General features: G+C 47.5%; 1 protein-coding gene across 2 annotated transcripts; it reads right to left on the bottom strand.

The window, feature by feature from the left end:
* Positions 1 to 39227: 39227 nt before the first annotated feature.
* Positions 39228 to 116680, bottom strand: LOC104329533 (gamma-aminobutyric acid type A receptor subunit theta). 2 transcript variants are annotated; one of them, XM_009934660.2, is made up of 9 exons: positions 115725 to 116680; positions 111629 to 111717; positions 88680 to 88747; positions 64629 to 64849; positions 50097 to 50179; positions 45685 to 45822; positions 43889 to 44041; positions 40864 to 41108; positions 39228 to 40363 (listed from the first exon to the last, which is right to left on the bottom strand). In XM_009934660.2, the coding sequence occupies exons 1-9, from the start codon at positions 115802 to 115804 to the stop codon at positions 39986 to 39988; spliced, it is 1455 nt and encodes a 484-aa protein (XP_009932962.1). In that variant the 5' UTR covers positions 115805 to 116680; the 3' UTR covers positions 39228 to 39985. The 2 variants fall into 2 exon arrangements, with proteins under 2 accessions (XP_009932962.1, XP_009932961.1); XM_009934659.2 differs by having other exon boundaries at positions 40852 to 41108; positions 115725 to 116679.
* Positions 116681 to 144179: the final 27499 nt, after the last annotated feature.

Below are 144179 nucleotides of genomic sequence, written 5' to 3'. Positions count from 1 at the left end.
TTTGTAGCACTTATCTCTCTTGGGAAAATGACCAGCGTACATGGTGATCAGACAGTCCAATAAAGGAAAAATTACACACATTACATTAGAAAGGGAAATTAAAGATTTTTTTTCAGGCCTCTGTATGCACTAATAGGCTTTAGTTTCCTGGACCAGTCTCATCTGGGAACCCACACCCGTCACCCATATGTCTAAGAGCTATACTTAAGCTCTGGCACAGGTTTTAGCTTTGTTTTCAACTACTTCTGACTGCACTGTTGCATGGGCAATATCTTCCCTTGCCTGATTGTGACCACAGGCTCACCAGAGCCTCTAACTGCCACGAGTCTGCCTTGTTCAATGTGATGAGGTTGCACCCTGGCTGGTGAGGGTACTGCTGGCACTGTGGGCACCCTCTGCCCCCAGCTTGGCTTTCCTTTCCTTGACTTTTCTTTCCTGCTAGATTTCACGGGTAGAAAAGATAGGAAAGGGAGGACAGAAGGAGAAATACCTGCCCTGGTGCTCAGACTGTCACTGGATAAACAGCAAAGGCTGAGCCAGGATGTGATGGTTGTTTGCAGCAGACAAATCTAGAAATTAAAGAAATTAGTGACCTGGCGGGTGGGGAATGCAGTGAACCACACTTTCTAGTGTCCTGTGCTCAGCCCTTTTATTGACCTCAGAAAGATGGAGGGGATAAGACCACGCAGCTCGTGTGCTTACTGTGAGCATACAACTAGGTTGTGGAAAGTTGCATTTCCAGGGTGCAGATCAGCTCTGGTGAAAGCCTTTGGCAAACTCCTACTACTTTTAATAGCATGCATGGAGAAATCCAGAAACACCAGACACTCTGTTGATGTAACTTGATGGATTTGTCAAACACATTTTTGCAATTTTACTGTGTTTTTATGTGGTGCAGAATCACGAGCTTTTTCTGCATTTGATACAGCTTAAATGCCTTGAATTGCTTATAATGGGAAGCTGACCTTTTGTGTGCTGGTTCTGTACCACATCATATTGAGGCAGAGAGTTTGGAGCCAGCATGTGCCAAGGTTAGGAACAGAGCAGTTTGCCATGGTGGGACTTGTTCTATGAGTCTTGACTTGGGAAAGTGGGAGGTGAGCTGTACTGGTGGTATTGCTGGCTTTGGGAGAATGGGAGCGTGCCCCTGCGATCAGCAGAGCTCCCTTGCATTGGGTTTGCAGGATGGCACAGGAAAAGCGTTCCTGTCTCTTGGCAGATGCTGTGGGGCCTGTTCAGAGGGCAGCAGGGAGGAAAGGCCTCCTGGATGGCCAGCACAGACCATGGCAAGGTGATGGCTGCCTACCCACTGTAAGGGATAAATGTGTCTTGCTCTGCCAGACGGTGTGGCTTCAGGGTCTGAAGAGAGAGTATCCCAGAACATATGGGGAGAGAAGTGTCTGATCTTGCTAATTATCCCATCGGAAAGTGAAGGGAGAGCATCCATGCTCTACAAGATACAAATGCGCCGGTGAAGTCAAAAACATACTGGGTCGGGAGGAGATGTATTTGCAGTTCCATAGGTGAGATGCTGGTCCGCTGGGCCCATGAGTTGGTGCTCTTCACAACCTAGCTCTGTCCCCAGCCCTCGCCATCCCTGCTGGTGAGAGTGGCCCTGCACAGAGCAGGTCCTCAGAGTAACTCAGGGTCAGATCCCTCTTGCAGGGTATTTTTTGCGCTTTCTGCCTCTCCCTTTGCAGTATGAAAGGGCTCCCTGGTTACTGCTGTATTTGAGGAGTTGTTTGAAGAAACTCAGTTTCAGCCGATCTTCAGAAGACTCCCTCTTGGAGCAATTTAAACTTTTTTTCCCTTAAGTAAGCCTTTGGCTTACAGTAGCTGCTCCACTGTCAGTGATGACAAGTGGAGAGGAGTGTGGAGCCGAACACAAAGAAGGAGCAGAAGAAACTGTAATGGAAAGCAGCAGCATTGCAGTGGCTTGTTAGTTTTGGCATCAGCAAAACTGGAAACAGGGACACGTGGGAAGCAGGGTCAGAGGGAACTGGACAGCAGAGAAGCTGCTGAATATCTCAGCCAAGTCTTTGTACAGTTGCTCAGCACTAGGACCACTGGTGCTGTTGTGAGGATTTTTCAGACTGCTATTAGTCCCTGATCCTTGCTAGCCTGGATGCAGCAATGGAAACAGGATGGGAGCAGGGTTTCTCCAAGACATGAATCAGACCCTCTCACTGCTGCCTTCAGAAGTTGGCGGTGGATGGTGCTGCGATCCCTCATGCCTGTGACTGAGGTGAGAGCCTGACCAAGCTTGTTTATGGGTCAGAACTAAGACCATCTATGTTGCATTGCATCTCTTGTCCTCACAGATGTGACAAGGAAGTATAGGCTGATGGGACATGAAATTATGGTCTCAGCCGTGCCTTCAGTCCTCTTGGACAAAACAGTGCTCTGCCTTCTGGTTGGGGAACAAATGAGGACTCCTCTGAACAGATGTGGGGTCCATATTTAACCACAGAAGCAGACCCTGTGAACTACAGAGTGGTACTGCCCATGTTCACATGGACAGGAACTGTTAACTGGGGTCAGGCAGTGGCAGTCAGGAAGATGAAGTGGAGAGAGAGACTCCTTCCCCACATACACATCCTCCTGGCTGGTCCCAGCCAAAGACCATCTGTGGCCTTGCTAATGCTCAGTGGAAAGTAAAGAGGTGGAGGAGGCGTGGGTGCTCCATGGACAGCAGCGTAGGCATTGGGGGTTGTAGGAACTCACTCATGCTCTTTTCTGAGCCTAATCCTGGCCCTTGGACTCAGTGCGAAGAACCTCAGACGTCAGGTACATTAACAAGTTGGCTTTAATGGTCCTCAGCAGGCAACCTTGGTCCTGCCAGGCTTCCTGCAGCACTGTTGGGAAGATCAAAACTGTTATGTGCTCGTGCCAACCTGACTTATGGTGACACAGGGAACACATATGATTAAGCAGGAGGGATAAGGCTCTGCCCAAGTGTTTCCTGACAGTGGTGGAAGCTTGGAGAGCAGCTGGTGTTAATCTGACGTCCTGTGCTGGGTCGGGAAGGATGAGGAGCAAGTAGGGAAGGAACTAGTCCCCAGCTCAGTTTCACACAGTGCTATGTGGGAGCAGCTCAGCCCCTGGCGCTGCAGTTTTCAGCCCTTCCCTCTGCTCTGAGCACATGAGGATGGACTCTCCTCCTCCCCTCAGAGCCCCGCTCTGTAATTCGGAGAGGCACTGTGGTGCATACTGAGCTTGGGTCTTTTCAAACCCCTCATTGGGAACCCAAGAGGGGGATGGGGAATTTCCCTGGAGTGATCCCACTTCTGATGCTGACTTTGTAACAGACACTTATCATGAATTAATTATGCATTATTAGCATCTATTATTCATTCCTATTATGTGTACATACATGTGTGGCACTGAATAATGAGGGAATTATGCCAAACAATTAAATGGCCCTCCACTGAGAAACAGCCTTGAGAGGAGGGAGTGTATCACAAACTGAGGGGGTTTAGTGAGGACTGGCATCAAACTGGATGGGGGAAGGAGGCAAACAGACCCTGCAGGAGGAAAGCCAGGGCAGAAGTCAAGAAAATGGAAAAGGCCTATGAAATACAGCTGGTTGAACAGACTATTTTTCATGCTAGTGGCTGAACTAAAGCAATTGGAGGAAATTTGGGTCAACCATTTCATAAAAACAAAATAAGATCCTAAAGATCATTAAAGTCAAGCCTAAGTGGTTGCTTCAACAGGAAGAGAAAAATTTCCTTTATCGTCTAGTCTGGTTTTTAGTGATAGGCTAAATAAAATCTGCATCAGTTTTGAAATTTTTAAAAAGGCTGTTTCAAAATATTTCAGTCTGATATCCAAACAAAAATGTTTCAACATGTCCTGCATGCTTGGGGCTGAAATGGTTAGTGGGATTTGACCCAAATTTACACACAGGTTGGGTCTACCTAAAAAAAGAAATTTTTCAGCAATTTGTCATTTTTGTTTTCATTATTCATGGTATGGTGGGGAGGGGAGAGGAAGGAATCACCCAGTGCTCAGAGGAGAGAAGCAGATCAACCAGCATGGCTCAGAGATGCAGTTTGTGTGCGAAACACCAGTGCTGCAGAAAAGCCGGAGAGAGGAAGCTCAGGTTTTCAGAATCCATCTCAATTGATGGAGATAATTACAAGTGCCACATTCCCAATTTCTTCTTCGGGAATTCTCATCTTTAATAAACTCATTCTAACAAATTGATCACAGTCTCCGCAGTACTCAGCACATATCAAAGCCATTTTTAAGATTGAAGTGAACATTTTGGGTGAAAAATAGGAACCAGTGCCAGACTTTGTAGAGATCTGAATCTACCTCAGCTGTAACACAATAGAATTAATGTACTTTCTTCCTGTGCCCACTACTTCATATGTTCATGGATGTCTGCTTCTGAGCTTTGATCAGAGCTGAAATCAGAGTCCAAAAATCTCAGGAGAGGCAAGGACCAGTGGGACTTGCACATGGTGTTCCCTGTAGGTTGCACCCAAGCAGGGGAGCCCCTGGTGAGTTCAGATGAGTAGACACGCTGCAGGTACCTACCCAGTGTAGCCTGGACACACATTGGCTCTGTGGTGTCTTGGGCTGACTGCAATAGGCTGAGCCCAGCAGGACAAGTACATTCATGTAAACCTTCTGGAGGGGTTTTGGTAGATGACTGCTTGGTTGGGTCTAGATTACTTCTCTTGGTCCTTTACAGTTCTTCCCTCTATATTGTCAGTGAAGTGTTTGTACATGCATAACTCTAGTGAAATAACTAGACAAATAGTAACTTTTTCACAGGAGTATCTAACATGCTGAAGATCTTGTTTTCTAAACCAATATAATTAAACCAGCTCCAAAAAGAAAATCAGCAACTGCCTAGGTGAGCTTTAAACCTAGGCTTTTAAGTGCATTTCATTAGATCTATGCAAATGCTGTGTGGATGCCCTAATTTCCTACTGCAATTTAGTCTGAGCCCATGAGGAAAACATTATAACTAATTCCCATGCCTCCAAAATAAAGACTTCTCAACCCAAACTTAGATCACCTGGACTAGCATTGTTCAGTTGAATCAGCTACCACTTCAGATAACTGGTGCAGGCAGAACCTGAGCTATGTGGAGATGGTTTGCTCTCCGCACAGAGAGCAATGACCCATTCAGCCGTTTCACCTGGCCCATGCTCTTGCAACAACAGCCCAGCTGTTTACAGGAAGCAGAAAAACAGGGATAGGGCTTATACTGGACTGTTTTCCTGGTGTCCGGTTTAAACAGTGCTCTGTAACACAGGCTTCCCCTTCTGCTCTGTAAGGAAAGCTGGGGATAAGAAAATGTTTTTCGTTCCTCCAGGAGTCTGGGAAGGAGCAGCTGAGGTTTGCATTAAGAGCAACAAATCTCAAAGGAGAGAGAGGTCCAAGGCTCAGAGCTGCACATTTATCTGCTGCAACTACAGCTGGGTTTTGTCATAGTCAGGTCTTATGGGGAGTTACAAGTCACTTTTCGCCAAGATGCAGGAGCTTTTTTGCAGCTGCTGAAATTCCCAGAGTGAGGAGGGCTGAATCAGAGATCCCCATCCTTCCCTTTTTGTTCCTTGTCCTCTCCCTAGCCTGCATCTCTCATATACCCTTTCTACCCAGGAGAGATTTCGTCTGCACAGAAATGTTGCATCAGTTTTACATAACATGGAGTTGAAGCCAAGAGAAACACCTGCACAAACCCCCTTCTTGGCACCCCTTGTGCAAGTTTCAGTGCCAAAACCATCTCCTCCTGCTCCTCAGTGACAGCACTGTTAGTCTCAGGGCTTCATAGCCAGCCCCAAGAAAGGGAAAGGCCACTCTGTATCTCTCCTTTGCACTCCTACTCCTACTCCAAGGGAGCTTGGTCAGCAAGTCTCATTCCTTTCAGACTCAGGAGACGGGTGCCATGAGCATCCCCAGGTGTCTTCTGCTGGGTGGCTAAAGCAGCGCTGCTGGCCTTGCAAGGGGCTGTGCAGGCTCCCATCATGGCCACAACTGTGACACTGCATTAGTAGCTAGACAGAGATGTGGAGAGCAAGGCACAAAGCCAACCACCGGCACCAGATGCCTTTGGCTGGCGGGAGCTCAGCACCACAGGCAGGTGCAGGCAGGCCAGGGGCACGGGGAGCAGAGTGCATGGAGCAGCCAATGGTGGCTTATCAGCAAGATGCTTTTTGGGGCATCCCACTGAGAGACCAGGCCTTTGTGGAAACAGCAGCAGCATTTTACAGGCCTGGGACTGCAGAAATGAGCTGCTGGCAGACTGCTTGTGCCCAATGGGACTTTGCAAAGAGCTGGGTGGGTGGATGACAGCCTGGGAAAGCAGCCATTCAAAAGCAGAGGGAAATAATTTTTCCAGTTCAGGTGTGATTTTGATGTTTCATATGCATTTTTTCAGCCTAAGTGAGGAATAAAATTTCAAATGGAAAAATAAGATCTAAAATGAACCAAATAAGCACATTTGAGCAGCTGAAACATTGTCCTAGTAATTTTTGTGTTTTATTTCCCTGCTGATCTTTTACATGTCATGTATTTTGAGATACGAATGGATATAAATCTCTCAAAAAAAGACTGGTCTTTTTGTTTACAGCATCTTTATATAGTTGTTTTTTTTTTTTTTTAAATCTATACTTTGTTGAGACTTTCCCTGTCCCACATCTACTTTTTGCTTTATGGAATTGTTCTTTGATTACTGAAAAGGAAAAGAATTTACCAAGACACTCACAACCACTCTTTGGATTCCTGCAAGGACTATGTAAAGGCAAGGCCATGACTACATTAATATACCAAAGAGACCCTATATCCAGACTGCCAGAGGAAATGAAAAAGTCAGAGAGCTTGTGACCTTAGGCTTATCCTCAATTAGTTCAAAAGTGCTTGGTGAACTAAGGCTAAATTTCAGCTTCACAATAAAAAGTGAAGGAGGGTAGACATCATTTGCTCTGTGGGTTTTACCCAATGGCAGGGATCAAAGGTAAAAAGAAAGGCATGAGCAGTTTAAAACAAAGCTCCCAAACACAGGAAAGCCTGATTTTGGCTTATAATAGCAGAGGAGAAAACTGGTGGAAGACCATACAGCACATTTATTACAGGGAAGTGGTCTGCTTTTGCCTTATTGCCCAGTTGAAGCTCCACAAGAAGCATTAGGGCAGCACTAAGAAACAAATCCAAAACATACTCAGTGTTGCACAAATGTGAAGGAGAGACACTGCCTTGCTCTGAGAGGCTTGCAGCTGCACATCATCTGCTCTGCATTGGCCACTGCTCTGATGGTCTGCCCTCTCGGGGACACCAAATCCCCTTGGTCCAATCCCAACATGGTCACAGCCACCTCCCACTCCTGGTGGGGACAGCAGGAGGAGGACAGGCACCACGAGCTGTGCCACAGCTGTGTTTGGGGACAAGAGGCCTTTTCTGCTTTGCAGAGCAGTGCCTAGCCTTAGCACTAGGTGACTCTGGCAGACTAGGGGACTGCGAGCCTGTTGCTGTGTATTTGTGGAGATACTATACGGCCATTTCTCTGAAGCCTTTCCTAGCTATTGCCTTCATGGAGCCTCTCAGCCCTCTTCTTGTACTCCATCCCCTGTGTCCTTGCCACCACCCTGCTGCCAGTCCTGCCCTGTCCACCAGCACACCTTCTGTCCCCTTCCTGGAAGATGAGGCTTGGCTCACTGGGGAGGAACACTTTTCAGAGAAACTCCATGAGAGACTCATGCCTCCAGTGAGGGCGAGCACGCAGGACACCCAGCTGTGCTGTTTCCCCTCTGACCTTGCTGTACTTTTCATTTTTGGCTGGGGATGGGGACTAGGGGGAATTTCCTTTTGCTGCTTTAAACACATGCAGGCTCATCTGCAATGAGAACATTGCTGTGGTCATTAAAAGCAGAGCACGCTGACTCCTAGCATCAACACTGCTGCAGAGGGACAAGGTGAGAGCTGGAAACCCTCCAGGGGGTCCATGACTTTTCTGAGGTGGGGACAACTAGCCTGTTTGATCAAGGTGAGGACACTCTCCAGGCCGTGCCTTCAGATAAGGAGCCCAGCCTTCCCCTGAAGAGAAGGAGAAAGACCAAACCATCTATTCCCAAGATATAAATAATCAGTGCAAGATCCTCAACTGGAATAAAAGCACATTATTCCCTTGGCTTCCCATCACCACTGCCGTTTCAACAGTTTTTCACAAGAGAAAGCCACGCTGACCTGCTCTAGTGATAGTGACAGCCCTATGCTGACGTTGGCCTGGATGGCCCCCACCATGAATGCCTAATGCATGGAAATCTGGGGAACACCTGAAGGGGACCCCTAACCAGACCCCAGCAAGACTGGCCAGGTGTCCTCAGCATTGCTAGCAGCAGAGAGGCAGGATATTCCTCCAGCCTGGGAAAATCCTGGAGCTGGCGGTTCTTCTGCACCCCTAGCTTGGCTCAGAACCTCGTGGCAGAGGATGTATTATGTCTGAGATACAGCAAGGTTGAATTGTCATGTGGTAAGGCCCCAGTTTAGCAATGTGTTAACAAAAAAAGCACTGGCACCATGCAAGATCAAGCAAGAAAGGTCAAATCTATTACATCAACTTCTATTTTGGCTGAAAATGTATTCGCTTTCAACATTAAAAAAAAGTTTCTCCTGGGGTTAGTATTTTTGTGGCATTTATGGGAAAAGCAGACCACTACTGTCTTGCTATTCAGGAATATATTTTGGATTTGTTAAGGCTCCTGGGGTGTCCAAAGCTAAAAATACTGTTTGGATTTTGATTGTTACTGCTGCAAAAAATAAATCAAAACCAAATCCACAAACAGAATCTCATTAGGGATTGTTTAAAGATAAATTTAAAGAGTCCCTACAAGATGGATTATTAAGGTTGTGTTAGGGCAACCTGGCCTTGGAGTTTGGAACAGGTCTGGAGAGGTGCAAGTCCCCCTCATCTCTGCAGGCATGCTCCCTTGCTCTGGTACCCACTGGAGCAGAGAGCTGTCCATCACTGGGCTACAGCAGTGGTGATAGAAAATAACAAAGTAAGTAAAAAATCTTGATGTCCCACAGGGCCTGAACCTGCTGGTCCCCCAGTGTGCATGTCAGCACTGGCATTTGGGAACGAGATGCGTACATGGAGAGGGAGCTGGGTGTGGGGAGGGAAGACGCTCAACGGTGCAGATGAGCCACAGAAGCCATGGTGGCATATCACAAGTTCCCCCGAACAATCTGGTATATGCAGAGAAGCTCATTATGATGAATTCCAAGTCCTGAATTCACATCTTTGAAACTATCATCGTAAGGAAAAAGGTTAGACTATTTTTCGTTTGTCTGTTCATTTTCTTAAGTGGCAGCTCAGATGAGAGCTGACACCAGAAGGATAAACACTGAATCCTGGGCTAAATATTTCATTTCCACAGACTCTGACATCAAGTTGGTTACAAAGAAACTATTTTCCATTATTTTTTTCTTGGTTTTGTGTCATTTGCAGTCTTTCACTTTTTTTTTTTTTTTTTTACACAACCTTTTGCTAAATTTTGGGTTGGAAAAGCGAAAAGATAATTGAGCTCAAAAAAATCAGCTTGGAACTGGAACAAGGCAAGTTACAAGAAAAAAAAAAAGGCTGAAGAAGTAAAACTGCATTACCTCTGCCTTTCTTACAATTTTCATGTGCTCAGCTGATCTGCCTCACGCAAACATCACGGAGGCCTTTATGGCAAAGGAGATTTTCTCGAGCGTCACCAAAGATAGGGTTCAAATTCAAGCAGAAGGGACTGCAGCCAGGGTCGTGGTAGGCCTTTCAGTCTCTGTTCCCTGTGCTGTGACAGGCACCACTGATGTCAGGCATCCCACCTGGGACTCGCTTGGCTTTAACAGTCCCAAAGACATGCTCCTCTGTGGCACTGCGCCTCAGACACGCAGGTAACATATTGCTTCTGGTACAACGAGCAAAGGGCAGCTAAAGAAAGAAATGATGCTGAGGAGCCACAGCTTCCTTTTGCTATATTTGAGAGAATCACTGTAAAGCTTCACAAGGGAAATTATGTTTATGCTTCAATGCAGTGAGCAAAAACGTCCCATTCCCCTCCCCTGTTGTTCAGGCTAAATTCAGCTGTCCCTGACATTGGTATCTTTGGAGTACATCCACTGAACTTATTCTGGGTTTCCACAGTGGCATCTGGGAGCAGAACATGGAAACTTATTTATCTATTAAGGCTATAAGGGTTTGAGATTTGTTGTTGCAGGAGGAAACTTCCTCACATTTTTTATGCTCAGTGCGGAGGATTCAGTGCTACATCCAGAGGAACAGAGCCAATTAGCAGAGACAGGGCTGCAGCCGTCTGTGCATTGCAATCCTCCCGTGCTGCTGCTGAGAGCGCCAGCTTCTAGGAGATCCGACCAGGGTCTTTCCTGGCTGAGAAGCCTTTGACGTCGGCGCTGATGCTGAGGCAGGGAGACACGGATGTATTAAAATAGCACAGCTATTATCAGCTTCACTCAAAATTCTGGTTCAATTTTAATTCATGTGTCAGGAGAACAAGAAAACCGACTTTTTCTTTGAGTGGCTATTCTCCCTCCTGGCTCCAGAAGCATCTCAGTGCCAGGAACAGCAGAGTCCAAGGCCTCACAACAGAGGCACCATTTGGCTCCCAGGGGTGCTCCCAGATTCTTTCCAAACACAAAGAGGCACAATTTGGCTCCTGGGAATGCTCCCAAATTCTCTCCAAACACAACCAAGAGCTTATGAATCAAGTTGCATGTCCCACTGGACAGCAGTGAGATAGAAGAGGCCAACTCCGTCCTACTGCCCCAGTTACTTTTGAGGTAAGGAACCAGTCCACACAAGAAGTCCCATGGGCCTGCTGTGGTCAGAAGGTATTCTCTGAGACAGGAACTGGAGTTCCAGTTTCACCTTCATTTTAGGGCAAGTGGCTTCCTTTCGCTTCCACTCTGTTGCAATTAGGAAGAGAGCCATTATCTGCACTTTCCACTTTGCAAAAAGTGTCATCTCTGCATGCAATTCTCTCTGCACTTGTGCAGACTGAGATGTCCTCAGATTGGTCTTTAGTAGATGGTGCATTAGGTTTACCTTACAAGAACATTTAGATACTTGGTGCTCCAGAGCTTTGGGACATCCAGTAGAACATCCAAGTTGTACATTGGTCCAGCCCACGAGAATGACCCCAGTGTCTCATCCTCATCCCAGCTCTTCCCTCCTCCTTTCCCACATTATATTACTGCAAGGAGACTATTTCCCTCCCTTCCCCCACCACTCAAAAAAATGGGACTAGCATCAGTATGGCGAGCCTCAATACGAAGAAACTTCTGAGGAAGTGGTTGAATTTTTATTGCTCCTACTGAAGGGAAGACATCTCTACAGAGCCCAGTGTGATCTTAGCACTGGGTTGGTTGCCTGCTCTTCCTGTGGTTTCTGAAAAGTCCCTTTGCCACCCAAGGCTGCTCTCAAGCAGGTGACTTGATAATGCTGCTGACATGCTCTTGTATGCTTCCACTTAGGTGTTTAAATGGGAATAAGAAAAATCTGGGGCTTCTAGGCAAGAAGGGTTTGCTTCTCTTTGCCTCTGAGTTCCCTTTCAGGAGGGCAGGTTGAAGGCCCTCATACCCTTTACTTTAGAGCTTGCCTCAGCAACACCTGGTTTTGCAGTGATTTGACTTGAAATGTTAAAAGAAAAATTGTTTCTTTGTCAGTCCAGCACATTTCCATTAAATATGTCCCTCCTGCTTTGGAGGCCATAGGAAACTGAGAGTTGCATGTAAAGTCATCTCTCCCCCACACCGTGTTGTATGTGGTTCTTGCTCCAGTTGTCCCCACTTGCTCTGCCTGGCTGTTTGACAGCATCACTCCAAACACACCTGCACCCACAAAGGGAGTCAGTCCTGGGCACAGCTGGCTGAGACACCCACCTAAGTGGAAACATGGATGCTGCTTGCAGTTGTTGCATGCCTGTTTGACTATGGGCCTGCCAGCAGGGGCCTGGCAGGCCCTGGGAGGAAAGCAGTGACAGCTGCAGGGCAGCTGCTCCCACAGGGAACAAGATGGCTTGTGGACTTCTCAATGAAGGCAACCTGCTGCCAGGACTTGGATCTCAAACTTTGCCTCTTGATTCAAGTCAAATTCCCAGCTCTTTGGGAAGCTTTCATAGGAACAGAAGAAAACCTCTCTCTGGCCTCACACAGCCTGCCTCCAAGTTTGAAGCAGGATAGGATCCGCTGAGTAGCAGCAGCAAGGAAGAAGCTAGGACCTGATTCACTGTTGCACTGCTCCCTGAGTGCTCAGGTACCACGAGGGATGGAGAACACTTTCAGAACTGAAACCAGCTACGAGTCTTCAGTGTGTACGTGCCAGAGCCAGTTTCTACAGCTGGCTTTTGGCCATCTTCCCCACCAATGGTAAGAGAGTCGATGTTGGTCCTGCCCTCCCTGCTGGAGTGGCATGGCCCCTTTCTTGCATACCTCAGAACCCAGGGTGCCAGCTGCTAAATAACAAAAAAAATACAGAAAGACTGAGTCCAGTGCCCACCATCTTGCTTCCTGGACATGAAAGTACTTGTTCCTCACCATCCCCAAGCAAGGAAAATAACAGGAATATTACGTGACTCAGAGGCAACTGCTCCTCCTTTCAGTGTGAGGTAATGCCCTGTGTTCAGTCATGGCTGCCTCCAGCTCACAGCATGTGAGCAGGACAGGGATGTGCTGACGGGCAGAAGCCCAGCCAAGCAGGAGAAATAGGTAGAGACATGGCTGGACCTGGTTCTGGATGGGGTCCATGTGTGGCTTGGCCAGGCCACGCACACACACTGCAGCCCACCCAGGGGAGCTTCACACACACAGCTCTCCCCTGCCACAGCTGACGCTCCACTCAGCATTTGGGTTGGTGAGCTGTGCCTGTGGGGAAACAGGGAGAAGCATGGGCAATAGAGGAAGAAAAACCATCATAGACAACAGCCACTGGGTTCACAGCACCTCTGCTCTAACGGCTACAGGCTTCCTCATTTGCCTCCTCCCTCCTCTCCCTCCACAGCTCTGCTTTCCCCCCCACCCCCAACCTACAGATCAGAAGATATTTGCCTTTCTCCTTCCTCCCTTCCTGGTGGTAATTCTTGCTGAATTCATGAAAAAAAGATGAACATGTTACACACACAGCTGCCCATCTCAGGAGACTACTGAAGCGAGAGCAGGAGCTGCATCACTGCGTACTCTGCAGCAGAGACCCGGGGACGCATCCTCCCCTTCCCTGGGGACAGGGCTGCTCTGCTGATGTGCTCAGCTGGGCATGAGAAGGGCTCGTTAGGGATGGAGGACTCCTGCGGGCCCTGACCATGGCAAGGCAGTGAAGCCCTTGTGCACTCCTCACTTGCTCTCCTCTGCACATCTCTGAGGAGGATCCACATCCCCTCAACCCTTTCAGAGCCACCTCTGATCTCCAGCTGGAGATGGGCACTTCCCGGTCATCCATCTCAGCCCTGCAGCATGCAGAAAGCCTTTTCAGAGAAGGGAAATTTAAGACTGGATGCCTGCGTTTTTATTTAATTTGTTAAGTGCTGCAACTACTTCCCAGGAAGGAGATACTGAGCATGTGAAATGCTTGCCCTCTTCTAGACCCTGTCATGAAGTTTGCACAGGATCACTATAACCCTCCTCTGAGGAGGGGCTCTCCTGGACTCTTTGCCCTCCTGAGTGGCTGGTGGAGCAGCCTGCGACTCACTGCATCCCTAGCTTTTGCTCTGCCGGTCCCCACCGCGCTCTGCAAATCCTTTGCCTCTGACATGATGGTTATCAAGGCTCTTGCTAGCTCTGCTTCCTGATGTGCTGGAGTCATTTTGTTGGATTTCAGGTGTGCACTGGGCCTCACCTCTCCATAAAAAAGAAGGGGGTAGCATATCACAATGTCAAGGGGCTGTGATGGGCACAAGCAGAAGGCTGCCAAGCAACATTCAGCTGCCTAAAAGATTAATTCAGCAGATGGCAATGATTTTGCCCAGTTCCCCATCACTGCTGACCACAGCTGTCTGTGAAGCAGAGCTGACAACACAAATTTTGGGTGGGAGTAGCTGCGTTTGCCCATAACGACACTTGATGTTATTCTTTCTGTGATGCCAGCGCCTCAATGCCCCTGAATCTTGACCCCACCATAGACCTGGTTCCTGCTGGGTGCTGAAGTGTGGCCCAAAGTAGAGCTGGCATCAGGAGCAGAAGTGCACTGGCTGGACTTGTGGACTGGCCCCATCACTAACTGCAGTGACATTAAGTTCAAGACTCTTCCCCAGACAATATTTGCGCATAAATAAGCCTCTACTGTGTGCCCTCTTGTATGTCAGAGACCGTAGATTATTCCCGTTCACTGTTCACTCAGGTAAGTCAAATGGGATTTCCCCCTTCCAGGCACAAGAAGCATTGTGCTGATTTGGGGCAGCCACATTGGTGTGCCAGTTGCTGCCCACATCTATCTCATGAATGCAAGCCATGGGCTGCTAGTTGCTTGTATGAGAGTATGTGAGAAGACTGGTGTGATAGCTCTTCAGCTACCCTCTCCAAAAAATACAGACCTCATCCTTGAAAAGCACCCACTGGTGAAGTAAAGGCCCCTGGCTGCTCTGAGGAATAGTGCTTTACCCCAGACCACACACTAGCTGCAAGAAGCAAACTCTAGACCAACCCGTTTCATTCAATTAAATTCCAGAGCTATTGGACCAGAGCTTAAAAAGTAACCAGGGCAGAGGAAAGCAGGATTATCGCATCCCTCTGGAAAGATTTGTTCCCTGTGCAGCAGAAGCCACATGCTTCCCTCCCTCCTCAATTTTGCAGGAATTGCCCACACAGTTTTGATTTGTTGTTGTCTTCCACATTTCAAATTCTTGGGCCTGCCACACCTTCTGCACTGGAAACAAAGCCTTAAACTAAGTTAGAGGAGAAAGGGAAAAGAAAGTACACTGATCCTCCCAATTAGCATGGAGCACTTAAGCAGATCTTTGCATTTTAATTGTAATCACTCCAAACACAGAAAGCTGAAGTGACAAACCCCAGAGCTAATTCTGGCTGATTAAGTCACCCCCCATCCCAATGCTCTATATGTTTCTGGCTTAATTCCTTGGCCTATGGACACAAACCACTGATAAAGGCAGGGCTTTATTTTTACTCTCCTACACCCAAATCTGTCTGCTTCACTGAATCCTATTCCAGAGTCATGTCTGCCCCCCTCCCCCCGGCTCTTTCTCCTGGTCTGGACCATGTCCTTGCATATTGTGGTGTCAGGATGTTGTAGTTTAACCCCAGCTGACAACCAGACAGCTGCTTGCTCACTCCCCCCCAGTAGAATGGGGGAGAGAATCGGAAGAGTAAAAGTGAGATAACTTGTGGATTAAGACAATGACAATTTAATAGGTAAAGCAAAAGCCACTTGTGCAAGCAAAGCAAAATAAGGCATTCATTCACTACTTTCCATTGGCAGGCAGGTGTACAGCCATCTCCAGGAAAGCAGGGCTCCATTGCGCATAATGGTTACTTGGAAAGACAAACAAACACCTTCACTCCAAACATCTCCCCCTTCCTTCTTCTTCCCCATGCAAATATTAGATGTGCCAACCAGGAATGAGGCACTGCTGGACTTGCTACTTGCAAACCAAGAAAGCGTGCTTTGTAATATCTCACTTAGGGATAGCCTTGGCTGCGCTGATTACAGTATTGTGGAGTTTGGGATCCTGCTGGGCACGCTGAAGGTTAGTACTAAGATATAGTTTTAGATTTTAGAAGAGCAAACTTCAGCTCACTCAGAGCTCAGTTGTGAGGGATTCCATGGGAATCTTCCATGGAGGATAAAGGAGCTAGTGAGTGCTGAGAGTTCATCCCCTTTCAAGGTAAGGGATGTAGGTGGAGCAAGAGACCCCCTTGGCTTAACTGCAAGCTTCTGAGTCTGCTCAAAACCAAGAGAGAAGTGTGCCACAGATGGAAAAGTGGATGAATACCCTTTGAGAACTATGAGGGCATTGCCAGGGCGTGCAGAGATGCAGTTAGAAAAGCAAAAGCTGAGCTCAAATTGAAATTGGCCAGAGATATGAAAAACTACAAGAAAGGGTTCTTCAGGTATGTTAACAACGAGCAGAAACAGAAGGAAAATATTGGCCCGCAGTTAAACAGGAGAGGTGAGTTAGTCACAGACAATGCTGAAAAAGCTGAGATTCTCAACACTTTCTTCACCTCTGTCTTTACCAGCACTGTTGGGCCCCAGGCCTTGGGCTCAAAAATCCAGGTTGATGCAAACACAGACCCACTGTCAGTGAAGGAAGAGTTGGTACATGAACTATTAAAGGAGCCTGACTGCTACAAATTGATGGACTCTGACAATATCCACACAAGGGTGTTAAGAAAACATTTCTCCAAGGCTTTTGATATGGTTTCCCACAGCATCCTCCTAGAGAAACTGATGTGTTAAGGTCTAGACAAGTGGTCTGTACAGTGGGTGGAGAACTGGCTGACAGGTTGCACACAGAGGATGGTGGTAAAAAGCTCCTTTCTGAACAGGCAACCAAGTGGGGTCCCTCAGGGATCGATATTGGGCCCAACGCTGTTTAATATCTTCATAAGTGATCTGGATGATGGGATCAAGTGTACCCTGATGAAGTTTCAGTAGGTTAAGTAAGCCTTTCAATACTTAAAGGGGGCTTATAAGAATGACGGGGATAAACTTTTTAGCGGGGCCTGGTGCAATAGGACAAGGGGTAGCGGTTTTAAACTAAAAGACAGTAGATTTAGACTGGATATAAGGAAGAAATTTTTTGCAGTGATGACAGTGAAACATTGGAACAGGTTGCCCAGAGAGGTGGTAGATGCCCTATCCCCAGCAACATTCAACCTGGGGATCCTGGTGGACAGCACGCTCAATATGAGTGAACAATGTGCTGCTGTGGTGAAGAAAGCCAGCAGGATGCTGGGTTGCATCAACAAGGGCATCACCAGTGGAGACAAAGAAGTCATTATCCCACTCTACTCAGCTATCCCACTCTATGCAGCGCTTGCATGCCACACCTGGAATATTGTGTTCAGTTTCGGTCCCCCACTATGCAAAAAATATGTGGACAGGCTGTCACACCCCAATAATGAAAGTGATTAAATGTCCCACTCCATTAACAACAGTGACTCAGATTCGCCGATCCCCTCGGTTGGATTAAGGTGAAATGACACCAGAGATCCTGTATCACTTTACAGTGTTTATTCATGATTATGATAAGCAAACTACTGTGTCACAATTATGACAAGTAAACTGCTGAGGCACGACTATGACAAGCAAACTACGGTGGCACGACTATGATAAGCCTTGCTTTTGAAGTTTCAAAGGAGAAGGAAAAGAGCATAGGGGAGACAGAAAAGAAAAGATAGAGAGGAAAAGAGGAAAAGTGAGAAATACAAAGATATCACCAGTCCTGGGTCCAGTGTTGATCCGGCCAGCAGAAGGGGGGGTCTGGGTTCTGCAGGGTGCCTCCCGACTGGTCAGATGGTCCTTCTTTTAAACCCCTGTTTTCCTGCCCCTAGGCTGGCTTGTTCACTTTCGATGCTAATTAGAAGACCTGCACAGTTTGGGCTTCTAGAGTCTTCCAGAAATTGGTCTGGGGGATGTTGAGCCTCCCAGAAATCAGTCAGTGGTCTTTTGGTGGTCTTCCTCCCACTGTTTGTCAGCTTAACTGGCTCAACTTGTTTAGCCACATCCTGTGTCTGTGGTGCTGAAGAGGGTCCAGAGAAGCACCATAAAGATGATCAAAGGTTTGAGAAGCCTGCCACGTGAAGTAAGGCTGAGAGAGCTAGGTTTGTTCGGTTTTGAGAAAAGAAGGCTTAGAGGAGACCTTATCACCTTGTTCCAGTATTTAAAGGGTGGCTACAGAGAAGGTAGAGACTTCTTTTTTACAAGGAGTCACATGGAAAAGACAGAGGGGTAATGGGTACAAATTACTTCTGGGGACATTCCGACTGGACAGAGAGGAAATTTTTTTACACAGAGAACAATGGGCCATTGGAATGATCTCCCCAGGGAAGTGGTGGATTCCCCAACACTGGACACTTCTAAGATTCAGCTGGACAAGGTGCTGGGCCATCTTGTCTAAACCATGCTTTTGCCAAGAAAGGTTGGACCAGATGACCCTTGAGGTCCCTTCCAACCTAGCATTCTGTGATTCTGTGATTCAGAATTCCTGGGGATTTAGCTCCAGATCAAGATGTGCATAGCTATGTACACCAATAGATATAACTCTCAGGAATTAGCCTTTTCACAGCCTCCCCCAAAAGGGGCTGCTCCTTCCAATATTCAGCATAGATACAATGCTGGATCTTCTGAGATGGTCAGTCCACTCTTCCCACCCTTTACGCAACATAGTACCACCAGTTACCCCTTTAACGACAAGGACTCTCCATTAGAACCTATGTGGTTTCCTTCTAGACACAGATACCTAAGGCAGAATCAGGATGGAGACAAAAAATGACATTGTTTGTCACCAACTGAATCAACATCACCAAAGCAAGGTGCAAGGACATGCAGCAGGGGATTGCATATGTACCAGAACAGTGCAGCAGGGGATGTGTGAACAGTTGCACATGCTGGATCAGGCTCTGCATTATTGCCCCTGCATCAAAGATGCCAGGGAACATCACATATCAGAGCAGGATCAAGGTGTGGACCTTCAATTGTGAGACTGGAAATTCTTTTTGAAAGTCCTGACTGAGAAAGCTGGGACAGACATTGAGAAGAAAAAGAACTATGAAAACTGTTCAGAGCCCTCTAACACATTTATTAAAGAAGAAAGTAGAGAAGCAGATAGGAGGTGTAAATCTAAAGTGACATGACATAGGAAACTCCCTCTGAAGTGGAATCGGAAAGGCAGAATGACTGGGACCCCACTGCTTCATGACAAGATGTTGTTCTGGGGTAACCATGGCCCTGCTGAGGAGGAGCTGATTGTTGAAGGACCCAGAGGACCAAAAGCTTGCATGATCTGTCTGGTCCCCATTATTGCTGGTGCTTCAGCACAATAGCCAGCACGACATGCAAGTTGGTCTTCTGAGCTTAGAAGCAACTGTTGTACAGACCTCACAGAAGGGTTTTCTTTGCTTATTGTTGCTTTGTAAATCAGTTCTTTTAATCAAAGTGTTCTTTAAGTAAGAGCAATTCTTGGGAGCAAAAGTGTAAGTAGATGCAAGGGCTCAGTTCTCCTCTAGCACACATCCCGCTAAGGTCCTGCAGCTGGCTGCAGACGGGCTGGTGCAGCACAGCTCACTTCAACGAGCAGGGGAGAAGCAGGTTTCTAGTTATCACCTCTCCATAAGACAAGGGATGCAGTGTCACCTCAGCTCTGCCACTTCCAATTCTGCAGGTTCTCAGCTGCACTCAGGATTAGGTCTTGCACAGTCAAACATGCACTTCAAACATACTCTCTTTCTGTAGAAAGGATTGCTCAGACTTTATGTTTAGTACACTGTGTTCAAGACTATCAAAGCCCAAAACCGTGGACAATGCTGAACTTCCACTTCCTCCTGTAAATAAAGCTGTGCTCACACAAAGACACTATTTTTTATTAGTCAAAGCAAAGAGGCAATTGTCACAGAAGGGTGGGAGGTGAGGACTGTATGGTTTTACACTGAATCATACATTTAATACAAAAGGCTTGAGTCTCTTTTTTTTTTTTTTTCCCCATAGGAAGAGAAGAAATAAAGAAACTAAGTAGTTTCACAGAAATGGAGCAGGAAGAAAAATCCTGATCCAAACATAGGCTCAGTAGTTACAGTCAGCATGTGGGCAGACTCAGCTCCCTCCTCTGCCCAAAGGCATTTGAAGCAGCAGGTCCCACATCTCTGGGGTAGGGAGAGCATAGCAGGCTGCTCCACCCCACCCATTTTGATGGCTTTTCCGTTTTCGTGAGTAGCAAAATGTTCGCTGTTGCAGGAGATAAAGGCCATAGACTTCATCCCCAGAGCATGTTCTCCAGCAGCAGGTAGAGAGTGGGTTTGACCTTACACATAGGAAAGGATCGCAAAAAAGCTGGGAAGGAGGCAGGCTCAATACCCCTTCTGTTATTCCATTGCTTGCCTTTAAGGTCTTTTTTGCTGCGTGTTCAGGGAAATTCCTTAGCTGTGGGAATATCATGAGATCACTCTATGCACCATATAGAAAAGGTCCTGACCAAAGAAGCTTGCTGACCAAGGAGAAAAGCACCTACACAACCGCCTCCTCCTCCCTGCTAAGTGGATTGAGGGAGGGACTTAGCAGGGTAAATCCCAAGATGCTCAGGAAAAGGCCATATTTACTGCCCAGACTTCTCACTCCACCGACCAGCTGGAGTCAGACCAGCAAGTCATGCAGACTTCCACCACGCACACTACAAAGTAACCACATCCAGGAGTCAACTCCTCCAGCCTTTCTGCCAAGATGCCCAAAAAGAGATATTTGGTCTGCAAAGACCTGAGGAGCAATGCAGACTCTTTACAATATTGTTCCCTCACCCCCTGATTAGGCAGGACAGGACTACCCTGCGAGCATGACTGGGGTGAGGAAATCCTGCATCCTTTAGTGATCAAAGGGAGCCCACTCTGCTTGCTCCAGTCTCTCTCATGCAACCTTCCTTCCCTCTTGCTATATATTTACAAAAATAAATCATTCAATTAATCAGCCTTAAAAGAAAAATACAAACCCCATGTACATGATGGATTTCAACACTAGCTGTATTTCTAGGGACAGAAACCCAAATCAGTTACTGGAGCTCACCGTTCATTCATGTACATTATTAGCAAGTGCATTTGCCTGCCATTCCAGGCCCCATCCACCCAGGTGCAGTGCATGGCATTTAACAACGTCTGCTGCCTTTGTATTTTCCACTATTTCATGAGCAAGAATACAACAGATATCAGCAGTTTCAATACCAAGAAACACCCTGTGCAAACCTGAACTATGACACTATGAAGGAAATTTAACACACCTCAGGAAGTCCCTTGCACACTTCAAGACCTCCTAAGAGAACTTCTGCCACCCTACCCCTTCTCCTAGAGCTCAGGGCCTCTTGCATCCCAGCCTCAGAGGGCAGGGCTTTCATCAGATGTGCTTTGGCTGTCTCAGATTTTACCTTTTTCAAGTGAGGGTTTGTCCCAGTCCTGCCACCAAGTGCCACTAGGTCTTCTGCAATCATGGGAAGCAGCAAGAGCAGAGCTACTTCATGAGTGGTGACAAGGGCTATCACAGTACCCAAGCTGAGCAGGGCTGAACACTGAGATCAATTGACAGCCCAGTAAGACAAACATGAGTTAACAGACAAACCCAATCCCACTGGCAAGTCAAAACAAAGCTGAGCACAGACCCATCAGCAGTACAGCTCATATGAGGACTAGGTCTCACGTAAGACTGTTGAGATTAATTAAAGCCTGTTAGTGTAGGCAAGGCCCTGAGACAGGATAGCAAACAGCATGACTCAGGTGTGTGTCCTTTGCAGGTACCCGGTTTGCTTTAGCGGGTTTGCCTGCTGGCCCCCAGCACACAGCCTGCTGCAAGAGAGAGACCCCACACCTTCTGCAGCTCACTGGGGTAGCGCAGCAGCTTCAAATACCTGCCAAGGAAAGAGAGAAAAGCCACTCTCCTTCCTTTCTCTCTTTGGCTTTAACGTATCCTATGACAAGGTTTGGTGGGAATGAAGGTGTGTTGGAAAAGGAGTGGAGAAAAGGCAAAGCACAATAATGAGCTGCATGGCTTAGTTCCTACAGCTGAAATGGGCAGGTGTAGGGCTGAGCTGACAAGGAGCTTCCACACCCCAGAGGAACAAAAGAGAGCAAAGACAAATCTCCATGGGCAAACTTGGTGTGTTTGTCAGTGCACCATGGCATTGAAAAATTCACAGCACATTAAACAAAACAAAGGTATTCGACCTGCCAAGGGACTCTGGCCCCTGTGACCCGACTAGCTGCCCCTGGTCCTGGGTTCTTCCAGCCCCAATCTTACTCCTTATTTCTTTCTTTTATAAGTATAACTGATCCCTATGCGTCTCCTTCGTTGTTTCATTCATATTCTCAGGAGCTGTTCTCCTCTCTCATTTTTATTTCTGCTCTGTGTTTTGCCTTTGTATAATGGATCCTGTCTTCTCCATTTGCCTTCTGGCTGAAACACCTTACCAGCTGAGCTTTCCCCCTCCTAAGATTTTCCCCTCCTCCTGGAAAGCTTACAGAAGTGCTGAGGCTGCAAACTTTGTCCCTCTCAGGATGATGCATGGAGCAGGTAGTGTTGCTGTCCTGGGACTGTGGGGTACTCTCGGGTTAATTTGTGAAATTAACTTCAGACTCAGCAGCTGCTGCGGCTGCTGGCACTTCGAGCGAGAAGGAAAATGCTGATGGTAACAGCTGCCTCTATGATTTATGAGCCATATAGAAACATCTAGCAAGCTCTGGAGAGCTGCGTATGGAAGGGGATTTTCCTGTGAATGACCTTCTTTAAGAATAGGCACATGTTTGAGGGGAAATTGCAAAAGAGTCCCTCAGTGCTGAGCAGTTTCATCCTCCTTTTGCCTGTCTACACATCACCCTCCTCCCTGCCATAAGGAATGATGACAAAGTGATGATCTCAAGACAGTTTCAGGGAAAGGATCCTCTTCTGTAAAACGCTGTCCACTTGTCTTTAAGGTCTGTGAAGAAGATGCTTTTCACTATCCCAATACCTCAACATGACTTTGTCTGGGAACTTTGAGTAGTGGCAAGTAGGTCAATATGTGTGCAAATATGTAGGGTGGTAAGAAGATGGATGAAACATCCTCTTCTGTTTTATCCTTCTCGATACCATTCTGTGGAGAACCTTTCATGAAATTAGGGTGACCCAAGGTGCGCAACAGCTTCCTCCGATGCAGCAGTCACATTTTCATGATAGGTTGTAGGAGTTTCTCCCTAAGTTGCACAGCAGATACATTAACTTGCCTCCAAGGACAGTGTAATGCTTTCCCCACTCCAGCTGGGCATCTCCACCAGTAAATAGCGTCGGCTGATTGGGATGACAGTCCTATCTCCTCTTTCTGAACCATCACTAGAGGGGGAAGCAAGCTCTTCTCTGCAGCAGGAATCCTTGTAAGTTCCCCATCAAGACCACAAATACTCTGATTCTGCCATGCTCCAATGGATAGGGTACTGCACCAGGGGATCTGGAGACCTGAACTCTACATTTTTGGTTTTCTTGTTTATACCATTCTTCGGTGCTCTGTCTTGTTCTGCTTACATACCTCCTGGGGCATTCACGTGCTCCTGTAGTGTGAATCATCATCATTATTTGTCCTGGTTTTGGCTGGGGTAGAGTTAATTTTCACAAGAAGCTGGGAGCAGACACAGCCGGGACAGTTGATCCAAACTAGCCAAAGCGATATTCAATACAATATGATGTCATGCTCAGTATATAAACTGTGGAAGTTGGCCGGGGAGCAGGGGTTGCTGCTTGAGAATGGGCTGGGCATTGGGTTTCAGGTGGTGAGAAATTGCACTGTGCATCACTCGCTTTGTATATTCTTTTATTGATATTATTGTTATCATTTTTCCATTCCGTTACTGTCCTATTAAACTGTCTTTATCCCAACCTATGAGTTTTACCTTTTTCTTCCGATTTTCCTCCCCTTCGCATGGGATGGGGGAGGAGTGAGCATGCAGCCATGTGGTAATTATTTGCTGTCTGGGGCTAAACCACAACATTGTTTCATAACATGAACTCAGGTGGAAACTTTATACAACAAAAATGTAAAAATAAGCAGTTGTGTGCTTCTATGCCACCCTTGCTTCCACCACATAAATTATGGTTATTTCTTTGTCCAGCAAAGCTGATCAGAAGCACTGTTACAAGAGTGTCCCTGATGAGAAAGTTAAATTCTCACTGGGGGGGGTGGGGGGTGCACACATATATGTATGTTGCAGGGGAAAGGAGCTGAGGAGATTTTGGACCAGGTATAGAAATTTTGGACCAGGTATAGAAATACCATTAGACACAAATATTCAATAATCATTAGTTTTTTGCCTTTTTACTTCTCCAGAATCTTGATTTTGACTTTAAACCTATTACCTGATTAATAAACATTTAATGGCAGATTCCTTTGATTTATCTTCTGATAGCAGGCTCTAGCAGTCTCATTTATGAGAGTTTGTCTCCATGACAGAAAGTTACTTTTTGTTTCTAAATACAAACACAGCCCTGGATGTATTCCCATGAATCGAAGAACATGTCGTTGTTTTTTTGAAGAAGGGCTTAGAACTAGGCTCATGATTAATTCACCAAATTAAGTTAAACCAGTTGGCAACTCTGATGTAAAGTTGGCTCATTTTCACCCATCTGACTTCAAAATGGCAGAATGGATTTTGCTCAAACTTTAGAAAAAAACCTAGAGCTTGCCTTTGGGAAAAAAACAGAGGCTAGGAATAGAAATATGAAATAGTAATAGTATTTGTGTATCCTCTTTGGTCATCCAATGTTAAGCAGAAGAACCGGCCTGTCAGCGGCTCTGCCTGCTGGTGCACGGCAGGGGAGGGATGTCTTCATCAGACAACATGACATCCAGGTGCAGAACCAAGACGCTGCAATGCTTCCTGCTGGAGCGGAAGTGCAACTGGCTGTGCTCAGCAGAGTGCTGACTTTCCATCCCTCTCCTAAAAAGAGGCTCCATCTGTACCTGCAGCACCCACCTTTAAACTCAGTATTTTAACAAACTGGGCAGCAGCTCCTGTTGTGAGCTTCACAGCTCCTGGAGGACAGTGCATATCCACATAGCAACTGAAACATGAATCCAGTTGAAAATATACTCATCGTTCACCAATAAACCCACAGAGTGAAATATACAGTGTGAGGATGTGGGTGGGTGAGGATGGATCTACCCCGTGGGATCGGATACATGGTAGATGGGCTATCTCAAAACAGTACTGCTATGAGCTCTGTATCATGCCACCAGAATGCTGGCTTTTTCTGCATGGGGAGAGTTTTTTCCTGAGGGCTTGTACAGCAGAGATTTTAGACATGGAGCATGAAGAACACAGCCTCTTATCTGCCATATCTGCTGATACTGCTTCTTATTTCAACGACTTATACTTTCTAATTGGTCTTGCATGTTTACCTGACAACATCTCCTAAGAGAGCAATGTGAGTGCTAAAGCTCTTCTGTTGTCACATGAGTGCAAGTACAGGGGAAAAGAATGGGTCGATCTTTTTTCTGTACAGTGGACACAGGCTGAAGTCAGCTCTTCCTTGACGCAGTATAATGAACTTTAGGGAGCTCTTCTAAATCCTGATTTAGGACCTGGCCTGTAAACACACAACACAAATGAGAACGATATTTAGCATACAGGCTATCAGAGGTGAATTTTCAGTCCTAAAACTGAGATGCTCATACAAAACCACTGTCCATAACAGCTTGTATAAATCACATTTTTAACGAGGAACATTTCTGGAGACTGCTTTTCCAGATACAGACCTTGCTATCATAATTTGTGCCTTTGTTATTGCAAGGTCAGCCTCCTGCATTGTGCTTAGTATGATGTCAAAACTTAAGCGAACGCCTTAACCAAAGCTGGTGCAGACCCTGACATGATGCTTGTCAGCAATACCCATTGCTGGGTTGTTTCATCACAAGCACACTAATTTCCTGGTGGTTTGCAGGAAGCAGGTTTTATGGTAAGTTCCTTTTTGCCAAGTAGCCAAAGGCCTCAAACCTACCTGTTTTGGAGGTAATAGGTCCTCATGGAGAAGGAGCCTTCATGCCTTCATCAGACATGTCCTGGGATGATGAGTTACTTTTGCCTTGCATTTGCAGCAGCCTGCCCAAACAGACCCTGCAGTCATGGAAAAGCCCTGTCTTTCTACATAGCCCTTTTGGTGTAAGAAACAGTGACGGAGCTGGCTGTTGGAGAGGAATGTGGGCTATCTCCAGGCTGTTCATGACCGAACAGCTCTATCTGGGGCAAAAAGTCCATGAGCGGCATTCAAGGTTGAATCCTGTGGCTGATATTGCATTTCCCACAGGCTGGTGAGAACACATGGAATGGTTAATATTTAAACTGTTGACACAGTGCCCAATCTAGACAGCTGCTTCAGCATCACCCTCATTTGGAGAAGTGTATTGTCTAGGGGAAAGCCGCATGATCTAAACAGCAAGCACAAAATGTCTAGGCTCCCTCAAACCATGTGTCTGAGTCGCAGCTGAGTTGGCTCAGCTCCTTCTACTCTCCAGGCAAAGAGGGACTTACAAGGGTTTATCAGCACAGGGTCTGTTAGATGAGACTTCACAAGACAACTGTCCAGAAAATGTTTGTTGTTCTTATTTTTTCCTTCAAAAATCTGCATTTTTTCAAAAATTGTAAAAAAGTGAAATCATGGTGATTTGAATGAAATGGTTTTCAGCTGCCTTGAAATAAAATACTTTCTTTAATTTAAGTTTTAGTGTCCATTTTTCTCTCAATTTTTCTTGTTCTGAATTTCCCTCCTTCTGCCTCTGCTGGCCTGAAATTTGTTGATGAAAATTATGTTGATACAGGTCAAAACATAATTTATTCTTGGACAGAAAATGCTCCGAAGATGTATCAACAAAAAATGAAAACTTTTTGACACTGAAGATTTCACATGCTTTAAAGACATTAGTTTGAAATTTCCACAACAACTCCTTTTTTAGAATCTCTGTTCTTTCTCAAATTTAAGAGGCTATATATTCACTCTAATGCATAATTGTTGGCAGAGCATTGCGCTAAACTCTGCCCTTGTTGCTACCTTCCAAACTTTTGGAGGTTGATCTGAAGTGCTCTGTTGCAAATAGAGATAGGAGGGAGTGTGTTGATATCTTTGCATGCCGTTATACAAACTGATCTTGAGGATTTCTTCCTTCCAACAGCAAGAGAATTTCCAGAATAAACCAATCTGAACATGCTATTAAAGTTTTTACGAAGTTTGCATATCACTTTGGAAATTCCTATTATGCAACTTGAATGCCCAAGCCATTGAAAAGTCATAGGAACTTGGGTGCTTTAATTACTTAAGGGCTTTTGAAAATGTGGAGCTCTACCATTATTTGGATATTCAATAAGTTTACTAGCACCATTACTGATAACAATATCCCTGCTGTTATTAACAAAAAATCCTTCCAGTACCCCATAACAGAGGTGGGCAGGTATTGAATTTAATGGGGTGTTTGTTGCTGCAAACATTGTAGACCTACCCTATCTGGGCTTCAAGGATGTTTGGGCACTGCTTACTAAGGATATGGATTAGTATAGCAAAACTGCTGAAATTCTGATCTAGACAAAATATTCTTCATAAAAGGACAGAGAGTATCTTGGGCAGGTGTGAACCCTGAAGATTGTCTATGGATGTGAAGCGGGTATTAGCACCTTGCCCTGAATTACAACGAGAAGAAATCATTACAGCTTTTTGCCTGTTGCTGTATGAGATCTTGCCGTGGAAACCCAGGGGACAATAGACTAAACAGAAGGGAACAGGAAGGTAAAGTGAGATTAACAGGGCTAAAATCTGACTTTAAATTAAATGAGACGGGAAGATGGGAGTTTTTCCAGCTGCTAAACATACACACAGTTATCTCTTTAATAAAAAGAAGGCAGAAGGAAAAACAGCATCACAGACGCTCTCCGGAGTGACAGGTTAGCAGGAACTGTAACTCACTATCACAACTTGAAAAGATTTCCATTGTGCTGCTCTCCTCTGCCTTGTTCTCCCATTATTTAAGCATAAACACACCAGACACTATCCACTTGCTATTTCTTCTTTAAAGCTAGCAAATAATTGGCTTTTACTGTTTCTCCTGGGAAGCAAACCCTCTTTAGCTTTGATTTTGGTGAGGCTGAGACACAAGAGTTTGGACACCCAAGACTGAGGACGGAGTGTCTAGCTTATGTGTTAGATTTCATAAAGCTTCAGCTTTAAGCAAATACGGGGTCAATGGGATCGAAGTCCAAGAGGAGAGGGCAGCAATGCTCCCAGAGCCTGCCCACCGCTGCAGGTGTGCCAGGAAAGGGCAGCCTCTCAGCTCAGCAGGGCTTTATATTATATATAGACCGTGAAAAACAATCCAAAGGCAAAAAAGAAACATTCCTCCCCAACACCTGTCGGATATCATACAGTCAGTTTGCTGAACAGGCAGTGGCTTCGGTCGGTGTTGGAGAGGTTAACAAGGACTGGGTTTCACAGGTTGAGTGCTGAATGCAGTTCCTGGCATGATTTTTTTCCTGACTTTTCATCCTAGCATTCACACTGATCCTGCTGGCAGTAGGTCCCAGCTGAAAAGAGATACAGATACCTGAATGCCCAGCTGGAGCATATCAGGCAATGTAAATTTTCCTATTTTCCTTCCTGAGCATGGGGGAGACAACATCTCTCTGCTTCAGCGATGCAAGGATGGTCCCATCAGTAGGAAGAAGACTTTCAGCACCCCACCAGCATCCCTGCAGTACTCACTTTCCCTGTATTTTTAATCTTTAGATTTATGCTTACAGTGTAAAGTCACAGAGGTGTGGAGCAGATGCGATGAGGGTCTTTGGGGTGGTAACGTCTCTTTGTACCACAGGGAAGTGGAGATTCAAAGCCAGCTCCCTCCTTTTACCTGCGGTCACAGCTGACCATGGGTCCCACCTCCCTAACATCATCCCCCCATGGCCTCACAGCCCCTTACTGAGTAAAGTCAACACACTGCAGCACCCCAGCTGCTCAACACACTTGCCCACTCTGCAACGGCTCTCCAAACAGCCTTACTTGCACATCCAAAAAATTTCTAGATGACCTCAAAAAGCTAAGCCTTTTAAACTTTTAAAATGAAATTTGGGAGCTTAAAACTCAGCCCATTAACATGAAACACCTCAATGCCTTACTCTAAGTGCATCAGTCATTTCTGAAAATGGTCCTGTCTAATCCATTTTTGGTTAGCATGGCAAAGTCTAGAAGTGCTGGAGTACTTTATTTGCTTGTGGAAATAGGATTAAAGAGCCTTTGAAAATGTAATCTCTGATTTTTGTTCCTTAAAGTTAGGCTAAGTTTCTCACCTTATGGTGGAAAAATAAGATTGGGAATTTATTCTAATTTCCCCCTCTGCTCTAGGCAGTGTCATAGAGCTTGTGCATATCCCAGCTCTTGGTTACACCCAGCAGAACACTCAGATGTGCAGAAAACTTTGGTGAAGTCTTAGCAAAGTCCTTTGGACACAGGTTTCAAATTGTATCACTAGTTATATTTAAAGTTAAGAACAAATTTGAGTCCTCTGGATAGTAAGGTTGATTTGCTTTTCATAGGCCAGTAATACAGACGTGGCCTAAAGACAGTGCCTTGAAAATGAAAACATGTACCAGCAGAGAAAAAGTTGACTGTTTCTCCTTTAAAGGCTGTATTTTACAAGTGTTACTTTTGTTCTGGGTAGGAAAATAAAAGCAAACTCAAAAGCCCAAGAAAGATTCCTAACCAATCAGTGATTAACAGCGTTCAAGTACATTTATGTCCACATACAGCATTTGTTAAAAAAGAAATAATTTTTGTGTTTTAACACCTTTTTGAAAAAAAAAAAGAGAAGAAATTAATGTACACATTACATTATTTTGGCACTGGCATGGACCATTTTTAAAAACATTTGCTGTTAGTATTTATAATGGTTTGTACAAAATTGTAAACTATTTTCAAGTTTGTTTTTACTTTTGTTCACCATCACTTTTCCAAGACTGTCACTGCAGGAACAAAAATACCCCAAACAAAACCCCAAAATTAAATCAAAGCAACTCTCCTTGCCCCATTCCACCCTTCCCCCTGCCCTCCTACCCATTCTCCCTAAAAGAAGATGAAGGAGACAGTTTTTGAAAGCACGCGGCAATAATTGGCGAACACACCCTTGCTGGGAGCCCTCCGGCAGCACACGTGGGCTCCAGTGCCTCTCCGACTGACAAAGAACAGCTCTAAGAGCAGAAAGTGCCACCCACCAATCACACCTTCCCACCTCTAGAGTAGACAAAGATGGCTCTTTAAGCAATTTTATTTTGTTTGTTGTTTTTCCCTTTTTTTTTCTTTTTCCCTTTTTTTTTACAAAAATTTCTACATCTAAATCACTTTGCTAGAAACATTATTTTTCTTTCTTTTTTTACATTAGTTAAAGCAGAATCTGCTTTTGTGAAAAAAGACAAGGATCAAGGTCTTAATTCATGCAGAAAATGCAAATTAAAGATCATAAAAATGGGTATTTTTTTCTGGTTTTTTTGTTGTTGTTTTTTGTTTCTTTTTTTTTTTGTAATGCTGTACAGGATGCAACACAGCCACTCAGAGTATGTTAAGATGGTTCACAGCAGTCCCTTTGATAGTATACATTGCCAATGCCATTGATCTCCCTGTCCTGTTGTCATTGTTGTTCAGTTAGTTGTTTGTTTGAATTTCAGGCCACATAAGACGTCCCCAGCTAGAGAAGATGTTGCTGCTTCTTCATCTTTGAGAAGAAGATGGATGGGTGCAGTTTGAGAGGATGATACATTGGCATAAATGGTCTAGATTTTCCTGGGAAGGATGCCTCAGTCTTAGAGGTCTAATCTTGTTTGCTTTCATACCTCTTGGCATAACATCCCTGCAGTAAGCACATGGTGAGTGGGCATCTGTCTTTCAGAAACCGGTTTCTCTTCTGAAAGGGGAAGTGATTTCACACAAAGATACAATATTATGACATGCCAGGCAATGAAAAGACAGAATACCAGAGACCAGACAACTGTCCTGCCACCAGGGTCATGTGTACTTGCCAACGGATGGGATTTTTCTGGGTAACTCTTGAGGCTCTCCTTTATTCTCAGTTTTTCCATTTTCGTCTCTAGCACCTAGCTATTCATCTTCCCAGATGTTAGAAACTCTTCTCTGTGACAACTGCTGAACCTTGCTAGGGGGTTGCTCACTAAGAATCTTCCCTTTTGGTCTGCCAAGCACACTGGCCCCAACCCAGTGAAGCTGTTGGATCCAGGCATGATTTTAAGCAGATGCACAGTCATCAGGACTGCTTCTGTGCTCAGACTTGAGCAAGGGATGGGGCTTTACTGGACTGGGGTGCTGTGTGGGTTTAATCCCACTACTTTTCTCTGCTTTGCCCATCCCCTTCTTGCTTCAGTGCAATTGAAATGGGAGAGGGGAAGGTTGGGGCAACCTTACCTCCCTTGCCAACCTCTGCCTTCATGATCATTTAGCCTTGGCAGGGGATGAACCTCAGGGATTTCTGCCCAGTCTCTCTCTATGAGAGGCTCTGGGACACATTTCCCTTCTGCCTCCAAATTCATGGGGCACAAGGCTGATGAGATCTCTAACAACAGCCTGGAAGCTGCACTAGCAAATGACCTGTTCAAAACACCCCTGATAAGTCCCCAGATGTCCCTGAGGCAGGTGGCAGGACTTCAGGTCCTGTGGGCCACTATCTCTGGAGAAGCAAGGTGAAGCATCTCCAGTTATGCCAGCACCAGCTCTCTCACGAGGTGTGCTTCCTCTTTGGCCTCCCACCTGACATGTCATGATATTGCACAACAGCCATCGTTGCAGTGAGGGGTTACCTGCTCGCCTTCTGCACTCACCACTGAGAACCTCTGGTCTCGCTTGGAATGGCCATTGCCTCAGCAAGGCTTGGTGCTGCAGCAGCACAGGCTCCATGGCCCTGGGTTCAGTCAGGGAATGGTGATGAGAAAGAAGAGACCAACCAAATGCACCATCCCCTAGAGGTAAAAATAAAGAGGACCTGCTCAAGGGCTGAACTGGATTGAGCGAGTCTGTCCCAGTGTGGAGCACAGCATCTGTCAGCGAAGAGGCAGTGCCAATTCCTTTCACTGCAGAGGAGAGTTGAGATCAGCCACAGAGAGAAATGCCTCTGATAACCTGAGACAGGGCATTCCTGATGCTGAAAAATAGGCCATTGTCCCTTGTCTCAGTCCCCAAGCGCCATTGGCATCACAACAAAGGCAATCGCATTTTTCTTCCTTGCTGGCCTGGCTTCTCCCAGCCTGTTGGTCCCCAAGCCCTCCCACCAGGCTCAGCCATGAGCCGCATGACAGCAAACCTAGCAAAGCACACTGTGGTCAAAGACATGTCCAGAGGTGTGGGAAAGTCAGGGAAATAATCTTTGACCCTCCTGCCTGGACACTCTGTCCACTGGATGCCCAGCAAGGTCCCCAAATAAGACCTGGACCCAGCATGTAACTAAATATGACAATTGACCCTGGAGTTGCCCCACGTCATTCAGTTGGCATAGCACTGAGAGCTGGGAGGCATTAGCATTTACAGAAGTCAAACCAATACTGATCTACTCTTTAAAACACATACTGAGGAGAAATTATCACCCTCTTCAGAAAACTAATGTTACTCACCACCGTGCTATCTCATCCTTTCTGAGGGAAAAGTCTGCTGGTATAAATGCCAAGCTCAGCCCTGTGCAAATGATAAAATGTGCATGCCTGTATCATAAATGGGTCTACTACCTCTCATCTCCCCGCTTTGTCATACACATATTCAATATTACTCTGTAAGTGCTTTCTGCCTGTGGCGCTGGCAAGTTCTGGCTATCTCAGACAGGGGCAGGCAGCCCACAGCACGGAGCTGAGAACAGGAAGTTTGGGATGTTTTGGGTCCGTTGTCTCTAGAGTGGGATGATGACAGCATAAGCTTCCTGGAGCAAGGAGCCACATTTTGTTCCAGGGTTTTCTAGTCTAGACCACAATGGGGGGCAGCTCCTCCTTGTTTTGTCTCTGCAAAACACCTATCCTTGCTTATCCACCAGTCCTGCTTGGCCTGTTCATCAGCAGAAATGGCTGAGTCAGGGCTGTGTGTCTGCACCATACTGATGCACTCTAGCTGGAGTGGCAGCTGCAGGGGAGAGAAGCCTTACTGCTGGAGAATGGCCTTTCCTAAGAGGACTGAGACTTCCCTCTGGTCTGGCTTCCACGTAAAGGTTTTTTTCTTTTAGCCTTGCTGCAGTAACACAAACAATACAACATTCATTGGCCCAGCTGCAGAAAGAAGCCACACTTCTGCCCCATGGAGGTAAGACTGTCCTCTGCTTTTCCAAAGCACTAAACATAAGAGAAGACAGACAGACAATTTCTCATATAGGTTTTTACCCTTGACACTCCTCCCAGTCCAGACAGAGATGGATTGTAACACAGAGGGTTACCCATATGTCTCAGACCTACTACCATCACCAATCCTGGCATGCCCCATCACTCATTTCTGCTAACTGGAAGCTGCACAGAAACCAAATGTCCCTCAGTCCAAATTCAATCAATGATGTCCTACACTTGAGCCCACTCCTTTATACTTCTGACCTTCTGTACTTCTGCTGAAGAATTTGTTTCTGCAAGGCCAACGGCCACTAAAACAGGTAACTAAGCTTAACACAGTGCCCCTCCTTTGCACTCTCTTCCAAACCCATCCTTCACAAACAGCCAGGAACTCACAGGCAAGGTTCTACTGAATTACAAAGGGTCCTAAGAGAAGTCTTTTCACATGGAGGGCTCTCTTTGTACCTCTTCTGAGCAGCTGGATATTTCCTAGCACTTGTCACCTTAAACTAAGTCAGGGGGCAGAAAGCAGCAGCAGCAACAACAGCTTCTCAAAGAACGTTCAGGCTCATACTGCCTTTGCTCCATCTGCCTTACTTCATTTATGCAAATGATACCTGTCACCATCTCCAACCCCTTCACTACATCCTAAGATACAGTAAGGTATAGTACTCTCCAAAAAGAGACCATGTACACAAGAGATTGGGGTCTAATACACAGCCTCCTCCTATTGGCCTCAGGGATGGTGGAATCAAACACAGAAAAGTTACTTACATACCATCACTTCCACCTCTGCTGCCCACCTCTTCTCTACTGTGCTTAGAGGTGGATCAGGGAGCCAGCCCTAAGGTCACCATCCCAGTGGGCTGCACCTCCGTGTAGGCACAGGCACAGGTTTGCTTTTCAACCCCTGTGGGAAAAGTCTGGGGAAATGCATTATAGTATCAGCCTGGAGGACAGTGCTTCTTTATTACACTTGTCACCTTTCAGCTGTTCTTTACTTCTAAATGTACAGAACCGTTTTTATTTGGTTTACATCAACACATTAGAAATCAAACATCTTTTTTTTTCCCAAAAAAAGAACAAAACCAAACAAAAATCAAATGAAAAATAAAACCCAAGCCCCAACATTATATACATCTTCTCCTCCCCAGTCTCCGCTCCCCATCTTCCCTCCCTTCCTCCCTCCCTCCCTCCCTCCCACCCTTCCTCCCTCCCTCCCAGCATCTGCATTAGGTTCTGCTTCCAACACATAGGCTTCACATCTCTCACCCGACCCATGCCCCCGACCCAATTTCTATGCCTTACCACCCTGCTTGGTAAGCACCATCTCATCTCCAAGAAAGCATTTGGTAACCCGCATGGCATTTCTTGCCCAGTTGGCTCTGATCTCTGACACCAGGGTAGAGCTCAGCCATTGTCCCAGCTTGGCACAGTGGTTGCTCCCCTGTGCATTCCAGCCCAGCTCCTGCAACATTGTCCAGATGCAAATGATTGTCCCTGCCTGAAGGGACTGAGCTTATACTGATGGCAGAGCACCAGAAGTCTCCCTCTATTTTCCCCATTCCTGACCTCACCATCTCCCAGAGAACACAGTCTCTGCCCACCAGGGACTGTTGCCATGGCTGGGCTTCCTTGAGCGCTGCCTGCAGCTGCACCCAGCCTGTCTGACTCAGTGAAGGTCCCTGGTTTTCAGTGCTCTCGTTCCTTCAAGCCTATTGTATTGCACTTATATTTTCACTACCTCTCTCTTGCTTGCTCTGCTCCTTAAGTTACAGCTCTCTCCCAACAACAGCCTCTTCCTCATCCTGTCCTCTCCGTTAGGATTTCAGTAACCACCTTCCCTAAAGCCATTGTCCTTTGGTCTGCAGCTCCAGAGGTTTCTCTTCTGCCTGATAACAGCTCAGAGATTTAAAACATCTTCCTCCTCCTCACAAAAAAAGAAAACAAAACCGACTCCGTCCCCCTCACACCTTATATCCTCCTGCCAGAGCCTCTGGAGCAGATGTGCTCAAACAGACCGGCCGGATCAGTTCCCCACATGGCTCTATTTCTGGGAAGTGGATGTGCTGTCCATTGGACAGAGGAAGTGCCAAGCCTTGGCAGGTTCCTTACTTATTTGCAAGACATAAGCTGCTGGCGTGGTGTCGGATGTGCATGCAAGAAAGCTGGATGCCAGTTAAGGCCTACAGTCCTGTTTGTTTCATGCACTGTGAACTTATCTTATATACACTATGGGCTGGTTTATGCTTGAAGACATGAATATAAAGGTATACATTTTCATTTTACTTTAGTAACCAAAGCTTTGCTTTCACCCGTGGAATAGCAGGGGTTTGCTACCAGGGCTCTTAATTTCCTCTTTTTCTCTCATTCTCTCTTCTATTCTTAATACTCAAGGTGAAGGGGGGATAGGAGGGGGACAGGTAGGATTACAGTCCCAAGGTCCTAGTTCCTAAAGGTCCCTGAGTGACAGCACTATACAGTATCAGAAAATGAAGCGATAGAGTTGCGTTGGCCATGTATATCCTGAGAGAGATTTCATTCCTATTTCTACTCCTTCTTCTCCTTCTCCACATGCCTAGCTGAGGCTGTTACGCATGGGAAAGGTGCAAAACATTCTCTCCCAGCCCAGCTTCCTCAGGCAGCCTGGACTGTCCCTTATGTTTGCATTACAGTCTGCTAAAAAACATGACCGAGCAAGCAGCAATCCTGCCCTAGGCTGGAAACAAACCAAGCCCCGATCAGAATTGCCTCCTGCACTACTGCAATGAAAGTCAGAAGAAAATCCACTTTGGAACAGCACTCACACTCTTTCATCCCCCTTTCCCCACTGCTCTCCCTTCATGAAGAAAAGGTGGACAGTAGCTGGCACACAAGCCGCAGCATGGAGATCCCCTCCACCTTTGCAAAAACATGAGCTTTGTACCCACTGCAGGAGAGTTTCATGCCTTTCCTTTCCTCAAGTTTGTAATGGCTTGAAACCTCTGAGCTTTGAGCATGATTAAAAAGCCTTTTTTCCTCCACTATCTCCTTTCTGGATCACTGGACCTCAGAATGACACACGGGTTTGTTGTCTTTCTTAGGGGTGGACCCAGACGGCTATGGAGGGGGAAGATGGAGGTGCCACCTCAGTTCTGGAGGACGTTTCTAAAGGCCTTCAAAATTCTTCCCTCACCTCTGTACGGGAACACATTTTCTGTTACTCGTCCGACTCACCGGACATTCAGTTGTTCTCCAGCATCCTGCCCCATCACCAGAAGTTGTAAGGCAGTTCCTGAACTGTGAAGAGTCCTGACCACACATTCTTTGGCAAAGATTACTGTGGAGGATCAAATAGTCCAGATGTCTGGGTGTACTAAGACTGGCTCTATGAAGTAAAACTGTCCTGGTAATACCAGGTCAGAAACATTCAAAGAGAGAAACTAGGATGACTCCTGATAAGAAAGAGAACCCAGCCAACAGAGAACTGAGGCAATAGCAAAGGAGTCTGGCTCCCAGTCCCAGCAGGTAAAGAAATCAGCTGGGCAGTGCTTTTTCCCTGGAAAGGTTTTGGATTGTCACTATGAAATTCTGGGCTCAATCTCTGATTGAGGCCTCAACTATTAAATACAGCCCCCCTATGCCTGATCTCCCATCTGCTGGAGGCCCTGGGCTGTACCTGCAGGGTGCTGGATGGGGTTAGTCAGGACCTCACTCCGTGTGGGGCTCAGCACCCGTGCAGAAAAGAGCACTGGTGGCATTTGCGCCATCAGTGTGCCGCTGTCCCTGCCAGCCTTTGGGATCAGCTGAGAGAGCTCTCAGGTGCCCAACTCCTATCACACATTTGTCAGGCTTTTACTGCAACTGTCAAATTACTGGAGCTCCCGAGTCTTCTCCCTCAGCTTCGTAATTTCTTGCCACATGGACATTTGTTCTCCCTCCAATCTTAACAGGCTTCTTGTAACTGCTTCTTTTTTTTCCCCTTCTATCATTCTGACGACCCTTTACATTGCAATCACCTATATAAAGGCTGTTTAGGTATTTTATTTAATCATCAATCAGCTGGTTAGACTTCCCTTAAAAACAGAACCTGCTGATAGGCAGCCTCCATCTGGGAACTGCAGTCATCTGACATGCATATATCCACCTACATTATACTGCTGATGTCATAAAACACAACTTTATGACTTCCATTAAAACACTGAATAGCCATTTCCAAATAGAATCCCACTAGAAAGTGTAACTTTCTCTATTGGCCAAGCCTTAACTTCCTGCAAATCAGGTAGACAAAACTACCCAATCCATCCCTAGCCCTGTCATCCAGCTACATTCACTGTCAGACTCTTATTCCTATACAGACCCATGTAGACCACAAACTGTAATAACATTGGGAAAACCCTTTTCAACAGCATCACTCTTGAGTGTGGAAACCAGCAAGAGACTGTTCTGCAGGGCAGCTGGGAATCTAAGTCTGATTTAACAATTGTGCTAAAAACTTGGTGAGTCCAGGGAGGCCTGGACCAAATATATGCATGCATGAACATGAGAGAGGGAGACAGAGATTGGGGGTGATTGAGAAGGATGGATGCTCTACTTTTATGCTTAGGATTCTGTTAGTGGAAAATGCATAAGACACATTACTGATATAAAAATAACAATAATTACTCTGATGAGCCCTGATCCTGCTTCATCCAAGCCAAGGCAAAACTTTCCATGACTTCAGTGTTCGTAGGTCAGGCATACAGTGATTCACATTTCCGTAGCACTGTACAGACATAAATTAGTGAATGAAAAGATATGCATTAGATGCATGTCATCTGAAAAACAGGGGTTTCCCTGGTCACAGAGGATCACTCTGCTCTCCCAAGCAGTGGGAATCAAGGAAAAAGGAAGAGAATGCTAGCAGGAAAATATAGGGATGATTGGATTCAAGGCAGTGTGTGTGTGTCTGTGTGTCTGGTATGTAAAAACTTCCATCAGGTAAGAACAAGGTTCTCGTCATTACACCAGGAATGGCAGAATGACCCTTGGGTTAAAGTTTTGCACTTGTGAATTTATTATTTTCATGGCTTTTATTAATATTATAGGGGAGATTATCAGTCATCAGTGATAGCCAAAGTTGATAGCCTATATTTCAGTGATTTTCCTAAAAGTCACTGGCTCCTTTGAAAAAAGTTGCTGTCCAAGGCCAAGTTACCCTTCCATACCTTTGTAATGAGTGCCTGTGGACGGAAGCTGCTACAGATTTAGGGGCTTCCACAAGCACTGACAAGCTCAGCATTTTCATTGCAACCTTCGCGCTGCGATGCTCCGTAGAACTCTACCGCATCCTTAGTTACATCTTCTGCAAGAAGAGTGCTCTATTCTACACTCTACATGTATTAACAGACATAAAGCAAGGCCTGACAGAAGCAGTACAGATCAGAGGGTGCCAGCCCACCATTTGCTTCTGAACTTCTTAGGAAAGGGGATAGTTATAATTTCCTGATTTTTTTGTCCTGAAGCACAACAAAGTTAAACAACGTCCATCCTTTCCTGCACCTTGTCATAGGCTATGGTCACTCAGTGGGCTGGAGTGTGAAGTCCCTTGTCTGGCACAAGGAACAGGTAGAGATGGAGGGAAGGGTTGAGTTTTCAGAGTCCTGCAACTGCTTTTCTCCCCAGACTCTCTAAGAAAGTTGCAGGGTGGGAATGACTAGGAACAACCCCTCCTTTCAGGACTGAATCAGCTTAGTCTACTAGAGATCAGATGCCAGCAGTGAACAGAAGCACTGTCCCATTGCTGATCCCCAAAGCCCTCTCTTTCCTCAGCAAGTATATATTTGCACAATCTACCTCCCAGCTCTGTCTCTCTAATACAAGCTGGGACTCCGACCTCCAACAACACAAAGTTGCAATGAGCAAACAAAACCCTGCTATTCCCCCCAAAACACTGCGGGTTAAATGTCATCTGTGTTCTCTTTCTACAAAAGACATTACAAAACCCCCCTCCCCAGTTCCCCTCCCCAGAAAACATGCTTGCACACACGCATCCGTATCTACATACATGCTCACATACGCACACACAGATGCGCTGCACACACACACACATTCATACAGGAAAAACAGCTTGCAAACTCCTGAAGGTGGAAAAAGGCAACTTGCAAATGTGCCTTTGTTTTTGATAAGGTCCCTTCTCCCCCCCTCCCATAACCCCATATTGCCCCTTCCCTCCCAAATAATTGCCTTGTCCTCCCCCCTTCCCAGCTCTTCCAAAATAAATATTTTTTTTATTTGTTGGTTTAAAAGATTCTTTTACGCTTGTAAGCAAGAGAGAGGGAGAGAGAAAAAGAGAAGAGAAATCTCATAGCATGAGAATGAAAACCCACCATCTCATAAATCCATGAAAGACTAAACATGAAGGGGTTAAGAGCAGTAACAGAAGAAAGATTAAAAAAAAATAAACTAATACTGAGAAGAGAAAGGTGAAATTCAGTAGTGAAATGGAAGTGAGGATAGCGCATTAATGAGTACAGCCAAAGATAACCTATCCCCCATCAGGTTTTGACTCAATTTCTTTAAATCTCCCTCCCCCCTTTTTTTAAAGCTTTTCTTTTTTTTGTTGGTTTTTTTTTTTGTGTGTGTTTTTTTCTTTTTTTACTGTCACTTTTTTCCTTTCTTTTTATGGTTTTTGGTGGTTTTAGTTTGGTTTTCTTTTTTTTACAATGGTTTAAGTCCTTCAGCAGGAAACCAAAATCAAGAAAAACCACATCCCTCCCTGAAACCAAAGCCCCTCCCTTATACCCTTCTCTCCCTTACCCCTTCCCCACACTCCGTGGTTCTACATGTGCTGAAAAGAGAAGAGTAAGCTTAGAATAAGTCTAATGAATCAAAGGAAGAAATGATAATGATAGTAAAGAGTAAAACCCAAACCCAAAAGACCACAACACTCCTGTGTTGTCATTGTCTGAGTGTCTGTCCCTATATCTCTTGGAGGCTGCAGGCATCAATTTACATAGTACAACCAGTAAACAAGGTTGAAGAATCCAAAGGTGATTGGAAAAATGATTCGTGACCACTTGTCAATGGTGCTGACGTCTGTCAGGTCTGGGATTTTGAGCTTCAGCTTAGACGACCGCCGGCGGAGACGGCAGTTGGCACGGTTGCGGGCCGCGGCGTGGTGGGTCAGTGGGACATGGCGGTCCAAGGTAGGGTGGTGACCAAATCCATCCCGAGAGGCCAGCTGCTTGCGGAACTGGATTCCTGAGCCTTCAAAGGACATGACAGAGTTTCGAGAGTCGCCAACGCTGCTCATCATGTCCGTGGCCAGCAGCTCATTGTTCATCTCCAGAGTGCTGAGGAGGATGTTACCATAAGGGTCAACCTAGAACAGGGAAGACAGAAAGAAAGGTAGCGAGGATGTCCGTTGTACAATGCACACAGGGCTATACCATCAGGGATGATTTTGAACTGTTTTCTGTGTAACAATACCACTGACTGGGTGATTTGTAAGCTCTGAACCTGGACTTCTGCATTTGAAAATGTCCACTGATGCTGGAGTTGAAGGACTAGCCACATGTGCTCGCAGCAAATTTTTGAGCAGGGTAGTGTGATTCTGCCAACAACGTAGGACCAAAAGCCACAGGAATACTCTTGGGTACACCTGCCCCGTGCAAGAAGATGGTCCTGATGAGACTGACTTGAGGATGATGACAAAATGATCAAGGAGACAATATTCCCAGTAATCACCAGACAGGGGAACTGGAGTTAATCTCTCATGATGAGGAGAAAGGCTGCTCTACAGCTCACCCAGGACTGAATGAACAGTGGAGAGTCTGAATTCTCCTGCCTCAATGAAAGAAGGGGACAAACCTGCTCTCTCACCCTCTTCTCCTCATAACGATGGCGTTCATTGTTGGCCTTGCTGATCCTTTCACTCTGTTTCTTTTGCTGCCGTGGGCCTCGCCCGAAGAATATGTAGTTGACAAAAGCATACTCCAGGAGTGCCAGGAACACGAAGACGAAGCAGCCCATGAGATAAACATCGATAGCCTTGACGTAAGGGATCTTGGGGAGAGTCTCACGCAGATGGGTGTTGATGGTAGTCATTGTAAGTACCGTGGTGACCCCTGTAAGGAGAGGGTATGTGCTCTGTTACCAAGTTTCCTGAAATGCCACTCTCAGCTTCCCCATCCCTCCTTCCAGCTGGACAACCTCAGGAGGGATGGGAGCAGTGCAACTGGCAATAAAATTGTCATTATTCTAAGCCAAGTTGCCCAGTACAAATCACTGCAGAAAATAAACCAGCTGCCAACAGTGGGACAAAATGTCAAAGCTGAGTATCATCAGGATGATGGGGATCAACACCCTCTGGACCTGATTCTTTCAGTCTTCCCTGATCCTCCTTCTTTCCCTCAGTGTAGTAGGAAACATTCAGTTTTGCTCTCAGTCTCTCAACCTCTTCTCCTCCCTTTTTTCCACTTCGTGGACTCATCAGTCTTCCTTGGGTACTACTGAATGCCTCAGTATCTTTGACATGAATTTATAATTTGCTGTGTCTTTCCAGTGCCATGAATAGGAAAAAGAGTGAAGACATTCCCTCTTCATGGCACTCTCTTTATTTGCCTGCCTTATAAGCTTCTGTCTACTTCCTTGACCCCATCAGTTCCCACCTTCCTCTCACCAGCTTTACTGCTCATTACTTCAATTATCATCCGTACACACTTCTCCCATGGTTCTCACACTCTCCTTTTTAGGCCTACTTGTATTTGTTGCCTCTTAAATAAACATTTCCTGGTCTCATTGAACACTTTTTTTCCCATCTACTCAGTCTCCGAGAGCCTGGTGCACTCTGATTACTCTCACAGCTTCAGTCCTCTTCTTCGGTTTCTTCTCAGCCTCTTCGCTTCTCTGGACTGTCAGAGTGGCCTCAGACCTGTCTCTTTGACAGTCTTCTGCCACCTTCAAAACGATGGCAATGAGCCTTCATGCTTCTTTTGGGGGCAGTAACTTTTCCTCTTCAACTTAATCTTCTCTTCCCGCTTCTCTAGCTCAGCTGTCCTGCTCTTCTTTCTACCTTGCTGATCTGCTTTTCTTCTAGTGTCCCTCCTCCTCATGTCTCTTTTGGCAGCTATCTTAGCCTCCATGACACTAATTTGCTCTTGTGGTTTCAGGCCTACCTCTAAAGTGATGGCTCTCAAACCTCTCTGTGCATGCTGGACCTCTGCTTGTCCTGTTTCCCGTTCACTCTCACCATGTCTTTAGTGTCATTCCTGATAAAAGATTTAAAGAACTAATAGTCTATAGTTCACAGAACAGTAAACAGAAGGGAGGTATATTTATACATATACAATATATTATATTGTCTATATTTAGACAGTAGTCTAAATATCCAGAAATCTGGGGCAAAGAAAGGGGGAATAGAATATCCTCCACATCTCCATTAAGAACTGGACAAACTGAAATGAAGATTCAGGACAGAGGCAAAGAAGAGTTTTTTGACTGTACGAGCAGGTAAATCTGGAAATAAAGTGCCCAGAGGAGCCTGTGGAATCTCCTTCTTTGGAGCTTTTTAAGGACAAGTTAGAGAGCTGTCAGGAATAGCTGAGGGAGAGTTGTTCCAGTTTTGATCTACAATGTTTTTCTTCTGTCTTCTCCTTTGAATCCAGATGTCAGCAGAAATTCAACACCTGTGCAACTCATGTCCACCCTTCTGCTTGTACTTTCACTGTGCCAGCAATGTTTGCCATGGTCTCCTTTTCTTCTCTCACTGATTATACTCTTGTCATTGCAACTTACCTTTTTAATTTGCCATGTTTTTGTTGTTCTCACTCTGTGTCTCTGCTTCAGTCTCTCCAAGCAAGCACAGCTAAATAATCTATTTTATAGCTTTGTACAAATCATCCCTCCTCTGAGTCTTTGCAAACTCTGTCTTCTCCTAGAGCTAATTCAGAAGCCCCCAACCTTTTCTGTAAGACGCAGCCTCTACCTGTGCTCCATTGCCTCTCTGAGCCTTTTCCCACTCACAAATGAAATTCTTCTTCCTCCTCACCTCTCCTATTTCCTCTGAACTTTCTATCATGTTGCACAGGCCCATTCTCATATGGCAGCCATCCCCACTTTCTCCTGTTCCTTCTTCAAAATCCTCATCTGCAATCCACCCCCACTTCCCTTCTGTTGCTTGAAAGGCCTCATTTTTTCTCCTCTTGTAGGAAAACATTCCTATTTAGGGGAGCATGTGCTTAAGAAGAACTTGGTCCCACATTTGCCTTGGTTGTGAAAGTCTTCAGCTACAAAAAGTGTCTGTATGGGGCCTAAAACTATCATGACAATATGTAATGCCACTTCCTTTATTTTTTTTTGTCTTTTAGCCCTTCACTCATCATTCTTACTACTCTTTGGCCACCCACTATCAGCATTTATTATCCAACTAACCAGTCCTGGCACACCTGTCAACCAAAAGTTGCCCAGACTTCTCTTCTTAAGAAAGCAGGTACAAACCAGAGTGAAGGAACTGGTGGGCTCGTGGCACGTCAGAGTCACACATGTCTGAGAAGCTGTGACCATTTATGCATTTCTTATAGAGTTCAAATTTACACCCACAGAATTTTATGGTAGAACTTTTACTGATTCAAATAATACAGACACGAGCTTGGAAAGTACTGAAAATGTTTCAGTATGTATTGTTGTAAAAATGTAGTTTCTGGAAAAAAAAAAGGTAGATCTTCTGGCTGAAAATTTGAAGTTTGTTCTCAGAAAAAATGTCCTTCATTTGGGACAAGTTTGACAGACCTATGTGTATTTCTCCTTAGCTGCTACATCAAAGAAAAAGGTATTTTCATTCTTACAGCTGTCCTAGCAGATTTCCCTCAAAAACATATAATGAAACATACAATGAAAAGGTACATACCCAGTGCCACTCGTGCAGCAGAAGCATCATAATTGATCCAGAAGGAGACCCAGGACAGGATGGTGATGAGAATAGATGGCATGTAAGTCTGCAGGATGAAGTAACCAATGTTCCTTTTAATCCGGAAACTCAAGGATAAACGCAGATATGAGCCTGTCAATGAGATATTAAAGGGAGATATTGTTTGAGAGGAGGGCAAGGCTGTACTTATGGTAAAAGCTTAGGTTAGGAATTGAAATTTTATTAAGAAAATGTTCTCAAGAGGCAGGGATAATGACAAATCTCTCTTTTTTTTCTTCATTTGGTTTTGTAGACTCATCAGTTTTTGGAAGGGGGCTCTTCAGAATCTGCTCCGTTGGCTCAGAATACTAAGAAAGGAAACTACATAAATTACATTATTATATCAGACATCATGGAAGAATGTCTGTTCAGTGCTGAAATTGCTATTATGATACGTGCCAATTTGATACAGGCTTACACAGGAGACTTTAACCCTATATCTGGATTCGGTGAGATGATTTTCCCATGTTTCATGTGCTAGCTTTTCCTCCAAACAGCAATGAACATCTGAATCATATTTTTCCCATGCTGTTCTAAAAATGGGTTATGGTCAGACTGGGCAAATTCATATGCAAATAGAATACTGTTAGTTAATCTGTAGGTCCTATTTTTTTTTTTCTAAGTTTTTTCAAATTCCTCCTAATCTTTTAGCAAACCTAATGGGGATAGTGATGACAATAAGTATTTTTACAGTCCTTCCACTGGAGCAGGGTCATTTTGTCAGGGACAAAGCAGGGCCTCTATCATTGATGTGAAACAAAGTCCAAGTCATTCCTCCTTCCCACCACAGTCCCGTAGGCAACACAGCAGCCTGAAATATGGATGTAATTGTGGGTTGGCAGCTAAAGTAACAAGAGAACAACAGTCTTTAATAACGAAGGAGGTAGACTGGGAAAAAGGGAGTTATGTTCTCTCACCATTATGTGCCATTTGCATAGCTTGAACACAGTACTTCACCAGTCTTTTTTTGAAGGTCTTACCTATTTAGACTGAAAATTTTTTTGAAGGAATCCTGCTTCTTGTTGTGGGTCTCTAGATTACCACTGCAATAGGACCCTGCTCCTAGCATGCCCCTGAGGCACTATTGTAACAACATCATCATCTGCCACTACCACTAATAGACTCAGGCTGTAATTTCATGGCATTTCAAATATAGTCCTATTTAACAGGTGTGTGGCATGCTATATTGGCAGGTAACTCCATGCCTGATTAAAGTGAAGACAGCAACCAAAATCCAAACCCCTCCAACTTTACAACTGGCAATATCTGAATCATCAAAGGTATTGTCTCCAGATCTTTTTATTGCAGTGTACAGATGGGTTTGCATCATTTCATAGACCACTTGCTTTTCGACTGATATATTCTTCTGCTTACTATTGCACCTACATTAGCTTTGAGAGCCAGCTGAAAACCACGTAAAAATAAGGCAAAGGCTGAGTACCTTCTAAAGAGGTTCCGTTTTGAGCTCAGTTGGTGTTTTGACTAAGAAATGAAAACAACAGTAGCAAAAAAAGATCCCATAAATCTCTGAAGGGAAGCAGCCAAAAAAAAAAAAAAAAAAAAAGAAGCAAACTTGGTGGGCACAGAAGATGCCTGTTTTCCAAAGCAACAAGACCCTAAGCTGAAGCCTAGATCCTAAGTTAGTGCCTCAGCATCTATATCAGAGGAACAACCACAGTGATGTTGATCAGCAGAAAGTTTGCACATTCCATCACATCCATTCAGCAGAGACTCACCGGTGGTGAAGACCACTTCCCTGCTGACTAGCCTCTGCTCGATAATGGTGAACTGGGGCAGTTCTAGGACCTCCATCCCCGTGACAGCAGAATCATTTCCTTGCCAGAAGAAGACAATGTCATCGACTGTGTAACCATCTGCAGAGATGAAGAAGCACAGAGAGAGAACTAAGCTGACAAGCTGGAGCAGATGACACCCCCATTTTCACTAAGGTGATCTGGAAGAGGAGCCAAAGGAAAGCCCATGCCATCAGATAGCAAGCATAGCCCCTCCCTGCTGACGTACTTTTCTTCTGCTGAGCTTCGCAGTACAGTCCCCAGAACAGGAAAAAAAACGGTCAGAACTCCTACTTCTGGCTACAATTCAGAAGAAAAGGTGAGAAGTGGCCTATCAAGCCTTGACTTGCACTACACAATCTCCATGGCTGACATGATGGGGACTTCTGCATCAGAAGCCTCTGACAAATGCACCAAACACGGCATCTTGCTGTTCAAAACCTGCCTCCTTTTACCGGAAGGGGGAGACCACACAACGCGTTCTGGTGGGGACGAGGTAAACAGAGCATCTCCGTATTCAAAATTCGCAGGAAGAAAAATATTTACAAAAGCAGTTGAAAAGAAATTTGAGCATCAGAGCATCTCCCTCTTCTAAGTTTTCTCAGTCAGACTTTGGAGCTGGGAAGTGGACAGCGTCTCTGAGATCAGAGGTGTTTACCAAGTGCTGGCTGAAAAAGGCAGTAATGGGAGAAGAGAGGAGGGGGAGTCAGGCTGGTAAGAAATACCCATCCCCGATGTTTCAGGATAATGGATTTGTTAATTCAGCCAAGGGTACAGCCTCTTACTTGAACTCCAAACTATACATGCCAGACAACGCTGCACGGGCTAGAAGTGCTGAGGAGCCCAAAGCCACAGTCCGGGGAGAAAGACTCCCCATGTGCTCTGGACTCTAGGGAATGAGGCCTAGTGGACAAAATCATGCAGCTCCCCTCCCATCAGTGTGATGTTCACAGCCCTGCCCGTTGCCCTTGTGGGCAAGGCTTCATCTCCACTTGAAAATGAATACCGCTTGTGGGAAGCTGGGTTTTGAAACACCGTGGCTGTTGCTGCGCAAGGGGTAGCCTTTTATTCTAAGCAAGTGCAGAGCTGCATGGGAGCACCTCTGTGTGCAAAGCAGCAGTAAGACATGTGCGGGCTTTGGTACAGCATGGTGCAAGGCTTCTTTTAGAGCATGAGCTTCACCTATGCCCACAGAGAGCTTCTATTCACAACCTGCACTGTAGCATGACAGCCTGCTTTGTTTACAAGTCCCTGCAGCAGAAGCAGTTGGCTAGCAATACCCAGGCTAACAACCACTAGGGAGAGCTGCCACCAGAACCAGCACCGGTGTATCAGTGGGATCAGGGGAATGAAGCTGCTGAACATACCATGGAGGAGAAATTCTTCTACCTAGTCTTAGGGGCCAAGGGTTACCTCAGATCAGAGCTGAACCTTTGAGGATGGTGTCAGCCTGCAGCTCTTGAGTGGACAAAGAGCTGAGCAACCTGGTCTGATCTCACAGCTGACCCTGCTTTGTGCTGGGAGCTGGACTAGAGACACCCTGAAGTCTCTTCCCAAACTGAATTATTTGATGACTGTGTAGTCTCTAAGCCCACATCCTGCACTCCCAGTCATCACTGCGCTTATTCATGGGTGTTAAAAAATAATAACAATCATCCAAATGCCAGATCTGCTTCGGGTGTAAATCACCCAAGCCAGGGCTCCACCTCCTCCCCCATGGCATGCTCCTGCTACCATGGCAGTAAGTGGTAAAGCACTCACACCCACTAGCCCACAGAGATTCAGGACCCTTCGGTTATCTGATGCAGACATCTGCTGCAGACATGGGGGTGTCACAGGGTGCTGCACTGACTCAAGTACCCCAGCTTTGTGCACAGAAACTGGTATCTGCATCTGGCTGCAGTGTCTCTTCCAGAGCACTGAGACCAAGTGCGGAAAGCAGCAAAAAACAGTCAAGTCTCCCACTCCTCCCAGTGGCTGATTCCAGTGGCTCAAACACTCTGACACCTAAAAATTGTGCAATTTTACATTTGAATTCATCTGGCTCAGACTTTCAGACTCTGGTGGTTGTTCTGAATTTTTTGAGGAGGTTATCAAGCCGTTTCCACCCAGTGCTCCCCCACTGCAGAGGTGCACCCAGCCTGTATAAAAGTCACCTCTCCACCTCCTTTGCAGTAAACAAACCAGATTGAGCTATTTAGGTTTCTTACTGCAAAAAATCCGCTTTAGCCCTGAAACCACTTTTTAGCATCTCTTCCCAACCTCTTCTGATTTCTTGACTTCCTTTTGGAAACCAAATATAGACAGACCCCCTCTCCTCATCTCACCAGAGACATATTCAGAGACCAATTGATTCCTTGCTCTGACTCACGGTTCCCCTGGTTTATATAACCAAGGCTCACTCCAGCCCTTTCTGGCAGAGCCCTGCTAAGAAACCTCCAGCAGCGGTGCTTGGGGCTACCATCCCTTCATCACCTCCCTCTGTCGATATACATGCGGGCACGAGTCCCTCAGTCTGGCAGCCTTGCCTGCGCTGCTGCACCCAGGCATAGACCTCCGCATTTAGCTGTATCCAAATGCATTCTGGATGTATTCAAATTGGGAGGTATTCAAATGTGCAGCGAGCAAGCCACACAGACTGCTATCTTCATCATCCACAAATTTAACAGCAGTGACTTCAAATTTACTTCCTGATCAGCAATGAAAATGTCAAATTACAGTAACTAATTTTAGGAGATCTCGAAGTTAACTAGCTCTATTCCATTTATTCTATGACCTGCTGCTATTGGGTACCAATTTTTGTATTTTTATTATGGCATTATGCAATATGAAATCAAATGTGTTTTTTGGGAAGCCATTTCTTACAGTGATTCTAAAGGGAAAGATTGTTCAGTCTAAAAATAAATGCTTCACTTTGATTCCTAGCTTTAAAAAGAAAACCAAATTTCCATTTTACTTTTAAAAAATAAAAGAACTTTCACAATGAGAAGTCATTTCAACCTGAAATGTCATAAAGTATTGATACGATGTCTTAAAACATGAGATTAACAGCCTGTTTGCTGCCTGCCTCATCAGGTCTTTGTTCAATCCTGGTGCACAGCTAGGCAGGGGTCTGCACGGTGAGGGCTATTTTCTGGATAGAGGGATGAGATCAAGAGGCAGCGCTAGCATTGGCGTATCTCCTGCAGGTAAGTGCCCCGAGCTGCTGTGGTGAAGAAGACCCCAGCTGCCCATTTCTTCTTTACAAATCCAGCACCCCTTCATTACGAAAGGGCTATTTTTGTGGTTTGTTTTAGGGTTTTTTTTATATACTTTGTTTTTTAAGCCAGCTGTGAAAGGACTGTTATTCCAGAGTTGTGTGGACTTGGAAGCAAACAAAATGGAGCTCTGTGGATTTCAAATGTGCAAGTGTTTGAAAGACAAAAGCTCTGAGGAAGGAAACGACTGAATCTCTTCATCTCTGCATGGATCTTAGAAATATTGTAAGGAAATGTAGCTTCAACTAACAAATTGGCTTGACATGTCCCATTAAGAACAAAATTGCAACATGGGGAACTGTGGGTAATTCTCTGCCTTCTGTTTTCTTGGTTGCACCGTAAACTATTCTCAAAATGCTAAGGAGTGCCAGAAATGACATGTCATTAGTGCCTCCAGCAGGACCTAATTTATATCCCATTACCCGCCACGCCAAGTGCTGCGATGGCCGCGCATCCCGAGCAGCCCAAGCAGTGAGCAGGAAGGGGGGTCCCAGGCGCAGGCAGGGCTGGTAAGGCAGCACAGCGCCTTCCGACTATGGATGGTGTGGGACCTCTTTTATGAAAAAAGCAATTCTCTGATAATCACCACTGAAGCTGCATCATCATTACTGTGAGATCTGCTGCTCTGGACCGCTCCTGTGGGGATATTGTGGTGCATTTTTATGAGGGAGAGCCAGACCTCCTCTGCCAGTGCGGTCAGGTGAGGTTTTACATAAGACTCAAGGGAAGATCCAGGTGGGGAGGGACTTCGGGAAGGCCCGGGTCCCACCTCCCACACAGAGCAGGGCCAGCCATGGGCGAGTGCAGGCTCTCAGGGCTTTCTTAGGGCTAAGGTAGGCTTCCACCACCCTCCTGGGGGTGAGAGTGATTTTAATGCCCAGCCTGCTGCTAGAGCTCCATTTTCCTGAGCATCTCAACCACAAGGTCTCCTCAGGATGGAGCTTGGATGAGGGAGCCTGGTTCTGCCCCAGGGGACATCCATCAGGAGGGGTGGCCCATAAGACCCCTGGGAGGCGTCCCATGAGCGGGAAGCTGCAGCTGGGGCCGGTGGCATCGGGTGGCACCCTGTGGTGGAGGGCGGGCGCGAGGCACACTCACAGCTCTCGATCTCCAGTGTGCAGTTCTGCTGGTCCAGGGGGTACCTCCGCAGGTCCATCATGCAAGCAGCCGTGGTGGTGATCCTGAAAGGGGAAGAGAGAAAAAAATCAGTTATGTGATTTTTTTTTACAAGAAAAGAAAAAAGGAGAAATGAAAGGCAGACGTGAAAGTCAGGCAGCATTTGGGACCGCTGTTTCCCTGGAAACCAGGGAGATCCGTGGTGGGAGGTGTGTGGGGTGGGGGGCTGGATGCAGCTCACCCTCAACTGCATGGCTTAAACCCTTCGTGACTCACGTCAGCAAGGCAGTATCTCTATTAACGGGGTGGGGAGGGATTTGTGTTCCTTCTCTGTCTCTCCCCGGAGAGAGACAAAGAAACTGGGATTAGGCAGGGGGGGAAGAGGAGAGGCATGTCAGTTTGTAAGAGGGAGACAGCTGACACGTGCCTGTAAAACAGAAGACACAGTGATTAAATTGCCAAGCAATGACCTATGGAGGATAACAGCTGATCACATTATCACCCCCCCTTTCCTCCAGAATTTCCCCAATGACCCTAGCTGCAGCCTCCCACCCACCCATGCCCCCGCCATCACACCCACTTTGGCACTGCCAAATCCAAAATCCCAGAACCCACCGATGGAACCCTTCTGCCGGTTCACTACTCTGGTGACAGAGTCACTCTTGTGCAAGGGATTGCATGACCAAGGTTCATGAAAGGCACATGGGTGTGCGTGTGCATCCCCCCAAAAAATAAATATGGGGACAGAATAGGGTTAGTGTGGCTTTGGGGGTGTCAGAGCACAGGGTGGGGGCAGAGCAGCATGGTGCCCACGGTGGGGTTCACATCACGGTGTGAGGAGGGTTTGTGTGTGTTACATGTGCTACATAATGGAGCTTCGCTCTCTGGGGTGGGGAATTTGAGCGTGGGATAGATGAGGGAAGAGGGCATGAAGCAGGGACAGAGCAAATCAACAGCTAACTCACCAGCCTGGCAACCTGCCCTGGAGTTAACAGGCTGCCCCTATCTCTCAAATATATTGCTCCCCTCACCTTTAATGCAGTTTTTTTCCTGTGCGATGTATTTGTGCAGAGTGCTGAAGAGGGGGGAGAGATTGGTGCATCCCCCCCCTCTTTTTTTCCATTAACCATCTGGAAGGCATTAATCAAGCTACACATTTTTTACTATGTAGGCATAACCAGTGAACTGTTAACGAGAAAGATTTATCTTCTGAGCCCTGTGGCCTGGGAGAGAGACAAGAGAGGAAAAAAAGAAAAACAAGAAAGCAGAGAGGATGAGATGGTGAACCAGCAAAAAGGAAGGAAAAATAAGAAAAAAAATCAGTGATAGAAAAAGAGACCAGAAAGCAGAAGACAATGGGTGAAGCTGGACAGAATACTGGAAAGCGGGGGGAGAAGGTGTGGGGGCAGGCACCCCTAGGAGAGGACTGCCCCTGTGGGTGTATCAGGGCGGGGGGCTGTAGCAGGGCAGGCGAGCAGCCCCGCAGAGCTGCTGGCTCTTTAAGAAATCTCGTGTGCTAAATTTATCTCTCTGCTGTCTGTGAAGACTGTTTGTAGGAGATGAAGCCTTGAGGAGAGCCTTTGCCACTGCCTGCCGTGCTATAAATAGATCCGAAGAGACGGAGGGAATTTATATATATCCTCACTGGGTCTAGATACAACATTGCAACTGCCCTCTCTCTGAGCAGGGGGCCCAAGTGAGCTCTTAACCCTTTTATCTGTAATGCAGTTGGGGTGGAGGAGAAAGCTCGGAGGGGGAAAAGGATAACAGGACAGGAGCTACTTAAAAATTATCACCATGGATTTGGGATTGCGTATATTGCTTTTACAGCCTCCCAGTTTGGCATCTCTAGGAGGGCTGCTGGAAACGCAGTGCCTCTCCCACCCTAATCCTCCTGGAGCAGGGTAGCTGGGCACAGGAGCCTACAGTAGAGGAGCAGATCCGAAGCACACCTGGGGGTAGCTGCACCTTGCCAGGAAGCCCAAAGTGGCAGGTGCAGAGTCCATCCTGGCCAGGCACTGAGACCAAAGAGTCATGAACGGGTATGACTCATCCTCCTATGCTGCGCATGGCATATACTGTATATATTATACTGCACCCATGGGAAATAGCAGTTACAAATGCATTTTCCTGTTTTCCCTAAAGTGTGAGATGCAAAAATGAAAATTTTCTACCCCATTTGTGGGACCCTGTGGGCTAAAACCTTTCCACAGTGTCCACCCCAAAATTGCAGCCTGGCTAACTTGGCCACACAAAGGACATCCAGGGGAATGTTTTTTTGGTCGGAGAGGGACCCTCTTGCCTCTCAACAGGGTTTTCTTATCACCTGCAGTGCTGGTTGGAAATGCAGAGCACGACACAGTGAGCTATGGCTACCACACTCCATGCGCCAAATCCTGCTCACACTAACAGCCAGCATAAATCCAGAGCTACTCCAATGATTTTTGCAAGATCACACCAATTTATATCAGCAGAGGTTTACATCAGGGCAGAATTGAGCCCTGTTGATTCAAAAAGAAAAGAACCTCAGAAAACATAGGGCAGAAAGGAGGAAAAAATATTAAGAAGGTATCAGTCCTCAAAAGCTAGATAATGTCTCTTTCCTTCCAATTAAAGGGCGGGTGTATTCACACCGTATCATTCAGCATCGTCTAGAGATACCCCAGCTGCCTGCAGGTCCCTGACTCCTGATGATCAGCCCATGTAACACTGCTTGGGCAGGTGAGAATCGGGACAGTGTAGTTGAAGGTTTTGTTCTGTTTTCAGAGCAGAGGTAGCACAGCCACACATGGCTGTCCTGAGCTGTAGCCGCCTGCTTGTCTGGAGCATTTCAGCTGTGGTGCCATACCGAGGGTGAGGTGTGCCTGGCAAGCCCAGGGACACCGGCACTACAGGACCACCTGGATGTGGGGCTCCTACAGCATGACAAGATGCGAGGGGCAGCTGGCCTGGGGCACTGGGTTCAGCTGAGGTCCTGCCTCTGGGCTTCCTAAACTCTGATAAACCGCTCTTACTTGGGATAAAGCAAGTGGTGTCCCAGAGAGGAAAGGGTCTTTAATTCTTTAGACTTCAGATCTCAAAGCACCCTGGACACCAACTTCCCTTTGCCATACCCTGCTTAAAGTCCATGGGTGACCCACAGCATCACAACCCAGTCCATTTCTTTACACAGCACCTGCCACTGTTGGTCAAATGTCCACCTATGGCCTCTGTGACTGGCTCAACGTTCACTTGCTCCTAGAGAGGCCAACAAGAGGTTTCTTTAGCTGCTTTGGTGACTATACTATGGGTAGGTGGGACTCACAAAGGGATGAGGGGCTCCCCACTCACCTCTCATAACCAAACTCAGCAAAACTCAGCACCACTGTGACCTTGTGAGGTCACAGCACATGCCATCTCTGGTCCAGAAGGCCACAGGACCAAACTCTGTCTCATGCTTTGATGAGTATAAACTTATTACCTTGATACATTCTGAGCTGTTGTGTGAAGAGATGTGTTTGCTTGGCACATAGAACACAGCATGGGGAGGACTGGATGGAGAGATAGATGGCAGGGAGTGACACTAAGCAGCTCCTGGGTGTCTAAACAGGGTTAACTGGTAATAAAGGTGGAAGGAGAGTAAGAGGTGGAAAAATGAGGAGAGGATCAAAGTGTGATAATGGCATGAGCACTGATGGGGGAGGCAGAAGATGAGACACAGGAGAGCAGATGATAGTGCAGGACAGGAGGCCACAGGGGTAAGGGAAGAGAGGAGACAGCTCAGGGGAAACAGGGGGTAAAGCCGCTTGGAGAAGGAGAGCTGGAGAAGAATTAGAGGTTAGAAGACAGAAAACAGAGGAGGAGTGGATACTCACTCTGTGAGAAAGCAGATGAGAAGACAGAGAGCAAACCATTGCCCTGTAAACAGCTCTAGACACAGCGCTCTGCCTCCAGGAGATGCGACCAAAGTGAAAGGGAGCAGGGAGCGCAGGGGCCGGAGGAAATGCCGAGGAAGGATGGCACCTTCCCCGTGGCGTTAGCAAGAGGCGCTGGCATCCAGCCAGGCTGCGTCTTCTCCCTCCCCCTCCTCCTCTCCCGCTTCTCTACCCACCTCCCTCCCCTTTTAAATTCAAAAATTTGTGTGGTGTGAAATTTCATCTGCTTTGACGGCGATTCACAGAGACACTGCCCATCGGAGGGGAGAGGCTCGCCTGCGCTTTGCACAATGTGCTCAATGAAGCGGTCCCGCTCCCTCCAGCCTCCGAGCCTGGCCACCACCACCACTCTCCTCCGTCTCCACCTCCCCTTTCGTCTCTCAGTCTCTGCCCACCCCGTGGGTATCCAGGTCAGCCGCCTCACATCACAACCTTTATACCCCCTTCCCCCAAAAAAAGACAATCATGTACTTGCCCTAATCTTATCTCCTGAGGTCTGCAGCCAGTCATGCTATCAAGCAGACAAGTCCTCACTACCCTGCTACTCCACTGCACAGCTGGCAGGTGGACGCAGTTCATCTGGGGGGAGACAGGGCTGTGGAGAAACTACTGTACATCTCAAAAAAAAAAAAGAAAAAAGGGACACACGTTCATGTGATGTCGAGCAGCTCTGGCAGGCTGTGGGCTGATGGCGATCCCCCTTCTCTGCTAGCATCCAATGGATTCAATGGATTGGCAGAAGCCAAAGTAGCAGGAATACCTCACACTGGAGAGCATCCTTCAGCCGCAGGAGAGGTAGAGACTGTCTCTAGAAAAGCAGCCACGAAGCTCTAAGTCACACAGGGCAAGTGCTAGGTCTCTATTTGTTACAATGAGGAAAGCTCTGCGCACCTGAAGCTTGTATTGACAAAGCAGATGCTGGCACAGAAACAGTAATGCAACCTCACCCTGCTGTCCCTCTGCCACTGGCTGCTCTGCAGGCTGAACCCAGCAGCAGCAGAGGACCGTCGCCCCACAGCTGCAGCTCAAAAGGGAATGCTCAAGTTTCCACAAACCATCAGTCCTCCACAAATATTTCAGTTCTCTGGCATGAACATCACCAGCCATTTCATTCCCTCTCTGATCCTCCTCATCACTGTTTACTTATTAATGGCTTCTTCTGTCTTATTTAGAAAGTTTACTTATAAGTTCACAGACATAGAGCATCATAGAGCTCAAACCTGCCATTAAAACCTGCCATGGTTGAATGTCTTCTTTCCATCTCCTCCTTCTCCTGTTGCTGGCTGCCTCCAAGGTAGCTGCCCTTTCAGCTCCTGCCCCAGTCAGATCTCCTGCTACCAAACCTCTGCTCTGAAGGCCCTCAGCCACCCATCCATCTTCTAGATCATCTCCAGTGTGTTGGGAGAACCAAATTCAGCAGCTACAAATGTAAGGGGCAAAAAATTACTTCCCCAAAATACCATCTGATTTCAAAAGGAGCAGGTCCAGACGCTCTGAAAAAGACTCGATGGGAGATACGGGAAGACTATTACATTTGAAGGGTTCCTAAAGCAAGTGGGGTCCCTTTCCCCTGAAGCTCATCCTTAGAAAACAAACTACTGCACTGTCTGCATCATAACTGTGTTTATACCAGCAAACTAAACATGCCTGGCACCCATTTCTGGGGCCAGTGTCTGTTGGTACAGAACAGCTCTTGTCTACACTTAAATTCTTACCCTCCAGAGAAAGGGTATGGCTGCATGCAAAATGCCTACTGAGAATGGCCACTAGCCTCTGCTGTGCTCTAACTGGGCAGCGCCCAAGAGACCGTTCGCGGACACAGACCAAACCCAAGAAACATATTGACTATGCTGGCCACCGATGTCCAGTGCCCAGGAACGTTCCCTGATACCTCTGGATTCAAAAGGATGCTGCCTAAAATTCAGCACGGATGAGAATAGGAGGAATATAGCACAAATACCCCCACCATTGCCTACCTAATTCAAGGGGAGACAGATCCTGCAGTTCAGGCACTTACCCTGTTTTGCAGTCATGGACTAAGTGTCATTATGCAGCGACTAACACAAACACCCTCACAGCAAAAGATAAACCTTTTTTTAAGTTGCTGGTTGCAACTTCATGGATTTCAGACTTCTGAGAAGCTGAAGATGCTTCTGTCCCCCCAGGATACCAACTCCCAAAGCTCACAACAGTTTGCAGCAATAAGGAGAACGGATGGAAGCAGCTTGGGTTTCGCAGGAACTGTGCAGGCTCGCCCCATGGGGCAAGTTAGATTCGTAAGGGAATTCTGGTGACTAAGAGTAGAGAGAGAGGCAAAATTGCTGTTTTGCTGAACATGTGAAAAAAACAAAATGGAATTTTTACTGTGTACATTTTCTATGTCAGTCATAAAAACATGCTGGCAAATGTCACCTTCTGCCTGGCAGTAAGCACAAACTTTGAAGGGCCTGGAGGGATTTATAAACCCATGGTGAATTTTGCCATTCTTTTAACACGGTCTGATCTTTGCAAACTCCTGGAGGTCATATTGGAACCAAGAGCAAGGCAAGGATATGGAATATTTTCCCCTTGTGTTTCCCTAAAACTGACTCCATAAGCCTTGGCATAATCCTGCTAAGGTCTCGGTTTCCAAAAGCATCTGTGCTTGCATAGGCATCCTTTGATAAATAACAGTGTGCACTGCACTCAGATGAGGGAGAAAAAAAAAAGCTATTCTAAGCTAGTACTCAGGCTACCAGTCATCTAAATCAACCCCTTTTCTACCCTGGGAGAGTGCAAAGCAGAGTTTTTCTTTTCTGCCTCTTTATTCCAAATGTGCTGTGCATCTGGCAAGTTGTCAGCTAGACTGGGGGACAAGAGAGACGCGAGTTGAACACGTTTAGAAAGAGATTAATTTGTAACAGTTGCTTTTTAGACAACAATGACCTGCACTTAATGGAGCAGGAGGTCTCTTCCTTCAACAGCATCAGACTGGGATGAAGTTGAATTCATAAAATGGTAACCCATTACTGAAACCTGTGGGGATTGGCAAAGAATAGGCAGGGCCCAGGGATGGACTCAGACTGGTGGCTGGGATAGGATAAGCAGGAAGACCAAGAGGTGCAGCCAGGGTGAGCCAAGGTTCAGGCCACGCAAGCTGTTTCAGTGATCCTGTGAGGTGACAGTGGGAATCAGCTGTTTGTGGATATTCCTTGACCTCTATTTTTGCTAATAAACATGTCGGACTTCTAGGAGTTGTAGCACAGGCAGCAATTCCAGCCAGGCCCTGATGAAGTTTGTCTCTGTTCTTGCAACACTGAGGATGGAGAAGCAGCTATGGCTTGCTGCTTTATCCTGTTTTAGTGAGCTCCAATTTCTTCCACAGCTTCGAAGATTATTCTGAAATTCCATATTATTAAACTTCCTTCCATTTTTTTCCAGCTAAACCTTAGCTAAATCAATTTTTTCCATCCTGACCCTAGGAGGCAAAAATGCAGAAGGGTATCTGTCCTTAGCGTCCACTGGGGAGCTGAACTCCTAATCAAATTCTCATTTCCACTCACTCACCTAACAAACTCCTCCGCCCACTCCCACGTCTTTGTGCTAAGGAGCTGGCCCAAAGCAGAGCTCCATGGTGGGAACAGTACAAGGCTGCAGGACTAGCTCCAAGGGATATAGCTCCAGCTGAATGGACATAAGCCCAACTCTTTGCACCCAAGCTGCCAAAGGAGAGATTTCAGCTGCCTTTGCCTAACCTGAAGAGGGAGCAGGCAGAGCTACTACAGACAGGGTAGAGCCTGAATCATCTCTCACATTTCCAGAGATACCTCTCTCAAGGAGGTAAGGTGAAGCAAAAATTGTGGTTTTTTTCCCTTCTGATCTTGGTTCAGAAAAAATTCCTCAGTATTAAACCATCAGGCCATCTTCTCTGCAGAAAATCAAACAATACCCATGGAGAAAACAAGGACATGGCTGCGAACAGCAGGTTTCAAGTGAGACAGGAGCAGGAGAAACCTTTCTACCAGCTGGAGAACCCAATAACCACAGGCTGGGACCTGGGAAACGTAATACAGACAGGGCTGGGTTCTGATCAAGAGGCAGGTTGGAGATGGGAGCTATGAAGAAGTCCCCAAGATGAGCTCCAGCAGAGCCCCAGCTACAGGGAGCGGGCATGACAGCCCTGGAGGCACTACGCACCAGGGTGCCATGGGGGGTCCTGACAGCATACCTAGTGTTGGATGAGCGAGTGGGTGAGATGTCTGACGTGCCTGTTACCCTGTGTTGCTTCTCTGTGTAAGGTGTACTAGAAGTGGTGCTCTAGCTGATGTCTTGCTCAGGAACAAGGTCTGTTCCACAAGCAGGTCAGCAGTAGCTTGCTGCAATGCGAGGGCTGACTTCCCCCAGGAGCCACTACCGTGAAGGGAGCAGCTGACTGATGGGAACTTACCCCATGAAAAGCAGAAATGAAGTGCTGCCAAGCAGATACACCCAGCTTCTCTCTGTTTAAAACTGAAAATTTTGAGTTGTTTGAAGTATGACAATTCTCTCCTCTTTACTTAAAGCACTGGACAGGTATTTACACTGATGAGGACAGCAGGGGTCTGCTTCCCCAGGAGAGCACTCACTGGGCTCAGAGCCCCACTATGCCTTGGCACCTTCGCAGCATCCAAACTGCCTCATCTCTAAAACACACCTCATTGCAGTGACTATCATGGGCAGGAATCAAAAAACCACAACACACATGCACACACTCCCCACCACCACTACCACCTTCGCAGGAGGAGATCCCTCATTCTCTCTGCACAGGATTTAGTCTCCGTCATCAAATTCCTCTGCAGTTTTTCAGTTGCTCAATTTACATTGCCTGGGCTCCTCGCCAGCCAGGCATTGTATCTCACTTGCTGTCCACCCAGGTTCGCGCCTGCTTCCCAGCGTCCCAGTCCACTCGCTCCCCCTCCAAGCTCAGGGTTGCAGCCTGGGCTCCTCAAAGCACCTGGTTTTGTCCCTAATTAGAATGAAATCAAATAGCTTCAAGATTTCCCTGAAGGGTGTTTTAAAGCTGGTTTCAAATACGCTTTCAAATTACCATGTGAGAATTTCAGCATTGTTACTGTTGTTTCTATTTTTAGGTCTCTGAAAACAGATAGCAAAATACTGAAGACATCAGCATTTAACAAGTGTCAACTTGTTTCGCCACCAAAGGGATGCTACATGGTCTACAAAAGGAAATAAAAACCTTAGATCATAATGTGTAGATTGCATGTGTGATAATGTAAAGCATATTGAATATTGTGGGAGAGGTGGACTAGACAGTCTCTGGAGGTCCAGAAAAAGCCTTTGATGATTCCCTGTGTTACTCAGACATCAGTAGTGGTAGCAAAGCAGCTTGAAATAGTGAGTGAAATATTGACATAAGTGAAAAATTCTCTACATAAAATTAAGAGTGAAACACCAACATTCTCTGAAATGCTATTTCTTCAATGAAAAATTTCTCCCAAATTTTTTGTTTAAAATTTGATGAAACCAATGCCATTTCTGACAAAAAGCCATTAGGAGGAAAAATATATTGAATTCAGCCAGTGCTACCCCGCTTTTCCTCACTATTTTATCCGCCTCCCTCCACCACCCAATAGCTGGTTGCTCTGTCGTTGTGGGTAGATCCTTTAAGCCTCCCCTCACATTGCAGACTTTCCACATCATTTTAGCACTTTCCTGCTGCATGCCACAGGTGACCAGCTCCCCTGTGCTTCTGCTGCACAGGCATTTTTAATTCCTGCAAGGCATTTGGGGGCCAGGCGAGTTCAGGCACCATCATGTGGGGTTACACCTCCTGAAAACCCTGTCAGCTCTGTCAGTTTGCAGCCTCCCATCCCACTTCATGCTTGCAGAGAGAAGAGTGCCCTCTGGGCTGTATCTGGGCTCCAAACCCCTATTTGACCTTCTGGGGTTTATGCCATCTGCTTACTCACTGGGGCATGGGGTGGGAAGCACCAGTCCTGACTCCAGCCCCACAGCAGCCCAGCGTCGCTGCCTCAGCACAGCCTGCTGCTGTTTATGCATTCCTTTTATTGGAGACCTGGCAACCAGCTTTTCATCTGAGCCCAGTGGGAATTAATTTTGGAGTAAGCTTTTGTATCGAACACTTTCCTAAGATGCAGCTATATTACATCTGTTGCACTCCCTTCATCCACTAATTTGCTAATTCTACCAAAAACAAGCATATGCTTTTCTACAACTGTCACAATGGCGGAGAGCAGAGGAATAAAGGGCTTCAGGTACTCATGCAAACAAGTTATCTGAAGCCTGATCTTATTCTCAGTGAAGTCAGAAACAAAATACTGATAACCTCCATTTTTAAAAAGGGTAAAAAGGAAGACCTGGGGAACTACAGGCCAGACAGTCTCACCTCTGTGCCCAGCAAGATCATGGAGCAGATCCTCATGGAAACTATGCTAAGGTACATGGAACATAAGGAGGTGACTGGTGACAGCCAACATGGCTTCACTAAGGGCAAATCATGCCTGATAGATTTGGTGGCCTTCTACGACAGGGTAACTGCACTGCTGGATAGGGAAGAGCAACTGATGTCACCTACCTGGACTTGAGCAAAGCATTTGACACTGTCTCACACAACATCCTTGTCTCTAAATTGGAGAGACATGGATTTGATGGATGGACCACTCAGTGGATAAGGAATTGGCTGGATGGTCACACTCAGAGTTGTGGTCAATGGCTCGATGTCCAAGTGGAGACCAGTGAAGAGCGGCATTCCTCGGGGGTCAGTACTGGGACTGGTGCTGTTTAACATCTTTGTCAGCGACATGGACAGTGGAAATGAGTGCACCCTCAGCGAGTTTGCAGATGACACCAAGCTGTGTGGTGCGGTCGACACACTGCAGGGAAGGGATGCCAGCCAGAGGAACCTTGACAGGCTTGAGAAGTGGGCCTGTGTGAACCTCATGAAGTTCAACAACGACAAGTGCAAGGTCCTGCACATGTGTCGGGGCAATCCCAAGCACAAATACAGGCTTGGAGGAGAATGGATTGAGAGCAGCCCTGAGGAGAAGGACTTGGAGGTGCTGGTTGACGAGCAGCTCAACACGACCCGGCAACGGGTGCTCACAGCCTGGAAGGCCAGCTGTATCCTGGGCCACATCAAAAGCAGTGTGGCCAGCAGGTCGAGGGAGGGCATTCTGCCGCTCTGCTCTGCTCTGGTGAGACCCGACCTGGAGTCCTGTGTCCAGCCCTGAAGCCCCCAGCACAGGCAAGACATGGACCTGTTGGAGTGGGTCCAGAGGAGGGCTGCAAAAATAGGAACAACTCTCCTACGAGGAAATGCTGAGAGAGTTGGGGTTGCTCAGCCTGGAGAAGAGAAGGCTCTAGGGAGACCTTATAGCAGCCTTCCAGTACCTGAAGGGGCCTACAAGAAAGCTGGAGAGGGAGTTTTTACAAGGCATGTAGTGACAGGACAAGGGGTAATGGCTTTAAACTGAAAGAGGGTCGATTCAGATTAGACATAAGAAAAATTCTTCAGTATGAGGGTGGGGAGGCACTGGGAGAGGTTGGCCAGCGAAGCTGTGCATGCCCACTCTCTGGATGTGTTCAAGGCCAGCTTGGACGGGGCTTTGAGCAACCTGGTGTAGTGGAAGGTGTCCCTGCCCATGGCAGGGGGGTTGGAACAAGATGATCTTTAAGGGCCCTTCCAACCGAAATCATTCTATGATTCCATGCAAGTTAACTTGGACCTTGTGGTCTGATCCAGAGCTTGAGTCTGATCCTGCTGGTCACTTGAACACCCGCTGAAGGCAGAGGCCTGCCAAGGTGTCATCGCTCCCCAGTCTCTGACATCAGAGACTGCTGGAAAGAAAAATGACTATTGTGCCACAAATAGCATGATTGAGTCACTTTGCTACAGGATCAGCTCAAAGGAGGGTGAAGTGACTGGCAAGAGGGTAGCAGGAGAAGGAGCAGAGCTGTGGTATCTGGCTCAGGGAAAAACAAACAGCTAAACAGAGGAAAAGAAACATAAATTGCCTCCTTTGGCCTTCTTCCATCAGGGCAACTCCATTTCTTGAATCCTTCTGAAAAATGCAGGAATAGACAAGACCAGGCTTCAAAATAGATGGAGGACCTGCACTTCCTGTTTGCAGGACAAGCATGGGTGCATTTTTACAAAGGTAAAGGGAACACAGGTGAATATTCAATGACTATTTCCTTACTTGCTTACACCTGCTGTGCACTGGGCTATGTATTTTTGAATATGATCACAGTTATCTGCACTTGCAGAACTGGACCTAGTACTTCTGCTGTCAGCAAAATTGCAGGTGCAGGAGTCAGTACAGAAAGCAATCCTAAAGAAATCATTGTCCATACCACTATGAATAAAGCTAGAGGGACTTCAAGTATTCAAGGCACCTGGCTTGTCCCCCAAAACCCAAGTGCTTTCAGGACAGTAAAACCAGCCACCCTGACCTGAGGTACAGTTCAGGAACAGTTGCTGAAGTGCTTTGTTTTGGCAATCGCCATTTTATCCAGGGGCAACAACGCAGCTTCCAGGAAAACCAGCCAAAAGTTTAAACAACACAGGCAGCTCTTATGATGGCCCTGGAAATAACAGGGGCAAACAGCTGTCATTTTCTTATTTTTGGCCTGGATGCAATTTTATTCAGCTAGCTCATTTTCATAGGTCATGCGAGGGATCTGAGCTTCCTTCCCTGAACTACTGGGCCCCAGAGGAGGGGAGGGGAAGGGACAGTGCAGGGGGTGCACACACTGTGTCCCAGCCTGAGCCAGCTCGAGTGCAGACCCTCCAAGGACTTTCACTGCCTTTCACCTGTGCTGCAGGGTTCACACTGCTCCTTATAGGAGCTGAGTAAATGGCAGCTGATAAAAATAGACCAGCATTTCTGCTTCTTTTGCTATGCAGGTGTGTGCAAATATTTCCCACCTGCCTGGGGGAGGCAGATCTATGCTCAGGTGGGCTGGCTCAGCAGCAAAAAGCAGCCTGAGCTCAGCATCACTCTTTGCCCACTCCTTCCCAACAGGCTCAATTTATGCTTCCATCTACCCCAAGTCAAAGCATCTCCTTGCCTAACCTTCCCTCTTGTTTTAACACAATTAGGAAATTTGGAGTAGTCAGCTGTGGGAAGGCTGCAGTCTTACTGCTAGGTGGGTAAATCTGGCTCAGGGCTCCCTGACAGTATCAGCCAAACAACATCACTGGCCCAAGGTAGAGATGGATGTACCCATCCCGGAAAAGGAGAGGCAGAACTGGGACAGAGTCACAAAGTTGGGCTTGTTGCACGTTTTTATGTCTCTGGGCCTGGACGAAGAGGCATCCACAAACTGTAAGGAAAAAATAGTATCTATATTGCTCCACATATCACAACCTGTCCCTCAGCATCAGCAGCAACTGCTGCTCTTTTGGCTTCCCAGGGCTCTGCCATAGGGAAACCAGAGGGCAGAGGCACGTTGCTGCTCTGGCAGGATGATGCCCTGGGCAGCCTCCTACTTTGCTCTGCCTACACCTAGCCCGCCCCTCCTCCAAACAGCCCTGGTACTTAAAAAGGAGGAAAAAAATCATAACAAGTCAGGCTTTGCCACAAAACACGAAGCAGCACAGGAGCTGATACTGTAAATGGGAAGGGTGGGTGTACCCTCTTTGAAGGAGAAAGGTCTTTCCTCCCCCTTTGCTGCACTGGGACGTAAGCCCAGAGTTGCTATCGCAATCATTTGTGAGTGTGGAGGCAGGTCTAAAAAGCCAGCTGTGAATTTTGGGAGTCGAAAAGGAAAAAAACCCCAAAACCTAGGAGAAAAGCTCAAAGCAGACAAATACAGAGTTGGGAAAATCTTTGCCTAGATTTCAGTTATGGCATCCAAAACCTGCATTCTTACCTATAGCTGCAAACTCCTCTTTTAGCCCACTGCTCCCTCCATTTAACTTTCTTACCTACCCTGGCATCTCCACATATCCGGATGATACAGTGAGGCCAACCTTTGCCACCTCCACCGCACACAAGCACAGCACGTTCAAAGGCTGTGGAATTGTCTGTGTTAATTTATTCCAGATATCACAAAAAAGCCTCCTCACTGAGGACCATTTCCCTAGTAGATATCAGCTTTCAAGCCTCAATCTCCAGAATTGCTTTGGTAAACAGACAATATTTAACTGTACAAAAACATGTCTCCTATCTCATATTCAGAAATGACTGAGGTCATTTGACTCAAATGTTACAGAAATTCAGCCTTAGATACCAGAGTAACAAAGTCTCATCTCCATAGGCCAAACTTGCAGAAAATTATAAGCAACTGAAAACGAGTGTTTCAAATGGAAGCATTATGCAACTTGAATGACAGTGACCTGAAACTCTCAGAGCAGACTATTCCCATTTCCAACTTTTGTGTATAGCAGCACATGAAACTTTGGAGGCCTGGAACTGGAGGTTCAGTTTCCAAACTGAAACAACTGTTCCCAGTTTGGAGAAAGAACAGATACTTAAAACTGTGCAACATCTTTTGGGCTTTTGGGTCCTTGCCTTACCAGTGTATCTTTGGAAATGGGGGAATCTTGGATGAGATGCCATTCTCGACCGCAATCAACAAAGATTCCCCTTAGACTTACCTCAGGCCATACAGGACAGTTCCGTCAGGATGGAGCCGAATCATGCGATTCTTCACCGTTACCCCATGCAGAAAGGACTTCTTGTCATTCAGGAAATAGGTGTCAGGCAGCCACAACTGGTCAGCTACTCGGTTGTCCAGGGTCAGGTTGAGAGGAAGGTCGTTATATGCCAGGCGTTTGTCCCGCCAGCTCTGCTGGAAGTACATGGTGATGGTGTAGTCCTGGGAGAGAAACATGCAAATGTCAGCCTGGCTCCAGGGTGGGGATGTAACTCAGTCCCTTCACTGCTGCCACTGCAAAGACCTTTGGTAGGTCTCCAAACTCCTTGGTACCCAAATGTTTGTGTCCATACCTCCACCAGCCGGGGGGACTGTGCTTTGTTCTGGGAAAATGGAAACAAGCCTGAGCTTTCTAGGGGACAAAATAACATTACGTGACTCCAATCAAACAAAACTGCTTCCCAGTCATGTTGCCCCAGCCTACTTAGAGTTTGGCTGTAAAAGTAGTAGTAGTTAGGACTACAATAGCATTAAAGTATATGAACCAACAGTGGGCTACAACATGCCAAACACTTCAAGGATTGATCTCCCAATTAAGTCACATAAAAGTGTCTGGACATAATGCAGCCACACTCAGCCACGCAGTTGGTAAAAGCCAATTTTATCTTGAGCAGAAACTCAGGAGATTCCCAAGGGCACACAGACAATCTCACCTCGAGGCCAAGGTCTCAAAGTCAACCCAGGCCAGCCATGACAAGCTATTAGCACTTGTCTTGTTATATGAGCTAAGTTGGGAGTTCATTGCAATTCCTAGGAAGGGACATATGTGGAGGAAATCTGTTACCAGTAGAGCATGATAAAGGGGCATGGTAAAGGAGCAGTTTCCCAAGCATTCCCACCTAGCACAATTCCATACGTGTCTTCTGCTCCTCTTCTGTTCAACAGTAAAAACTTGTCACTTGAAGCTGTTGCTAAGATAGGAATCTTATAGAGGGCAGGGAGAGCTGTTTGGTGGCTTAGCTCTTCAGAAACCATATTAGTTGCTGGACAGTAACAGCATATCCAGGGGAGATCCAGAGGCCCCAGATCAGCTTGTTCAGAGACAGAATATTGTGGTACCATGCTAAAGAACAATTATTTTTTCTCAGGTAAACGAGTAGTACAAGAAGGGGTCTTGTACACACCAATGACAGAAAGCATTTTCACAACAGGTCTTAAATAGGCTAAGAGCCAAGATTAAACAAAAAGTAAAACAAAGATGTTCTTTACTATGAGTGTAGTGAGGCACTGGAACAGGTTGCCCAGAGAAGCTGTGGATACCCCTTCCCTGGAAGTGTTCAAGGCCAGGTTGGATGGAGCTCTAAGCAACCTGGTCTAGTGAAAGGTGCCACTACCCATGGCAGGGGCTTGGAACGAGATGATCTATAAGGTCCCTTCCAATCCAAACCATTCTATGATTTTTGAGGGTAGACCAGCTAGCAGTAAAATAACAGGATGTTGGTTACGAAGTAGGCCCAAGTATTGCTGAAAGTGGCCTTACAGAAGTCAGTGATTTTTCACAAGTCTTAAATACAAAGAATTTTTGCAAATGCATGCAAATTATCTAGAACAGGTGGGGCCAGAGATACATTGTCTCTTCCCAAGCAGATACCTACAGTGCTACAGGAATCCTCCTGACCACACAGATTTGCATGAGAGGCATTTCTGCTCTGCAAATTCCAGCTCTGTGCAAAGGGGCTGGTGAGGGCCTTGTTCATACATGAAGATCTGGGCTGAGCACAGAGGCATCCTGCCTGCCTGTCTTCTCCCACTGACTTCACTCGGAGCCAGGTTTGATTAGCACCTCTGAAAACAAGCTCAAATAATCCCACATTATGGGTATGCTAGCTTTCGGGTATCTAACTATGATTCAGAAACCTAGACCCACATGCATATCCGAAAGGTCACAAAGTAAATCTGTGATGTAGACTGGATACAAAAGCTATATCTGTCACTTTCTATGTTATATTGAAAAGAACAAAAACACAGTGACAGCTTTCTGGCCAAGAAACTGTTTTGCTTTGCTTTTAAAGGACTGCTAAACTCCTGCCTCAGAAGCCTTACAGTCCACCTCTCAGAGGCACAAACATTTTCATTTTGGTCAAGACCTTGCAGAGGAAAATATTCTTTTCGGTACCCCTGCCCAGGGTGTTTGGACCTGCATTGCAGTGAGAGCACAGCAGAGCAGAGTGCCTGAGTTCTGGAGCACTCTTACCCTCCTTGGTAACAGACTCTTCCCCTGCCTGCCAGAAACTCAGCTACAGAGGCATCATTTCCATTCTCCCCCTTTGAGCACTCCACCCGCACATCTTCGCAAGCTGCTTCGCCGACCTGCATTTTCCTAATCCTTGACAGAGCCCTGCAACACCTCATCCCTAACCAGGCCACCCTGCTGTCATTGCAGGCTCCTGCCAGCCTTCAAGCAGCAGCAGACACGAGGTGGCACTGATCTCCAGAAGTCAAAAAGGGCAAGCTGCTTACAAAGTGAACAGTCGTTAGCACCTAAGAGACACACCTTCTGAACACATCTTCTGTATTTCCAGGATTGACGGGAACAAACTCAGAAGGGTATAGAAATGAAAGCCTACACCCTAACCATCAGGCTGATGATGTTCTTCAGGTGCAGAGACCTTTCTCGGGAAGAACAGCCAGCCCAACCCTGGGCTGAGCTCTGTTCTCCAGTCTTCCTGGGCTGCTTGGCACAATAGATGTCTTTGGGCAGCCTCATGAAAGTCTGGAGCACTTGAAATCATGGTTCTTCTAGTGCCTGATGTTTCCCTCAGCCCCTCTCTCTGCTGATTCCTGTGCTCCATTTCTTGTTCTCCTGCTCTCCCTACCCCATCACATTGTTGAACAGTGGGCAGGATTTTTGGGCAGAGGCAAAAGAGCAGGACAAGTGTTCACTCCACAGAGTTCGGTCCTCCCTGGGAGGACAGGTACCACTGACATACTGATGGGCACAGCACCGAGCTATGGGGAAGAAGGATGCTCTGTCTCCAGGCCCCCGGGAGAGGGCAGGGCATAGACCAAGGGGTTGGAGGAAGTACGGATATGACCCACTACAGCAAGCTAGAGGGACCAGTACTCAGGAGAGAAAGCAGCGAGCTTGCCTTCCTCTTTATACCCCATAGCCTGGTCAGGCAGTTATGAAGTACCCACATGACACCCTAGCATCACCAACAGGCCAGGTTCCAGAGCAGACGAGATCTTAATTACAGCTTTCCTTTCAGAAGCATATAAAATAATGACCAAGTGTGGCATCATTCTGCAGAAGTAGAATGGCCAGATCAAGTCAATGCATGCAACGGTTCATAAGTTCAGGAATCAGAAGTAATGAGACTGATTTTCCTCCAACTCTTGAATGACAGTCCCTTTGTTGTGGGGTTTTATCTGTCACTGGGCTATTACGAGGCTTTCCCAAGCCTCCCAGTAACCAGTGACATTCACAAGCCTACTGATGCCACAGACACACTAGAAGCTGAGTTTCCCAGCACCACTAGCAGATAGAAAGTTGGCCCATTTAACAGACTCAATGAAGAGCTTCAAAACCAAACACACCTGGAGCCCACATACCCTTCCATCTCTTGCTTCCAGCTCACCACTGAAGCAGTATAGTGGGACAGCACAGCTAAACTTCACTGCTGCCTGTGCTAGCGATAAGCAAGGGGGCTTCCTCTGTCCATGCATAACCAGTAAGCAGCTTTCTCCACTGCTGCTGCTGGAGGAGCAAGTGGGCAGCGCAGGCAAATACGACTTTCCACTTGCCTCTAAACTAGCAGCCTAGACCCTCTTCACACTGCACCAGTGCAGCTTCAACAGCAACAAAATGCTTCCAAATTTCCTGTTGTGGATTTCACTGTGTCTTTCTGGAGGAACATAAATGTTCAGGCAGGGCCAGAGTCTGGCCAAGGCCAGTCACTGCTGTAGCGAGGATGGGAGAGCTTTGCAGGGAGCGCCCAGCTCACCTTGCCGGGTGTATCTTCTGCACTGGGGAGAAAAGGCAGGACCCATGCTGGAGGGAGCACATATGTGCCAGGCCACCCTGTGCAATCTCCTGCTTCGTCTGTGGTGGTGATGAGGGGAGGAGATGTAACCGTGGAGGAAGGGAGATATCACTCCTCATCAGAAGCTCTGTGCAGGCTGGAAATTGTTCAGTGTGAATTTAGATTTCAGTTTTTAAAAAACAAAGGCTGGGGCAAGGGTAAGGGGGCTACTGAAGAGTGGACATGACCAGAAGTTGCATGCTTCCACCCGGTCCTCTGTTTTCCAACCCCAGGAAAAGCAAGCTTACCAAAGAATGCCTGCAAACTATCTCTAGCTAGGCTTTGCTACTGTAACTTAGTTGGACATGTCAGCCTGTGCCTGCCCTGACCAGCATCCCACTAGTGGAAGCTGAAATGCTGCAGTCAACAGCTCTGGCAAGGGGAAAGCCTGCTTCAGACCCAGATGAGCCCTGCCAAGCCTCACTGACCTACAGATCACATACCCCTTATGCCAAAAGGCCGTGTGTATTTCAAAACAAGCTGCTCCCCTCTCCTCTATATCTGCTAACCCCACGGTGGCCAGATCCCTTGGTTTGTCCCACAAGTCCAGTACCCAGTATCTCACAAGCTGTACAGCTCCAATGTGGTTTCCAGCGCTTTTATTTACTGCAGTACTCCTGCGCTGCCCTCCCTGCCCTGCAAGGCAGACCTCGTGGCCCGCTCTAGCACCTGAGCCTGCTGGAAAGCTGCTCAGCATGACCGTCCCCATGGGACCACCCCTCCACATGCCTCCATTCGGTGTGCTCTGCCGAGCAGCTCCTTGAGAGCTGTCAGTCCTGGCCCCCTTGCCTCCCCCACTCCCAGGTTTTGCAAAGGCTTTGCCCTCTTTCTTTCTCCTCCTTCTTGCTGTGTGTGACGCACACAAAACAGAGGTGAGAGCAATACATGGAATCAGCAGACACTCATGTTGCAGCGGTGCCTGCCTGTAAGGAGGGAGGACAGCTCACTCAGAGGCCCACAAAAGCCCCAGAGAAGGAAGAGGAGCTTACTTGGGGGCCTCACATGCTGAAACAATGGTGCATCCTACCAGCTACTGAGGACAGGGCTGCTCGCATCCGTCTCCAGACCAGAGGAGACTGATAATTATATCCTTTTCTGAGACTCAGTAGAGACCCCAAACCAAAGATGATGTAAGAAGACTGAACAGTGAAAGACCGAAATGTTGACACAAGAGGGGCATGGATGGAGGAAGGTATTTCCTGCAGAACCCCAGAGGCAACAAAATCAGTCAAGCATGCACGGGGATTCCCCAGTTTCTCAGAGGACAGGGTAGATAAGTCTAAGGCAACAGCAGCTGAGGCAAAGCAAGAAAGGAAATAAGCTGGCACTATCAGCATGAATTCAAGAATGAATTTCCACTGGCTCATATTCCAAACACTTGTATTAGCATCTACCATGTAAGCCCCTCCACCTCCATCTCACAGAGCCCCTTTGGGAATGCAATGCTCATCTGTCCTTAGAAAGCAAACCTGGACTCAGCCTGGACCCTTCCCTACTTGTGCTGGCTCTGTGCAGTCTGGCAGCAGAAGTGAGCCCACAGTCACAGGAGACCAAAGCCACCTCTTGGAGCGGGAGTGTCCCAGGAGGAGGATGCCAGATCTGAGCCGAAGGGGAACAAACCCACTTGTGCAGAGGAAGGCAAAGTTTAAGGAGGCCAAGTCAGTGAGAGGACATGTGGGTCCAGGAAAGGGGACTAATACAGGAGAGTAGGTCACTGCTGGAGCTGTGAACACAGGTTGGTTGCCACTGAAGCACTGACAAACTGGAGGGCAGAAGGAAGCTGGAGCTCTTAGAGGTAGCAGATACAAGCTGCAGCCACCACAACGCAGGTGAGGACATGAGGATTTGGCCAGTTGTTTGTGGGCCAGCCACACACGTTGAGCAATGTGCAGGGATACGCCCAAGGGACACAACACTTCCGGGAGTCAGTTCAGGGTGGGAACCTGAACTCCCTTGTCTACAGATCAAAGAATGGCAAGGGGTAGAGCAGGACCAGTTATGGCACCTCAGTAACAAGGGCATCACTCTGCAGAGTGCAGCTTCCGTCTTTAACTGGAAAGCCACCTAAGGCACTCCTCCTTTGCATGCAGTGACACACTATTAGAGTCCCTAGGCTCAAGGATGCCCCTTTGGAGGATATCGTCACGTGCCCCTGCCTGTTCACTGCAGTGAGAGAAGGGGTCCAAGATTATGGAACCCCTCTTCCCCAGAAAGAGCTGCCCTTATCCTGCACAGTCTCATGTCAGCATGAAGAACTATTGTGGTTTGGCCCAGGCCGGCAACAAAGGCCCACATGGTCACTCTATCACCCCTTCCCCCCCTGGGCTGGGGAGGAGAATGGGAAGGAAAAGGCAAAACTTATGGGCTGGGATAAGGACTGGTTAACAGAACAACAAAGGAAGCAAACAGTAGTAACAACAATAATGCTGATAAGAGAATTTACAAAAACAAGGGAATACACAGTGCAATCTTCTCACTGCCTCATGCCCAGCGCTCCCCCAGCAGCAATTCACCTCCCCCCATCCAGCTCTCCCACTCCAAACCCAGCATGACATCACGTGTTATGGAATACCCCATTTGTCTGGCCCATTTGGGTCAGCAGTCCCAGCTGTGCCCCCTCCTTGCTTCTTGTGAAAATTAACCCTATCCCAGCCAAACCCAGGACAAGAACACAAACACGGTATATGTCCCAAGTGGTATTTTTACAAGTGTGTTTGGGCTGATATCGGAGATACTGTTGGACTGTGTCAGACCAAAAGTCCTTCTACATTAGTACCCTGTCTTCAGTAACAGTAAAGAGGACAGCAGGGAGGAATATAAGCAAAACAGAGTCTCTGTTGTAATACTTAATTCTCCAGTGATTTGAAGCTGAAGGATCTCCTGAGCCAGAGCTGGTAGCTTCTTAATTGAAGACACTCAGTTTCTCTTCTGAGAGTTTGTCTTATCTCTCAGAGTATTCAGACTTGGGCATCTGCAGTCTTGTGGTAGTGAGCTCCACAGTTTAGCTCTTCACTGTATTTACATTGCTTTAAAAAGAGTACAAATCAGTCTAACTCTTTTCCAATTCCCTGTAGTGCTTGCATTAAGTCAGCAAATAATCACAAACCTGTGCTACTTAAGCTTACAGGGTCCCACCCCTATTTAGATACTTCAGGGTTACTGAGCAGAACACAAACAACTACATGCACTCTCAAAAGTAATAGAAAGGCTCTGCTAGAGGCAGGAAGCAGCAAGGGGCAGGGAGACCTGTTGCACAGGTTAAACACTGAACAGAGCCATACGAAGACAGTATCTGACATTCTGCAATGGGTTGTTGCACAGGAACAGACCAAAGGCAAAGTAATGGAGTTAACTTTCCACAGAGCCTGTGGAATTTGCTGTTACAAAAAGCATGAAGTCAGAAGCTTAACAGTATTTTGGAAGGTCTAGGCAATAATGTGGAAAATACAGTCTAAGTCATAAAAGGGAGGGACTAGCAGGAAAGAGTAGCCTAAGGATGCAGATACTTCTGCTGTAAGGCAGAAGCTCCATCTTCCAACAGAAAGTCACCAGAAGCATCCCTCCTGGGCAGGTTGCTTCATGAAACCTCAGCACAGCTCCTGGGAGATGCAGATCATCGGCAGGTTAGGTCAGAACATTTTCCTTTGTGCTGTGACCTATAGAGTTCCCAGTACTAAGCTTGTCCAGAGGCAGAACTGTGCATGTTCATTGGGAGCTGTGCTAGACTCAGAAGCCAGGATTAGAAATGGAAGGAATAATGTATGTGAAAGGGTAAAATCTTTGCTCAGAATGCAGTATTTCTGGCAACATGGATGTCTCCTGTGCCTTGTCCATTTTTGTGGATGACAAATGACTCAGATACCTTTCAGAGGGGTTTTGAAAGTGAAGGTGATATTCCAGGCTGCTAGTGGAGCTTGTGCTTCACCAACCACTTGTAAGGTATTGAAGCAATAACATTTCTGCAGGGGAGAGTGCACACTGCTCTTCTGCTGCTGCATGACTTTGGGCGTGAGGGATAAAGGAGGTTTTGCAACTTACCTCTAGCACTAGCCATGCCACTTGACTTTTTTCCGCCATTTCCCCTCCAACCTGACTTTGATAAAGCACCTCCTTTTGGAGAAGTGACCAAATATAAGTCCTCCCCAATATAAGCAAATGACATATGGTCTCCTTGTCCAAGATCACAAAAGAGCATTAGGAAAGCCAAGATGCTCCAGAAAGAGGGAGAAAAATGGAACATCTGACTTTTAGTAAAAACCAAGCTGCCACTGCCAGACACTAATGAACAGTTTGCTGGCTTCAACTTCTTTGATGATTAAACACCATCTCCTGTTCCCGTCATTCTTGAGAAAGAAATTAAAGGACAAAACAGTTCTGAAGTATGTTTCATTTTACAGAGGGGGTAGGGGAAAGAAGAGGAATTATTTTTAAGGGGAGGAGACAGGATGTGCCTGCAATCAGTTGCAAAGAATTGGAACAGTGTAAACTGTACAGGAGAATACATGAAGGGCAGAGAAAGACAGCCACAGTTCTTCCTTAGCAAGCTCATTTAAGAAAACTACTTTGCCCTCGTAAGGGATTGTCCATTTCCATGCAGATAAATCAAAGGGTCCCAGACCTTAACAGCACCAGTTAATGTGACAAGTAAATACCTGATAGCAGTCTTTCCAGCTCTAACACAGCACAAAGTCTGCCCAGACTCTCACCTTTGCTTAGGGCAGGTGGCAGTAGCTCTTATACTTACTGTACTTTTCATGGGGAGAGTATTCTGCTAAAACACTGCTTTCATCTTCTCTTTTGGTGCAAGCTAGTGCCCAGTTTACAAGTCTGAAGTTGTGCCTGAGAGTTGTTATACGTAAAGTGACAACTATTTTAGATACTGCCCTTCTCCCTACATTTCAGCTTAGCAGGAGAAAAAGCCACAATCTCTTTCCACCTCCCCTAATTTTGGATAGCCAGATGTCAGCACAGGCGTGGGGATCAGGAAGAGCACCCTCCACCAGCAATGTCTCTTCCAGTAATGCAAGGGGACAGGAACAGTTGACTTCTAGGATATGCTCTATGCCCTTCTGTGCTGCAGATCTTTGTGCTCGTGAACTCATTTTCTTTAGGAGCTGAGAAGTACTTTGCATGGAGATGTTCCCCTCACTAATCTGATCTACTTTTGTAGTAATTTGCATGTGTTTAATTGCTGAATGCATGTCCAGAAACTGGGACAGATATCAGCTATATCCTCAACAACTAAAGGCGTGAAAGTAAAGCGTCACTTTGTTGCCCTATTTTTCACCTGCCATGCCCTATCTCTGCAGCACCTAGATTGGTGATGGTGCTGCAGGTGCAAGACAGAGGACATATGTAGCTGTGTCCTAAGCCAAAAGGGCATTGATCTGCCCATGACAAGGCTTTCAGACTTCTGAGCCTGTATATCAATGCCCTATCTGAGCAGGAGGCAGCACCATATGTCATCTGCTTAACAGCCCCAGTAATGCTGGAAGCAGAGGTCAAGAGGAGAAAGCCAGAACTGATGGGCACAGGGATCAGTGTCACCTGCTCTATGAGCACATGGAAAACAGCAACCTTCTTCAGTGTTAGAGGCAGCAATCCCAAAATCACCACCTGCAGCATGACATCTTCCTCAGGTAAGCACTTAGAAAACAATGCCAGGCATTTTCTGTTCTTCAGCCATAAAATCTGTGAGCTACTGCATACCCTTTCTGCAGGTCTAGTCTCCTCACTCAGTTCCCCATGAACTAGTAGCTGGACAAACCCCAGAGACAATTGTAACCCGAAAAAGCAGGATTATTTGACCTTCCCATTTCTGCATCACCAGCTAGCTTTCACTCCAAACCTCATCATAACTTGAGAAACTGCCTTTCCCAGAGAGAAACCACTTAATGAGAAATAGTCAGACTCATTTTTGGATCCTATACCTTCCCATGCCAAACCAGCACAGAAGGGCATGCGTTGTCCAGACAGCCAACTAAGGGCAGAGAAGCAAGGCCATACATTAAGTTCAGAAAAAGGTGAGGCATGACTTTGACCAGTTTTCAGGCAGAAGGTCAAAGGGATGGTGCTTACACTATCTTCTCACTAACAGATGGGCTGGGAACTAGTAAGGATTCATTGTAGTACCAGGAGAGCTAAAAACAGGTAAGATGCTCACTTAAACAAGGAAGCAGCTCAGGCAGAAAGTCCCCAGCTGACTAATTTTTTTCTGGAAAATGGTAAGTTAGAGATGTGACTGTCTTGAGACAGTGCAGGGAGGGCAGCAAGCTGACTTCCACCTCCATGAGAAGTACAATATATGTTTTCCTAAGTGAAGTCCATCCCAGGAATGTCATGGGTCCTACACAGTGCAGGTAACATGAGTTCTTCCCCCTCCTGGAGATCTTTAAATGCTTATTGATTACATCTATATTCTGCTAGTGCATCAGACGCCTCCAAATGGCTTCATCAAGCCTTCCCAAATCCCTTCTCTCTCTTACTGTATTTACTTAAGGCAAAACCTTAACTTAGTCCGTTTTGTTGATTCTCTTAACCTCTCTCCAGGTGTGCACAAGGTCATCCATTACCACAGTGTGAGACACACAAGCATTAATGCACTGTCTCTGTGGAGTCTCACAGAAGTGTTATGATCATGCACTGCATAACTGGGAAAGGGAGTCTGAGGGCATGATTTCTGGTTTGAAGTACCTGGTATTTTAAAACAGATTATGCTGCCATAGGCTTCTGCTGATCCATGACAGGAAAACACAGTGCTTTCAGAAAGGCCATCTTTACCTTCCACTCTTTGCCTGCATTAATCTAGTATGCTGCACAACTGCCTTCTGCACACCTCAAGCCATGGGTCAGTGCAGGTGCCTGTATCCCACCTCTTCTCCTTCTCTCTCCCACCTGGCTTCTCCAAACTCATATTTTCATACTTTCCCAACACTACCCTTACTGCCTTACAGCATGTGCTGCCAGTCCTCCTGCATATACATATGGGCATATCTAATATACAGCCATTACAGCTCAAAAATGTTTTTATTAATCACTTTGTATTTAATTAAACATGCAACAACTAGCCTATTAGAGTAAATTAAATTCGAGTGAGACATATGAACAGTGACTAGTGAAGATGTCAGTTTCTAAAGCCCTTAGAAGAATGGGGGAAAAAAATTGGATTGTGTCAAGGGAAAGGTGATGCTGGGAGACCAATGATACTCCCTAAAACTTTTCAAAGGGGTTTCACAGCCTCTGCATGTATCCTTAGAGAGTTTTCACTGTGCAGTGATTTTCTTACCTCTAACTTGCTGAGAGATGCTCACTTCAAGTGGTTAAAACTCAGTAGGCTTTCTAGCAGGTGCAACCTGGTAACGGAAAAATGTAATTTCTCCAGAACATTCCCAGAACTCTTCACTCCTATATACCTTTTTATATTTAAATGAAAAATCCTCTTCACTTTCACCAGATTTACTGAACACCAATCCAGCCAGACTCTACCCTAAGCAGGAGAGGTTCTGCAGCCCTCCACATAGACACTGACCAGTAGAGATCACGGGGAAAAACGGCTGAAGAAATGCAGAATTAAAGCAGTTAAGTGGCTTAGTAGCCCATTGGAATTAGGTACTCTAGAACTCTGGGTATCAATTTCAGCTCACTCAATGCTATTCTAGTTCTGTAGGAGACTTTGGGCACTTTCACCTATGCCTCATTTTCTCACATGTGTAAAAATAAGACACTGATGCCAACTTCACTCCATGCTGCAGTTTGGGATCCCCATATGTTTAGGCAAGTGCGAAGTGTGTAATGAACATGTGAATTACTTTTTCTCCCTGGGGGAAAAAAAAATAAATAGAGCTTGTCGTGCCCTGTAGCAGTCAAGACCACCAATGCAGTTTGGGACTGCATAGGTAAGTAATCATGTTATGAATGAAGCAATATTACTACTATACATGGCAGAATAAAATGGCATATATACAGCTTTGAGCACTGAAACCATGAAAGTCTCTGCAGCAATATCAAGGTACACAGTGCTTCAAAGACATGTTTTTAACTTACAGAAGGAAAGTTTGATATTCCAGTCTCCAAAACCACAAAGGTGTCATTTCCCAGAAGGTAGCCAGTGGAAAAACAAATGCTTTAAGTGATGTAAAATAACTAGCACGTCCTAGGTGGAACAATCACCTCAACTAGGCTGGCACAGATTGGCTTCACCAAAAGGTTAGAATGGTGTTTATTTCTTGTGGAAAGCAAAGTTTGATCATGTAGGAAGGATAACTGGGAGTAAGCACATTTGCTGCTGAAATGCAGAAGAGCAGAATGTTATTTCTAGCAGTAGGACTCCGTTACGTCAAGGGTGGTCTCCTAAGGGTAGAGGATGGCAGCCCTGTGGTTTGAAAAAACAAGGACAACTTTTCAACAAGCCCAAGAAAAGTGGATGCAAACTACTGCACTTGAACACCCTAAGACTCCTGCACACAGGGACTCAGTTCTATATCTGAGATGATTGCTCCCACATACAAATATTCTGCATAGCTGTATCTGTGGCCCCGAAGTTGGCATACTCAGTAAGATTGAATTATCATTAGAGAAGAAGGCTAGCAATAAACTGCTTCAACTGTAGTGTGAACAGAGCAGTGTATAGCAATGCTGGGACAACCAAAAAGTACAGGAGCATCAACTGATCTGTTCTAGGAAACAATTTCTACTGTCAAGGCTACTGAACAGACAGTGTATCATCGTGGATTTAGTCTACCTTTGCCTCCATCCATGGGTTAGTCTGCCCTTGGTTATGCCAGTGTAAAGTCCAGGGAACCTGTCCAGGCTGACACCAGCAGCAGTGCACGCAATATGGCCCATACTATCATTCTTCCTCTGTAGCAATTCAAGTCTTGGCTGCAGCATCATAAATCTGATGGACGGGTGCAGTGTAGTTAACTGACAATAGCATTCAAAGTGCAGCTGTATGAAACACTCCTGATTCTGCTGAACAAGTCAAGCTTATTACAGGATGCATGAAGGAAAAGGAGATTTCAGCAGTCTGTGGAGGTCCACAGGCAAGAAGACTTTGACTTCACGGCCAACTGGATGGCAGAGAACAAGCTGCAGTCTCTGTCCATGCTGAGTGAGTGCTCTCTGCAGTACCAGGACCAACAGTCTTGGAGCCAAGGAGCTCTATTTGCAGAGCTGGCTGAAAGTTACTGGCACGGAGCCCATGCGAGCTCGGTAAATAAAGTATCCAGATAATAAAAATACCCAAAGGCACTGTTAAATTTTTCTGAGGGTTCTGATACAGCCAGTAATATCGAGAGGGAACAGAAATCTTGCAGACAGGAACAGGGGCAAACCCATCCTTCCAGAAGAGTGGAACACAAGGCACCTGGTAGGTCTGACATCTCACAGCCTGTAAGGCTTAATAACTGTCATTTACAGGGGCAACAGCTGAAAAGGAAGAGCGTTTGTGTTCCAGAACTAGATCAGGACTCATGAAACCCAGGGTTGGACAGGAGCTTGTGAATTGCAAAACCTCAAGTCCCCTTGAACCTTAGCTGCAAACTCTTGATGGATAAAAGGGTCAATACTTTGTGTACCCATGACTTTGGAATGCATCAAAGGGGATGGACAGGCTGCCTTCCTCTGCAGTCACACTGAAGTTAAAGGAGATACTGTGGTCGCAGGTTCCTGCAGTAGAAAAGGGAGATGAGGTCCAACCTGTAAGCAGTGAGTATGTTTTGGGTTTGCTTCCCTCTTCACTAGAGCCTCAGATGTGAGCTCAGTGCACCCTACAGAGAGGGGGCAAAGGATGTATAAGACGACATACTCCAGCCTGGTGACCCACTGCACCCTGGCACAGATAGTAGGAGGCCAGCTGTGCACACCTTGCAAGCAATGATGTGGAAGGGCCTCGTGAATCTTGCTTTTTACTCCCTCCTCTGACATTTTTCTGGCTGGAGCTGGGCTGAGACTCCATTTGTGTCAGGACAGCAAAGACTACCCACATTTCATCCTACACGCACACACACCCTCCTTCCCCAAATGATCCCTTGCTACTGACTAGAGAACCTTTCTGGATCTCCAGACAGCTCAGCAGATCCTCTTCCTTTTACCATTCCTTTTCCTTGAATGTTCATTTTTCTCTGTAGCCTAGCAACTCAGCACAGACTCAGAATATTAACAGCTCCTGTCCCCACACACGATCTTCTCCAGAGGCCTGAAAAATGTGGTAGCAGAAAGGATGAGAGAGGTAGGAACAAGCACGAAAGAGGTAGGGAGCACGCAAGGAGTCTCTAACAGCATTCAGAAACAGCAAAGCTATTCCGCTGTCGTATCTGCCACCTTCACTTAACATGTACATAACATATAGAGCTATATATAGCCCCCTTTATTTACATATTCAAATAGCAACACGACACGCACGCACTTGTATTTGAATCTACGTTCTATATTGAGGTGCTTTTGCGCACATATATTCTATTGCTAGATGATTTAAATGTATATATGACAGGATGTCAGAAGGTCAGATTCACAAGATCTAATTTGATTTTCAATCAAAGCAGATGAAGTTTTAACTTGTGGGAAGACACGTTAGCATTCCGCAGTAAACCTCTCCAATGCTGCAGCATTGCTATTGAAACAGGTGGCAGTTTGAAACACTGCTCTCAAATACGGACAGCTTTTTTATATATATATATATAAATATATAAAGGCTGTGGGAGTTCTGCCTGTGTAAAAACCTGAATAAAAACTTAGGCAGGAAAGAAAGAAAGTAATTTTTATCCTGGGCAAAGTTTTCTGCAGTAGCAATCCTATCTACTACAGGAATGCTGGGGTGCTAGCTGAAGTGGTTCATACCACCACCATACAACACTGGCATGTTCAGATCTAAAGATAACTTGGCTGATACAGGAACAGATGGAGCACTGTTCAGCTGAAAGCATGCTGCAAACTATATAGCCATGGACCCTGATCCTCTCCAACATGACTTCTCTCCTACCGTGGGGTGGAGTCAGCTACGAAATGCAGAGTGAGCTTAGCCTCTTCAGTCAGAGCACAGAAATGTTCTCATTTGGGAAATCGCATAGTGAGCAAAACATGTGAACTCTGTTTCTCAATATTAGAGCAGGGTTGAGTCAGCCCTCCTGAGGCTTGAACTTGTGATACTGGAGGACTTGCAGAGCTGCTCCTTAGGGATAACAGCATCATGGAAAGATGTACAGGGGGGAATTGTTTGCAACAAGCATTGCCACCACATTTTATTTGCGCTGCAAAACCCAAGGTCTAGGCTAGGAATCAGCCAGCCTACACAGCAGTTTTGCCGTAACTAAGAATTTCCAGTTATGCAGACAAAAGCTTTCTTCAAACTCTACCATTAAGATATTATATGTATGCTACAAGACCCCCAGGAATAAACAAGCACGGTAGAACAGAAAGCCTCAGGGGCAGAGAGTCATTCTCTAGTCCAGCAGTTCAGAGTCTTTCTTCAACGGAGAGCTTTCAAGGTTTCCGCAGTTCAACATCTACTGATCTACATACATGGCAAAATCATGTAACTCATCCAGCAAAAATGTTTCATTCAAGGACATCATTAATGATGAAAACATCAGAGCCCTTCAGCATAAACACAGTAGACCCCTCTATAGAGCAAGGGATGAAGCTGTCCCCTCTCACACCTCCAGGCAGTACAGTGGCAGGGACCTGGCAGAACTGCTGATTTACCAGGCTGCTCTGCTACACATGCACTGAGTCCTTGAGAGCTTTGTCTCAGAAGGAATTCCTGGCGCTTTGTGCGGAGCTTAGCTTTCAGCTGGCCACAACATTCAAAGAGACTGTATGGTGATCTCTGGGTTGTTACTTAGCAACTTGACTTTAAGGTGTAGTGAATTTACTGGGCTGTCTCTGCAGTCAAGCAACATCAGGACCAGGAGCATAGGGAGAATTTTGTCATAGGAGTGGGATAATCTGTGAAATATTATGGAAGACAGATAAGATTTTTCCCTTCTACAAGTTGCCATAAATGCAGTAAATATTGACATATGAGTCACACTGACCTATTTTGTGGTTTTTGAGCCAAGACAATCTCTTTGCAACCAATTTCAGAATGAATGAATGGGCCCCTTCACAAGTTTGCTTTATTCTCACATATTTTGTGCAAGAACCCTACCTTCTTGTGGAAGGACCATCCTTGTCTTTGAGGCAGAAAGGGACCACTGCTTGTTTAAAACTGAGCTTCCACTCCTCCCTACCATCACACTGCAGAGCACCCCAGGGGCCAGATACTTGACTTGTCCTCATGTACTACCTTAGTCCAAGGGGTCTTTCAGCACGATCAATGGGACTTCTGTTAAAGAAAAGCATCATGTGGTGTGAGCAGATATCCACATTTGATTCTTGACTATTTAGACTATATCTATGCTCGTGAAAGTCAACCTCAGCAGACGCAGAATGCCACCACTGCAAGGGTAGACAAAGTAACCTCAAATGTAGCAGTGGCAAATGAGTCCCTGACATCTGCTTTGTTGCAAAGATATTTCTAGGAGTTCATTTCTACTCTTACCATCTATGTAGATAAGCCACAGAGCAGGCAGTTGTACCTCCCGCCTGCAAAAGAGACCAGCTCAAAGCTGCGATGTCTAGAGAGGTTTTGAGGTTACTCTCCAGCCCGCTACAACCATCTTTTTATTTCTCCAAAGATCGCTCTAGCAGAAGGAGAAGTCTTCAAGATATTGTTGCTTTCCTTCAGCTAGCCAAGGGGTTGTGTGTTTATGCACAAGCTACTTCCTATTGCTGGAGAAGCAGAGACATGAGAAGGCCACCAAGGTGACTACATGTAACTGAAAGCAGTGTGCACAGGACACTGCACACAACCGTTGTGCAGGACTGCCCTTTGCATTCCCTGGTAACTCTCTGTTGAGGAAAATGCTGCTTCATGTGTACAGAACTGCCGTTGTTTGGTTTCCCAAGCAAACAGCCATCAATGCATTGCAGCCCTGCACACCAGGACTTGAAGTGACAATAGCTGCATGACCTACTGAAGCGATCAGCAGCAGAGGAAGGTGCAGACACTTGCCAGCTCTGAAGAAAACTTCCATCTCAGCTGTGTTTTTTCAATACCTTAGTTTAAATCACAGCACAGAAGCCCCTAGCATGTGACAAACGCACATAACCCCTACCTGTCCATGCCAGTACAGAGACCGGGTATATCTCACCCCAACTCAGAGCTGTACCACTCTTACCGTACCACGCTGGTAGGATCTGTCCCTTCTCCAGCACCAAGACCCCACAGCATCCTCTGCTACCTGCAACACTACCATCCCAGGAACCCACAGCAATCCAACAGGACTACAGCCCCTGCAGTACACCTTACAGCACACCGTCATTAGCTCAGCACTAAAGCTGCCTCTTAGTTCCACCATATTTTGGCAGTCTTCAATATTCAGCAGCCTTAAATACCAAGATGTAATGTATACACACACATTCAGTTCAGATATCGCAGCGTCACAGGGCTGGAGATACCCTAGGCTGCAGGGAAACATTTACCGCACTGGAGTGTCGTGTCATACTTGTATCTCATAGCATATAACTCCAGAAACTTCTGACTGTAGGATTTAAATGCTTTAACCTTTGCTTTTTTAAAACCTTTGGATACACAGGGACATAGAATAGACTGACTGGGAAATATCTGTATGTCATTTCTCCATGGAAAAGAGATGGCAACATAACAGAACACTTTTAGTTAAGAAAAAATGCTGATATATTTGAAAAGAATATATGGTAGTATAAGGTACATCATAATAGCAGAAACCTCTTCTTTAAAAAATATTGGGTTTTTAAAGCTCAAGACATCTATACCAATGGAAAATTCATTTCAGTTTGCATATTGCAGCAAAGTTGTTTCTGTCCATTTTTGCAGGCATACAGAGGGTCTGCTGAGGGTCCTCAAAGGCTACTGGCAAAGACGCATCAGCCTCAAGGAAACTAGGGTTTGACACACAATTTGACCGTGAGAACAGTTTGAGAATGCATTGGACATCATGCATCCAGAACAGAGATCCCACGTGGATATACATTTTTCCTGCCTTTTGCTTCCCCTTTCCTGAAAGGGCCCAAAGGTCAAGAGCTCTGACCAGGAGAACATACAGCCTGAGAAGCTGCTGTGTTGTGTGGCAAAGCAAGCCTCTCATATGTAGCCTAGCCATCCACACTGCCTTCTTTCATCAACTACTCCCAGCATACAGCAGACTCAAGCAGAAATACTACTGTGCATGGGTTACACTGAAATTGAGATTCAACTAGTCAGTGCATATTCATGAATATGAATACAGAACAGTGAAACAGAACTGCAAAGTCTGATCAGGACAGATTCCACTACAAAGGCTATTTCAAGCATGCCTAATAGATGGAAAATTTGATGCAGTGAGAAGAGTGATGCCCCACTGATGATGACTTAACAAGTTGTAGTATGAAATGTCCTGGTCAAGAACACACTTACACACAACCTGATCCATTTTCTTTCAGGTTAAAAGTCAATTTAAAACCCTTGCAGCTCATCGCTATCTTGGGACGTGCTTTACACATCTCTAACAGGGAAAACTCCTTTGCCAGACAAGACAGCTTGTTTTTCAAACAAGCTTCGGGAAGTTGGGAAATAATAGACATGAAGTCTCCTTGCATAACCCCCAAGAGACCCCATGCAGCATGAGAGTGTGAGTGCAGTTACTCCGACAAGACAGCAGTGTGGCAACAGGTGACACAGGAGAAGGGAGAAGGAGGCAATGAAGCAAAACATCAAGGTCAGCTTTGTCAAGCATCCTGCACCAACCTCTAACCTACCTGCACTGCAGACTGTGCCCAGCAAATGGTATTGCCAATCCCACAGGCATCGTTCCTTTAACATGTATATTCCTGCAAATGTTTCTATCTGGAAGCACTGTTTCTTACACTAGCCCTCTACAACAATCCTCTTGTAACTTTTCAACTTGTCACCAGGTTTATAAAACTTTAAAGCTAGTGCTATAACAAACTGAAACAATGTTATTGCAGATGTAGGAGAGCATCTTGGGATGAATAAATTATAGGAGCCACAAAGAAATCATAACTGTAACGGCTGGATGCTTTCAGCTGTCTACGGTGTGCAGATACACAGGAGGGAGCAGGTTTAGGACTGCACAAATCATAGGGCAGGAAAATTGAAGCGTTATGAAGGGTAACCATCTCTTATTTCAAACACATACAAAACTTCTCGTTGTTTTCTGTATTGAAATAGTTCATTAACACATGAAGGGAGTCTGAACTGTCTGGTACTAGAAAAATATGTCCCCAAAGATTACCTAGAAAGAGAGAAGTCTACAGTTGGAATTATTAGCCTCTAGTCCTATGGTGCAGCAAGTAAAATAGATGCTGAACAGGCCAGCACTCAGCTAGCTGTTGAAAGGACATGCAGGAGTGGGGTAAGACTTCCAGCTTCATCTGAAGCCATTGGTATTGGACACCATCAGAACTGGATCCACCAAAGCAGGTTGGCTGAACCAGAGCATTAAGCTGGTAGTGACTTTTGGCAGATCTCAGGCCACATACCACAAGGACAGAAACCTGCATGCTGCTTCACCTGCAGAGTGACTTGAGCTCCACACTGCCAATGCTTTCCATTCACCTGGGTCAGAAGCACTGCTAGACTCCTAGTAACTTCGGTACCGTACTAAGAGGTCTGAACATAGGACTGTCCAAGTACCACTATACACCAACAAGCATCTGTAAATACCTGCATGTTGTTCCATGCTTACTTCAGTTCAACCACCTGTATGTAGCAAAATTACATTTACCAGATAACTTATCCAGCCCACTTCCTTTAATGAGACCTAGGAGATACCATCCTTCCATTCTTTGTGGATCACCTGAGCTACTGAACATCATTATGAAGACGTTCCTCCTTTCAGCCTGCCTTTAAATCCCCAATTTGCAAATTCATACAGGATGAAAAGACTCCAGCTAGGCCTTTCATCCTCGTGGATCAGCACTTCCCAGAGGGTCTGCCAGTCAATTGTGCCCTCCCCAATATCTATTTTGCCTGGCCCCTGGCATCCTTTCCCAGGCATTTCAATTGATGTCACTGATCTTGGCTCAGCAAATAACCCTTCTAATCACTGACAAGAACAGAGGCTGCAGCTCAGCGTTGCTTAGCAGGGCTAAGAGGAGTACATGGTAATAAAGCATTATGCTAGCGAGTGAGCTTGAAAATACGGCTGACCACACACAGGCAGCAGCTACAATGAACAAGAAGGTGCCATTTTGTTTAAATAAGGGCTGTAGTTTTAGTCCCTCATCATTGGGAGATCGTTACAAAGCCAGCACTGTACCTATGAACGTCCTGCATTCTGGCATGACTCCATCTTCTGAGCTGTACCATGGCACAGTATCTGGGCATGGTCCTCAAGGAGGTGGAGATGAATCGACTTTGTATAGCAAGGCACCGGGACACACACAGCATTTACAGGAAGCTGCAAAGCATTCTGTATATCAGAGTGTCTGGGAACCTCCAGCATAAAGACACAACTGTGTTGCATTTGCAGAGTGCCCTATATCCTCCAGGATTGAAATGTCACCACATCATCATTTTGGGAATACAGCTCCCATGGGATTGAAGGCAAGCAGTGCTCCTTAGATCACGGGTGGAGCTGTATTCCTCAACAGCACCACATCCAGCTGGACTCCTGTAGAAAACAACTTTTTGAATCATACTATGGCTAGTCACTGACAGCACTTGTTCCCCACCATCACACAGCCAGCAGACGCTAAGAGTCCCAAGGAAATGCATGGGATAGCTGGGGGGTCTCCTCAGCCTGCCCAGCCCCAGCACCAGGGCCATTGTTCCCAAAAGGATGTCTGAGGATTAATTAATTATCCTACAAGGGGCAGTAAGTAATAACACTCCTCGTGGAACAATAGAAGCTATTTGGTTGCCATGACAACCCAGCTTCACTTCTGTGCCTTTAATTTATTCATTGCACAGTCCCTTTCCCAGTCACAGATGATGCCAAAAAATGCCTTGTTTTTCTTGCCAGTATCTGTGTCCAGAGCAGGGGTAAGACACAGCCCTTTCCCAGGGGCATCTGTCACACAGAAGAATGATGCACACAAAATCCCTTCGGCCTGGAAGCGTACATCACATGAGAACTCTTCTGCTCCCTAAATGTTTATTCTTTAAAATTATTCTGATTTTTCAACCCCTTTTTGAAGCTGCCTCACCATGGGGCTTATAGATCTTGAGCTTGAGTAGTTTCTTGCATATAGCCCCTTTGACCCCCATTCCCCCTCACCCCTCCCCAACAGATGTAGGAAACATGGGCAGGAGATTATGCTTGACTTTGTCAAGTCAAACAGAGAGCCAGGAAGGAGAATAAAAAGCCCAGAAGAGACGTGTCTTCGCAGTATCAACAGGGGCATGGCATGGACAGTGCCTGATGCCCAGCCTGATTACAGCGTGCCACAACCATTAAAAGATTCAATATGTCCATGAACAGTGCTGCCCGAATTCTGCAAGTTCCAGAGAAGCATGTGGATGAAGGTCCGTGCCAGGAATCCTGCTCTTACATGCACCACACAGAGATATTACTGTTGCTCTTTCACCCCAGCCCTGAGCACACACATTTGCCCCAGTCATCCTGCGGCAGAGGGAAGGTGTTCACTGGAGAGGGGAGAGCATTGCATTCACATGGCAATGGTTGAAAGCATTGCTAAGAGAATAGCTACTAGCCTAGGGCACAGCATGCCTGACCACGGCCTTTCACAACAGGTGTATGACAAAGAACTTGATCAGCCTTTACAGTCCATGGACACATCTTCAGCAGGAGGTTCATCCTGAATCAACCTCTGCAGTACTCAGCTGTCTTCTCAGGTCTACACAGGAGGATCAGGGCAGTTGCTACAGGTAAGCTGAGGATAAAATCTCTCAGTCCCTCCCAGTTATATTTGTGCAAGCTTGGATCTTAAGCTACAGGTCCAGACCCCAAATTGTTCATGCTGGCTCTAGCAAGCAGGGTGGCAGCTGGTTCACCACATAGGAAAATTCAGGTCCAAGTTGAGACCAGGAGAGGAGACGACTCGAAGTTCAGCTCTGCCCTGACAGGCAAGATAGATAGAACTAGGTTAAGCCATCTGGCTCTGCTACGCTGAGCCTAACCTCAAGCACAGCTACCCAATGCAAAGGGGACACAGGTCTGTACCTGAATTTCCGACTGTACACACTGTCCAGTGTCACTGTTACTAGACTGAGGTCTAACATGCCATGCAGGTAATTACAATAGTGGTGGAATGATAGCAGATAGTCTGTGAAAGATACTGTTCCACATGAGAACCTGAAGGTTCATAGATGGCCCTTCACCCTGGGTCTTATCAACGTATGCATTCAGGATTTTCAAGCAGTTTGGAAACCAAAATGACTAACCAGATTGTCTCGCCTCCCCTCCTCCCCCCATACAACAGCAGAATACCTGGTGGGCCAGAGAAACAGGGCACAAGAGTCCAGAAACAGATAAATAGGACAGGAGCATTGGGAGACCAAGGTTTTAATTGACTTGAAATGCAAGAGTTCTAAACAGGCCTAGGATTCACCTGCACGGGTCAGGAACCGAGGAGCAGGACAACTGCTGCCAGAAGGTCCCTGTCAGCCTTCCACTCCACTCAGCCTCTTAAAAAAGAGAGGAGTTTGGAGGAAAAGCCTCTGAGCAGGAGGGAAAGAAGATTAGGTAACGATCAGTGCAATCGATGTCCTCTGCTGGGTGCTAAGGGCTTCACAGGGACAGGTAGCACAGGTCTGGATGTGCACCCAAACCATGACCAAAATAATTAACAATTTTCACCCCAAACCATTGCTATCTGAGCAGCTAAATTTTTTCTTCTCAGCAATATGAAAAGCTCCAGTCTATCAATGCCACCCAAAATCAGATCTCCATGCGATGTCTCCCTTTCCAGTACAGATCTCCAAAGCAATGCCAAATTACCACCAGCAAACATGAAAGCCACTGACTATTTTTCAACTTGGCAGGGACAGGCTGACTGTAAAGCCAGCACTGCCTTTGCATCAACTGAAAAATACAATTCGCATGTACTCTTTTAGGGCATAAAGCATTAAAGGCTCAGAGAGGTGGCTGTGCAACCAGCACAGAAGTACAAGGGATGAGAATCTACTCTGGATGAGATGCCACTAGCTCTAGAGATGCCAGCAGAGATTCTTCATCCACACCAGGAATACTTCAGTGTGCTGGTATAGACACTTACTAACCCTACTAGAATTTACCCCACAGTAAGAAGTGTTTACCCCACATTAGGAAGTGAACTACAGACTTTCACCATGCCCACCCACATCACAAGTACCACCAGCAGGATTAGGTGTGTACCACAGAGGTACCACATGCCAGTTCTGTCTTGCAAGTGTTGTTTCAGCGACTTCAGGATTGTTTCAGCGACTTCAGGATTGTTTCAGCCTGGGGCTGGGCTGAGGCTGGACAGGCAGTCCCAGTGACACAGGCCACTCAGCCAGTGGGAGGAGCAAGGCTCAGACTGAAAACAGTATGCCGAGAAAGAAATTTGGAAAAAAAAAAAATCTCATTTCCTATGGTCCAGTGAAGTGCTTGATTTTCTTTTTCATCGCACTACATGTGGAGAAATCATCCTCAAATTCCTTATGCTTTAGTGAGAAAGAATTCTGTCATAAATCAGAGTTCCCATCACCCCTCAAAATTCTGTGTCCTAAGCAGAAGAAAAAAATACTTCTTCGGTGCCAGACAAATGTCTGTCTTCCTCCAACAACTGCTCAGCTGCAGGGAAGACCTGTAGTATGAGGTGAAGGAAGCAGGGGTGTGACTACTTTGCTTTTCAGAAGTGCACCCTGAGATCTCAGGTGGCTCCAAGGAGCCATTGTCTTGGAAGCACAACTCAACCAGAAAATGGAAGAACAGTTTATTAGTCTTTATTTTTCTTTTCAAACTTACCATGTTGACTTCAGAGATCTGGTCAATGCTGGAGATATGGATGCTCATTCCCACTGTGACAGGGTTACCTGAAATACAAATGGATTGGGTTAGGACCATAGTCAAGCCCTCTACCCTTATCTGCTATTAAAGAATTGCCTAGAAATGCATGAATATGATTTGAAGCAGACTCATATTCCCCTAGTATCAAGGATTTCCAAGTCACATGTGCTCAAATCATTAGCGCAGATTTCTATAACTCCCAGCCTTACAGATTCACCCCTAGGAGTAGTGCAGGCTAAGCTTGATTCTTTAATTCCTGGAAGTTAATTACCCCCTAGTTATACAATTATCTCTGGTTCTTCCAAATAATGCCTTCAGAGACCATCAGTATGCTCCCAGTGGGCTTGCATAAGGTGTTGCTGATTGACCATACAAAGAACATAGCGAACAAGGCCCTGCAATACATGGGCAGGAAAGATACTCCATCTCACTCCTCCATCAGTCTGTCACTCTGAGTGTTCAGCCTGAAAACCCCAAGTGAATGTTAATACCCAAGATACCAGACAAGCACAGGAACCAGATCTTTGAAGTGAGAAAGCAGCATTTGTATAGTGACTTTCCAGAGCAGAGCAGTGCTTGTATTAGAGAACAGATTGCCCATTTTGCCATTGCCGTCAGGGTACATACCACCCCACATCCTCTTGCCTGCAGCCGCAGAGCTGTGGTAGACATCTGTACACAGGTTTGCTGGGAAACTCAGATATTCCCTTATGCAGTGACCAAGCTACCGTCAGGCCACACTCAGTGCCACTGACTGTGGCATGCAAGATGAGCTCGTGAAGAAACACCACACAAGGGCAGTCACAGCCAGACCTATTGCCCTCTCTCGCCCAAGTGCAGCAAGAGCTGTTTCACCACTTCCGACAAACCTGTGGAGTCAGGGCAGAAACCAGACGTTTCAGCCAATGCTTCCAGATGTGCAGGCATGCCAGCTAGATCCAGACTCGTACCCAGTTATGCCTAAGCCATTCTGACTAGCAGCTCTCACAACCAGGCAACAGGACAGACTTTTCAGTGGGATTAAAGCCACGTAAAACAAGTTGCAGAGATACACATCTACTATCAAAACCAGAAAAAAACTCCCATACCTTGAGATGGAGTTTCTGCATGCTACCCCTCTCCTGTCATCGCCACAGACCCAGAACCAGAGCACAAACCCAATCCCAACACAAGCAAAGCCCCTTTTCTCCCACATGCAAGGTGGGAAACAATACCTTGCAATGCAGTGCTAGAAAGGGAATGGCAAGCAGTTATGCCACTCAAGGTATTAACTCTTCCATGGACTCATTAGTAGATCTAAGCGCTGAAATATTTACAGATAATCATGAAATGGCTTAGGAAGTAATTAGGAGATTGGGGGAAGAGGGGAGAACCACACAACTGGAAATAAAGTGATTTTTTAATTATGTGTTACCAGAAGTAGAGAAGTAGTGTCATTAGGGCTGCCTTGTGATTGGGTATACTGTTAACCAAGACCCTCTGCTGCAAATTAAGTGGCATTATCTTTTAATGGAATATGAACAACACTGAAAACATCGGAATCAACAACTGTAATTAGGCCCCACTATGCAAATCTCCTTAAAGAGGCAGTGCTCTTCTCCAGCACTCCTGGCTCGCTGGCAGGGGTGCTGGAGGCAGGGGTGCTCAGGAGACCTTGCAGACCTGCTGAAAATCCCTACATGAGCACACTCCTATCCACATCTTTGCTGTACTGCTAAGTTCATCTTTCACAAGGGAACCAAGTGGGAAAATAACCAAAAGTCACTCCGAGGAAAGCCGATTCTCATACATCCTTCCTTGCACCAGAGGCTGACAGTGGCACAGGAAAGCTTTTACCGAAGTCTCACTTTGGTATTTTGTCTTCTTTTCTGAAACTAGGGCCTCGTGATAGAAGCCATAGCAGGAGGAGGAAGTCACCTCTGCCCTGAGAATCTTGCAGGCTAATTGGTTACAGGAGGAAAGACAAAGCCATGCACAGGGCTGCAGCAGAGCTGGGGAGAAGCCTGCTCGCAGTTCCTAAGCCTTTCTGTTACGCAGTGTTGTTTCCTCCAAGAGTTGCGCACTGCCTGCTTTGTTTCCAGTCTGTCACCACCAGTACCTGTGTCACTGTGGTTATGTGTCCCCTCCTTCCTCAATGCAAAAAGTGGTTCTTCCTCCCCGCCACGTGTAGGAGACTCACTGAAACCAGCAGGCTGGCTGATTATAGTAGGGGAGCACCAACAGTGGTGATATACGTATATCTGTCAAATACAGAGCCTATCCAGTCTAATCTATCTGTCTAGACATTTGTGCTGCGTTCATCACCATGGTATCCGAGTGCCTGAGGTCATGCAGTGACTCAGTGTCAGAGCCACGGACAAGACCCAGACCTCCGGACTCCCAGCTCCAAGACGAACACTGGAGTGGAGATCAGCTACGCTGCTCCCGGTCAGCCTGGACTCAGCTGCACCCAGCTCCCGTGCGCAGTCAGCAATGTTCCTCTTGGCCACTCTGGGCACTGCCAAGACCTGTACACCCTATCTATGATGGCAAGTGGAAGGCTCCACTGTCTGCTTGCAGCCCCTGGGGTGTGTGTGCCCATCAACCCACAGGCAGAAGCATGGATTTGTCATACAAACACTCCAAAGATGAAGGTATGCAAAGTCCTGCCTCTACTGGACCTACTCTTAGCTTGTTTACAGGGAAGCCATTTCACCTTCTCCATCCCTGTTGTGAAGACTAGCTCGCAGTCTCCTCAGGACAGGGATGCAAGAGCATGTACACAGCCAACAGAAAAAGCATGCCCTACCTCCTGCTGCAGCCTAGCAAAAAACTAGACCGACTGGTGTCCAGCATTCAGGCTGTTAAGTAGTACAAAAAATAAGCAAAGGACATCAATTCTGCCAATGTTAATAGCTTCAGGCAAGAGGGACACAAAAGTAGGGTATTTAAAATGTGAGATAACGTCATCTGTAAATTTGTCCAAAAAGACAGAACTTTGCATTTGTGGATTTGAGACAAGGCAAAAGAAGAAAACCTGATACTAAAGGTCCATGCTTTTATCCGTGCCTTGCCAATGGGTGCAAAAAACTAGACCTTCTCTGCTTAAAGAAAAATAGTTATGCCTAGAAAAGATTTGTAGGCAAGACAACAAGTGAGGAAGTGTGAGAAATTGTACCACTTTCACCAGTGAATGGCATCCTCACACGTCCCTGTTTCTTACCACCACTGGAGAAATCACCAAAATTTTGTCCTGAAAGTAGTTTGATGCCTGTGAAAAATGTACTTGGAAAGTTGGAAGGGAAGCAAACAAAGGAGTTATAATAAAACCTGTCCTTTTTCTGCAAGTGATACTTGTCAAATATAAAAACAGTCAAGGTAGAGAACAAGTTGTGCTAATCTGCAATATTTTCCCAGCAACCAGTTATTACTTTCACATTTTATTTTATAATGCTTAAAAGCCCCAGAACCTAGAATCATGTTGCTACAGAAGTAATTCCCATGGCACAACTGCAGAGGAAAGGTGATTGCAGCCTGGATGAGGACATCTCTTCCAGATCTCAGCGTGGTACCTCAGCTGCAGAGAGCAACGAAGACAACAGCACAGAAATCAGTGCAATAGGTCTCCAGGCAGTGGGTGCTTAGTTGGGCAACTGCCCTGTACTAAGGTCCAAGCTGCCCTCTCTTTACTCCTGCCCAAGAAAGTTCAAATAGAACAAGCTTGGGTTTCTCTGCCACCAGATCTCCAACTGCAATACAGACACAGTCAGGAAAAACTCAAAAATGTGGGCAGATAAAACAGAGCTTAATTTATCATCCACTGAAGACACGCCATTTTTATGAACTACAGCCAATGCTTTGAGGATCTAGTTCATGCATTTCTGACCATGTGAACTCAGCAATACTGGCAGAGCCAAGGTTTGCAGTTGCTAAGGGACAGGCATCAGCCTCAAACCTACCCTTTAGCCTAAACTACAGGAACAAAGGCACTATCAGGGATCTTAGGAGGTTGCACAGCCCACATTTTTCAAGGAAACAGACCAGAGTTTCTTTAGACCACCAGTGTTAGAAACTCCACAGCTCCCCTGGACAATCTCTTCCTGCATTTCACTACACTGAAGGCTTTTCTGAAATACCCAGACTAAACCTTCTCTGCAGTAAATGTAGTTTTGTCTCTTCATTTCCTCCAATGATAGCGAAAGAATAAATCAGTCATCCTTCCTTAACAACAGCTTTTGTGAACTGAGAAACCATGACATCCCTCTTCCTCCCCCACCAATGCCGTCTTGCCTAGATTAAATGCACCTGATTTCTTCAACCTCTCCTCAGAGGTCATGTTTTCTAAAACTCTGACAATTAGTGCTGCTCTCCTCTGGCCTCTTGCCAATTTGTCTGCATCTCTATTTTAAAGCATGGTATCCAGAAACCAGCCACTGAAACAAAGGTGACATGACACCAGTTCAGAAACAACAAAAAGCAACCTCCCATGTACAGCATTCTCATAATACCATGCAAGCCTCTCCAAACCCGCTGCACCCATGCTGGGAGCGGCACAGTTTGTGTAGGAGGTTAGAGATGTTACAGGGGCAGCCTAGTTCTTGCCATTAGAGTGCATCACACTCAGAAGAAGAGGGAGTACAGCACCTTCTCTTTTGGACAAAAGGAAAGATTATTCAAGGCAGCCTTGTGCACGAGCCCCAGCATTCCCTGCTTGCACCCTGCCTGTGGCATCACCAGTTTCTGAGATCCCTGCAGCAGCACGAAAGCTGCTTTAAGGCCTTCTGCTGGGTAAACAAAGCCAACCGGAGAAAATTCGAGGCTTCACAACTAAACCTACATATGGAACAGGTCTGTACTTTACTGTGCAATGGTAAATACCCACAGGCATAAGACTCCATCCATGCAAAACCCTGCTTCTCATCGCAAGCTCTCCAGAAGCCAGAGAACAGCAGCGGCACTAGAGCCCAGAAACAGCAAGTCCCAGACAAGGTTACCCTGCACTGGCCAGTGGAGATGTTTCTGCAAATGCAGGGTACTACAGGCAGGCATGAAGAGGGCAAGGTTTACTGATGTAGGTAGCTACAGGACTGCAGTGCCTTACTTGCATTTTCAATGACCCCCACAACGAACAGGATCAGCAGTTAGGATATTCTCAGGCTTGCCAAAGGCACAACCAGCACACAGACTGTAATTTCACTCCCAGGACTTTGTCCTTCAGTCTTATCGACACTTTCCTGAACAAGGAAGAGCTGTTCAGTATCTACTTGCTCTTTCTGCAGAAAATGGTTTGCCCAAGCAAACTCTGCTTTGTTCACAGCGCTGAACCTCAGGGCATCATGGTTTTTTGTTTGCAGCTTAAAACCATGACCCACGTCACTGCTATGTGCAGCAATGAGTTGGTTATACAAGGGCTGACAGACGTGGTTAGTTAGGAGGCAAGAGCTCCCAGGTGATCAGAGGTGCAGAAGGTGGCACATCCAGCACGAGGCTTGTCACTAGCTCAGGAGCTGCTGCCTGGATGCAACCATACAATCTCTCAAGAAATTCCACTCTGTCACTCTCAGAGCAGATACCCTTGAATAATTTTCAGCTGGTGGACTAATTAGTCCTGGGCTATGGTTTTTTAAACCCACCCAAAGATAACTCAGAGGCCAGTCTACTGTCAGGACACTCAAATTCACTGTGGAGGAGTCTATACCTACACTCCAGGACAAGGAGAATGGAAATGTTCCTGGGTTTTCACCATAAAGGAGGATTGTGAGAGGAATTCACAAATTGCTACCTGCATAATAGCTGCACTCACAAATCTCAAGACTGAGGCTCTGCTACAGGAATTAATAGGACAACATCTAAAAGATGCCATCCCACCAGGCCAAATCACAAAGAAGTTTTCCAACACTTTCCTTTTTTTTTGGCTTAGATACAGCATCAAGAATAAACTGACTAAGTGTTAAGATTGCTTGAGAAGTGAGAAAAGTTGGCCATGTATCATAAAAGTAGCAATGTTTTGGGAACCACTTTCATCCAGCATCTCTGTTTTGCGGTGACATCTAGAAGCACCAAGTTCAGCAGGGGATCTTAAGAACTTACTTAAACTTTTCCAAAAAAATCTAGGTTTAAATACCCATTAAACACTCTCCAATCCTTCTTCCACTTGGCTTTTTACTCTTAGTTACATGACCTCTCCCCCACCCTCAACCAATGCTGCGCACTAAGCTTGCCAGGCTCAGCACAACAGCCAGGAACATCAAACACACATTCAAAGGCTGATATCAAAGCTCTCCCCCTACTCTTAGCAGGTCACTCCATGACATCAATCAGATTTAAAAGACCAGAGCATATCATGACATGGCTTTTGGCCACTGTTCTACAGTACCAGAAAGAAGGATGTTCTCATGGCAAGTCAGAAAATATGACATTGCATTCTTGTCTGTGGGGGAACAGGGAGTACGAGGGACTCACTGCTGTTGAGGAGTCTCCTCCACATGACGCAAACATCATATTTTGGAGCTGAAAGACAGGGCTCTGGTCTCCAGACTATCTGGGGCTGTCAATGCCTGCTACTTCCCCACGGATCCATTGTTCTGCAGGGGCTGGAGCGGTACCTACCACCACTAATTCTCATGGAGATTGCAGCTAGTCTCCAAGTAGGTTTGGCAGAAAACAGTTTCTTCTGCCTGACAGGTATCCTGCATTTTGCCATACTTCTTCAAGGAGTGTTTGGCACTTTTTAAGCTGCTGAGCCTGTGTAGAGAACAAAATTGTGTCTAACCTTGCTAGGCTTTCCATCCATCCACATCAGACCAGACACAGTGTCACCCTGTGCAAGGAGGCTAATGAGAATTTCCAGCCTGTACCATTCTGCTCTCCTGGCAGCCTTGCTTTTCACCTCATCCAGTCAGATGACTGAGTTTGCACTGTTCATTTAAGAAGGGGGAATACTAGGGACTTCCCAAGAGAAATGAAAAGTTAGAGTAAGCTCTCACCAATATCAAGGTGATATCAAGGACAGCACACAGGTTTGCTGGAACAGCTGAGGGAGGGTGCAATCATAGCATAGCTTTTGAGCAGGCTTCTGAAATATCCAAACACTGAACAAATTAAGGGCTTCGGTAAGAGACAGGCTTTCCTCCAAGCAAGCAATGAAGCCAATTCTTCAGCAAGGAGCCAAGAGACACAACGCTTGCAGAGCAGGCAGAACTGACCACTCAAGTACTGTTATCCTGTGGTACTCTTTGCAAACACACAGGTTAACCTTGATAATGGCAGACGTGTTTCCAGCATGTGGCCAAATGAAGCTCTCCCTGTAGATCTGAATAGATACAGAGCATTTTCTCAAGCAAGCTGTGCCTGCTTGTGAGCCAGTGCTGAGGAATCCTTCTGGAGGAGCAATGCTTTCCCAATGCAGATGTAGCACTGCTTCTGTGACTGTTGTAGGGAAAGGACTATTCTAAGGAGCACAACCTGTGAGGCACAGTGGATTACCTAATCTATCTCATGGGTATTTTTAATGGATTAGTAAGTGTTAGAGTGGGATATTGCAAATATCCCATGGAAATTTGGAAGCAAGAGAGAACAATCAACTGGCTGCAAAAACAGTGTAAAGGTTGTCCCAGAGGTATTGAAGGATTACAGAGAAAGCTAAATCAAGGCTGATTTTAAAAGATGTTAGTAGACAGCTACCCAAGCTGAATAGAAACAAGGTCTCAAATGTACAGCCTTAAAAAAGAAACAAGAGAGTAGACATCAAGCCCTACTGGTGGACTCAGTTCAGCAAAGCACCTGTACACAAACACAGGGCTTTCAGCATTAAGAAAAATCACTGACTGCTCAGAATACCAGCTGTTCTTGGGAGAAGCCTAAGTCTATATCCAGGAGACAGATTTTTAAAGCTGTTTCATCCTCAGTGATGAAGATAATTTTCCAAATGCGTATCGCTTGCCTGGGTGATGCACACTTGGTAAGGTTACAGCAAAGTGAGGGGAAAATATGTTCCTAGGTTTATCAAACTGCATATTTGCTCTAATTTACAGACATAGACAACTACATCACTTTACTAGACCTGATCATTATCAACCTGGCACTACCAGTGGGTCTCAAGCAATCAACTCTTTAAGAGTAACTTTACCAAGAGTACCTATTCGCAACTACCATCCTACCAAGGGATGGATGGTAGTTGGGAACACCCAGCCCAGAGCACAGACAGTTTACTTTGCAGAGGTGCCACAGCCATCAGTTTCTTTGTCAGAGCAGGATGGTTGCAGCAGGCAGATCCAGATCTGACCATCAGGAAATGAAGGCAATGCCCTGACCTCCTGGTGCACTGTCCTGCTAGAGCAAGTGCTGGTCACCTGCCCTACCCTTCCAGGGACTCTCTCCTTGTGTCTTCCCGGGCACCCACACAGACCAGCTCCGTGGCTTTGCAGTCTGCAGGGCACACACTGTGTTTTGCTTTTACATCCCTCTCTGCAGAGCTGGCCACTACGAAACATTGCATTGGTCCTGCGGTTACACTGACCATCACAAGATCCCTTCAGCTCTTACTCTCCAAGAGTAGTAGCAGGTGGGCAACACGGCTTCCTGAGCAAGCGTATATTGTACATCGACAGCAGATCAACACAAGTTGGGCATTTTTTCCCCAGCAACAATGTGAAGCCTCAGACCCACACTAATCAGCCACCCCACATATCTCCACCTGAGAAGACTTCCCTCCTACCTCTGTCAGGATCCTGGCAGGCAAATGCACCTCCCCTCTGGGCCCTGCCAGGGCAGCCTGCCTGGGAAGCTGTTGTGGGCTCAGGAGCAGTCCAGCCATTTTGCTTTTACTCAAGGCCCTCAGAGCTCCTGCTTATTCCATCTCCTCACAGCCAGCCTGGGCTCTTGTCTGCACTCTCAGAGCCACTGCCAGTTCAGGCAGGCTCAGAAGCCTTTGGCACCCTTCTGCTCCTTATTTCCCAGCCCACCACCCACTAACCTGCGTTTTAAGAGGGCAGATCTTCAGAAAAGATTGCACACAGACACTAAGTATTTTGCACCCCATATGTAAATGTACAAAAGGGAGCAGGGCATTTAACCACCTACCTACAGCTTTCCACCAGGAGACACTCATCACAAGCCTCAGTGCAGGCAGCTGTGCCCTTCTGCCTCATCTCCAGCTCACCAGGTTAGTCTCAGAGCCGTCCCACTCCTAGGGCTCCTCGCAGCCTGGAAAACACTCTTTACAACCCAAAATGCTGGATTCCTGCACAAGTTCTGGTGCTACAAGGTCCACAAATGCACGCTCCTTGGGTGGGGCTGCCAGGCTGGCATGCAGGTGAGGACATTTAGCAATTTTTCCTGCACACTAGCTGGCAGCTGTGGAAATTTCTCCCACACTGCCTATCAGTCTGTCTCACTTCTCATCTGGCCACTCAGGGCACAAAGGTCCTGACCCATATTTTCAGTGTTGGGCTTTTCTGGCACATTACCAATGAATGTCTGCTACATGGAGGAGCCTCTCTTAAGTGCACTGGAAATATCACCCCCCAAACAACTGCAGACCTGGTCTGTACTTGAGTATGTGACCTGTCTGGGAAAACACTCTCACACATTACCAAATCCTGAGCCATCTAATCCCCTTAGCTGAAAATGAGCCGAACCAAATTAATTTAAATGGGTTAACACAAGCTTCTCTGTTCATATCAAATCCATTACTCCATCTTGGAAGTATTTGTAACAACAACAAAATATCTGGACTGGTTGTTTTTATCAAAGTGACAACAAGAAAGTGTTATCCTTTTTTTCCCCATTTTCAATTTTAAATGAGTTACACCTCCTCATCATTGTTTACTGACTCTTGTCTTTAAAGGATACCCCAGCATCTAACTCCTGATTGAATCCAGTCAGACATGCGCAGCATGTGGGGAAAAAAGAAAAGAAACAAGATAGCCAGATCAAGACACGTCAAACTTGCACAAATATTGAAATCAGGTCTGGGATATCCAGGAGCAGCAGGGGAGAGCCTTGCTGTGGCCCCCTTGCCATACCTCAATGAGATGATTTTTTGACAGTGCTGGACATGGTCCTTCATCTCCCAACACAGCGCAAAGTCAGTGGCTGGGGTCTCCAAGTAAGAGGAGGTCACGCTTGTTACTTCTGTCAAGTCCTATGTGGAGATACAGCCCTGTCCCAGTGCCCACCTTATCCTTACTGATAAATCCTGCTATTAGGGCTTTTGTTAGTACTGACTTCAGATACCTCCCACCACCACCTCCCCATACCAAGCATCCGGTCCTTTGCTCAGCGTGTGAAGGGCACGTGGCCCTTTGGCTCTGCTCAGAGGCAGAGCTTTGGGGTTGCACGGTGCCCAAGGCTTATGCTCAGTGACAGTCAGGACAATTTACAGCACAAGTATTGAAAAAAAGGAGTGAGTCAGGCCTGAAAATATCATGACATTCACATTAAAATCATGAGTCTGAGTTAGAAATCATGAGAAGCAAAGCACACACACAAACAAACCTCCCCCTTTCCAAATGTTATATATGGGATTATATGTTTCCATCTCCCAGTTTCTGAGTGTCTTGGATGTGCCTTGTTCAGGTTGTTCTGCTTTTTCTCCACAGCCTAAAGACAGAGAAAATCTTTCAAATTCAGTGATGACTGAGAATTTCAAGAGTTATGTAGGAAGAAGAATTCAAGTTTGTGAGTTTGTCATTTTGGAAAGACTGACTCCTGCACTGGTGTTTCCACCATTTCAGTAATAATCAATTTGCAAAAATGTCCTGGAAATTCAGCAGGACAAAAGTCACCAGATTACCTTTCACCTCAGCACCTCATATTAAGAGACAGAACTAACTGCCATTTGTTCACCAAAATAATCGCTTTCGCTCAGGATGCATGGATGAGCAAATCTTGCAGAGCTTTTACATATATATTCATCTCCAGCAGTTCATCAACATAATAATCACGCATTATTAACTTGAGTACTCATCAATTTTTTTTCTCTAGCTTCAAATACTAGCAAGGAGCTAGTGTGCAATAGGGAAGAAAAACATGTAGGGGAACTTGTGATGAATATTCTATTTTTGCTATGAAAGGAGGATAAGAAATAAAATTCAGCTCATAGCCTACCGTCTCCCTCACTTTCGAAAATTTCCTACCAAGCTGAGACCTTTCCCAGAGGCCAGCAGGCTGGGCTTTCCTGCAGACCTTCTCCCCAGCTGGAGGAGGTTTCCTTCTTCAGGTGACAATGTCCCACCAGTAAGCTCCTACCCATAACCTGGGTGGCCTCCTCTCCTAGTGTGACAGCCTCTGATGTTACACCCAGAGCTTTGCCACCTGCCGTGGGGAGCCCCCTTCTTTATGCATTCCCTGTTGAACTGTCTGGTGCAGCCCCTGAACATGGCTTTTACCATGGCACAAGTTTCCCCCAACCTGGAGGAGTCATCTGCTGTGGTCTCACTAACACAAAGCTCCTTAAAGAAGCCTGCAGGTGGATTGTCTCACTGTGGCCAATGTGTAAGAGAAGAGGAAGAAGAACACCAGGAAGCCGCTTGGTAGCTGAGGAGATGTTTTTGGAAAAATCTTCTGAACAGAAAACCCATCCTGGTTCTGCAGCGCAGATGCTGATATGACCTGTGGAAAAGGAAGGGGCAGTCTGGTGTTTTCACATCTCAGCTGATGAGTCTTGGTCCCAAATGCAAGCACAGGATGATAAATTATCATAGGAACCAAGTAAGTCATGTCGCTTCTGGGTCGTTGTTCTTGGTAGGGGTTGGTCTGCACAGTAGATGAGAGCCTACCATGGCTTTTAGTGGCTGAAATGACCCTGCGGGCTCAGAGAGTGGAGTCTTGCACTGGACAGGGAAGGTTCTGGTGTCCCTTCTTGCTGACAGCCCATGGTGAAATTCATTACAGAAGCACAAGAAGAGTGAAGGTTGAAAGTAGTCCAACAGCCAAAACATCCTTCCCACTTTTTCTATTATATGACATGATCATACACAGTGAATATATTATCTGCCACATATAATTTTTTGAAATATTCAGCCAATGATCAAGTTCTAAAAGTTTCTTTTTTTCTGAAAAGGATGGTGAGGAATGTCCTCCTGCTCCATCCACCAGAATGGGAACTCTTTGTGAACAAAATTAATGCCCATTGCGTATAAGACCCTTTCCTATGGTTATACTTCTTCCATTTCTCTGCAGCAAGAAGTGGGCCTACCCGCCTGTTCCATTTGGGGATTTCACAGGCTACTGTAGTCAAAGGAAAGGTCATGGTTTAGTGACCAAGAAGTGGACCAGAGCACTGAAGGTGCTCAGGTGTCTTCTCACAGGTAAAGAGCAGCAGCAGGGAGCAGAACTTCCTAGTGCTATTCCTTGCTCTGCCACGGGTTTTCTGTGTCATCCTCAACAAGCTGCCCCCTCTTGGTGTCCCCTAGATGTAAAATGGACCTAGCGGTGGCCCATCATCCACAGGTAGTGAGGAAGATTTGTTAGTCAGTGTTTGTACAGCACAGGAGCCTTGCTGCTATCTGTCACACAGAGCCCCTAATACTACCTGAGAACAAATTATACTCGTGCATAATCAAAATCACATCCAGCTCAGCCCTGATTTGAGAATCCTTTTTGGCTGGTGATGATGTCCAGAGCAGAGAGAGCACAGCTTGATTTCCAGAGCCCAGGCTGAGCTGGCAGAGCTGGCAGGTAGAAATATCTTGTTTTGACTGGTAAACTGAGCAAATTTGACATGGAAACCACTGAGGGAGAATAAATATGGAACAACAAGATGTAATTTTTACAGAGGCTCTTTTCCAACTATAACTGTACTCAGAGCTATCCCAGACTTGAACTAAGAGGTCTTGAGGTCTGGAGAGGGAAATTCAAGCCATGGTAGGTTTGGCTGATGCTCACCTCTGTCACAAGCACAGACATCTACAAATGCACTATTACTTAACAGCACTATTCCTGCAGTACTGCAAAGAGCAGGAGAAGCAGGAAGGGGAGGGGGGAAAGATCAGAGAAGAGAAAAGAGATTTTAGCTCTGACACAGAACCAAGGATAAATGCCAAAACTAGAAGAATAGCCTATAGGAACTGCATGATCCATGTTCCCCAAACCAGCCTGAAATTCATACCCTGCTCAAAGCAAACAGCGGCACTCCTATAGCCTGGGAGGAAGGGCTGACTGAGGCAAGCTCTGTTTCTTTCTGTTTAATGGGAACAGGATCAATCACTGGATCTCCAGAATACCTGTTTATCTGACTGATCTCTTTGTGCTATAGGGCTCCACCATCCAACATTTCTCTTTCTCACATCTGTGATGTGAATCCCTTTAATGGGCTTTATGCCATCATTAAGTACATCATTTGTCTTGTCCATGTTTCTAGTCATGTTTTAACAAGTGCATGATATTTCACATGAAATATCAAGATATAAATAGACACTTAACAAACGCCACCAAGGGCTATCTGCAAGAATGGATCTTGCAGACTTCCATACCAAATGCTGTCGCTACCACTGAAGAACCATCTTACATCAGTTCAGCCTGACACTTTAGTAGCCTCTAACTTTTTTTTCATTGAACCAGACATAGGTGAGAAAAGTGACATGCACAGACAGTCTGTCTTTCATGTAGCAGTAAAACTACAGCATCTTCCTTGGCTTTTGTATTTCGCGCTATGTGGGTTAAAAATCTTATTCTGCCTAACTGGGATATTGGGAGTCTTAGGAAATGAACAATGCAGATATGCAAAGCTGCTCTGATGAACAGCTCTAGGGCTGTGGGAATATATTTTGAGTAATCAAAAGGGCTTGTACTAATGGGTTTTACACTCTTTTTACATTTTGCTTTCAGTGGCAGTCCCTCAAAGGCAAGTTTACCAACAGGAATAATCTCAAAAGTGGTGAGTGTTACATAGATGTTAGTCAAGGAGGAAGATGGGTCCAGGTGACATGGAAAACATCCTCCTAACTGGCTATAAACAACAATCTGCTTTTAATCAGTCAAATAATTAAGAAGTATTCTAATTACTCTACTAATCAATAACTTGAATGTATTGTATTCAGTCATAAAAAACCTATGACTAAGAGGGAAAATTAATGGAATAAATATTTTGTTAAAATTATGATAACATCTTTCTTTTAGAGAGATATCTCAGAGCCCCTCGCTAGCCATGGTGCACTACCATGGACTAGCTCCAGCAGCACTGGAAAGTGGCTGTGTCAGGGGCCGAGCGGAGCTGTAGGGAAAGACTGCATCAGCTGAGGATGAAAAGGAAGGAGAAGGGCAACCAGATGCAATTATCCGACATGGGCTTTGGCACAAACCTGAGAATCAACATCTCGTCCAGTTCCTGTGAAAGCATACTGACTTAATGGATGACAGCAAGACCACATGTCCTCCACTGGATACCAAGTCCAGAAAACAATGCTTGGTACTACCAAGCACAGCTTTAGGGCAGGGGCACAGACTGCTCACAAACCCAGGTCCAATTGGACTCTTGGCTGAGACTCAGGGGAATTCATCTTCATTGCTGTCTTTGTCACATCACCCAAAACTCCCTCCACCACTGTATGTCAGAGCTTCCTCTCTCTGAAGGAGGATAATAAGGATCTTGTGGGGCCACAGAGGAATGCACAAATACATTCAACATGCAGCAAGAAGTTTGCAAGCTCTGTCACACTGGAGGAAGGGACTGGTCTAATATTCTAAAATATTATTGCACTCAAAAAAATGTATGAGAAAACAAAATGGGTGAAAGTCAGGTGAAAGGATGCCCACTGGTGAACAGATGTTGAAGAGCCAGTTCTTAATTAAACAGTCCACAGGATCCTTGTTCATTCCTTTTCTTGTTTGATAGAGGATGGATTTGCTCTGAGGATGACGTAGGATTACATACCGGAGGACAGCACTGACAGTGGGGTCCCTGCCCGATCTGCTTAAGAAGCTGATAGCCATGCAGTGAGTGAGGGGGAAGCCTCCAGGAAAGGAAAGAAGATGTTTGCGTAGCTGAGTCCTGTTCTTCAGGACTGGATGTATCACACGGATTCCTATGTGCTCCTTCTTGCGCAAGTCACCTAAACCTCACAGGTTTTTGTGAACTCTGCATGTCCCTCTCTTGGGGCACTGGGGCTGAGCACTCACAGCTGTGGTTGAAATCAATAGGAGCTGTGGTTCGAACATAGAGTGTGCTGACTACAATGCTGCTAAGTATTCTGGAAAATCAGGTGTTTTGGCTGGGCACCCCACAGCAGGGGTTACCTTTGACTTCTCAGAAGGGAGGTGTGAACATATCCATGCTGTACTAGTGCACTTGACAACAGTTATAAAAACAACTAATCCTGTGTTGTGAGCAGGTCAAGAAAGATACAGATACAGAGCAGTCAAGAAAGCATGAGCCCAAGATGGTCTTTGCCTGCTCAGTTGCAGTCTTTGCATCAGACTTGCATCTCACCCCAGTCTGGTTCAACCGGTCCTAACCACCTGCTATGACCACCTCAGCTAGTCTCCACTGTCATGCTTCCAGCCTGTCCCCCTCTTGAATACAGGGAACAAGAAAGATCAGCTCCGTGTGTAAATGGTGTCTCTTAATGAGCTCCGTAGAGGTGTTCAGGAGGAAGCAACTGTTGGACCTTGCCTCCTGATGCACCCTCACAAGGGGACCAAATATAGATCCAGGGAGTAACCCCAATTCTGGCTTTTCTGAAGTCCTGAGCATCTGACTTTACAGCCTCAAAGTCCTTTTCACAGCATGTATTTCCTATAAAAAGAGCAAAGTGAAAAAAATAGAAATTCCATCGTGTGGCAATGTGTTAACATCCACATATGTCCCAAGAAGGACTGGATCCTTTCGTTTCCTGCCACTTTCGTTAATGAAGTAAGACAAAACAGCAGGAGGTTGTCATCTTCCTTCTGGACTAGCCCTAGAGAGCATGTGACCCATGGTCTGGAGCCAGAAGTCACATAAATGGGGGAGGAAGTGAAGGCTGCACAGCTGCAGCCAGTTTTACTGAAATCCTTTTCTTAACACACTTTTCTCAACACCCTTTTTTCAGGAAGGAAAGTGGGACAGCTGGCAGCCCTGGTGCCATATCCACCTTTTCTCTGGCCCTGGGTGACATTGGGGTTTGCAGGCTTCTCCAGACAGCTCCTGCCTCTCCTTCCTCAATTTACTCCTTTCCCCAGTCTGCTCCATACCCACCCCTCTGCTTTCGAATCCAGAGCTGCTCCTCTGTCCTGCCTGTGTATAGGGAAGGAAGAGTGATATTTCCCGCTGTAGTCAGGTTCTGTGGAATGCAGCATTTCAGGTTAACCCTGTGTCCAGCTTTGGGCAATATCTCCTGCAGATAGTGAAGGACGTGCTCCTGGCGGGAGGAGTGCCTTCCTGCTAAGTCTCAATTCCCTGCCCCAAAGCGTGCAAAAGAGTTGGCTCAAGGCAACTCAGAAACGTAGGGAAAATTGGATCTGGCTGTTCTGAGATTTAAATAGTTTTGTCACAGAAGTGGAAGGGAAGAGAGCTAGAGAGCTGAGGACTAAGCCCTAGAAAAGCAGGTTTGCAGCTCCTACTGCCCTCAAAACAGACAACCCAGGACCAGTGCCTGATTCCCTGTCCCATGCCCTGGCTCTCCTGCAGCAGCACCACCACCCTGGGATGCTGCACCAGCACTGGAGGTGGTGGGGCCACAGTGTTAGTGCCAGCCAGGTGGCTGGGCCCCAGGCACCCACCTCCTACACACGCACCTGGGCCAGCCCCACTGGAGGTGTTGCCAGTTTCACCCCCCAACATTTTAGCAGAGGAAAAAAACCAGCATGTACATGCCTCAGCTTGTTCTCAGAAATTCCTGAATCATTTTGCCTAAAATTTCCCCCCTCCCCTTCAAAAAGTCAAAGCAAGCTAGCTGCATGGAGAAAACACAACCACTGTGGCTGAACCTTATACGCAGTGGAAAACAGGGACATTTTCAGGAAGCAGTAACAGTGTGCAATACCACCAGCCTTGACTACATAAGAAACCCAATTCCCATTCCTTCCAGTACAGGACCACTAAGGCCGGCTGTTTCCCAGCCACACAGGGCTGGTGGGTCAGGGCTCGGGTCCCCCTCCACCTCCTGCCGCATTCATGCAAGCCAACACAGCCGCTCAGCCTGCCAGCCCCGCCAGTTTCGGAGCCCTGAACTACTGACGATCCTTCACTGCAACACTGTATGCATCAGCAATCATTTATTTTTACAATTCTGTGTTTCAAGTGATGCCGTTATGCAGGGAAGGGCTGAGGATTTCATCCCCAGGTTTGCTGAATTAGGAATGGTCCTTGAAGAAGATATGCTGGTGAACAAGCAGGACATGGGGGCAGGCTGGGTCCCCAAGAGGTTGCAGGTGAGATGGAGCAGACAGGGGCTGAGGGCAGGAGAGAGAAAGGAGGGAGGCCAAGATACTGCAGCTAAGGAGGTGTTTGGGTGTCTGAGGAGAGGAGTGAGACTGGGTGAGGGTGACAAGCGCTGGGAAGCCAGATCCATGCCGGAGAGCAGATGAGGAGTGGGACACAGGCTCGTTTCAATCCAAGACTCTCTAAGTGCTAATGCTCCTTAGGAAATTTTGAATCAAAAATGGGGCAGGGAAAGCTGCTGCATCCACAGGCATGAAAACATAGGATTTACTGCATAATCCTGAGGGCTTCCCGGTTATTTGTTTTTCACCAGGCATTTTCAGACACTGCACACACCACCCAGGAGAAACACTAGCAACCTTGCACTCTAGCTGGCCTGGGAGCAAGGAGAAGAGAATGCCCTCACCTTGCTTTTGGCTAACAAGGTCTGTAAATGATGCTGGGAAACCATAAAGTGTCCACTTTCCACCTGCTTCTGGGAAGCAGAACCATCTGCTCGAAACTCTTGCAAAGTTTTGGTCTGGAAATGTTGCACCAACAGAGAGCAGCTGAGTCACTGAGCTGAAGTGGGATCCTCCTGCCATTCCTTCATTCCATTCTCTACCCAGGGGCAATACAGTCTTCATTTGCTTTCTTTCTTTTCTTTCTTTATTTTTCTTCCTTTCTTTTTATTTTTATCTTGTATGGAACTAATGCTTCTGAAAGTGAGTACCTAAGAGCACTTAAAATAACCAGGGTGCTGCTCCCTCCCTCCCCCCATCCGCGGCTCTGCGATGCTTCCCAGACCTGATCTACAGCATCCTCTGCTCATCCAGTCCTAAATCATGAGCATCCTGCTTGCCTTACTGTGGTGTAATTATTGTTCTTGCAATATACCCGTTAAACATTGCCCCCCATGCTGTCCATCCCCCAGGCCAGGGCCAGCTGGATGACACCCACCTGTGATTTGATCTCCCTGTAAGCTATGCTGCTCTGCTCCCCCAGGGCTGAGCAGACTCTCCAGCGTACCCTGCCAAAAGACCTCACTCTGCGTCGTTGCTGATCTTGCAGTACCGTGACAGAGATCTCCCTCTTCAGCAGACCAAGAGCCCCGGCTGGATCTTCCTCCTACCCTGCAATTCCCTTCTCCAAGGCTGGTCCAGATCCCCACCGCAATCCTGGCTAAATCCCTTAGACCTGTTTTGCCATGACCCCCTGCTCTTTCAGTCCCAGGCCATCTCCTTCCTTAGCCCATGAAAATTGGGCTTTGTGGTCGCTACATGTACCACCCAGCAAGGTGTGCTACTCTAGGGCTTGGGGGACTGTGGCTGAGAAGTAAGAGGGGATTGTCCAGGGCTCCCCAGACTGGAAAGATTTACCACCTGCACCTCAAGGACTGATGTACCTGCTGACCCTTCAACACCAGCCCCTCAGCTTCACTTCACCTGGTGCTTGACCCCCTTGGGCTGTCCCCACTGAGCCAGGATGGCTTTCTGGAGGAGTTGCTCCTAGATTTTTCCATTACCTCCACGTGGCTCCAACTTTCCCCCTTTCTCCCATGTATCCCCCCGTTCAGCACCGCTCCCCAGATGAGCACGTCACACTCATTGCCACTGCACCACCCCTGAGAGCCGACCTGCTCATCGGACTAATGGGTTTCCAAGGGGGTGGGGGAGAGGGGAGGAGAGCGAGTGGCTGATGCTTCTCAGCCACTCAGCTTGGCCCAGAGCTAACGAGGCATCTCAAAATTAAAAAGTGAACTGCAATCCCCAGCAGGCCTGTCCTCCTTTTGGCATTAGTCGGAGTTCTCTTTCTCTCTCAAATAAAGAGGACTGGGGAGCCGTGAGCTGCGTTTGGAGCCGTTGAAGCACCACATCCCGGGGACACTGGGGGTGCTGGAAGGAGGAGGGCAGCCTGGGGCTGCTGTGCCATGGAAGCACTGGCTCTCTTAGCAAGGTTGTGAGACCCAAGATCTGCCTTGCCATGGCAAGCAGCACAAATGGTACACGGGAACAGGCTCTTCCAGTGCCTTTTTATCCAAAGGTCCCCAGCTCCCTCCTGCTCTGTGGGTAGTAACCATGGGTGCATGGAGGAGGAACCCCAGGATGCGGAAGTGGTACCCTGCCTGCAGGGCTGAGCAGGTGGGGACAGTGCAGGGGTGATTGTCACCGCACACTGATGTGGGGGGAGGATGGCAAGAACAAAACAACACTTCTGTATGAGGAAGAGGCGGGGAAAACCAACAGGGAAAGAGTAGAGGAAGGAGGAAGGGAGGGCAGCCTGGTTTATTGCTTTTGTGGGTTGCTTTTGTCACATGGGAGTCTGTCTGAGAAGGACCTTTCTCTGCCCGCATCTCTAGTGTGCCCAGCACTGGCTGCTCTGACCTTCCTGCCCCGAACGCCCTCATCCTTGAGCTGCAGAGGGCCAAGGGCTCTGGCTGGTAGAGGTGTTCTCTGGAGCAGCTCAATCTGGCTCACAGGCAACTGAGTGGTAACTGCTTTGCTCCAGTCCTCTCCACTCCTCCTGCAGACAGCTGCCTGTCCAGCCAGACCCCTCGGTCACTGCTGGGCCAGCTCTGAGAGAGCCCCGTGCCATTCCTTCAGGGCACAAGGCTCCAAGTAGGACCTGCCACCCTTCCGAGGTGCTGTCTTGGCCATTCACAGCTCACCCTGACTGGTCTTCTTGGAGCGAGAGCACACATGGGTGAAGAGTGATTGCCTCCCCCAGCAGAGGTGGCTTACTCCCATCTTGCCTAGCTGGAAGGCAGCCTAGGGGTGGCAGGACGGTCCAGGTCGAGCATGAGAGGGGCTGCGGGGCAGCGTTCTGGAGGACAGACTAGTCCTCTGGGTGCTGGAACTGGGGTTCAGTCCAGTCCCACACATCCCTGAGAGATAGCAGGTCTGCATACACACAGGTTCCAGGGCTTTGCCCAAAGTGTGCCTTTTCCAGCCGCACACAATTTATTGGGGGGAGCTTTGACCCCTCCACAGCAGAGCTGTGGATGAACTAGAAGCCACAAAGGGTTAGACACATCCTGGTGTGATCCCGCTGGATTTCTCCTAGCAATGGATTTGGCCCAAAATCTCAGAGAACTGGTGAGCTCTGGGGATAGCAGTGAATCAAGAAACCTTCCACCCCTGTCCCCTGGGCTTGTAATGCCATGCTCCAGCTTCCAGACCACCCTTCCCTCAACTGTAAATGCTGCAGGGGCAATTTTGTCCGGAGAAGCTTATCCTAAGGCGGGGAGAGGGGGGGGCAGACTTGCTGAGAGTTAGAACATCCCTGGAGACCGAGCACCAAAGGCACAGTAACTGGTGCTGCCAGCCAGGACTTTGCACTCACAAGCAAAGGGAAGGACAAGGAAGAGAGAAAGGCAACAGTGAGATGAGTGCAGGAAAGAGGGTTACTGTTGTTTTTCTATTTCTCTGCTTGAGAGAGGGAGGGAAAATGCAGTTTGTACATTGGGAATTCGGAGTAAAATTGAAAAAAATGCAACGGTTGCCCAAAAGCATCCATTTTACAGTCAGGAAGGACGCAGTGCTTGCTAAGCCCAGCCCGTGCACTGCACAGACCTGGCAGGGTCAGCAGCACTGCCTGCACCAAGCCCCGTGCTGCCTTGCCCAGGCTGAAGGAAGGGGTGGTTCATGTTCTGGGGGCGGTGGTTGGATGCCCTGGGAACCTGGCATCAGAGCACACAGGCTGTGAAATGGGCTGCTGGACCTCCAGCCCCTTGGCTACCCGCTGCACCCCTCTGCTCTGTGCCTTCGCGGAGCCAGATCACCTACTGTTTTACTGCATCGTAATCATCTCTATGGCTTACAACATGGTTTTCTTGCAGTTTTTATGTCATCTCTGCAGTTCTCCCCCTCATAAAATGTGACTGCACCAATTCCTGTGATTGGGGCTGGTCAGCTAATAGGGACATTTGGTGTTTCCCAGACATAGCCTTTAAATCAAATCCAGCCATATCCCGTGTTCAAAGGAGAGAAGGGAGAGGAGGAACCCCTGTTTCCTTGCAGAACGCTGCAAGCCCCTCCAAAGCGGTTCTCCACTGCACTGTATTGACCTCCCAGGTGCCCATGAGCACTATGGAGGGATCAACATCTCCCCCACCCCACAAACCTCCCTGAGGCTAGGGTCCCGCAGCACTTGGTAATGCCACCTGAAAGCCCCTACTCCACCCTGGCGCAGAGCACAGTGGTGAGGGTGGTGGGGACTGTGTGCCTGGGGAGGGAGGGAAGGCAGTCTCTGCTGAAGGGTAAGGGGCGGTGAGTGGATGAGGGCAGGTTTGGGTGAGGTGTAGGGAAACCACAAGTTTCAGGGAGAGACAGGTTCGTTCATGGGGTCATGGGAAACTGGAACACACTGGGGTGACTTCAAAACCTCATGAAACCAGTGGGGATATTCCTCTAGCCCCAGATCCAAAGAACTCTGGATCAGCCCTTTGGGAGAAAACTCCTCTCTTGTATTACCATGGAATTGGCCCTGGTATCTCTCCCCCTCAAGAGCATAAGAATGAATCTGCTTCCCAGCAGTAGTCTGGAGGACATCTCAACGTGGTTCCTGTCCTCCTGCAGGCCGAAGATCCCCTATTCCCACACATATCCTCATGAGCAGGAAATACCATTGCCCAGAAAAGACTGAAAACAGCCAAGCTCGGCAGGCTGAAGCCAGATGTCCTCCAAATCCCCCTCCCTGTGCAGTCAGCTGTGGTTCTCCACTGCCTGCTCCTCTCCAACAAATGGACCTCAACTGTACCCTGGAGTATGATGGCACCCAAGGATTATTAATATTTCATCTTCACCAGGACAACAAAGAGAATCACAGAATCACAGAATCACAGAATAGTAGGGGTTAGAAGGGACCACTGTGGGTCATCTAGTCAACCCTCCTGCTGAGGCAGGGTCACCTACAGCAGGCTGCACAGGACCTCGTCCAGGCGGGTCTTGAATATCTCCAGAGAAGGAGACTCCACAAACTCCCTGGGCAGCCTGTTCCAGTGCTCCGGCCCTTCCTACTCTCTTTTTTGCTCACAGGACACGAGAGAGGCATTGCAGATCCTTGCGTCTCCTACTGAATAGCAGCCAGGCCACCATCTCCCCAGGGAATATTTTATCCCATATTGTTGCTGAGGGGACAGCCTAGCAGACCAACCAACAGCCCTGCCAACGATCACCACAGCCCTCTGCAGGGAAAAGAGCTAATATATCTGGCAATGGGAACAGGAATGGAGGACGCATGACCTGTTGTCTGCAATGGAGGAAAGTTTGGAGTAGAGGAAAAGCGGAGTGTCTCTGTCCGAGCAAAAAGTCTCCAGAAAAATGACACCATGGGCAACCCAACTATCTGCAGCAGTGGGTGACAGTGGGAGGAGAGGAGTCAGTGAGAGGAGGAGGGAAACCATGAGGCAAGAAAGAAACATGAGGGAGAAGGCAAGAAGGAGATGAGAGCTAGCAAACAGTGGAGGGTAGGAGACATCAGATGGGAGCATTCCACGAGGTCAGTTCGTGCTGTGACCAGCCAAGCTGGCAGCACAGATATGCGATGGCCCCTGTGCTCTGCTTCCCGAAACCAGCCATCTCCATACCTCCAAAATCAGGCCTGAGGCGGACGTCATAGCCCTTCAGCAGTTTGTCCACAATCTCTTTCACCACAGAAATATTCCCAGTGGATGGGCTGAAAGACAAAAGAAGAGAGTCCTCGTCATCTCATATGCCACCAGCCACATTGGCGGGGGTCCTGGCCAGGCAGCACCTCCGTAGCATCCCTCACGTCCCACAGTGTCAAAGCACCTATGTGTGCTACAGAGCCACAGGCAGACCCCCCCTTTTCCTTTCTCACCCATATTTTCTGTCCCTGGCATAGCTCTCCACCCCCGACCTGCACTCGAGCCCCATGGGGCTGCCAGGGGTCCTAAGCTGTCCTGGGGGGTGGCACAGGAGTCTCCACAGCTATTTTTACTCCTCTTCTATAGCTCATCCTGACTCCTGGGTACCCCACATTCCGTCCCCACGTGCTCCCACCTGGTGTGTGCTGGTCCTGCCAGGCTGGTGCACCCCTCAGCATGGGCACCGCTCACCATGCACACTCTCTCCTTGGCCACTGACCGGCACCCTTGGGGCGCCTCACCGTGCCCTGCTCGTAGGTGGGTGCACACAGACACACGCGGGCAGAAATTGTCCTTTCTGTTCCACCAAGGTATGCACAGGGTGGCTGCAGCTTCTCTTGCAGGGCTCACTCCCCTTAACCTGCCACGCTGGGCACTTGCACCTGGTCTGCCACCGCACAGCATGGACTTGTCACGCACTGAGGTCCCCACTACACAAGTCCCCCCTCAGCAGGAGCCCTGTGGTGTCACACCACCCCAGTGCAACCTCTGCTTCTCAGTGCATCCAGGTATTTCTTCATATTATTGAAGTAAAGGAAAAAACAATACTCCTTTGGTCCTATGGCCTCAACATACAGCTCATCTTTGGCATGTAAAAATTCATTTTCTGTCACTCAGCATCACCGTGACTTCTTAGCAATGCAAATGAAGCGGCAGAGATAGGGAAGGAGAGTCCATCTTTCCCCCTGTGTGCCAGAGCAGCAATCCTTCCCCTCCAGACCCTCTGGCTTGCACACAGCATGGGCAGCCGTACCCCTAACACTGATCCAGCTTCTCCAGCCATTTCAGCAAGAAGGGAGCTCCCTCTAAAAACAGCCCAAGAACCAAAGCAAAACTGAAGGTGGGAAACCAGAAAGCAGAGGATGCTAAAAATATTGAACCTATTCAGTGCTGCGGGGTATATAGGTTTTCTGCCTGAATACCCAGCCTCTGTGCCACCCTCGTCCCCTGCTTTGCATGAGAATAGAGACCCTGCCGGTGACAACTGCTGTTCTTTGCAGTCACCCACCACAACAGCATGTCTCCCTCTCAACACCGCCTCCCACATCCATCCAAGTCAAGCTGGAAAGCTGCAGCATAGCACTACCTCTGCCAGCCAGCCCCGTGCCTCGCTGGACACCGGGGTTTGCGCTGGCATGTCCGTGTGTCTGCGCACAGGCACACACAGCCAGACGTGTGCTCTCTTGACTGTACAGAGAATGTGTGGACTCCCTGCCTGTGCACGCAGACATGCAGACACATGAAAGCACTGGAGCTCAAGGGTACAGCTGTGGAACACACACAAACATGTGTGTGCATCTGTGTGACCAAATCAAGTATGTGTGGAGGAGGTAATTGTGGGTGCAGATCTTGCTTGATCAGGTTGTGACGAGACACTGGGCTGCGGACACAATTTATGCAGGAGCACAGAAACAGGCATTTTTGGGTGCCTGAGACTAGGTTCCCAGGTGTCCAGACTCTCCATACCAGTGTGGGTGGAGGCATGTGGGACCACTGGGGAGTCTGTGCATGTGTTAAGGCTCTGGATGCACAGGCTGTGTATGTGCAGGGATTTCTCAGCCAAATAGGGATGTGCAAATGCGAGACAGCACACTTCCAGGCCCAGCCTTGGTGCGTGGACAAACCATTCAGCACCTGGGCTGGGAGGGGAAGCGTCTGAGCTGTGTTCCTGAGCATGCACCTCAGAGGGGTACAGCTCTCCATCACATTGCTTTAATCATTGTGAAAAGGCCAGAGGTGCACACAGGTGGTCATTTTCACAACACTGTGTCTAGGCTTGCAAGGTCCGCTTGCACCTGTGGATTTCTATGCAGTTATGTGAGATTTTGCAACACGCTTGCGTATATATTCTCACTGTGGATTGATGGCGTGCACCAGCATTTGTTCATCTGTAGACAGTCATTCCTAGGTACATAGATTTCCATATTCATAATATAGACACTATGTATTTCTCAGGGGATTTAGACACTTCCATCTAGCTTCACACAGGACACTCAGGAAGTAGTGTTACCTCCTTAATACAGGCAAGGAAACTGAGGTAGAGACAGTAACCAATGTGCCAAGGGCTCTGCAGAAAGGTGCAGAGTGGGAAGAGGGATAAGGGGCTCTTTCCTCCTCATCAGCTACAAGTTTGCCCAGTGAAGGCATAAACTGGCATCACAATTAAGGGCAAGGTCTCTTGCCCCTCAGTGCTCCTTTTGATCCAAAAAGACACGTCCCTCCCACTGAACAGGCAAGTTGTGCATTTGCCCAGCTGTGGATGAGCAGCTGCATCTAAGTGCTATTCCTGGCAAATGTGGGTCTGCATCTGCTTAGGGAGCACGAACACGCAGCCTGTGAACAGAATTTTTGAATATTGTGTCCCTGACTCTGTGTGGGTGTGCATGTGCTTTGCATATATACATACACTCGCAGCCAAACATCTACATATATGCGCCCTGTGCTGCTGGCTGGGATGTGTGGGAGTAGCTGCAGGCGTGTGCACATGGGAGAGTGTTTTGTGCCTAAGGTATGCACAGCCATACATGCAGACTGTAGGCAAATATCAGTCCTGGACATAAGGCAATACAAACATGCATGCAAGGACATGTCTGAGCAAAGGCTTTTGATATGAGCATTGCTCTTTACACATTTGCTTGGACACTGCCTCTAGGCATGCCTGTGCATGTGTCCATACACAGTGGAACCATGCATGAATGGTGTGGGTAAGGTGGGCGTGAATCTGCGCATGTGCATGTTTATAACTATGGGAACATAAATCTTTGTAGATACAGATCTGGAAGCCTGTGCAGAGACCTGCATGCGTGCATTGGGAGCGCAGTGCTCACTGTGCATAGCTAAGCAAGGCAATGCCACAGCTCCCCCCCCCAGCAGGCTTCATGCACACTGTCAGCACAGAGGTACAAACCCACCTGCCCGTATGTGTGAGAAGGGAGGGTGAGGAGGAGTAGGCAGTGCTACTCCTGTCTGCGAAGGCAGCTGATAAATGCCTGCGTTGGAGCAAACAGGTGTGCTCTGTACACCTTGTCCAGGCTGGATGGGTGCTTGCACCTCTGGTTGCTTGGATCACTTGGGAAGTGCTCAAGGTATGCATCAGGAATAGCTGCAGCTTGAGGGTGCAGACATTTACATGGCTACACACAGAGCGGGTAAAGCATGCTGGGCGCTGCAGGTGTGTTGTGATACACATGTGTGTGCACCGGAACGGGCATGGATGAACGCGCACATGCGGGGATGTATCTGAACGGATTGCACCCACGGAAGATTACGTTGCCTGCCACAAATCTGTGTGGAGGCACAGACGTAGGCATTGCCTCCCGCACACCGCAGAGCCAGGGCTTTGGTACAGGCACCGCACACTTGGCTGTGAGTGTGGCTGCGTGTGCAGCGGGTGCGTGCAGACCCAGGCACGGCCAAGGCAGCCCTGTGCCGGGGTGCGGGTGCACAGAGCTCGGTGCCGTGCACGCTGCCGGCTCCTGCGGACACCATGTTCCCCAGCAAAACGCTTCATTTTCCCCCAGGTCGCGTACGGGGGTGGGGGGGGACGCGCTGCAAGTGGGCTGCGAGGTGGGCTCCGTCTGCAGAGAGCCTGCTCCACATCTCATGTATGAGCATCCCTCCTCCCCCTAAAACGACACGGGCTGGGAAATAACAACGGCAGGCAACAGGGAAAGCAATTTGGGGAAAGAACCCCCTCCCCTTTCCCACATACAGATCGATGGAGAAAACCCCAACCAAAACAAACAAATCCTGTATCAGCCCCCCTGTCCCTGCAGCCTGGGATCGCAATCCTTACCTTTGCGCACAGCAGGCGAGACAAAGAGCTGCTAAAGCAGAGACAATTCCACTCAATCTGTCTGCCTGAAATGTCCACATTTCCACAAAGACGAAGGATGAAAAAAAAATCTTTGGAGGGGAGGGGAAAGAAGGATGGATCTTCTGAAATCCCCCTCCAAATAAAGGGGGGGGGGGAGGGAAAATAGAAACCAACCCCCCCCGTTAATGATTTCCTAGAGAAAAAGAATATGAAAAAAACCTAAAAAAATGTGGGGGAAAAATATCCCCCCCCCCTTCAGTGCCAGTCAAAGAATTCGTTTCTTCTTCCTTTCAGCATCCTCTCAACAAGAGACATCCTCTGGCAATGGAGAAAATCCCAAGAGAAAGAAAAATAAAATGCCCCAAAATGGGCTCAGCAAAATGTGAAATTGAATCTCACAGGTACGCAGAAGAAGGAGAAGAAGAAAAAATTAAAAAAAAAAAAGAAAAAGAAAAAAAGAACTCAGTGTCCCCTGAGCGCTCCACTTGGATTATTTTTCCTCCTGCTCTTTTGCCATCCGGTTCTGCAGATGTTGCATGGCTCCTGCTACCCACCTTCAGAGAAGAGGAGGAGGAGGAGAAAGAGAGTGTGTGTGTGTGTATGTGTGTGTGAGGGGGGAGGTGTGAGTTATCTAGCAATATGATTTTATTCTGGATTTTACCTACTTGCTCCCCCTTCCCTCTTTATTTTCCGAGGGGGAAGAGGAAGCAACCCAACTGTGCAGTTATTTTATTTTAGGGAAATCTCAGGCTCGTCACTTGGAAGGTTTGGGGTTTTTCTGAAAGGGTTAAAAAAGGAAAAATAAATGCAACCCATTAAATAAATAAATACATACATGCATGCATGTGTAGAAAATAAATAAATCCCTGTCTGTGGAAAGAGCTGCTCTCCGAGGGAGGACTGGATGTCTCCCTAGTGCTGTTGCCGCAGCTCCTGTGGAGTTTTGCTGCTCATTGCAAAGTCACAAGAGGAGGGGAGGAGAGAAGGAGTTTGTGGATGGGGAGGGGGACTCTCCGGACAAATTGGGATCCTGACGTCATGGCTGACAACATTAACCCCTGCTGGCTTGCAGAGGGGATTTTTTTTTTTTTTCCAGGGAGGTGAGAACAGGGGAGAGGATGGGAAAGGTGATTGCATTTTGGCAAGCTGGGGGATGAGCCTGGACAAGAGTAGCTCAGCTGCAAGCGCTGATGGGTGCTGTGGTTGCTTGAAATACTGAGATCAGCAAAGGCTGAGCTTCTTCCTGCAGCCACAGAAATAAAAAAGAAGGGGATTTACTGAGAATGTCTCCATGCCGTGGGACAGAGTGGCCTGGTAGCTTCCTCCTGGGTCACTGGGGAAGATCTGAAGCCTCTGGTGAGGCTGGAGACTTCCCCAGGTCAGGGAAGCCCAGCTCAGCAGGGATGCTCAGCTTTCCCTGGAGGCTGCTGTGTTATGGGTACAATGCAGTTTGTGGGAAAAGGGAGCTGGAACTTCCAGAAATGCCACTGAGAATCAGCTCCTGGTTGTGTGGCTTTGCCTGCTGAAATGGTAACAACTATTGAAATCTCCACAGGCACAATCCCCTGTGCGTGAACTTCTGAGCTTTACCTTTAAAAAGTAATATAATTAAGGAGCTCTACACCTCTGCATCAGGTGTGCAGTAATGTATTTCCATGGAGGATATTTTCCTAGGAAAAAGAAGAGATCCAGCAGCACTTTGAATGCAGAGCAGAAGCTGTGGCTCAAGGAGGAAATGTCCAAGCTCTCGGGCCAGGACCATCCCTCATGCTGTCTCTTTTGTACCTGCCTGGCAGCTCAGAGCAGACCGCATGAGCAGGTGAGTCTCGCCTCCCCTGGCACTGGCTGACCCCTTTGTGTGAATGGTCTCCAAAGCTCTCTGGGCCAAGAGGGCAGGGCAGATGTGTCACTGCAGCTGGGCAGGATGAGGTGCAAAATGCTTCTGAAGAGGCACAGGGCAATGCACCGTCGCTGCCGGGCACCACCCTCGCCCTCCTCTTCCCTGCAGGGAGGTCTGCTCCAGCCCTGGCTGGGCAAATCCTTGGCTCTGGGGTTCATAATGCTCCCTTCCCTCATGTTTGGTATGGCTCCTCATGCTTTCCTCATCAGAGGCACACCACAGATTGCAAACTCTCTATGTCCTTTTCCCAAAAAGGGGGATGGAGAGTAACCATTTTGAAGAGCTTCCCTGTTGCAGGCCAGACTGAGCTGTTGTGATGCAGAGACATTAAAACAAGGAAAACCTGGGTTGTGTGATGCACAGTCCTGGTGTCACAGCTCAGGCCACCTCACCTGAGGTTGCTGTCACAGCAGGGAGGTCCTGGGGGCAGCCAGCAAGTGAGGCTTGTGGGGAAAAGGAGGGTTCCAGGAAGGTTTTGCATCTATAGGTAGGCTGTGCTAGAACAGGAGGGGAAAATGTCTTCTCACTGGCTGGTGGAAAATGATCTCTGCTTGATTTGGAGCCCAAACCACCCCTGTGCCTCCAGACCTCCATGAGTTAAGCTCAGAGCAGTGATCTCCTGCTGTGTTTTCACTCAGGCCAAAGCAGATAAGTGGTACTTGTCACATGCCAGTAAATGTGTCTGCGTGTGTGCAGTCAGGGGCCAGGACGCAGCATGCTACCCGCTGGTTGTCACTGCAGACCACTCACTGTGGCCTCCCAGGCTGCAGTTACATGCAGGGACTTGACCAAGACATCCTGCTATGGCTGGTGCTATTCAGCTGCATCGTAGCCCAAAGCAGCCACTACCTGTCTCCTAGGCTCTCAGCGCTGGGCTGACTGTCTTGCTGAGGGTGTATGCCCTCAGGAGGTGCCCAAGCTTCGACATGCCCTGGTGTCATGAGCAATACATGCTTTGTAAACTCCCCCAGAACCTTGTGGCTCCCTGATTCCTGTGGCTGAGGGGTTCAACTTTGCTAAAAGTCTTTGAGAAGACAACCCAAAGCAATAGGGTTTCCCTATGTGCATGTCGAAGAAGAGGAACCAGCCCAGCAGATCTAGGTAGTGCTTGGTCAGGCTCAATCCCAACTTGAAAAGCAGCTGGTCCCACCATTTCTACAGAGCAGTTTATCTCCTGTGTGGTCACTTGTGCCTCACCCGGTTTGCCTGGGTCTGCAGTGCAGAGCACAGCCAGCCATGGCACGGATATGCCAGGGTCCTGAAAGATCTCCCCACAAACACTTGTACCGCCAGGAGCCCCGAGTCTGGGACGAGCTGCCCCAGTGCTTCTCGGGTGCTGGCTGTTGTACAGGTATTGTATTTGCCTCGTCTGCTGCTGCCAGCGCACAGGGCTCCTGGCAGCAGTCTGTTTCTGAAGCACTTATTCTGAATTAAGCTGCTGGGTACCAGAGAGGAGCTCTTGGGGAGACGAGAAGCATTTGCCTCTGCCAAGGCTCTGGGCACCAGAGGCCCCATTTAGCCCCACCGGGGCCCTTCCACTCCTACCTTTTCTGGCCCTTTAGCATTGCTCTCTCCCACCATCTATGATTGCATGTTAGTGGCAGAAAGGTAAGTGGAAAGAAAATGTCATAGGCCTACATGAAGAGGAAAAATTATGGTCACAAATGGTGACATTTGTGCTTGCAAGTTCGCCCAGTCAGGAGTAGAAACCATGTCACATGAATTATCTGACCACTCAGCCACAACAGGAAACTTTGGGAAGCCGATTGCTTAGCAGTGAACGCATTCAAAGAAGCTGCTATGTGGTTTTGAATAAGCTACCTGAAGCCATGTTCATGAATAAGGGACTGCTTCAGAATTAGTCACCCATCTCTGCTGAGTCTCATTAAGACTGATGCACACTGATAAGTGACGACGTTCACTGAGGTGTGTGTTTGCTGCCCTCCAGAAGATGGGCATCCTTGAGCCCCTCCCAAAGTCCCAAATGCTGGGTCTCCCTCACCTGCTGGGGGCTGTCTGCTCTCCAGTGAGAGCCCAGCAATGGGTTTTTCTGAAGTTCATATTCTGAGTCTGAAAAGAGCTGTGAGAGGCTGCTAGAGATGACATGCTGTGGCTGTAATCACGCTGAAGAGGCCATGGAGGATTGTGTTTGTGGCATTTGCTGTCCTCTGCTATTAAATCATTCCTTTTCAGTCCTCTCTTACTTGTTGCTCTGCTGCAAGACCCACACCCTGACCTGCTGCCTCATCCTGTGGCCACTGCTGACTCCAAGTTGCAGCTGGTGTTACAGCGTTGTGCCAAAAGCCTCTACACATCACAGCGTATGGTGTACAGCCACCAGAGACAGTACAATTTCCCTTTTTTTCTTTTTTGCCTTTTTTTGCCTTTTTTTATTTTTTCCTCCATGGTGCCTAATAGTTGAGCACTCGCTGGGTCTTCCTCTGTGTGCTACCTCCTTCTGTGAGTTCATGGCATGGGAGAGAAGGATCAGTGCTGTCCTGAGGGGTTTCAACAAGTAAAGCAGCGAGGCAGTGAATCAGATTGTCTCTATCCTCTAGCAAAAACAGGGCAAGAGAGGGAAGCTGAAATTTGCCAGCACCAAGGTATGCTTTAGGCCTCCTCTCCAAGCATGAAGAAGCACTCAGCAAATGGATTCTGGGTAGATATTTCAGTAGTATCCAACCTTAGGAAATACCATAATTAGAACTAGCACTAGGGAGCATCCAAAATACAGGTCCATCAGTACCACTTAGCCGTGTCATCTCCTGCTCCGAGAAGGTGTCACGTGTCCCTCTCACAGCAGGAGGGAATAAGGAGCTATTTCCCTTGCCATCAGGATTATCACATAAGTGCTGCTTTTCCCAAGGGCTTTCCATCAAGGTGGAAAATCTTCTCAGTCCACTCTCCCCACTGGCAGGATGGCTGGTTCTCCTGTCAAGCCAACAACTCCCAACAGAAGATGGTTGTTCTTCTAAAGAAGAAAAATGACAAGAGAAAGCAAAGCAAACCAGGGACTAAACCAGAACTTTAATAAAAGCCCTGCAGGAAGGGAGGAAAATATTTGGCCTTAGAGTTCGCATTCCTGAGTGGAATGTGGAAAACCTCCTTCAAGGAAATGAAGTGTACCTCTTGAGGTGGAAACAGAGAAGAGCAGAGGCAAGGGAAGCTTTCCCACCTGCTGTAGCACACGGCCTCTGTCTCCTGCTGCAGCTGCATCCAGGACTGAACTCATCAAGCTAGAGAGCCTTTGCAATTCCAGCTCTAGGTTCTAGCAGGAAAGGTCTTCCCTCAAGACGTCCTGCAGTACAAATGCTCCATCAGCAATTACAGGGCCACCTAATCACCCTCAGGCGCTCGCCAGAGAAGACCACAAGTCGCTGCCATGTACTGACAGGGCTGACAACAACAAGCAACTGCTTGGACAGCTGGGACTGTTGTTTTGGCAACTCTGTGTCCTCTAACTCAAAAACACCTAATTTGTTCTCCCGGGAGCCCCCCTGCTTGGACACACCATATGCTAGGTGTTATATATTCCTGAGGAAATATCCCAAAGATGTTGTGTATATACAGGGTTCCCCATTTTTGAGGAGTTTAATATCCTCATTACTTTGCAAGGTAACGCAGACTTCTCCAGAATATGTGGAAATGTTGACCATTCTTAGGAACCATGAATGGGTGAACTGGTGAGCAGAGCTTTGCATGTAGTTGTGTATCTCCTCTGTGCTCAAATCTCTGTAACTAGAGGGTGGAAAGTGTGGAGGGAAGGGAGAAAGGATTGTCCATGGAGATGAGTTCATGCACCAGCTCCCGTTCCAGTCTGTCTTTTAGCTTACAAGGCTGCAGACACAGTCTAGTTTGGGCTTTCCTTCACTTGAAAAATGGTATGCTAAAGTGAAGGTCCTTTGATTATGAGTGTGAAGAAGTGTTGTGATAGCTGTGATTGTTGAGGTTTATCTCCCATGCCTACAATGGAAGAACAGCCCTATGCATGCCAGTCTCCCCATGCCACAGCATTCCCCTGCAATGCACAGACAACCTGCAGGGTGATGGTGACACCATGCTGAGCCTGTGGCACAGGGACAATCTACTCCAGCCATACCTGAAGGCTGGTGATGGGGAAGGCAGGCGAGTCGGGTCCGCAGGGCAGCCTTAGGGCTACACGTAGCCGCAGCGGAGCTTTGGTACCCTGGGAGGCATGAATTTGTTGCTGCATGTGTGTTGAAGGATGTAGAGCCTTAGTCATCTCGTGAATGCATGTATGGCTGTATGTCCCCTGGCTATGGACTGCCTCTGAGATCAGGGCCAGCTCCTCTGCAGTGTCAGCCTGCCTGGCCCTGCTTACTGCAGTGGTGTGTCATCGACTTATCCCGCTTCCATATCTCACCTCGGGGCTGTAAGCACAAACTCCTGATCTGTGGCAAAGGCCTGCTCAGGTTTGAGCTTAGCACATAAAAGGCCCTGAGTATATTTTCTCTTTGCATTTCCACGATGGTGGTTAGGAGCAGCAGTGATGCCCTTTGGGACTGGCATTTCTGATCCTATTATGACTGGCAGTGTGAAGGGCCCAAGGCAAGGAAAAGGCCCTTCAGCCCCTGCAGACAGTTAAGAAGTGCCAAAAATTGCCTCCCTGCTCATTATTGTTAACGATGGAGATCTTCTCTGACACAGAGTGTGTCTATTGGGCCCATGTGTCCTATGAGGCACCTCCATTTCAGTGGGTGTAGCACCTCTTGCTCCTAGGGATGCTCCTTCCTATTTACACCAGCAGAGAAACCCCCTTCTGAGTCAAAGCTCCTGGTCTGAGTTATGGAGATCCAATAAAAAGTGCTGGAAGAAGCAATGAAATGATTTGCAAGGAACTGAGTAAAAAATTCCACTCCTGATCACCACATGGCAGTGTGGATGATTTTAGCTCCTCTTTCTCCCTCTGCCCCTGCAGCTCTCCTGCTCTGAGGAGGGCCATGGCCCAACACGATCACCCAGGAGGCAGGAGGAGTTGAGAAACCCAGTTGCTGGTCCCCGCTGGCCATGAGGACAACGTGTTCCCAGAACAGGTGCCACCTGGAGCTGTCTCCTTCCAAAGCCCTGCAGCACCCACCACCTGCACTGAGGTGCCCCAGCAAATGTGATGAAAGAGATCGTTCCTGCATGCCACGGGGCACCTGCGTTTGATTCTCCCATTAGCCTCAGGGAAGTCAAGCCCACATCTCATGTGTCCCAGGCACACAGGAGAGACCGAGTCCTTGTCTGTACTTTATTCTACGACAAAAGTCATGGTGGCATCCTCCACAGGCAATGCTCCAGTGGCTGGAGACAGATGGGGCTCTCTCCCACGACTTTCCTGCTCAGCAGTGACTGGTTGGATCACTGGCTCAGGGCTTGTTTGAAAACAGAGCCCTCTTGCACAGGAGAGGCCATGCGTAGGGGCTGGTAGGGGTCACCAAGGCAGAGTCACACTCTGGACAACATCAGGGAAATACAGCCAGTGATGTAATGGGTGGAGAGCAATTTCAAGTGAAGATGTCATGAGGGTAACATATAGAAGGTGCCGGAGTAATCACATTGCTGAAGGCAGCATCCCAAAGACAGGTGAGCTGCAGAGAGAAGCAAATGCATGAAGTCCCCAACGGTGACACCAGGGAAAGACGCTGGTGTCACACACATCGAGGTGCCCATCTGGGCTTTTGACTCTGAGCAGAGCTGAAGGAGAGAATATAAAACTGCATTGAGAGTTCCAAGACTGAATACAGAAGGAACAACCCTACTGCTTTGTTCATCATAAATTCCTGCTTTTATTTTTCAGGTGGGAAATTGAGGTAGATACTAGCTTAACTGCTCCTTCTTAACTACTACAGTATTCTCTTTGTAGAAGATTTAAAAGCCCTGGACCTTTATAAGACGACCTTTGAGATTAACAGGAAAAAAAGACAGTAAGAAAGAGAAGTTATCACTGAGTTAATGGTTTAAATTGAGAGCCAGGAGGTCGTCTGTCCAGGGGCAGCTCTGTGCGGGATCAAGAATCCAGGGAAGTGCAGCCAGAGCAATGCTACATTGCAAGAGCGTCTCAGCCCCAAAGACAATGGACTTGTGCAGTTGAAAAGGCATAGGCTAGTTCTTTGGGTCTTTCAATCACTGGGATATTCCAGCTAACTGATGATTTCAGAGAGGTTTTTAATACATAGCTCTGGTTCAGAATGAAAAGTTGACACTTCTGGTGATCAGATGTACAGCATACTTCAGTAAGGGAGGAGAGGCAGGTGCTATGTGTCCTGCAGAAGGCTCCAATTTTGTTCTGAGCTACAGAGACCAGGCATGGGTGATTATTTATGTGGGGAGTGCAAAACCGGGCAGAAAAACTCCCTCAGTGTCAGGTGGTACCAATCCCAGTCACCATTCCGTCCAAAGAGATTTACACCACAGTTGCCCCCCTTGAGGAAAAGCCGTTATATTCCTGTGTCCCAGTGTCTGTAGAGCATTTAGCTCAGTACATCCCTGTAGGCAGGGCCGTGGACACTAAGGCAGCAGAAAGTCCTGCACCTCAGTGCTGTCATCTTGCAGCTTTCCCGTGTCACACCATGCTGGGAAGCCGCTCTGTTCAGTTGCTTCCTTGGAGCAGACCAGGACCCGCTTAATTTTGTGCTGGAACAAGAGGTTCCCCACTGGTAGTGCAAGTGCCCCATTCCCAGTTTGGAGGTCTCTGACTTCCCAAAATTGATCTCTCTTTTTGACCAGATGCCTAAGAGAACTAGCAGGCTTGTTTGTGTGATGGCGACAGGATGCCGAGTCCAGTTTTCAGTGTGGAAATGCAGGAGAAGACAGATGAAATGTGCTTTCTGAAGACATATGCTCTTTTGGGAAAGGCATGCTTCCTCTAGGACCGCTCCTGCCTGGGACGGGGTGTTTGCAATACATTCTTGCTGGGAACATGATGTGTGCTTCTCATTAACTCAGCATTTTATGTGAGATAATATTCATGTGTGCTTTCCCATGGTGTTTAACCACTGCAGTGTTTGCAAGGGGCTTTGGCTGACAGCTCTAAAACAGGTGGCTGAGAGCTGAGTGACTTTTATGACCTGAAAAGGGTGATAATTGTGCCAGAATTTGCTCTCAGGAGTGTTATATGGCTGTCATGAAATGCAATTTGTACATTATAGGATGGAAGACAGCGAGACATGTGTCTTGCTCCTGAAATAGGTCTGACAGTCCATCAGCCTGCTGACAGCAAGTAAGCTTGGGTCATGCCTCAACCTCTGAAGTCATTTTAGCATTAACTCTGTAGACATAAAAACGAAGCCCCTGTGTAAGTATTCAGAGTACCAGATTAAAACCTGCAGTCCTGTGCAGGCTGAAGGTGGGGCACCTGTTAAACAAATCCCTGCGAGAGACAAGGCTCGTGCCAGTGTTTCCTACCGCTCCCCAGCGTCTGGCTTCCAGCCGCCCGTGGGTCTGTGCCTGGAGGGAGTCGCTGCCTTGAAACAACACCCGGTGTGGGAATTCCCAGGTGTAAAACTGGCATATGGGGAGGTAAAGGGAGGAGCTGTGTGTTAGGTATGCTTCTGCCTTGCAAAAGAAAACAACTGAGATGAGCTTTGTGTTCCCTCTCACACTGGTAAGAAACTGCCTTGGTCTGAACCAGTGTAACAGAAAACACAGCGCTGGTCCTGCAGTTTGGTAGAAGTCTTGCTGCCTATCCCTTGTGACCGCAGCGTGGGAGGTAGATGTCAAGTGCGAGCAAGCCACACAAGGGGGACAAGGAACCCATGGCTGGTCTCAGCAGGCAGGAGTTACAGGTGTCTCCTCTCTGCCTTCACCACTCCACTCTCTCCCAGCTTTCCTGCTCTGGGCAGAGCAGCACCCCAGGAAAGCCAGCAGCCAACAGCAACTACTGGAGACCCCTCACCCTCTCAGACACGCCAGTCCCCGTGTCTGCCAGGTCCCTCTTTAGAGGAACAGGAGGAAAATCCCCTGTATACACAGTTTATTTTGGAGCTTGGGAGTGAAATTCATGTGATGCTGTGTTGCCTGGCAACAGGCTGGGAGTGATGGAGCACAGGGCAAGTCTTCTCCAGGGCTGTGCTGGAGAGGAGCATCTCCAGCCACAGTGTCTGCATGTGTCTGCAAGTAGCAGACAGAAGGGGAGCATGCTCCAACAGAGAGAGACAAATAATGGAGCCAAGGCACAGACACAAAAACAGGAGAAGAACCAAGAGAGAGATGAAAGTGTAACTGAGGGTAGGGGAAAAGAGAGAAGTCAGAGAGGGAAGGTGAGCCCAGGAAAGACATCTGGGCACTCACTGAGTTGCAAGTGCTCATGGCTGTCATCTCCCAGGGACAGCTGCTGCCTTTCTTCACATGTGTCCTAGCTTTGACCCAAAGAACTGCAGGAAAATGCAGTTTGCCTCTGAGCACCGGTAGAGTTTCTTCACCTGTAAGGGATTCACATATTCCTGCTGTCCTCGCAACCCCTGCAGAACTCAGACAAGTTTTGAAGCTGATTGCACTGACTTGGGCTAAGGGAATTTTTCTGAGCGATGACCATCCACACAAGGCTACACTGGGAATAACACTGCCTTTCAGACAAATCCCTGAAATGATTCCTCTCCCAGTTCAACGGTCCCAAGGGGATCCATGTTTGGGCTAAGGGGTCAGGCATGGTTAGCACAGAGGGTGTGACTCTAATCTTCATTTCCTTTACCTGTAACTGCCTGGAAATAACAGGAAGGAAGGAAGGGAGGAAGGAAGGAAGGAACAGGGTAAACAGGCAAGGAAAGCAGTTGGTTTCCATTCATACTAAATGCTTTTGATCTTGATAATTGCTCTCAAAGCCACAGCTCTCCCTGCACCTCTGTCCGTCCCTTTGATCCACAACAACTTTTGGGGATCCCTTTCCCCACATTAACATGCAGACCAGAGAGGACTCCCTGCCTGGAGCTGACCTACGGCTTAGGGAGGGATGGCAAGGAAAGGGTACAGCCAGCCCTAGGTGAAGATCCCTGGGGAAGGCCACCATGCTGACCAAAGCGACGCTGAGACCTATCCCACTGCGAAATCCCAGGCCTATTGGTAGGTCACACATTCACCACTGCTGATCCCTCCCCAGGGGTTGTCTGTAATCCCCCTTACCTGGAGCACCACACCATGAGTCCTGGCTGCAGACCTCTGCCCCAGACATCCCAAAGAAATTTTCTGGAGTACTGTTTTGCCCCACACATGAGGTTTGCCCACTTCCTTCTGCTTTCAGCCCATTTTCAGCACTGAATCAGGCGGGAGGCTGAGAGCTCAGCCCTCCCCATCAGTGCCCTGACCCCACACAAGACTGCCCCTGCACAGAGCACATTGCAAAAAGGACGTCAGGCATCCCTTGGCCACCTTCTGGCTTCCCCTTTTCATTTTTATAGAGTAACCACACTACCTCACAGTGTCCTCAGGAGGAGGCATTCATCCATGTTGCCTATGGGACACATAAAACAAGATATCTTGTTCACACTCACACAGTGAGGGAGTAGTAGGGTTGCTATAGACTGTGGTTTCCCCGTGCTCAGCTCTAGAGTCTTAATAATTAAGATAAACCTTTTAGCTCAGTTCTTTCCATCTTGATGCTTTTCCACCCAGCCTGACTGAAAAGAGTGTTGTAGCAGGACTTCGACCTGTCAGGAAATCCCAAATCCAGCAGCTGGTTTATCCCAGTTTGGAAATATGAGCAAAAATACTTCTTCTAAGTACAGCTGCTTCTGAGATGTTCGGGATAATGTTTTGTTTTAGCTGTACATTTCTTGTCATTTCTAATACGAGGCAATACTAAATTTAAACTAATAAGGACTGCAACACTTATCAGAACAAAGTCTATTACAATCTTCTATCATGAGTATGGAGGAAAAAAATCAATTTTTCTCTGCAGAACAGTTCCATTTTGTACTGACAAAATTAATCTCTTACTTTCTCTTTAAAAATTAAGCTTCAGCACCGTACTGGAGAGCGTAAGGGGAGGCAGCGCTCCTTGGGGCTGGTGCTCACAGGGTGCAGCAGCTGCGAGACCGGGACATGCACCAGTCATGCTGAGTTTGCCTGTGTCAGCTGTGTTGCTGACCATGTCTGTCCTTGCCACAGCCTGAGCTTCATAAGGAAAAGAACTTTTTTTTAAGAGCAGTACCCGGAAAACTTGACAGAGAGGAGGACTGCAGCATATTCCCTGTGCAGGGGGGAGGGAAGTGATGAATCCTTTCTCAGCCATCCTCGTGCTGGGCTGCTGTCCCTCTCACTCCACTGCCTTTTTCTCAGGCAGAAAAGTCTTTTCTCAGGAAGAGCTATCTATAATTGAAGCAATAGCTGAAACATCTGATTTTCCACCAGCCAACACCTCCTGCTGCAGCTAGCACCAGCCTAAAGTGAGTGCAAAGACATAACACTTTAGTAGCATGTTACATTTGCTTTATGCTGGTGCCAGCTCCTGCAGAACACAGTAGAAAGTGAGCTGAAGCTAGCACAAGAGCTTTTGGAAAACTATTGACATAAACCTAGGCCGTATCTCATATGTACTGTGAAACAAGGTATGGATATAGGGGTGGAAGCTTTCTCAGTGCTCATTTTTTCTTCACCAAGATGCTTCAAATTATTTCCATTCAGGTTCCAAATTGAAGTTTTCTGTGCTCACCAAATCCATTGAGGGGAAGTGTTTCCATCTGAAGAAAATCCATAGGGAAAATTAACTTTTCCAAGGAAACTGCAGGGAGGCAAGAGAACAAAGCAACTGGAAGAGGAAGTAATAACTTTCCTGCCATGCTGCTCTGTACAAACCCCCTCCAGGAGGGAAAGGAAGTAGGAATGGCCACAGCACTCAGCCTGCTTGTGGGACGTGCAGGCAGGGGCCTGCAGGGAAGAGCAGCCCAGGTGAGCAGGATCTCTGGGCTATGCTGTCCTGGGACCCAGCAAACCCTGGCTGGGTCAGTGGTGGGTGCTGACACAGGGGTCTCACTGGGCTCTGCCATGCTCCCACAGGCTGCTGTTTGACCCTGAACTCCCAGTTCCTGGAAATTTGATCTTTTTCTTTGCTTTCATTTGAGTTTCTGGCCCTCGCTTGCAAACCAAAAGGCTATAGGAAGTGACCTGAGGCTGGGCTAAAAAACAGGTATGGTATGGTCGCACGTTTGGCTGTCATGATTTTCCAAAGATGGCAGCTAGCCTTATTGGGCTTGTAGAAATCAGTGGTGCATTTTGGTTTGTTTCTTTAATTGAATAAAAGCGAATCCCACTGCTGCCTTCCCTGGAGGCTCCAGTGTAAGTGTGCTGCAAAGCCTAAATAACCCACAGCTCAAGCTAAATCCAGACTTTCACATCTTGGGTCCTCTTCAAAGGAGGACACAGCACATCACTACCCACATTGAAGTGAGGTGACCTGTGTTTCTGCTATCCCCTTCCTCCAATGTCTGTTACCCAAAGCAGGGGCCACTTATCTTCAACAGCTGGAGAGGACAAAGCACTTTGTAGACAGAACCAGAAGAACAACCTCCAGAGGCAAGCCCAGGAGACAAGACAGAGCTGTATGCCTGTGTCCCAAGAGAACATGCACACAGGGTGCCTCAGCCAGCAGCCTCCCAGAAGAAGCAGCAACTTCCCAGCCTGCTTCCCAGCTTACCATCCCATCTTCTGGCTGTGAAGTTTTTCTCCAAACCACCAACATAATTCTTCCAGCAACGGCTGCCCAGTTCTGCAGAGAAAATAGAACAAAATGGTGATGCCCAGATATTTAATCATAGACAGGCCAGTTGCAAGGGAGTTCTGGAGATCATCTAGTCCAACCTCCCCTCAAACTCCAAGCCACCCACACCTTGTAACCAGCAGGCAAAGCAAGGGACACTCCTGATTCAAGGGAATTCTTGTTTTCCCAGTCGCAGGTAAGTGCTGCTTGGCATGCCATAGATTTCTTTTCCAGCCCAAGCCCTGTACCCCGTCCTCACATTGCCATGCTGACACTTTTTCCCCCCAGGGACAGCAGGGAGGACAGCCCGGTGGAGATCCACTGCTTCCCTGTCCTTGGAGTCAACCCACACCCTGGGGAAGGCTGTTATCTCCTGGTGGTGGCACTCACATCTACACCCACAACTCCTCTGCAAGCATCTTTGCCCTTGCGGAAAGAAGAAAAGCTCATCAAACTTTCTCTTCCTTGTTTCCTGACTGGCCCTGCGGGACATCTCCCTGCGAAGCCGGTGCTTTAAACACGGTTTAAAGGAAACCGTGCTGGCACAGGGCTGGTCTGCCCAGCTTTGCGGAGGAGGAGAGGGGAGTGCAGATTGAGCGTTGTGGGGAGTGGAAGAGCTGGTTGCTTTATTGTATCTAATTCGCAGTGGAAGTGCAGGGGTCAGGAGAAGGCTGTTCTTCATGCCGAGATGTCCTGATTAAGTCAAGCACTGATAATGACATCTTAAAGGGGCTGATGGGGGGTAAATCATCTCCCAGCACTGGAAGCTCTGGGGAAAAATTACAAAAACAATGCCCTGGTTAGGGGTCAGCATAAGCCGGGCACATGCACACCCCCATCGCCAGCCTGCGGCCCTCAGAAATGCAGAGTGGTCCTTCATGGCACAGGGGATGGCAGCATCTGTTGGCATGGCAACGCGGGATGCTGCAGCGGGGACGGCCGGGCAGGAGTTTGCGATCGGCAGAATGGGAAATGTTTGATAGATTTAAAAAATACCAACCACACACACTCTCCCTCTCTCACTCACTCCACCTTGTGCTGCCAAGTTGAATAACGATGTTATTGTGGTTGGAGAAAAACAGCATAATCGGTACCCTGGCTGTCAGGGAGAGGGGAGAGAGGGGGTTTAAGCACTTTTCTTCTTGATATCCTCCCATTTTCTTCCCAAAATCTCTCCCTGGGGGGAGGAAAAACCAGGTGGTGGACAGGGATCTGGGGTGCAAGCAGGAGACCCAGGCTCTGTTTGTGCCGTGACATCCCACGAATCTCATCATCACTCTGGACTTCTTTACCATCCCCATTATAGGATGGTAAGGGTGACTCCGAATCACATTTTTTTTAAACGGGTCGAGATCCTGAGCTTTTCAAGCATTAGGTAATTCCTGTAAACTATTAGAAATCATGTAGAGTGTTCCCCAAGGAACAAAGAGGGGTGAAGAGGTAGAGGGGTTAAAAAAGCAGGTCTGTCTGCATGGCCAAAACCTTTGCTGCTTCCACACAGGATCTCTGAGATGCTGGAGAACACACCAGGTCTCCTCAAGCAAATGGCAACTGCAGCAGTCCCTGTTCCCACCCTGGAGGTGACCTCCCAACCCAAAAGGGTTTGTCCACGCACCCACAGGAGGCAGGCGTGTGTTACCCTCATGCATGTAATTTGGGACAGAGTGACACAGCCCGCAGTTTCACACTATTTTGGCTAATGCCAGGCTACATATTCTGCTGCTTTTTGTCCAGGTATGTCAAGGGGACATTTCAATCCGGTTTCTCCCTGGCCAGGACAGCAGATTGGTCTGGGTCGCACTTCAGGTCCCTTGCAAGGGTTCCCTGAGGTTCCCCTCCAGCCTTCGAGCAGCATTCAGCTCTACGACAGCTCTGTGAGACTTCTACTTCACACCAGCGCTTTGTGTGCTGCTCCTTCCCAAACCACAGACAACAGCATAAAGCAAGATGTAATGAGAAGACAAGTCACCTGTGACACCTAGAAACGCCCAATTTTCAGGACACTCACCCCAGGAGGTGGTGTTTTATGATGGTGCAGCTGTGTCAGGGCCCTGACTGCACCGCCAGGCCCCAGTTGCCCCAACCAGCCCCACCTGGGACGTCCACCGACACCCACCCACCTGTTGGGTCACGACTCTATTTAAGCTCAGCCCCACAATATTGCCCTTTGCTCTGGGTTGTGCTGTATCTATTTTTCTACAGAGGGTCCTTGCACAAGTTTTGCAGTCCTGTCTCTGGCTGGACTTTCTGGATCTCATCTGTTGCCTTTGCCTTGCGTGGGAGACTGCCCTACCATGTTCAGGTACAGTGGGGCTGCACCCGGGTGGTTAAGTGTGCCGTCTGTGCTGTGCTCACCTTTGGCTCCTGGTTTGCTCGCTCTCATGAAGCAGCCCTGCTCCTGCTGCTTCCCCAGCACCCAGTGGGAGTGGCTATATGAGAGTGGTTCTGTAGCTTGTACCCAAGGAGGAAGGCAGATAGCAGAGGTACTCCTGGAAAGAAGGTGCCAGTTGAATCCCCTGTGCTGCAATTTCTCTCGTGGGGCCTGCTATGGGACTGGGCAGAGCAGGAGCCCCTTCCTGCTGCTAAGCAGCACTCAAGGTAATAAGTGATGAAGGTCTTCCCCTTGGCAAGAGGGACAAGAAAAGAGGAGTATCCCAAGGTCACCTAGGAGGTCAATGTCAGAGATTTGTCACTAAAATACAACTTGAAAATAGAGTTTTAGGCTGCAATATTTTGCACTCAGACCTGGTTTGGCATGATCCTGAACAGGTGGGTAGACAGTTGTGTCCCTTTATCACAAGTGGGAAGCAGGCAGCCTGGGTTCTGCATCTCCTGGGCTGCCTTTCTTGCACCTTCTGCACGTGCAGGAGCACAGTGGCTTTGCAAGAATAGTTGGTGCCTGCTTCTGTGTGGACAGACAGGACCTTAGCACGCTGTGGGGCTGAGGGGGTGTCTTGGTGCCAGCAGCAGATGGAGATGTGTTGACCCTCACCAGGAACTGAGCTTTTGAATCCTTTCCCCAGTGCTCTGCTGTCACAGTAACCTTTCCCCCTGTATCTTGGAGCCAGACTGAGCATACACCCCAGTGGGTTTCCTTGAAGACAGGTTCTGTGGCTTTGTGTGAGTGCTCAGCCCTGGTGCAGAGCATGCAGCCATGCCAGAGGAAGGAATCCTGCTTCTCTGGAGGTGAGTGGAGGGGGATGGGGCTGCTGTTTTCCTATACCTCTACCACGTATGCAGGGAAGAGAAATTCACTCCAGCAGCTCGTCGCTGCGCCAGGACCAATAGCGGGTGGCAGAGGGAATCCCTTTTCAGGGAGAAGCACTGCTGAGCCCAACCAGCTCCTGACAGGGATCCTCTACAGAGCCCCAGTGAGCAGCATCCTACCTCTGCCTCATCCTCCCCGCAGGAGCCTTCTGAGTTTCCTCTCTCCTCTGTTCTTTTGTCTCCCCCAGCACAGCCACCTCCCTTTTCCCGCATTCCTTCTGCCTCACTCCACACTGCTCTGCAGCTTTCTCTGCTCAAAATAATTTCTGCTCAGGGAATTCCTCTCCCTCCCTCTGCACTCTCCTGCAGTATTTCTCCCTGGCCTTTGCCCTAGGAGATGTAGTTGAGCATTAGCCCAAACATCATCTCTCACCGGTGATCTCTAGCAGACTAGATGACTTTAAAGCCCTCCTGCTAAAACATCTTGTTGCAAAACCAGTGCATTAGAGAGGAAGATTTTGCTCTCCAGGTGGGGTGTTTTCTGAGGAGTTATTCTAAGCACTGATTATCTTAGCACAGTGCTGTGTTCACCCAGGGGACTCCCAGACTGAGCAGGAACAAAATCTGAGCCTGGGAGCAGCAGCCTTGGCACTGCTGCCAGCATCCATCTCCTCCTGTCACAGGGAGGTGCCAGCCTCCAGCAGCAGACCGTGCCCACCTGTGATACTGTAGGGAGCCCCTGTATCCACCCCACAGACTGCAGTAAAATCACCTGCAATTAATCACCTGCAGATCACAATCAGCATATTTACTGACTGGTAGGTGCTGTGTTTCTGCAGGAGGTCTCACAGGCTGGACTTGGTTCATCCTTGCAGCAGAGTTGTGGGGCAGAGTGCTCTGGACCTTGGTGAGGGACCCAACGTCAGCCATGCACTCAGACACCCTCAGAGGCAGGGGTCTAAGGCACTGCAGAGCCTGGTTTGTTTTTATAGTCCCTGCTCTAATTAGGGACTGTTTTTTTGCTTCTGCCTTTTATTTTAGCCTTCTTCCTTCTGCAGTGAGTTGCTGAGTTTTGCGATTCCTCTGCAAAGTGTTGAGGGGACCTGAGCAATTATTGCCCCATAGCAAAAGTGTTAGGCTTTGCCTGTTGAGCTGGACCTAATACTTGGCGAGCCCTAAGGGCAGGATGGTTGCCATGGTGCTGTGCATGCTGTAATGTGTGTGTTTGTGCTGCAGCTGCAGATCAGAAATTTAGTGAGGTAAGAGCAGGCAGCTGTATGTATAACCTTTCTTTTAAAATACTATAGCAGTCTAACACAAGCTTGTGATGGGGGTAGAGTAGCTATTTTTAGCAAAATGCTTCAGGTGAGTTGAAACTTCCCCCTTTGTTTCCTGTGTCTTCAAAGCACTTCTTTCAGCCTAAAGAAACAAGGCTAATAAGCCGCTGTTGCTTTTCATTTCTCCTGGCAGTGAGTCTACAGTCTCTTAGATGCTGCTGCAAATTTGGGCATGGTGTTCCAGCTGCAGCCTGCACTGCTCTGTGTCACAGTGCTAGGTAATAAAATGAAGTGTTATAAAATTATCATGGATATAAGAAAGCTGGCAAACCCTGTATGTGGTCTTGCCTTGAAAATGGGCTGGGATGTATTAGCAGCTCCTGTTCAGGGTTTCTGTTGAGAATGACCTGGATTAGCTTAATATACTGCAAAGGAAGGTGATGCTAAAGCTGCTGTGAAGATGCAGGTTGTGGCAGGAGAGTCAGGAAGGGTGGTAGCCTTATGCCTTTTGTTGTGGTACGCCCTCACCCAGCTAGGACAATGCACAGAGGGTGCTGAGGGTACCATCCACCCAGCTGGGGCTCACAGCTGAGGAAGAAAACTGGGTTGGTAAAGGGCCATGATATTAAATGCATTGGGTAATACTGAGGTTTGCTGGTTTTCTCCCTGAAAGATAGTTCCCCCCAGGTGACTGGCAAAGCCATCTCCCTAGGGAAAGCAGTTCTGTCTAACCCAGTTTTATACCATGCAGTTAATGCAATGAATCTCCTTTTTTCAAAAATCTTCACTTACAACAAGATCCCTTGGCACCATTTTTAAAAAAAGAAGCCTTGCTGACAAGCCTTTATTGGCCTGGTCTTAAACCTGGCACAGATAAGCATCACAGATAAGAGCTGTTCCGAAGTTTGCAGTTGGTTAGTAATTAATGCTGATTTTTTTTTAAGGTGACTGTTGTGTTTGTGTGTTGTTGGCAGTTAGCTAGCCTGGTATAAGACATGGTTTAAGGCCTCAACTTTCAATAAGGGCTAATGTAATACGTTGTTCTATCTAGGGTGTCCTGAAATTTCAGCTGGTTAACACTCCTCAGCTGATGTGCCCTAGCTGGATGAAGGCAGAGTAGGTGTTTGGCAAGGCCAGCTTGTTAGAAGGGTTGTGTTTTGATTTGTAGACCTCTTGTAAACAGAAGCTCCCATGCAACCAGATAGACAAGGAATGCAGTTGCAGTGAATATAATACTCAGTCCTGCCATTTAAAACATTTGGTTTGTGACTTTTCTTGGCTAATTTCAAACTTTGAAGGCCACTTCTGGTAGGAGCAAGTCTTCTTTCTCACCTTCTTTCCCCTTTCCTCCCCCATGGCTAAACTAACTCTGCTCACTGATGAATTTAGGGAGCTTTGCATTTGAAGCTTAATTTTTAGTGATGGCGAGTACCTGCAGTCTCCTAACATGCTAAGCAGCTCCCACAGCTTGCACCTTAGGGCAGCAGGTCTATAACTCACGGGAGTGTTTATTTGGCATTTAAGCTTTCCTCACTGGTAGCTGATAAGGATGTCCTGCGTTGGACTCAAGTCCAAGGGATTACAAATGATCCTGTGGAAGACCCAGGGTGAATGCCAAGTAGTCTGTTCTATCAGTGCGATGGTATATTACAAATGCAGCTTATCCGAGACTCTGTCCGGGGCCTACTGGGTCGGGGAAGCACAAAAGGGGGAGGAAATCTGTGGCTAAAGCTCTAACTGGAAGGCAGATGCTAACTGGCAAGGCTGCCACAGAAGCAGGTCCTGACCAGTAGCAATCCTGTGCCCCATTTGCTCTGCCTCAGCTTGAGGCTGCCAGGGAGGTGTCAAAGGTTTCTTGGCCCTTCTTTGCACCCCACCTCCTTCATTAAGTTCTGCATCTGCAGAAACCAGTGTTACTTGGACCCAATCAAAAACTTCATTGAACAAAAAAAAAAGCTGGGCTTGGCTGGTGAGACATTGTGTTGTGACACTCTCCATGGAAATCTATATAATGAAGGCAATTTATGCACCTCTATTGTACCTGGTAATGTATATACACATTTAACACAGGAGAAATTGTCTGCTCCATGGGGACTGAGGGCTGTTTGGCAAAGTAAGCACTCTGCCATCAAAAGAAGAGATCAGCTATGCTTCCTGGAGCCAGCAAGCCTCTGTTAGATTTAACCTAGCAGTTTTCACACTGGGAGAGTAAGTACACTCTTTATCTCATTTCTGTGCTGGGTGCTGTGTTGCATCGCAATTATGACAGAGGTGATATGTTCCCCATTAACACCTTTACAGGCTGTTTAGCATACCTGAGGTTCCTGGAAGGTGGGGGAGAGTAGAGGGAGGCAAAAGGAACTGCAGAGCTTAGAGCCTCTAGTCCTGGCTTATAACCAAGCTCTTGTCCCTTCCCTGGCTGGCTTTCTGACCTCCTTTCAGCCCTGCAGGTAGTGGAGCAAGCAAAGTGTTGAGTTCACTCTTGGATGCTAGGAGTGGGTGAAGAGATTAAGCAAATGGAGGAAGAGCGCAACATCCCCATCTAAGAAGCCTGGGACAGCTCTGGAGACTGAAGAAGTGCTGTCCTGCTCCTCACAGGGCTTGGCTTTGACCACTTTCAAGTCACTTAGTTCAGGATGGGAGTGACCTTGGTAAACCAAGGCTGAACCAGAGCAAGCTGAGCAGCAAGCTCTAAGCTCTGTGATTGCTCTCATGTCTTCCCTCTCCCCCAAACTCTGGTAAGTGCTGCTCCACTGATGTGGTGACCTGTGCTTAGCAGGGTTGGGGATAACACTGTTCTTCTACCGAGCAGTTGGTGTCTGCTCAGGGGCTGCTTTCCTGAGAGCAGAAATACATGAGGGGTGTGATGCCCCAGCCTGGAAGAGGGTGTTTTCCAGGCCTGGGGCTGAGGGCTGGAGCAGGGAAGGGAGAGCAGTTAAGGCATGGGTATGTTGAATCCCATTCTCACTCCCAGGTGCGAGGTGTCCCCTCAGGCAGTGCTGAGGTGCACGGCTGTAACAGCAGAGGCAAAGGGGACCTTAAATCTCATGCTGCTCATGATTTCTCTGTACCCTGTGGGAAGGTGTAGCGCCCACAGGCTTCAGCTAACACTAATCAACCGCGCTCTCATGGAGAGCCAGGAGCGGAAGCTGACAAAGGGGCAGAGCTGGAGTGTTCAGAGCTGCACTGGGGCACTGAGCAGTGCGGGACAGGGGATTTGCAGCCCGCTGCTCCATCCCTGGGGGAGGAAGGCCTGACTGTTGCAAGATGACCGCTGAGCGATTAATGCTGCTTTCCATCCCCGGCACAGTGCAAACAGCCATTGCAGCTACCTCCTGCCCTGTGGAGGGTGAAGGCTTCTCTGTCCCTCCTGCCTGTCCCATGGGATATCTGGCAAGAGCAGCTCTGTGTACAGGTGTACATGGAGAGCTCAAAATGCTTTATGGGAGCAGGTTTATAGCACCAGTCCATTTTAAACAATAGGGGAAACTGAGGCCTGCTCTTGTAGCAACATTATCAATATGTTAGTGAGTCTGACAGTCAAGGATGTAGACCTTGCAGGCTTTCCCCATCCTAAGCAGGGTTAGGTGGTTGCCCGGAACAGGGTTGGGAGAGTACAAGGGGGTTAAACATGTTACCTGTACAGCAAATGCAGTGTGTGTTCCTGCGGATGCCCAGGAAGGGGTGGGTATGCAGATGTGGAAAAGTGGCAAGATAGCAGGATCTAGAAATTCCTGTGCATGGGCAGCTGGCCAGATGTGTGTTGTGAAGGACAGCATGTGTCCCAGCTAATAGAGGATTGCTGTCTGAGAAATAGGACTTGGGGCATGGGGTGGAAATAGGGGGAATGATGGCAGTTTCATTTCAGGTTAATGAAAATATGATTAACAGTTGTAATTAACTGATGAAATGGTGGCTAGTTCTCTGCCCCCTCCTGATGATTTACAAGGTGCAGAGACTGCCTGTGTCCATGGTTTCTGCTTATGGCAGCACTCTGCAGCATCTCAAACTTTCTGCCTCTAACTCAGGCCTGGAGGGGGGGGGGTTGTGGCTCTTTCTGCTGAAAACGGTGTGTGGAGCTCCCCTGCACCCCAGGCTCGCTGACCCTGATCCAAGCCCTGCCTGACCAGGAGGTTTAACAGCAGTGAGGGGAATGGTGGGACTGCTGAGGCAGGAGTTCAGAGGGGATGCTGGGCTGGCTGAGTTTTTGTAAGCGAACACCTCCTCAGCAGGTGTTTCCATCTCGCTTCCTCATTCACCCAATGTTAAGTTATATTGCCTGAGGAGGGTGGGGTGGGGGTGACCACCAGTAGGTCGAAGGAGGTTTTCCTTTCCCTCTACACTGCCCTAGTGAGGCCCCATCTGGAGTACTGTGTCCAGTTCTGGGCTCCCCACTTCAAGAAAGATGAGGAGCTACTGGAGAGAGTCCAGCAGAAGGCTATGAGGATGATGAGGGGACTGGAGCATCTCTCCTACGAGGAGAGGCTGAGGGAGCTGGGCTTGTTCAGCCTGAAGAAGAGAAGGCTGCGAGGGGACCTAATATATACTTACAAATATCTGAAGGGTGGGTGTCAGGAGGACGGGGCCAAACTCTTTTCAGTGGTGCCCAGTGACAGGACAAGGAGAAATGGGCACAAAGAGAAGCATAGGAAGTTCCGTCTGAACATGAGGAAGAACTTCTTCCCTCTGAGGGTGATGGAGCCCTGGAACAGGCTGCCCAGGGAGGTTGTGGAGTCTCCTTCTCTGGAGATATTTAAGACCCGCCTGGACAAGGTCCTCTACAACCTACTGTAGGTGACCCTGCTTCGGCAGGGGGGTTGGACCAGATGACCCACAGAGGTCCCTTCTAACCCCTACCATTCTGTGATTCTGTGACCCAGCATCTGGGTGGCATGTCACCAGCCACGAAGTGCTGAACTGATGCTGCATCATGCTGAGTTAGTGCCCCTCTCCTTTTGGTAGAACATTCATGGCAAGGTTACTGCTGCGAAGTACCAGGAGTGATCCTCCCTGCCTTAGTTCTGTCCAGGCAATAGTTGATAGACTGGAATAAAAAGTACCCATGGAGCCAAACTTGCCAATTTAAAAATCCAGGTAAACTTGTACAAATAAGTGAGAATGATACTAGAGGAAGGCACTGTATGCCTGAACTCCTAATACAAGTGGGGCAACTGCATGGGTGACAGGGAAACAACTTTCCTTCATTTATTCCGGTACAAGGGTATCATTTGTCCCCATAATGAAGACAGACGGCACTTCTGGTACATGTGCCCAACACAGATCAGAAAGTGGTGCTCTGTCCCATCTGAATAGCTATTGCTTTCACTGGAGCAATTGTTAAGGATATGCTTTTTGCTGTAGAATGGAAGAACAGGGCAGGTGAGCTATATCTTGTTTGTCTGATTGCATATGCATGATCTAAAAAAAGTGACTATCCATTTCTCTAAGGATACCTGATGAGCATTAAAAATACGATTGCAAGAATAATCAGGTCAGACTTCAAACAAATGCAGGGAAACAGATATATTGAAGAAACAGATACTCTGTTATGTCACAATTTGTCTGAACAGTTCTTAAAAGCTGATCTTCCTCTTGGAGATCAAACCAAGGTCTTTCAGCGCGCTTGCCCACAAGCTGTGAGTAGCCAAGCAGTTCCAATGGGAAAGAAAGCAAAACCCAGGGGTTTATGGGGCTCTCCAGAGCTTACAGCAGTGCATGGCAGGTGCAGGCTTTCAGAGGGTGCCCATGTCTCTGGCTTATGGTGAGCGCAGACATGGGAGTAGAACCACAGTGGGTTGGTGGGGAGACTACCCTGAAGGCAGTGGACTGACTGGTCTTCCAGTGGGCTGGGAGGGAGAGTTTGAAGGAGAGGCATGAGCCTGTTGCAGCTGAACTCATGGCATGTCTGCAGTAGCATAAGCAGGCAAGTCCTTAGTGCTGAGTTGCTGTCTGGGTATGGTTGAGAGCTGCAGGGATGTAGTTTCTTTGTGCTGAAGCTCTTTCTTCCAGCAAAGCAAGGGTTAGAGGTGTTGCCAGCTGTCTGTGGGGTGCTAACACGGGTGCAGGGAGACTGTTCCCTATCCCTCAAAACTAAAGCCAATGGTTTCTCAGATGTCCAGCTGGGACAGTTGTGTAGGCAGGGAACTATTGCAGATCTGTAGTTGCTGGATAGGCATTTAGCCCCCTGGCTTTGCTACTTATCTTGCTGGGTAGGTTTACAGGATGGGGCCTGTCTTGGGCAGTGGAACTTGTAGCTCAAACCCTAACTCTGATGAAAAGCAGTAACTTCAAGAAGGGACTATCCATGGCTTGGCTTTTGGTAAAAACAAACAAACAAAAAAAACCACAAACAAAAAACCAAACCATAACCCAGATACACAAAAATGCTGTTTTAAAGTCACTTTATCTGCAGAGGGACATTTTCATGCATCACTGGGATGCAAACGTGTGAACAAACTTCAGTTTAAAATGGAAGTTCATCTGAGAAAGCAGAGATCTCCTGTGGACATGTCCACTTACCAGAAATACACCGGTTTACCTGAAAGGCTGTGGCAGATGTCTGCAGGTGACTCTATCATAGCTTTACAGCTTTTCTTGGCATGTGAGAAAGTGTGTCTAGCAGAGATACTCTGGGAAGCATGTGTTAGGGGCTGCCGGAAGTGCTGTGTAAAAGGTGGGGGGGAAGCCTCTCTGAGAAGACAGGGCTGTGTCCATCTAACTAGAGAGCTTGGATTTTGCTGGATTCCAAAGAGTGGCTCTCAAATCTGTCACTTTCGTTAGGAACCAGACACTGGCTTTGTGCCGGAATTCCCAGGGAGCTCCCTGCCTGCTGTTTGATCACTTCTTTGCAGGAATAAATATGCATAAGTAAAACAAGCTGTGTCTTTGTACACCCAGATCACTGCTGCTTCTGCTCCGCGCTGCCCTTCTGGCAATCTGGGAGCAGCAGTGGAGGTGCGAAGGTTATTTTCGAACAGGTGCTTTGGTCTGAAAACTGCGCGGGTTTTGTGGCCTGGCTGAGGAGGGGCTCTCCGAGTTCTGGTGCCTGCAGGGTGGGTGGGGAGGACGGAGTCTCCCTGCCGGGTGCCGTTCTCGTTTGGCGGGGGGATGTTTACACCCCCCTGTGTGTGCCCACCGCGGTTCCTGCGCGTCCCCGGAGCCCCTGGCCCAGTCGCAGCAGCGGCGCTTCCCGCCCGAGGCCGGCAGAGGGCGGCAGAACCCGCGGAACTGACGGCGGGGCCGAGGCGGTGGGTGAGCCCCGCTGCCCCCCCGGCCGGGTGCGGAGTCGCCGCTGCCTGCGGGGCCGGGGGTGGCTGGTGAGGGCCGTGGCGAGGAGCTACATCTGTTGCGTTAGCCCAGACTGCTGGGTGAGCCCCTCGGCTGGGTACGTCGGGAGTCCTGCGTCCAGCTCCGGAGCCCTCGGCACGGGAGAGACCTGGAGCTGTAGGAGCGGGGCCGGAGGAGGCCACAGCGATGACCCGGGGGCTGGAGCCCCTCTGCTGGGAGGAAAGGCCGAGAGGCTGTTCGGCCCAGAGAACGGAAGCCTCTGGAGAGACCTTATCGCAGCCTTCCAGTACCTGAAGGGGCCTACAGGAAAGCTGGAGAGGGACTTTTCACAAGGGTGTATAGTGACAAAACAAGGGCTAATAGTTTTAAAGTAAAAGAGGGTAGATTTAGATTAGATATGAAAAATAAATTCTTTACAATGAGAGTGATGAGGCACTGGCAGAGGTTGCCCAGAGAGGCTGTGGATGTCCCCTCCCTGGCAGTGTTCAAGGCCAGGTTGGACGGGGCTTTGAGCAATCTGCTGTGGTGTAAGGGGTCCCTGCCCATGGCAGGGGGGTTGGAATGAGATGATCTACGAGGTCCTTTCCAACCCAAAGCGTTCTATGATTCCTCCAGTGTCCCTCCAGGCTCCTTCCTTGGACAACCTGCAGACAGATGCTGCTTCTGCCAGCAATACCTCTTGCCCTGATCTCTGCCTGCTGGGAGCATCTGCGCTATCTGCAGCGGGCCTGCTACTAGCACGTGGACGCAGAAAGCAGCAGGATCTCGGCTGGAGCAAATGCATTTCTGTCCCATGTTAGGAATCAACCTTATAGCAGTGTCATTCCCCAGCAACATCTGTGGCCTGGCTGGCCCTTCAAGCATATCTGTTACTATCATGGCTCCTGATACAGCTGTGATCTAGGGAGCTTTCCTTGCACTACAAGTAATTCCCTCTTCCAGCCTTGTCTGGGAACAGGGAGGGAAGTGCTGTTTTTGGCAAAACAAACTTCCCAGACCCTGGTCAGTCTGTACGGTGACGCCCTTGAGGAGGTCTGCTGCACCCTTGCAGGCAGCACTGCAGCTTGCTGGCCACAGGCTGTCCTGGAACCAAGGCACGGTCCTGCCCCAGGCGTGGGATGGGAGTGTGAACAGCAAGGGCTGTGGGCAGAGCCTGAGGAAGAAAAAAGAGGAAGTGCAGAAGGGAGGTAAATGGGGGGAAAAATCTCGGTGCTGTGGTGAAGGGAAGCTCTTGGAAAAGTGATGCAAACCCCTGGACCTCCCCATGGTGTGCTGCTCCCTCCCTACAAGCTTGGCAGGGCCCGAGGACCCTATCTCTTGGCCCCAGGATGGCACAAAGAGGCTGTCCTGGGCTTGGCTCTGGACGGAGCTTTTTCTCTCCAGAGTAGCTGACTCCAGCCTCGCATTGATTTCCGTTTGAGTCAGACACTTCTTAAAAGCCCCAGAGGGAGCTTGCACAGCATCTGTATTTCTGCAGTTTCCGGAGCGAGTGTCTTGCCAAGTATCTCGATGCGTCAATAGCTGAGGGAATCCCTCAGTAACCTCCTTTTTATGGATGCCTCTTTCTAGGTCTTCTGAAGCAGGGTGTTCTGGTGCTAGGTGTTGCCAAAGGACAACACTCGCTTTTGGAAAGAGGTCCTGATCTGCACAGCCCAGTGCCACCCCAAATGTGGCTTTCCTTCTCTCAGGGTTTTAGGAAAACGTGCAGCTGTTCCCGTTCAGGCTATAATCTCCCACTGAGTAACTTCCACAGGTGTTTAATCCCACTGTCAAACACCTCTTGCAGAGTGTGGTGGTGTTCTTTGGCTGTGGTCTCACGGCCAGGAGCAGGCCGGGGTCTGTTTCTTGCAGTGCAGCAATTGGTCCACAGCACTGCCTGGCTCTGGAGGCTCTGAGGTTTCTCTGTGAAGAGGTGAAGGCAGATTTACTGTTTCTTTTTACTGTCTTATCAGAGGGCTTTGTTTTGCAAACTAATTGATATATTACCAGCACAGGTTAAAGTACTTTTAGCAGCAAGTACTAAATTTAAAGCAATATCTTAGCACAAGAGTTAAAGCTGGTTCAAATGGGTGGTTTTGTGGTGAGAAATAGCCTTATCTTTCTTTGAATTTTCTCATTTGTTTTCACCTGACAAAGCTTTTTTGTTCTGGTTTAATTTTTTATTTTCTAATGGGAAGACTTATCATGCCTTTCCACCTTCCTCAAAGTGAAGGAAACCTCTCATCACTTTTCTACTTGGTAAAATAGGAGTGAAGAAAGGGACTAAGGCAGTAGCTACCTGCTCAGATATTCTGAATTCTTTGTGCTCAGGTGAAGATAGAAGGATAAAAAGGAGAAAAGAATTGAAAGATTGTTCCGTTTCCTCTGAAAAATTCAGCTTTACTACTGCTCTTCTGGCTGATAGAAACTTTAAATTGGAAATGTAACAGCTTGAAGGAAAACATAGTTTATTCAGAAGTTTCATTTTACATTTTTAAATTCAGGTTTGGTTTTTTTTTCCAGAAAAGTAGAATCCAGCAGAAACTATTTTAAAATTAAAAAGCTGCCAGCATCACATGCTTGTAACTCTTGTTCTTACTAGCAGGGCAGTGCTGAAGCCTGGTGCCGCTGACATGCAGTGAGGTCTGTTTGGTTCTTGCCAGCAGCTCCTCGGCACCATTACGCTTTGCACTGTGTCTCTTCCTCATGATTCCCCCTCGATCTCCTTCAAAGGGATTTGGAGCATCCTCACCTGCTGGCCTTATCTGCTTGTCTGAGAAGGAATGGGAGAGGTGACCACCTGCTTCAGAGCCGTGCCCCATGGAGGTGCTTTGGACATAGTCAAGACAAAATGAAAACTAGCCCGAAAAAATGATCTAAGCTTTGGTGCGGAAACTGTGGGAGGTGGGGAAAATAGGTCAGTTGTACCTCCCCTCATGACAGGCAGGAAAGAGGCCTCAGATAATCCTATTTCTAAATGTGTGAACCAGCATCCTGAGTGCAAGCTTGAGTTCTGTCATCCTAATTGGATAGCAGGTGAGACTAAGGCAAAGAGCTTTCGCTGGAGACAGCTATATGTTGTGCTGCCA

The sequence above is a fragment of the Opisthocomus hoazin genome, chromosome 14 (assembly GCF_030867145.1).
Source record: "Opisthocomus hoazin isolate bOpiHoa1 chromosome 14, bOpiHoa1.hap1, whole genome shotgun sequence".
Taxonomy (NCBI): domain Eukaryota; kingdom Metazoa; phylum Chordata; class Aves; order Opisthocomiformes; family Opisthocomidae; genus Opisthocomus; species Opisthocomus hoazin.
The sequence above is the reverse complement of the archived record's forward strand: the minus strand, read 5'-3'. Positions and strand labels throughout refer to the sequence as shown.

Excerpts from the sequence above, each read along its gene's own strand:
- LOC104329533 (XM_009934659.2), bottom strand. The coding sequence starts at position 115,804 with ATGTGGACATTTCAGGCAGACAGATTGAGTGGAATTGTCTCTGCTTTA. Across the intron at positions 111,718-115,724 it reads CTCGCCTGCTGTGCGCAAAG|CCCATCCACTGGGAATATTT; the intron begins GTAAGGATTGCG and ends TTTGTCTTTCAG. Across the intron at positions 41,109-43,888 it reads TGCTGCACGAGTGGCACTGG|GGGTCACCACGGTACTTACA; the intron begins GTATGTACCTTT and ends CTCTCCTTACAG.